Source organism: Eleutherodactylus coqui, chromosome 11 (genome assembly GCF_035609145.1).
Source record: "Eleutherodactylus coqui strain aEleCoq1 chromosome 11, aEleCoq1.hap1, whole genome shotgun sequence".
In the NCBI taxonomy this organism is placed as follows: Eukaryota; Metazoa; Chordata; class Amphibia; order Anura; family Eleutherodactylidae; genus Eleutherodactylus; species Eleutherodactylus coqui.
Window position 1 is genome coordinate 115,061,708 of NC_089847.1, and position 144,179 is coordinate 115,205,886.

General features: G+C 48.0%; 2 long non-coding RNA genes across 4 annotated transcripts; both read right to left on the minus strand.

Moving 5' to 3' along the window:
• Positions 1-27,209: 27,209 nt before the first annotated feature.
• LOC136582341 (uncharacterized) lies at positions 27,210-39,046 on the minus strand. 3 transcript variants are annotated; one of them, XR_010787173.1, is made up of 3 exons: positions 38,761-39,046; positions 29,331-29,482; positions 27,210-27,909 (listed from the first exon to the last, which is right to left on the minus strand). It is a non-coding gene; the product is annotated as an uncharacterized lncRNA (long non-coding RNA). The 3 variants fall into 3 exon arrangements; XR_010787174.1 differs by lacking the exon at positions 38,761-39,046 and adding an exon at positions 30,266-30,563; XR_010787175.1 differs by lacking the exon at positions 38,761-39,046 and adding an exon at positions 29,712-30,194.
• Positions 39,047-48,575: 9,529 nt separating this feature from the next.
• LOC136581649 (uncharacterized) lies at positions 48,576-107,631 on the minus strand. Its single transcript, XR_010787077.1, has 3 exons — positions 107,592-107,631; positions 80,992-81,116; positions 48,576-48,709 (listed from the first exon to the last, which is right to left on the minus strand). It is a non-coding gene; the product is annotated as an uncharacterized lncRNA (long non-coding RNA).
• Positions 107,632-144,179: the final 36,548 nt, after the last annotated feature.

Consider the following 144,179-nt stretch of genomic DNA (forward strand, 5'->3'; position numbering starts at 1 on the left):
TCTGCAGTAATTTTACAGAGTATAGGGGCAGTACTGGTGAGGCAGGGACAGTGGGAAAGGTGAAAGAGATATACAGGCTATATAGGCAGTGGGCTTTTTCAAACAAATTGGGGAAAAATACTATATTTGGGCTGCCTGTGACCGTCTTCAGTGTACTGCGTGTCTGCTGGGGGTAGTAGTCCTAATTAATACGCAGCTAAGTGTTACAGTAGGCTTGCGCAAAATTGTTTCCTGGCTCTGCTGTCTCCGTTACATCACCGCCGTCATCCCGCCAGAGGGAAACAGTATACATAATATACGCTGCATACAGTATTTGTCTGCTGTATCAGCTCAGCATTTAAAAAAATAGAAGCAAAATACTTAAGGCCTACTAGTGGCCTTTGGCCACTTGACTGCTTCTGCGCTGTGAATTCCACTAGCTCAGTCATACGCACCTACGTCTCACTACAGGCTTGCGCAAAATTCTTTCCTGGCTCTACTGTGCGTTCCGTAAGTGAAGTCAGCCTCCAACCACAGGCCAATAAGCGGCACATTTAATTACAGCGTTCTGTTTCTGCTCTACTCGTAATACACCATGCTGAGGGGTAGGGGTAGGCCTAGAGGACGAGGACGCGGGCGAGGACGCGGAAGTTTGATACAACATCCCAAGGGTCCCATCACGTCAGTTCCCAATATGCTTTCAGGACCTTCCAGCACAAGGAAGCGCGTGAGGCATCGTGACCCTTTAAACATTACCTCAAGCGGTTCAGTTTCTGCCAGCTAAATTGGCACTCCTGAAACCCCTTGCACCGATTACTGCTAGACTATCAGGCTGGTATTCCATTTCAAATAGATCAGAACTTTGTAAAAAAAAAAAAAAAAATTTAGAACTAGCTGACCGACAATACCTAGATCACCTATGTCTTCTCCTCCCCCCCCCCCCCCCCTTTGAACTAGGATACTTAATTGGAAGAAGAATAGCCGGGTTCAAGGTAGTAACAACAGTGAAAAGAATGACAAGAGCACATTGTAGCTGGATTTGATGGGCCAGAAATAAGTGCTTGGGTTGCACTTGTCATGGGGGGTGGGGGGTGGGGACCACTAGGGGTAGTTCAATATCAACTCCGAAGATTTGACAACCATTGCCTGTACTGCTGCCACCACACACACACATGAGGGAGCTCCTCGAGCCACTGGATCCAGCCTCATGGAGTAGTATCCAAGTGGCCGTGGTTGTCCTCCGTGCCTTTGTGTCAATACTGTCGTCATATGGCCAGAAAATTCAGTACAGAAAAGAATAAATGATAAAGTGTAAAACGGTGAGAAATGAGCTTCAGGGGTGAGAGAGAGAAAAGATTGATTGAAAGACAGTCATAGAGTAGTTGCATAAGAGAGGAAACAGAGTGGATCCATGGGCGGCAGTATGAAACAAGGCCCAAAAAGGTGCGGAGTTTGGCAGCAGGTGTAAGTACAGGTATGGCCGTTTGCGTGTTTCTCCTACAGAACATTCTCTCAAAGACAGTACAGTACTAACAGTATTTAGCAGTGATACAGACATTGAACCAATCACAGAACTGACATTTACCCAAAAAGCAAAAATATACCTTAAAATCCCTATATGTTTTCTATTTTTAAAACCGTATAATTCACGTAATTCATTACAAGTTTCTTATTTTATCAACGTCTGTCTTTCTTCTATGACCTTGAATTTTATCTCTCTATGAAACAGATTTTTGGAAAGCGGCCATAACATTCAGACTTTACACAACATTAATCATTAGTAATTATAAGAGGTATATTTCTCTGCACAGACTATCAAACACAGACGGCAGGGGAATAGTTAAACACATAGAAGAGACAACATGCTAAGCGCTTCTGACAGCGCAACATTTTTAACTCTTGTATTCTTAAAAGCCCCCACCGACGTGAGTAGGGTATAACTTTCTTACACTTTCTTGTAGAAGACTAAGACGTATAACAAAGATTAGATTACATAACATCAAGACATACAAGACAAACAATATTGGTTATTTGTCACATAATTGTCCACAGATTTTGCATGAACTTGCTTTATGTCCCAAAGGAACACAGACTATAAAGGATTCCCTTTCTCTGATAACTGCCGTATCTACACTTGCCTCAATCCATCTGTCTAACATACTTTTATCCAACCTTTGACTATCTCTGAATCTTTCCCAAACTTGTTGGTCTAAGATTCCCAAAATTCTAACCTGCTTTTCTCAACAATTCGCTACATTCTCTCCCCACAGCTAACTTGCTTTCTCCCGTACTATTGCCAGAACTCATAGTTAAAGGTTCCCGCCTTTTTAAGTCCTATCTGTTTATATATTTTATAGGCTTGCCTACAGATGTCCTTCCCTTCCCCCAATCTTATTATTTCAATGGGTGTCAGGAAAGTCTTAGACCCCATTCTAACTATGGACTTACCTCTTGATTTACCACTATTGTCCCTACTGCTGAGTCCGCAACTGGCAGGATACTTATGGACTTTTCAGTCCCTTCTGCCTACGCCCGCAACGGGCAGGATATTTGAGGGCCCTCCTGCCAAGTATTGGCAGGATATTTCTCTTCTGCGAGTCCGCAACTGGCAGAAATACTTTTGGACTTTTCAGTCCCTTCTGCCACATCCGCAACGGGCAGGATATTTATTTACTACTATACTTACGGGGATAGAGGAAGGACCATGGCTTGCCTTGCTGGGCGGCTTTTAGTAATCTTATTACAAATTACAACTAACATTATGAGTCCGGCAAAAAAAAAAACAATAATTTCTACAGCAGACAGCATGGCAATATACACACAAGGGTTCTTTCGTCTAGCACGGTTACTAAGAACACCGTAAATAACAGGCAGAAGTGTCCTATAAACATGCAGCAACTAACCTTCTGTCGACACGTGACAGAAGTCAGGGGAACCCAGAGCTGGAGTGGTAAGTCAAGGGCTTACCTTACACCAGTGTTTTGTAGATCTGGGGTCCCGTGGCCTCTGGTCCGGCTGGTCGGCAGGTAGGGTCGTCAGGTATCGGCTGCAGGTAAGGAGTTAGCTTCTGTCCCTCGTTGGAGCGCCAAGTATTGTTGGGGGTCAAAACAGACCGTTCAGCTGATGCTGTCTGCTTCCGAATTAGTCTTAGATCTGAGTACTCATTGACGACTTAGATGGGTGACCACATGGTATGCGGTTAGCCAAAGAAGAAGTAGTTTATTTGACAGAGTTTACATAACTTTATAGAAACAGAAATGTTTGCGTAAGATCTAATCACTGCGCATGTCCGAAGCTGCAGGACATCTGGAGTTTTATAATTAATAATGCTTCTTTCAAAGACATCTCCTACAAGAACAATATGTCAACACTCTGTAACAACTGTATCAAAGCAAAAATGTCCTCGGATAAGATTCTCAGAACATGTACAGAGAACAGGATGCATTGGGAAAGCACAGATAAGACAAGATTAAGGGTCATATAGTGAGAAGAAGACAGATAAAGAGTAAGTTGGAAGAGAAATTAAATGTATTTTTCTTATTTAATTTGAGACAGGGGAAAATCTAGAATTAACCCTTTACAGCAGTGTGAGCAGGCCCTGTCGTGGATGGCAGAAAGTGCATCCAGCAATCTATCGACCACCCAGACTTCTACGCCGTCCACTGCTGCAACTCTGAATCCTCTGGCTGCTGCTCCTCCTTCCTCCCAGCCTCCTCACTCCATTACAATGACACATTCTGAGGAGCAGGCAGACTCCCAGGAACTGTTCTCGGGCCCCTGCCCAGAATGGGCAGCAATAGTTCTGAATCCACTCCCACCGAAGGAGTTTGTCGTGACAGATGCCCAACCTTTGGAAAGTTCCCGGGGTCCAGGGGATGAGGCTGGGGACTTCCGGCAACTGTCTCAAGAGCTTTCAGTGGGTGAGGAGGACGATGACGATGAGACACAGTTGTCTATCACTCAGGTAGTAGTAATTTCAGTAAGTCCGAGGGAGGAGCGCACAGAGGATTCGGAGGAAGAGCAGCTGGACGATGAGGTGACTGACACCACCTGGTTTGTGAAGCCTACTGAGGACAGGTCTTCAGAGGGGGAGGCAAGGCCAGCAGCAGGATAGGTTAGAATAGGCAGTGCGGTGGCCAGGGGTAGAGGCAGGGCCAGACCGAATAATCCACCAGCTGTTTCCCAAAGCGCCCCCTCGTGCCATGCCACCCTGCAGAGGCCGAGGTGCTCAAAGGTGTGGCAGTTTTTCACTGAGAGTGCAGACGACTGACGAACTGTGGTGTGCAAGATTTGTCGCGCCAAGATTAGCCGTGGAGCCACCACCACCAGCCTCACCACCACCAGCATGCGCAGACATATGATGGCCAAGCACCCCACAAGGTGGGACAAAGGCCGTTCACCGCCTCCGGTTTGCACCACTGCCTCTCCCCCTGTGCCCCAACCTGCCACTGAGATCCAACCCCCCTCTCAGGACACAGGCACGACCGTCTCCCGGCCTGCACCCACACCCTCACCTCCGCTGTCCTCGGCCCCATCCAGCAATGTCTCTCAGCGCAGCGTCCAGGCGTCGCTAGCGCAACTGTTTGAGCGCAAGCGCAAGTACGCCGCCACGCACCCGCACGCTCAAGCGTTAAACGTGCACATTGCCAAATTGATCAGCCTGGAGATGCTGCCGTACAGGCTTGTGGAAATGGAGGCTTTCAAAAACATGATGGCGGCGGCGGCCCCGCGCTACTCGGTTCCCAGTCGCCACTACTTTTCCCGATGTGCCGTCCCAGCCCTGCACGACCACGTCTCCCGCAACATTGTACGCGCCCTCACCAACGCGGTTACTGCCAAGGTCCACTTAACAACGGACACGTGGACAAGCACAGGTGGGCAGGGCCACTATATCTCCCTGACGGCACATTGGGTGAATTTAGTGGAGGCTGGGACCGAGTCAGAGCCTGGGACTGCGCACGTCCTACCCACCCCCAGAATTGCGAGCCCCAGCTCGGTGCTGGTATCTGCGGCGGTGTATGCTTCTTCCACTAAACCACCATCCTCCTCCTCCTACGCAACCTCTGTCTCGCAATCAAGATGTTTCAGCAGCAGCACGTCGCCAGCAGTCGGTGTCGCGCGGCGTGGCAGCACAGCGGTGGGCAAGCGTCAGCAGGCCGTGCTGAAACTACTCAGCTTAGGAGAGAAGAGTCAGACGGCCCATGAACTGCTGCAGGGTCTGACAGAGCAGACCGACCGCTGGCTTGCGCCGCTGAGCCCTCAACCGGGCATGGTCGTGTGTGACAACGGCCGTAACCTGGTGGCGGCTCTGCAGCTCGGCAGCCTCACGCACGTGCCATGCCTGGCCCACATCTTTAATTTGGTGGTTCAGCGCTTTCTGAAAAGCTACCCACGCTTGTCAGACCTGCTCGGAAAGGTGCGCCGGCTCAGCGCACATTTCCGCAAGTCCAAGGCGGACGCTGCCACCCTGCGCACCCTGCAACATCGGTTTAATCTGCCAGTGCACCGACTGCTGTGTGACGTGCCCACACGGTGGAACTCTACACTCCACATGTTGGCCAGGCTCTATGAGCAGCGTAGAGCTATAGTGGAATACCAACTCCAACATGGGCGGCGTAGTGGAAGTCAGCCTCCTCATTTCTTTACAGAAGAGTGGGCCTGGTTGGCAGACATCTGCCAGGTCCTTGGAAACTTTGAGGAGTCTATCCAGATGGTGAGCGGCGATGCTGCAATCATTAGCGTCACCATTCCTCTGCTAAGCATAAAGGCAGACGCTTTGCGCTCGGAAACAGAGGCGGGGGAAGACAGTATGTCGCTGGATAGTCAGAGCACCCTCATGTCTATATCTCAGCGAGTTGAGGAGGAGGGGGAGGAGCATGAGGAGGAGGGGGAAGAGACAGCTTGGCCCACTGCTGAGGGTACCCATGCTGCTTGCTTGTCATCCTTTCAGCGTGTATGGCCTGAGGAGGAGGAGGAGGATCCTGAAAGTGATCTTCCTAGTGAGGACAGCCATGTGTTGCGTACAGGTACCCTGGCACACATGGCTGACTTCATGTCAGGATGCCTTTTTCGAGACCCTCGCGTTACACACATTCTGGCCACTACGGATTACTGGGTGTACACACTGCTCGACCCACAGTATAAGGAGCACCTTTCCACTCTCATACCCGAAGATGAAAGGGGTTCGAGAGTGATGCAATACCACAGGACCCTGGCGGACAAACTGATGGTAACATTCCCATCCGACAGCGTTAGTGGCAGAAGGCGCAGTTCCGAGGGCCAGGTAGCAGGGGAGGTGCAGAGATCAGGCAGCATGTACAGCGCAGGCAGGGGAACATTCTCCAAGGCCTTTGCCAGCTTTATGGCTCCCCAGCAAGACTGTGTCACCGCTCCCCAGTCAAGGCTGAGTTGGCGGGAGCACTGTAAAAGGATGGTGAGGGAGTACGTAGCCGATTGCACGACCGTCCTCGGTGATGCCTCTGCCCCCTACAACTACTGGGTTTCGAAGCTGGACACGTGGCCTGAACTCGCGCTGTATGCCCTGGAGGTGCTTGCTTGTCCTGCGGCTAGCGTCTTGTCAGAGAGGGTGTTTAGTGCGGCTGGGGGAATCATCACGGATAAGCGTACCCGCCTGTCAACCGACAGTGCCGACAGGCTTACACTCATCAAGATGAACAAAGCCTGGATTTCCCCAGACTTCTCTTCTCCACCAGCGGACAGCAGCGATACCTAAGCAATACGTAGGCTGCACCCGCGGATGGAAGCATCGTTCTCTATCACCATCAAAAACGGGGACCTTTTAGCTTCATCAATCTGTGTATTCTATTCATCCTCCTCCTCCTGAAACCTCACGTAATCACGCCGAACGGTCAATTTTTCTTAGGCCCACAAGGCTCAGTCATATAATTTTTGTAAACAATTTTTATACGTTTCAATGCTCATTAAAGCGTTGAAACTTGCACCTGAACCAATTTTTATTTTAACTGGGCTGCCTCCAGGCCTAGTTACCAATTAAGCCACATTAACCAAAGCGATTAATGGGTTTCACCTGCCCTCTTGGTTGGGCATGGGCAATTTTTCTGAGGTACATTAGTACTGTTGGTACACCAATTTTTTGGGGCACTTGCCTACAGTGTAATCCAATTAATTTTTTGCCCACCTGCATTAAAGCTGACGTTACATCAGCTGTGCTGGGCACTGCAATGGGATATATTTATGTACCGCCAGTGGCTTCCTGGGACCCACCCATGCTGTCGGTCCACATGGACTTCCCATTAGGGAGATGTACGTGCCTGTGTATACTTATAAAAAACTTGAGTCTGACTGGGGCATGCAGTTTGGGCTGAAGCCCACCTGCATTAAACCTGACGTTAGCTTTGCTGTACAGGGCACTGCAATGGGATATATTTATGTTCCGCCGGTGGCTTCCTGGGACCCACCCATGCTGTCGGTCCACACGAAGTTGTAACAGCATGTGTCCACTTCTAAAGAACCCCAGTCTGACTGGGGCATGCAGTGTGGGCCGAAGCCCACCTGCATTAAACATGACATTACCTCAGCTGTGCTGGGCACTGCAATGGGATATATTTATGTACCGCCGGTGGGTTCCAGGGAGCCACCCATGCTGTCGGTCCACATGGACTTCACAATAGGGAGTTGTACCTGCCTGTGTCTACTTATAAAAAACCCCAGTCTGACTGGGGCATGCAGTGTGGGCCGAAGCCCACCTGCATTTAATCTGACATTAGCTCTGCTGTCCAGGGCACTGCAATGGGATACATTTATGTACAGCGGGTGGGTTCCAGGGAGCCACCCATGCTGTGGGTGCACACGGAATTCCCATTGCGGAGTTGTACCTGCCTGTGACTATTTATAAAACACCGCAGTCTGACTGGGGCATGCAGACACCTTGACAGAATGAATAGTGTGTGGCACATAGGTGCCCCATTGCTATGCCCACGTGTGCAGCTCCTGATGGCGGTGGCACAGGATTCTATTTCTCATTGCTTCTGTACAGCATTGTGGGCTATCGCCCCACCCCTTTTAAAGAGGGTCGCTGCCTAGCTGTGCCAACCCTCTGCAGTGTGTGCCTGCGGTTCCTCCTCATGGCAGACGCACTTATAAATAGACATGAGTGTGGTGTGGCATGAGGGCAGCTGAAGGCTGCGCAGGGACAGTTTGGTGTGCGCTGTGGACACTGTGTCGTGCGGGGAGGGGGGGGGGTTGGTCAGCATGTAACCCAGGAGAAGTGGCAGCGGAGTGTCATGCAGGCAGTGATTGTGCTTTGTTGGAGGTAGTGTGGTGCTTAGCTAAGGTATGCATTGCTAATGAGGGCTTTTCAGAAGTAAAAATTGTTGGGAGGGGGGGGGCCACTCTTGCCGCTATTGTGGCCTAATAGTGGGACCTGGTAACTTGTGATGCAGCCCAACATGTAGCCCCTCGCCTGCCCGATCCGTTGCTATGTCGTTTCCATCACTTTCTTGAATTGCCCAGATTTTCACAAATGGAAACCTTAGTGAGCATCGGCGATATACAAAAATGCTCGGGTCGCCCATTGACTTCAATGGGGTTCGTTATTCGAAACAAACCCTCGAGCATCGCAAAATTTTCGTCACGAGTAACGAGCACCCGAGCATTTTGGTGCTCGCTCATCTCTAACCTGTACCCATTTTGGTAAACCTGGCTTCAGCTTACTTTTTCCTACTAACTGACGAAGGTCATTCTTGACTGTGGCATCATCTCCTCTGGTCTTGCTAGAGGGTCTCTCATAGGTTCAGAGAAGAGTTACTAGGATGTGAGCGGTCTGCAAATCATGTCCTATGAGGAATGGTTAAAGACAAAAAAGAAGGCTGAGAGGAGCCTTAATAGCTGTCTACAAATATCTGAAGGGTTTACATACTGCAGAGGGATCAGCCCTATTCTCATTTGTACAAGGAAAGACTAGAAGCAATGGGATGAAACTGAAAGGGAGGAGACACAGATTAGATATTAGATAGTGAGGGTGATCAATGAGTGGAACAGATTACAACGGGAGGTGGTGAGTTCTCCTTCAATGGAAGTCTTCAAACAAAGGCTGGACATTATATCTGTCTGTGATTAGTGAATCCTGCACTGAGCAGGGGTTTGGACCAGATGACCCTGGAGGTTCCTTCCAACTCTGCCATTCAATGATTCAGGTCGGTTCACTGCAGGTTCAGTCACAGTTGGGAAGTTCATTACTTGGAAACTGTTCAGCTGTTCTTGGGTTGGTATTTTGGCTGGTCAGTTCATTCTGTTCCGGTATCATGGGTTGGTTTATCTTGCCAACTATACCATGTAATACTGGTGCAACCCTGGCAGAGCCAAACATCAGGGCCGGATCTTTCAATAAACTGGATGGCACTTTGACTATCAGTAACCACTTGTTGGTATCTGGATGGATGCTGGAGGTAGAGGAGATGGAGATAAAGGCCCTCTGATCACAGCCACTAAGACACAGGAGGCCACTTTGTCTTCCTGTGGAATTTACAACTTTTAATATCAGTGATGTACCGGTACAGCAGCCGGTGATATCACCAGGGTAAGCGGGGTCCTGCTGGCTGACAGTCTCTGTTCAAGAAGCAATACGGACTCTGCTCTTCAGAAGGTGGTCTTTAATCACTTTTGCCTATACTTGGTGGTGCTTTGAGCCGTTGCGTAGCTCCTTCCTACATAGGTCTACTTGTCTTCACTGTGCGACCACACACTGCCACCACCAAAGAGGCAGCGCATTGTACCTCAACCTTTTTTATAGCCTGTTGCTCTTGCAAGCCCGCCAACCAGGATTTCTCCCTTTACAATAAACAACTATGTGACTCCCCTGCATGAGTTTTACTGTATTCTCTATGGTGGTCGGTCCTCACGGTTCTTACATGTACTTTCAAGCTGTTTCACCAGGACTAACCATGCATTGAAAAAAACACATTGAGTACATGTGGTTTTGAGTGCAGCCCAGTAGATAGTGTTTGGACAGCAGGGGGCAGTGTTTTCCCTGCTGCCTGCAAAGCAGTTGCACATGCGTCCATGCAGTCATGTATGTATAGATGCGCAGACACGTACAAGAGTGCTAACAGTCCAGTATACATGTTGAGGTTGCACTGTTAAGGGGCTCCAGGAGGGGCTTGTGGTTGGCACTTTTCAATAGCTGGCATTGTGGGGGCATTTAGAAGACATTGTTGTTGGGAAATGTGTGCCAGATTGTTCAGGTGGCATGTGGGCGACATTGTTATGGAGACATGTAGGCGACATTCTTATAGAGACATTGTTGTAGGGAGATGTGTGCAATATTATCGAGGGAACATGTGAGCGACATTGTTTTGGGTACATTGTTTTGGGGAGATGTGAACAACATTTTTCAGCAGGTATGTAGGCGACATTGTTGTGGGGGTATGTGAGTGACATTGTTGTGGGGGTATGTGAGTGACATTGTTGTGAGGGTATGTGTCTGACATTGTTGTAGGGGTATGTGTGCGACATTGTTGTGAGGGTATGTGAGTGACATTGTTGTGGGGGTATGTGTGCGGCATTGTTGTGAGGGTATGTGTCTGACATTGTAGTGGGGGTATGTGTGTGACATTGTTGTGGGGGTATGTGAGTGACATTGTTGTCGGGATATGTGAGTGACATTGTTGTGGGGGTATGTGAGAGACATTGTTGTGGGGGTATGTGTCTGACATTGTTGTGGGGGTATGTGTGTGACATTGTTGTGGGGGTATGTGTGTGACATTGTTGTGGGGGTATGTGTGTGACATTGTTGTGGGGGTATGTGAGTGACATTGTTGTCGGGATATGTGAGTGACATTGTTGTCGGGATATGTGAGTGACATTGTTGTGGGGGTATGTGTGTGACATTGTTGTGGGGGTATGTGAGGTCATTGTTGTGGGGGTATATGTGCGACATTGTTGTGGGGGTATGTATGTGACATTGTTGTGGGGGTATGTGTCTGACATTGTTGTGGGGGTATGTGTGCGACATTGTTGTGGGGGTATGTATGTGACATTGTTGTGGGGGTATGTGTCTGACATTGTTGTGGGGGTATTTGAGAGACATTGTTGTGGGGGTATGTGTGTGACAATGTTGTGGGGGTATGTGTGTGACATTGTTGTGGGGGAATGTGTGTGACATTGTTGTGGGGGTATGTGAGTGACATTGTTGTCGGGATATGTGAGTGACATTGTTGTGGGGGTATGTGAGAGACATTGTTGTGGGGGTATGTGTCTGACATTGTTGTGGGGGTATGTGTGTGACATTGTTGTGGGGGTATGTGTGTGACATTGTTGTGGGGGTATGTGTGTGACATTGTTGTGGGGGTATGTGAGTGACATTGTTGTCGGGATATGTGAGTGACATTGTTGTCGGGATATGTGAGTGACATTGTTGTGGGGGTATGTGTGTGACATTGTTGTGGGGGTATGTGAGGTCATTGTTGTGGGGGTATATGTGCGACATTGTTGTGGGGGTATGTATGTGACATTGTTGTGGGGGTATGTGTCTGACATTGTTGTGGGGGTATGTGTGCGACATTGTTGTGGGGGTATGTATGTGACATTGTTGTGGGGGTATGTGTCTGACATTGTTGTGGGGGTATTTGAGAGACATTGTTGTGGGGGTATGTGTGTGACAATGTTGTGGGGGTATGTGTGTGACATTGTTGTGGGGGAATGTGTGTGACATTGTTGTGGGGGTATGTGAGTGACATTGTTGTCGGGATATGTGAGTGACATTGTTGTGGGGGTATGTGAGAGACATTGTTGTGGGGGTATGTGTCTGACATTGTTGTGGGGGTATGTGTGTGACATTGTTGTGGGGGTATGTGTGTGACATTGTTGTGGGGGTATGTGTGTGACATTGTTGTGGGGGTATGTGAGTGACATTGTTGTCGGGATATGTGAGTGACATTGTTGTCGGGATATGTGAGTGACATTGTTGTGGGGGTATGTGTGTGACATTGTTGTGGGGGTATGTGAGGTCATTGTTGTGGGGGTATATGTGCGACATTGTTGTGGGGGTATGTATGTGACATTGTTGTGGGGGTATGTGTCTGACATTGTTGTGGGGGTATGTGTGCGACATTGTTGTGGGGGTATGTATGTGACATTGTTGTGGGGGTATGTGTCTGACATTGTTGTGGGGGTATTTGAGAGACATTGTTGTGGGGGTATGTGTGTGACAATGTTGTGGGGGTATGTGTGTGACATTGTTGTGGGGGAATGTGTGTGACATTGTTGTGGGGGTATGTGTCTGACATTGTTGTGGGGGTATTTGAGAGACATTGTTGTGGGGATATGTGAGTGACATTGTTGTGGGGGTATCAACCCCCCAAAAATATACTCAATACACAGATTAGAAATATATAAATAAATCTTTATTTACGAATCATATTACAATATTTCTAGTTAAATTCTATTCGTTATCTTATATGTTCCAAAATCAGAATTAATGCCAATATGGAAATGTGCACCTAAAATAGCATTAAAAATATATAAATATTTTTTTAAATGTTAAGATTACTGTGAAAATCCTTTTGTCCGACTTCCAGTTATCCAGAAAGGCTGATAAATTTTGGAAATTCAGATGTCCAACTAAAAGTACTTTTACTGTCTTCTCCGTTTGACTCCAGTTCTGGGAAGCGGTGTGTAAATTCAGTGGCATAATCCTGCCTAGATGGCTGGTCATCAGCACACAACAAACCTAATACTAAACAGACTGGTAGGGGTGAAGATGCCAACGTCTTACCTGCTGTTTATGGAGCCTGAAAGATAAACGGCAATGGAAAAGTTAGTTTTCTTACAGCAGTCTGTCCAGGAGGTGTCATCCCGCTATCCCAGATGCCTGAACCTCCGATTCACCTATGCATAATACAAGTGGTGGTGCATCATCAACCCCTCCCCTTGGCTCTTGATTGATAGCCCAGTTATATTGCTAGCAGCCAATCAAGACCAATGAGAAAGGGTTGATGATCGCGTAAAATCCAGAACCACTATATAGCAATAGATGCACAAGAAAATGGAGCAGGTCCAGCGTAGGATAAAAACTCTTTTTCTTTATTGAAAAATCCAGAGGAACAAGGACCATGTGCCGTCTTACATATTTCACGCAAGCATGTTGCCCTGATAATAGACTATGATAAAGGGCAACATGTTTGCTTGACACATGTATAATGGCACATGTTACTTGTTCTTCTATGTCTGACTGGATCAGTGTTTCCCAAACTCCAGACCTCCGGGGGTCCTAACAGGTGATGTTTTCAGGATTTCCTCAGTATTGCACAGGTGATGTAATTATTGTCGGTGCCTCAGACATTGCTACAGGGGATCTTACTATAGGATATCCTGAAAACATAACCTGTGGGGGTCCGTGAGGACTGAAGTTTGGGAAACACCGGTCTAGATTTTTCAACTATAAGAAAGAGTGCTGTGAAGGCTCCGGTTACACCTTTGGGCCTGTTTCACATGGACGGCAGGTATATCAGCGCTGCAAAATTGCAGTGATATCGCAACTGTGTTCTCGCAATTTTGTGGTTGCAGTGATGCGTTTTTCTTGCAAAAAATCGTGCAGCACTTCACTGTTGCCTATGATAAAATTGTGAGAAGGTTAAGCCCTCCACCTTAAATAAGCCCTAGCTGAATTTCCAAAAGAAAGGGGAATACTCACCAAGCATGTGCAGTCCAGGTCCTCCCGCTGCTTTCTGGAGATCCATTGGGCATTTTGCAGTCCTTGTTCGCCCACACGAGATCACTTCCTGGTTACTGGATTCAAAATTCCCACCTCCAAGAAGCGATGCCTCTGATTGGTTAATCCAGCGCTTGTCGGCCAATCAATGCAGCGCACGATGAACCAAAGTGAGGGCTGTGATTGGTTCATCCAGCTCTGCATTGATTAGCTAAGCAGAGTTTGAAGAACCAATCACATTGTGGAGGCGGGATTTAAGAATTGTCTGAGCGGCGGCATTGATTGGCTAATTCATAAACCCCGCCTCCAGTACAGTACTGTTCTTTCATAATCCTTTCTTCCTGGTGAGATTGTTCACACTGTTCATCACTTACATCCCTGAATCTTGGAAACGCTGGTCTTTCATGCGTTTCTGGATTTGTAGTCCATTGAATTTACCTGCTGTTAGCTTCTCCATGCTCATTGCAGGAAGTTTTCTACATTTGTAGCCAAAACACTTTCCATTCCTCTTCAATGTCTTTACTAGAGATGAGCGAGCACCAAAATGCTCGGGTGCTCGTTACTCGGGACGAAATTATCGTGATGCTCGAGGGTTCGTTTCGAGTACGAACCCCATTGAAGTCAATGGGCGACCGGAGCATTTTTGTATTTCGCCGATGCTCACTAAGGTTTTCATGTGTGAAAATCTGGGCAATTCAAGAAAGTGATGGGAACGACACAGCAACGGATAGGGCAGGCGAGGGGCTACATGTTGGGCTGCATCTCAAGTTCACAGGTCCCACTATTAAGCCACAATACCGGCAAGAGTGCCCCCCCCCTCCCAACAACTTTTACTTCTGAAAAGCCCTCATTAGCATGGCATACCTTAGCTAAGCACCACACTACCTCCAACAAAGCACAATCACTGCCTGCATGACACTCCGCTGCCACTTCTCCTGGGTTACATGCTGCCCAACCCCTTCCCCGCACGACACAGTGTCCACAGCACACACACCAAACTGTCCCTGCGCAGCCTTCAGCTGCGCTCATGCCACATTCATGTCTATTTATAAGTGCGTCTGCCAGAGGGACCGCAGGCACACACTGCAGAGGGTTGGCATGGCTAGGCAGCGACCCCCCCAGAAAAGGGGCGGGGCAATAGTCCACAATGCTGTACAGAAGCAATGAGAAATCCAATACTGTGCCACCTCCATCTGGAGCTGCACACGTGGGCATAGCAATGGGGAACCTATGTGCCACACACTATTCATTCTGTCAAGGTGTCTGCATGCCCCAGTCAGACCGCGGTTTTTTATAAATAGTCACAGGCAGGTACAACTCCGCAATGGATATTCCGTGTGCACCCACAGCATGGGTGGCTCCCTGGAACCCACCCACTGTACATAAATGTATCCCATTGCAGTGCCCAGCACAGCTGAGGTAATGTCAGCTTTAATGCAGGTGGGCTTCGGCCCACACTGCATGCCCCAGTCTGACTGGGGTTCTTTACAAGTGGACAGATGTAGGTTCAACCCCGTGTGGACCCACAGCATGGGTGGGTGCCAGGAAGCCACCGGCGGTACATAAAGATATCCCATTGCATTGCCCATCACAGCAGAGGTAATGTCGTGCTTAATGCAGGTGGGCTTCGGCCCACACTGCATGCCCCAGTCTGACTGGGGTTCTTTAGAAGTAGACAGATGTAGGTTCAACTCCGTGTGGACCCACAGCATGGGTGGGTGCCAGAAAGCCACCGGCGGTACATAAATATATCCCATTGCATTGCCCATCACAGCTGAGGTAATGTCGTGCTTAATGCAGGTGGGCTTCGGCCCACACTGCATGCCCCAGTCAGACTGGGGTTCTTTACAAGTGGACAGATGTAGGTTCAACTCCGTGTGCACCTACAGCATGGGTGGCTCCCTGGAACCCACCGGCGGTACATAAATAAATCCCATTGCATTGCCCAGCACGGCTGAGGTAACGTCCGATTAAACGCAGGTGGGCTTCGGCCCACACTGCATGCCCCAGTCAGACCGCAGTTTTTAATACATAGACACTGGCAGGTACAAATCCGTAAAGTGAAGTACCTGCGGACCCACAGCATGGTTGGCTCCCTGGAACCCATCGGCGGTACATAAATGTATCCCATTGCAGTGCCCTACTCAGCAGAGCTAACGTCAGATACAATACAGGTGGGCCTCGGCCCACACTGCATGCCCCAGTCAGACTGGTAATATGTACCTTAACAGTAACCTTGTTGGTGGTAATGTGGTGGTGACTGCGGACCTAGTACCGCGGTTTTATTTAGTTGGTTTTCGGAATGTGGCCAGGATTAAGTGGGCCGTGGCAGGGGGATGGTGGTGGTGTTCTCTTGTTGTGTCGTTAAAGGTGAAATTCTTGGACTGCCACCAGACGGACCAATGCAAAGGTATTTGCCAAGAATGTTTTCATTGTTGGAGGAGGAGGGGGATGTTTTGGAGGCACTATGTGTCCTCTCCACGTGTCCGTGGTTATATGCACCTTAACAGTAACCTCGTTGGTGGTAATGTGGTGGTGACTGCGGACCTAGTAGCGCGGTTTTATTTAGTTGGTTTTCGGAATGTGGCCAGGATTAAGTGGGCCGTGGCGGGGGGATGGTGGTGGTGTTCTCTTGTTGTGTCGTTAAAGGTGAAATTCTTGGACTGCCACCAGACGGACCAATGCAAAGGTATTTGCCAAGAATGTTTTCATTGTTGGAGGAGGAGGGGGATGTTTTGGAGGCACTATGTGTCCTCTCCATGTGTCCGTGGTTATATGCACCTTAACAGTAACAGCGTTGGTGGGAAATGGCCTCGCCGCCATCATGTCTTTGGGAAGCCTCTGTTTCCACACCCCAGTGACATACCAATAGCAGCGGTATAGGATGAGCCCAGAATTATTAACATTTCAGCGGTAGCATTAGGGACAGGCCCCACTAACATATCACTAGCAGCATTATAGGGGGAGCACAGTATTAGTTCCATTTCAGTAATAGTAGCACTCAAGACAGGCCCCAGTAACAATTCCGAAGCAGCAGTATAGGGGGAGCACAGTATTAGTTCCATTTCAGTAATAGTAGCACTCAAGACAGGCCCCAGTAACATTCCCATTGCAGCAGTTTAGGGAGATAACAGTCTCTTTCACATTTCAGTAGCTGCAGTATAGACAAGGCCCCAGTTACATTTATGAAGCAAAAGTGTAGGCCAACCCCACACACCTTTCTGTACCATGAGTGCAGGCGAAGAACATACAAATTACTATGATTACACTGTAGGTGAGGGCACAAAAAAATTGGTGTACCAACAGTACTAATGTACCTCTGAAAAATTGGCCATGCCCAACCAAGATGGCAGGTGAAACCCATTAATCGCTTTGGTTAATGTGGCTTAAGTGGTAACTAGGCCTGGAGGCAGCCCAGTTTAACTAAAAATTGGTTCAAGTTAAAGTTTCAACACTTTTAAGAGCATTGAAACGTATAAAAATTGTTTAGAAAAATTATATGACTGAGCCTTGTGGCCCTAAGAAAAATTGCCCGTTCGGCGTGATTAAGTGAGGTTTCAGGAGGAGGAGCAGGAGGAGGAGCAGGAATATTATACACAGTTTGATGAAGCAAAAATGTCCCCGTTTTGGATGGTGATAGAGAACGATGCTTCCATCCGCGGGTGCAGCCTACGTATTGCTTAGGTATCGCTGCTGTCCGCTGGTGGAGAAGAGAAGTCTGGGGAAATCCAGGCTTTGTTCATCTTGATGAGTGTAAGCCTGTTGGCACTGTCGGTTGACAGGCGTGTACGCTTATCTGTGATGATTCCCCCAGCCGCACTAAACACCCTCTCTGACAAGACGCTAGCCGCAGGACAAGCAAGCACCTCCAGGGCATACAGCGCGAGTTCAGGCCACGTGTCCAGCTTCGACACCCAGTAGTTGTAGGTGGCAGAGGCGTCACGGACGACGGTCGTGCGATCGGCTACGTACTCCCTCACCATCCTTTTACAGTGCTCCCGCCGACTCAGCCTTGACTGGGGAGCGCTGACACAGTCTTGGTGGGGAGCCATAAAGCTGTCCAGGGCCTTAAGGAGTGTTGCACTGCCTGTGCTGTACATGCTGCTCGATCTCCGCGCCTCCCCTGCTACCTGGCCCTCGGAACTGCGCCTTCTGCCACTAGCGCTGTCGGATGGGAATTTTACCAACAGCTTGTGGGTCAGGAGAAAGGCATCCTAACATGAAGTCAGCCATGTGTGCCAGGGTACCTGTACGCAACACATGGCTGTCTTCACTAGGAAGATCACTTTCAGGATCCTCCTCCTCCTCCTCCTCCTCCTCAGGCCATACACGCTGAAAGGATGACAGGCAAGCAGCATGTGTACCGTCAGCAGTGGGCCAAGCTGTCTCTTCCCCCTCCTCCTCATCCTCCTCATGCTCCTCCTCCTCCTCCTCAACGCGCTGAGATATAGACAGGAGGGTGCTCTGACTATCCAGCGACATACTGTCTTTCCCCGGCTCTGTTTCCGAGCGCAAAGCATCAGCCTTTATGCTTTGCAGGGAACTTCTCAAGAGGCATAGCAGAGGAATGGTGACGCTAATAATTGCAGCATCACTGCTCACCACCTGGGTAGACTCCTCAAACTTTCCAAGGACCTGGCAGATTTCTGCCAACCAGGCCCACTCTTCTGAAAAGAATTGAGGAGGCTGACTCCCACTGCGCCGCCCATGTTGGAGTTGGTATTCCACTATAGCTCTACGCTGCTCATAGAGCCTGGCCAACATGTGGAGCGTAGAGTTCCACCGTGTGGGCACGTCGCACAGCAGTCGGTGCACTGGCAGATTAAACCGGTGTTGCAGGGTGCGCAGGGTGGCAGCGTCCGTGTGGGACTTGCGGAAATGTGCGCAGAGCCGGCGCACCTTTCCGAGCAGGTCTGACAAGCGTGGGTAGCTTTTCAGAAAACGCTGAACCACCAAATTAAAGACGTGGGCCAGGCATGGCACGTGCGTGAGGCTGCCGAGCTGCAGAGCCGCCACCAGGTTACGGCCGTTGTCACACACGACCATGCCCGGTTGGAGGCTCAGCGGCGCAAGCCAGCGGTCGGTCTGCTCTGTCAGACCCCGCAGCAGTTCGTGGGCCGTGTGCCTCTTATCTCCTAAGCTGAGTAGTTTCAGCACGGCCTGCTGACGCTTGCCCACCGCTGTGCTGCCACGCCGCGCGACACCGACTGCTGGCGACATCCTGCTGCTGCTGACACATCTAGATTGTGAGACAGAGGTTGCGGAGGAGGAGGGTGCTTTAGTGGAGGAAGCATACACCGCCGAAGATACCACCACCGAGCTGGGGCCCGCAATTCTGGGGGTGGGTAGGACGTGAGCGGTCCCAGGCTCTGACTCTGTCCCAGCCTCCACTAAATTCACCCAATGTGTCGTCAGGGAGATGTAGTGGCCCTGCCCGCCTGTGCTTGTCCACGTGTCCGTTGTTAAGTGGACCTTGGCAGTAACCGCGTTGGTGAGGGCGCGTACAATGTTGCGGGAGACGTGGTCATGCAGGGCTGGGATGGCACATCGGGAAAAGTAGTGGCGACTGGGAACTGAGTAGCGCGGGGCCGCCGCCGCCATCATACTTTTGAAGGACTCTGTTTCCACAACCCTATACAGCAGCATCTCAAGGCTGATAAATTTTGCTATGTGCACGGTTAACGCTTGAGCGTGCGGGTGCGTGGCGGCGTACTTGCGCTTGCGCTCTAACACTTGCGCTTGCGCTCTAACACTTGCGCTAGCGACGGCTGGACGGTGCGGTGCGAGACATTGGTGGATGGGGCCGAGGACAGCGGAGGTGAGGGTGTGGGTGCAGGCCAGGAGACGGTAGTGCCTGTGCCCTGAGAGGGGGTTGGATCTCAGTGGTAGGTTGGGGCACAGGGGGAGAGGCAGTGGTGCAAACCGGAGGCGGTGAACGGCCTTCGTCCCACCTTGTGGGGTGCTTGGCCATCATATGTCTGCGCATGCTGGTGGTGGTGAGGCTGTTGGTGGTGGCTCCCCGGCTGATCTTGGCGCGACAAAGGTTGCACACCACTGTTCGTCGGTCGTCTGCACTCTCTGTGAAAAACTGCCAGACCTTAGAGCACCTCGGCCTCTGCAGGGTGGCATGTCGCGAGGGTGCGCTTTGGGAAACAGTTGGTGGATTATTCGGTCTGGCCCTGCCTCTACCCCTGGACACCGCACTGCCTCTTGCAACCTGCCCTGCTGCTGGCCTTGCCTCCCCCTCTGAAGACCTGTCCTGAGTAGGCGTAGCAAACCAGGTGGGGTCAGTCACCTCATCGTCCTGCTGCTCTTCCTCCGAATCCTCTGTGCGCTCCTCCCTCGGACTTACTGCCCTCACTACTACCTGACTGAAAGACAACTGTGTCTCATCGTCATCGTCCTCCTCACCCACTGAAATGTCTTGAGACAGTTGCCGGAAGTCCCCAGCCTTATCCCCCGGACCCCGTGAACTTTCCAATGGTTGGGCATCAGTCACGATAAACTCCTCTGGTGGGGGAGGGACCACTGCTGCCCAATCTGAGCAGGGGCCCGAGAACAGGTCCTGGGAGTCTGCCCGCTCCTGAGAATGTGTCATTGTAGTGGAGTGAGGAGGCTGGGAGGAAGGAGGAGCAGCAGCCAGAGGATTCGGAGTTGCAGCAGTGGACGGCGCAGAACTGTGGGTGGACGATAGCTTGCTGGAAGCACTTTCTGCCATCCACGAGAGGACCTGCTCACACTGCTCATTTTCTAATAAAGGTCTCCCGCGTGGACCCATTAATTGTGCGATGAATGTGGGGACGCCAGAAACGTGCCTCTCTCCTAATCCCGAAGAAGTCGGCTGGGATACACCTGGATCAGGTGCTCGGCCTGTGCCCACACCCTGACTTGGGCCTCCGCGTCCTCGGCCGCGTCCACGTCCTCTAGGCCTACCCCTACCCCTCAGCATGCTGTATTACCAGTAATTCAGAAACAGAACGCTGTAAGAAATAATGTGGCGCAAGCCTGCTGTTAAACGTAGCTGGCTGCGTATGTTTTTTTTTAAGTTCTCCACCCAGCACACACGTACCCAGAATGCTGAGGACTGTGAGAGGCAGGCCAAATAGAATTTTTGACCTTTTTTTTTTAAGGAAAGGCCCACTGCCTATATTCAATCAGTAATATATGTGTTGTGGCCCTGCAGTGTGTCACAGAACTGCAGTGTTGCACTGTTATTAACTGCAGCAGAGCGGTGATTTCACAGCCAGGAAATAAATTGGCGCAAGCCTGCGGTTAAACTTAGCCAGCTGCGTATGATTTTTTTTACATTGTACACCCAGCACACACGTACCCAGAAGGCTGAGGACTGTGACAGGCAGGCCAAAGAGATGTTTTGCCCTTTTTTTTTAAAGGAAAGGCCCACTGCCTATATTCAATGACTAATATACGTCTTCTGGCCCTGCCTACACAATTCTGTCCCTGGAGTATTAATGCAGGGCGCAATGCTCTGCACGGCCAATTTGGGGGGAAAAAAAGTGCAACACTGCAAAAAGCAGGCTCCACAGTACTGCACACGGTTAGATGTGGCCCTAAGAAAGACCGTTGGGGTTCTTGAAGCCTACAATCACTCCTAACACTCTCCCTGCCTATCCACCACTTCTGTCCCTGTAGTATTAATGCAGGGCGCAATGCTCTGCACGGCCGAGATACCAAAAAAAAAAAACGGGTGCAACACTGCAAAAAAGCAGCCTACACAGTACTGCACACGGTTAGATGTGGCCCTAAGAAGGACCGTTGGGGTTCTTGAAGCCTACACTAACTCCTAACACTCTCCCTATAGCAGCTCCAACACGATAGCACTTTCCTTCAGCTATGTCAGAACGCATCTGTGGCGAGCCGCGGGAGGGGCCGATTTTTATACTCGGGTGACACCTGATCTCCCCAGCCACTCACAGCAGGGACATCACAGGAGGACGTTGTAATGCCTTCCCTGTCTTTCAATTGGCCAGAAAAGCGCGCTAACGTCTCAGAGATGAAAGTGAAAGTAACCCGAACACCGCGTGGTGCTCGTTACGAGTAACGAGCATCCCGAACACCCTAATATTCGCCTGAGCATCAAGCTCGGACGAGTACGTTCGCTCATCTCTAGTCTTTACACATTGTTTCATCAACCCAAGTTTGATGTTCAGTGGTGGCAATATGTATCATATGTACTAATAGTTGGGTATTGTGCCCATGATGCACACCAGCACCAGGTGATAGCACATATATAGGTGATCACCACTTAACTTGATCAGCTGGTTTTAGGGCCCATTCAGATGGTTGTATGTGAGTTGTGCCTGAGATTCTCAGGTACGAAATGCATCAGAGAGCACAGGGACACACATCTTTGAACTGTCAGAACCCCTCGGGTAGGGGATATTGCTTGTCCAACTCTGGTCTGTGATATAGACCAAAATAGGACATATGCTTGTGAAATTATTGAATTATATTTCATGAAGTAGTGTTGTGTGCATGGCAAGATGTACTTGTGCAAAAGACATGCATTGTAGTGAAATTTTACTAACAGGGTATCATATGCTGAGCATGTAGCTTTGTCATAATTAACCTTTGTAATGTCTTACTAAGAGAGAAGTATAACACATGCTGTAGACTTTGAATTGTTAACCTTGTGGGGGTTGCCACACTATATAACCCCTCGCATTGGAGCAATGAAACAGAAGAGCTTAGAAACATCACTTAAGTATGTCTCATTGTTTTCTTCTCCAATGCATCAAATGATAATTAGGCATGCCTGATTGATAAGCCTGCAATACCCTTCTAGTATCACCTAAGTTAAGTGATTACACTAACAGACAATCAGGCCTAGTGAAAAAATGTTTGTGTTCATAGCCAAATTGGCTTTAATGGGTCTGTGTGATGCCCGTAAAATGCGTTAAGAGCAGCCAGATGGTAAATGCTCCCAAGAAGAGTGCCCATCCCCCCCCCCCTTACTTCCTTTCTTCTATTTTATTGAGGTGCGGATTCCATCAACATTAATCTCATGGTACAAATAAGCACTATAAAGAAATAATGTTAAAATACAGGACTTTGGCATAAAATATATCTTTAATTTAGGATGTTAGATTATAAATTAAAATATAATATATAAAAAAAAATAAAAACAAATCTAAAAATAAACTAAAAAAAACAACAATGTTGGTTGCTGGCACCTGTTGGTATTAGGTGTTCTTAGTAGCAGGTGTTATTATTGGCAGGTGGCAGCAGTAGGTGGTATCTATTGTTGGTTGGTGGCTGCAGCTGCTTTAGGTGCTCTTGGCAGCAGGTGGTATCTATTGTTGGTTGGTGGCACCAGGTGGTATTAGGTGTTCTTAGCAGCAGGTATTATTATTGGTAGGTGGCAGCAGCAGGTGGTATATATTGTTGGTTGGTGGTACCAGGTGGTATTAGGTGTTCTTAGCAGCAGGTGTTATTATTGGTAGGTGGCAGCAGCAGGTGGTATCTATTGTTGGTTGGTGGCACCAGGTGGTATTAGGTGTTCTTAGCAACAGGTGTTATTATTGGTAGGTGGCAGCAGCAGGTGGTATCTATTGTTGGTTGGTGGCTGCAGCAGGTGGTATCTATTGTTGGTTGGTGGTACCAGGTGGTATTAGGTGTTCTTAGCAGCAGGTGTTATTATTGGTAGGTGGCAGCAGCAGGTGGTATCTGTTGTTGGTTGGTGGCTGCAGCAGGTGGTATCTATTATTGGATGGTGGCACCAGGTGGTATTAGGTGTTCTTAGCAGCAGGTGTTATTATTGGTAGGTGGCAGCAGTAGGTGGTATCTATTGTTGGTTGGTGGCGTCAGCAGGTGGTATCTATTGTTGGTTGGGGGCACCAGGTGGTATTAGGTATTCTTAGCAGCAGGTGTTATTATTGGTAGGTGGCAGCAATAGGTGGTATCTATTGTTGGTTGGTGGCTGCAGCAAGTGGTATTCATAGCTGGTTGGTGGCTGCAGGTGGTATTAGGTATTCTTGGCAGCAGGTGGTATCTATTGTTGATTGGTGGCTGCAGGTGGTATTAGGTGTTCTTGGCAGCAGGTGGTATCTATTGTTGATTGGTGGCTGCAGGTGGTATTAGGTGTTCCTGGCAGCAGATGGTTTTTTATCTTGGCTGATGGCAACAGATGGTATTTGCTGCTGTTTGACATCTCCCCTGATGTTATGGGGAATGTCACTTCCTGCAAAAGGAAAACGTAAAGACAATCTAGTTAAACCTTCTTTTAAGCTATAGGCAGTGTGGTAGCACAGATGGCCTGCAGAGGGCAGTAAAGCAGTAATTCTGCTAGTAAATTACAGAAAACCCTTGTGTGGGTATGGCAGGGAGGATGCAGGCAAGGAAAATGCTGTACAGCCCTGCTGAGGTGATCTAGTGTGTGTTTGTTTCTACTGCAGCTAGGGCTTATTTCAGGGTTAGGGCTTATGTTTCAAGTTCCCCTGAAAATCCCATCTAATCTTATAGGCCGTGTCTATTTTACAGGACAAAATGAACGGCAGGAAAAAACATCAGACACATTCACTGTTGAGAATGAAGTCATAAGACCAGAGGAAGAGTAAGTTCTTGTAGTTTATCATAAAAGTTTTATGTTGTTTGTTATGCATTTGCATTAAACACCAATGAACTAAATAGTTAGAAATCTGACACTTAAAAACTGATCAGCTAGATCTAGACTCAGGGGCATAGCTATAGGGGATGCAGAGGTAGCAGTCACTACCGGGTCCTGAAGCTTTATAAGAAAAAATACCAACTTTATTAGCGATGCTTGTGCCGGGCACACACACTGACGTCAGTGTGCGCACCTGGGATCATACTTCCCTGACCTCTTCTCATTGTTTCCTTAGGAGGAGTGGAGAAGAAAAGAAGCTCCATCAGCTCGAGCGTCCCGCAGCAGCGCTGAGAAGGGTAAGGGTGTCGATAAGACTGCAAAGAGGAGGTAAGTATATGGGTCTCAGGGGGAAAGGGCTACTACTACTGGGGCTACTGTGGGGTTAATATTACTACTGGGGCCAATATAGGGGACACTATTAGTAATAGTTTGGCCCCAGTAACATTTACTGTTGAGGATGAAAGACCTGAGGAAGAGGAAGTTCTTGTAGTTTTTTATATGAGTTTTATGCTGTTCATTATGCGTTTGCATGAACAAGCAGTGAGCTAAATAGGTAGAAATTCGACACTTAAAAACAATGCGCCAAAGCTAGGACATGGTGAGCCGTGACAAGCCATCACTTAACCCTCCCACCTCTCCATGTATTTCAGGTGTCCGAGTCTTCATTTGGGACGCTGCAAGGTCACTATGGTCTTTGGTTCCAATCTGTGATGTCACAGACACTGCAGGTATATAAAGTGATATTACAGTGAGATGAGCTCATTCTGTATAGAAAGTGAGAAAGAGAAGAGAAAATGTTCGTGAAAATGATATTAATGACTCTGCTGCTATTACCATCAGTGCATGTAGGTCCAATCTTCAGCAAAAAATATGAAGGTAACTACATTTGTAGCCGCCCGTCCTTACATCCCAAATAACAACTCATTTAGGAATCCGCAGTTGTAATACTAACGACCTAATGAATAAAAGGCAGATTATGAATAACTTCTATTGTTTCTTCTTTTCTAGATGTACCAAGAAAGAAAATAGAAGAGACGCCCACCATTATAGATCGAATAGAGGATAACATCAGATTTATTTTACCCGCTGTTGCCCCCTACTTCTTGGTACTCGTATATGCGGTGGGCGAGTGTCTTTATGAGAGGTATAAGTAAGTATTGCAAACCGTAGACACAAGACCCCCCAAATATGGCCGAATTGCATTTTCTTTTCTATTTCACTCCAGTTTTTTAGAGTGGAGCGAACAATCTGAAAATGCAAAAAAAGCTCCATGTCCTTAAGGGGTTAAAGGGTATATTTTAGTGTACTGTACACTTCTTGTGGCTTGTTTTACTGCACGGACTCACAAAGTGACTTCTAATTTTCCAACTTTACAGGAAAAAGAAGATGGATGACATCTCAACAGATGACATCGAGAGTGGAAGATCATCCAAACCCACAGAAATCAGCAGCGAATCCAACGGTAAATGCTGCAGTGGAGTCAAATCAATGTGCATTATATGAACATCTAATCTTATAGGCCGTGTCTATTCTACAGGACAAAATAGACAAGAAGAAAAACTTCCCGACACATACACTGTTAAGGATGAAGTCAAAAGACCAAAGGAAGCGGAAGTTCTTGTAGTTTTTTATATGCGTTTTAAGTTGTTCGTTATGGAGGACTGTAGAAGGACTTGCGCAGACACGACAAGAAGTTTTTTTCTTACTGCAGGTTGACCATTGCAAACTTTGACAAGTTGCTGGAGATTCTGTGACCCCATCTGACGTACCGGGATCATTGCACAAATTATTTTTTTAGCTAGTGTTTTTGGCTTTTTTGATAGTTAGGGACTCGCAAGAAAATGAGGACCCTTGACGTGGGCTTGCGAGCTTACATAATATGGTGAATTTAGCAAAATCACTCCTGAAAAAGAAGTGATGTATATTTGCTACATTTGCCCGTATTATAAACTAATACCTCATTTGGTTTATCTTAGGGATAACATAGGGAGAAGATCGCAATCCTCTGCCACTGCTGTGACAGGGGATTATTTCATCCTTGCAGGGAATCCCCTCATCACTGAATACTGTGACAGCACTGTCACAGTGTTGAGTGATGAGGGAAATCCCCGTAGAGATAAAGAAATCCCCTGCCACAGCAGTGGCAGAGGATCGCGATGCTATCCCATTGCTTTCAATGGGGTTGGCACTGCTGCTGCTCCATTGGAAGCAATTGGATAAAGGCATCCTCTGTGTTGATGATTTTTGGTGGGGGTGGGGGCTAGAAATACAAGCCCTACTCCGAAAACAATTCATAGCTGCAGAAAAAAAAACTAAACACCACTTTAGATGCACCAATCAGAGGCAGTGCTTTCAGGAGGTGCGATTTTTCAATCCACGACCAGAAGAGATGCTGAAGAAGAGGACCTGGGAGAAGTTCTGCTAGAGATGACCGCACTTCTAAGGTGATGTATTTCTTTATTTTTTGGTCTGCAGCTAGGGATTATTTTTGGGATAGGGCTTATATTTCAAGCCCCTCCCCCTCCACACACACACACACACACACACACCAGAAAATTATCGCTGCGGGGAGTCCCCTCATCAATGAACACTGTACTAGTGCTGTCACAGTGTTCAGTGATGAGGGGATGCCCCGTGGAGATGAAGCAATGCCCTGCTATGGCAGCTGTGGCAGGGGATTCCATCAGTGTGATGCGGCGCTCTGATTTTTGCACAATGTCCTATCTTTTACAGGTGCATTTTCTTTTGCGCTTGTAGTAAATGGACATCGGTTGTAATAGAGCCATTTTTTTGCATATCTACTTATGTGCGCAAAAAAATTGCTTGTTTCACTGCGGCGTCAAAAATGAAACAAAAACACAATATTTTTATTAAAAAAAGTTTTATTATTTTCTGTTTTTAAAAATACACAACAAAGACTTAACTTCAATTTTTTTTAAACAAAGATGCCTCTAGACTTTGGTCCTGGGGATCTGTGTCACTGCCAGAAGCTGTGGATCGCATAGAGGGTGCAGCTGACTGTTGTGGAGTTTGCTCCAGTGATGAGGGGATCCCCTGGTAGAAGACAGATGCCGTACGGCTGGCGGGTGTGCATATTGCCATGAGGATGACGGGGTTGGTATGCACCATATTCATGGCTATGGTACTGCTGAGGTGGGGGTGTTGCTGGTGGAGGGGTGGGGGGAGGTGGAAGTGGAGGCTGCATATTGGCATGCACACATTGTTGATGGTGCAGCCTGAACTGCTTGATATTATAGTGCAGCTCATAGGGTACCTTTGGGGGGCGAGACATTTCTAAAAGGTGAAAGACTTCTCCTTGATTCGTTAGCCGCCAGTGTTCGGGCATGGTTCTTAGAATTAAGGCCACTAAATAATTGGGCCGCATCATTCAGAGGCCTTTGGTGCTCAAGAAGTGCCATGACCTGTTTTTGCATCTCTTCCTGCCTCTGTACTGATGCTACAACTGGGGCATTTACTGGCATCGCAGCTGGGGGTCTTCCCACTCTCCTTGGAAGCAGTTGGCTGCTGACGGATGGCACACTGTCGTGCTCCTCTACTGTAGGCTGTTGAGGCAGCACCTGCTTCTTGCTGCGGGCTCGGCAAATTATCACTAGATCTGTGAAGAGAAAGCACTTTTTAGTAAACGCGTCTGGACCGTAATGCATGAAAAACAGCTCAACTGCAAACCGGCACGTCACCAGGCATTTGTGCTTTTTCTATTTCCCATTTTTTCCTTCCCCCTTTTTAAAAATTGAAACTCATCTATTAATTGGCAGCTGAGTGAGGACTCGCTTCTGCGGGACGAGTTGTATGTTCAAATGTTTGTATGTTCAAATGCTACAATGTAACGTCCCTCAAAACTTTTGAAAACTTTCTGGAGAGAATTAGACAGAAGAAGAAACTTCTCCATCTCTCGGTGCGTCTTGTTTTGATGGCATTTCTATTGTTCTTGTTCCTCTTTGTTTCTAGCCATGAGCCGTAAATACTGTTTATTTTATGTATCGGACTGTTAGAATGTAAATTTGTTAAAATGCAATAAAAAGTAATGATAGAGTAGTAAATATTCTAAAACGGTCCCGCTGGAAACTACGGGGCCCTCAGACAACCATGCTGACAGTAAAATGAAGAAGCTATTGCGCTCTGAAGATGGCGGCAGGCATTAATTAAAGGAAATAAATAGCTTTGAAAAAAATTTGTTTCGTTGTACCGACCCATAACAGAAGTTTTCATGTCATTTTTGTTGCAGTTTGTGCGCTGCAGGCACAAGACGCACTGAAAGAGGGCGGAATATCTTTTTTTGCCCCATTTCTCTCCTGTAGAATTTTTCCTAATGTTTCAGTGCATTAGTAGCATTAAAAAATACACCGCGTCCCACAAAAAACAAACCCTCCTACAGCGACGCGATGGATGAATAAAACAGGATTTTTTAAAAAGGGGGCAGGAAAAAGCTAAAATGGAAAAAACCTTGGACACTAAGGGGTTAAAGGGTTAACAGCTCCGAAGAGCCACACAGCTTATCGGAGTTGTTGCTGCTGGGTGTTGGCTGTAAGATACAGCTGGTGCCCGCGTGTTATGGAGGGAGATCACGGTGCGGTCTCTCTTAAAAAATTGTTCCGGCGATACAGGATTTAAAAACACAGCAGGCTTACATGTCAGCAAGTCCCAACTATTACCGCCTTTCCCTGAAGGCATGCCCTAGCTATGCTACAAAACAAGACTTTACCTAGCAGGGGCGGTCCAGGTCCCTCCCGCTACATTGAATAGCTGCGCCACGATGCTCGAGAACCAATCCGAGCCATCGCTTCCTGGAGACGGAGTTTACAAACACTGTTACCAGGAAGCAATCTCTAGTCGGCCACCGAGGACTGATGGGATTGCGTCGTAGACCAGTGGGACGGACCCGGACCATGCCTGCTAGGAAAACATGATAAGACATTCCCAAAAAATAAGACGCAGTTCCACTTTTGGGCTAAACATGGGGGTCTTATTTTGGGTAAATACGGCATTCGTACATTTCTTCAGCTGCTGTGTACTTACTCTCTCATGCCCATGCTTGGTGCCGGGTACATTCATTGCTGCAGGTAGATATATGGTCGTTTTGTTCTTCCTACAGCTCTGCTCCTCGGGACCGCTGTGTATTCTTCTCGGAATTGATCCTGCGCTCCTCCACTTTCCCTTTAATTCTTCCACTGCAATAGATCAAAGAAGCAAACATAAGCATTCTGTGTGCATGTGTCTGCATGTCAGCTTGTGTGCAAGTGTCTGCTTGCATGTATGTCTGTATGTCAAATACGCATGCATGGATCTCTTTGCATGTCAGTTTGCATGCATGTGTACATATGTTCATGTGTCTGCATCATTTGTGTAGGTGTTTGCATGTATGCAAGTGATGGCTGATAAGTAGCAGTCAGTACTTACGCAATTCTTTTTCTCGCTCGTGTCATTGGGGTACACAGCAAAGACCGTGGGATATAGCTTCTGCCACTAGGAGGCGACACTAAGCACAAAAAGTTAGCCCCGCCCTCTGGCTATATCCCTCCTGCCGACAGCAGGCTAATTAGTTTTTAGCTTAGTGTCTCGTAGGAGGACGGTTGTGCCCGTTAGGGCTGCTTTAAGGGCCAGGGTTAGACGGAGAGGCAGGACGCTCCCCATCAAACCCGAACGGAGAGGAGGGCGAACAACCTCGGGTTTGTCCAGGTTGCTTCTTGCCCGGCCCGCCTCAGAAGGAAAGGTGGCACATCCGGGTCGTATATATCCGCATGTGGCCCGCCAGCGTGAGCCCCCCTATGTTTGGTGCAGAGGTCTGCATCCCCTTCCCATGGGCAGGCGATGTTACAGGGGTAGGCTGCTGGAACTGGGGAGCCGCCTTATCTTCCAGCAAGAACGCAGGAGGTAAGTATGTGCTGGCGACCCCCCCTCCCCTCCCCTCTCCCTTCCCTGGCTCTCCCAGTATGTCGCTTTTGCATGCGTACCTTGTGGGCTGCAGCGAGGCGCAGGCATAGGCGTAGGCGGACAGGCTCCTTTTCGCGGGGGTTGTATCCGCTATGTATGGCTGCGGATATTCAGGGCACTGGTTTCAGGCACAAGCCGGCGGGGGGGCGTGGCCTCGTAGGCATGGCACCTCAGGCGGCGGCAGCAACAACTTCAGGATGCCCTGGTCTTCCGGCTCCCTGCATGGGCTCCCGGCAGGAGTTCCTGCGATGTAGGGGCTCAGTGGAGGGGCTGCAGTGCAGCCCCGGGCGAGGCAATGCCGGGAGCGGAGGGGGCGTGGCCACGCCCACATGACGTGTGGGGGCGTGGCTTCACGGTGATCCCTCCGTGGGGGCGTGGCCACGCCCGTGTCACGCTGGGGGCGTGGCCTCGTGGCGTGGGTGCGGCAGAATGCTGCCTTCATTGACTCCATGTAGGGGGCGTGGCCTTATCGGCAATGCACGCCGCCCTGCCCCTCCCCATTCCTCCCTTAGCACAGGTGAAGGGGGATGACATCAGAGAAGCAGCCTATTGGGGACAGCGCGCCAGGACTTAAAAACCTCCCTGCTGCTCCACTCCTTGCTGCCTTTTCTGCTCAGCTTATACGCTGCACAGCTCAAGCTTCAGGAAAAGAAAGCCCTTCAGCACCTGCAGTCTCCCAACCCAGCGGCTCCCCGGACCTCTTCGGACCTCGGCAAGGACCTGGGTAAGCTCTGCCTGGCGGCTAGCTCCCCTCTTTCACTGCGTATCCCTCCTGCCGGCGGTTGGCATAGCAGAGGATAGCTCGCAGTTTTCTTTGCACGGTGAAACCCCAGCACCATGTCTGACCCCAGAGGCCTGGAAGCTGGACCAGGGACAGCAAGAGTAACGCACTTTGCTTGCTCACGCTGTAACCTAAAGTTCGCATGCGGACAGGCTGAGCCCTTTTGTAGAGATTGTTCCCCTGCGAAACAGGCGGCTGGGCAGGGCATCCCCCCCGCAGTTCAGCCCCCAGCTGTGGCCGAGCCGGAATGGGCCCGCTCCTTGTCAATGGCGGTGTCTGACCTCACTCGGGCATCTGGCGCAATTTTGGAAAGGTTAGCGCAGGACGCCACCGGTTCACATGAGGAGGGTGGCCGTAGACGTAAACGGGTCAGGCCTTCGGACTCACGGCGGCCCTCCCGATCACCATCCTCCTCGTCGCTTTTGCGCTCTTCTGGCACTAGGTCACGGCGCTCGTCGGCAGAAGAGGATGTTTCGGACGAGGAATGGTCTGAATCTTCCTCAGACTCTGTTGTGGAGGAGGATCAGGTCCCAAAATTTTCTGCGATGGTGGAGAGCTTAGTGGTTGCAGTGCGTGACACTTTTCAGCTCACTGAACAGGAACCACAGGCATCTGGAATATCGTTTTCTTTCAGGCAGCCTAGACGCTCTCCAAAAACCTTTCCTCCTCATGAGGACTTTGACAAGGTCCTATCTAAGGAGTGGAAGGCACCGAATAAGCGTTTTTCCAAGATAGGTTACTTGGACGGGAAATACCCCTTCCCGCAGGATTTAGTGGAGAAGTGGTCGGTCCCACCACTAGTGGATCCACCCATTTCGCGCCTGGCTAAGCACACGGTGCTACCCACGGCACAGTCCTCCTCCCTCAGGGATCCCAAGGATCGAGGAGTCGAGGCCTTAGCAAAGACCGTTTTTGAGGCGGCAGGGTCAGCTCTTAGGCCTGTGTTTGCCTCGTCCTGGGTCAGTAAGGCTGTTACTGACTGGGCAAAGCGGTTACGAGAAGGAATCCTCGAAGGGGCAGCGTCCGAGGATCTGGTGGGCATTACACACCAGATTGAACAAGCAGGCATGTTTCTCTGTGAGGCCTCTATGGATACAGCCAGGCTGGCGGCCCGAGCCTCCGCGGCATCGGTGGCGACTCGCCGGACCCTATGGTTAAAATCGTGGGATGCGGACGCTTCCTCCAAGGGGTCGTTGATCAGTATGCCCTTTGTAGGATCTCGTCTGTTCGGCGCCAAGCTAGACGAGCTAATCTCAGAGGCTACGGGGGGAAAGAGCTCGCTTTTGCCGCAGAACCGTCCAAAGCGGTCATCTCCGCAGCACAGACGTTTTCGTTCCTATCGCCGGACGAGTCCTCGTAGGGTGGAGAGGATGGGTCCACAGGAGCGGGAACAAAGGAAGGTTCCTTCCTTTAAACCAAAGTCCTCTTGGCGGGGGCCCCAGCCCGCAAAGGGTACCAAAAGCAAGCCCTCCGCATGAGGGACTGCCCCCACCTGTTTCGGACAAGGTGGGGGGACGGCTTCTCCAATTCAGCCAGGTCTGGTCATCTCAGATCTCAGACACTTGGGTACAGGAGGTCGTGTCCAAGGGCTATGCGATAGAGTTCCTTTCACAACCGCACGATCGCTTCTTTCGGTCCAGAACCCCGGGGGACCCAGGGAAGGCAGCAGCTTTTCTCGGAGCGGTCCGCTCTCTTTATTTACAGGGGGTGGTGGTGCGAGTGCCCCCCAAACAATACTTCACGGGGTTCTACTCAAATCTTTTTGTGGTCCCCAAAAAGGACGGCTCCGTCCGTCCGGTTCTGGACCTAAAGAAGCTGAACAGGTTCGTAGCGGTCCGTCATTTCCGCATGGAGTCGGTACGAGCGGTCATCGCATCCTTGGAGGCAGGGGAATTCCTGTCTTCGATAGACATCCAGGATGCATATTTACATATCCCCATTTGTCAGGCGCACCAGCGCTTCCTCCGGTTCGCAGTACAGGAAGAGCACTTCCAATTTGCGGCATTGCCATTCGGGCTGGCGACAGCTCCCAGGGTGTTTACAAGAGTCTTAGCGGCAGTGATGGCAATCTTGCATTCCAGGGGGGTTGTTGCCATGCCGTATCTAGACGACATTCTGGTGAAAGCCCCGACCCAGCGGGACAACCTGGAGAGCCTGCAGATTGCCCTGGACACGCTTACCAGGTTCGGTTGGCTGATCAATTTCAAGAAATCGTCTCTTGTGCCAGCTCAACGCATGCAGTACCTGGGGATGTGCTTCGACACGGCACGAGGTCGAGTGATTCTCCCGGAAGCAAAATGTCAGCTGCTTCAGAGGCAGGTGCGGTCCCTTCTATCGCAGCGACCGGTGGCGATCCGCCATGCGATGAGGGTTTTGGGACTGATGGTATCGTCTTTCGAGGCGATTCCATTTTCCCAGTTCCACTCCCGCCCCCTGCAGTGGGCGATACTGTCAAGGTGGGACAGGTTAGCACGATCCCTCGAGCGGAAGATAAGGATTCCGCCAGGTGTTCAGCAGTCGCTCCAGTGGTGGTTGGACTCGCCACGTATCCAGCAGGGCAGGTCGTTCCTGCCCCTGCAGTGGCAGGTGCTGGCTACAGATGCCAGCATGACAGGCTGGGGGTGCACGCTGGGGGATCTGGTAGCACAGGGAACCTGGTCCACGCAGGAGTCCTGTCTCCAGATAAACGTCCTGGAGCTGCGAGCAATACTCCGGGCCTTGCAGCATTTCGTGCACCGGCTGGAGGGAACTCCAGTGCGAATCCAGTCAGACAATGCGACCGCGGTGGCTTACATAAACCATCAAGGCGGGACCCGCAGCAGGGGAGCCATGAAGGAAGTAGAGGGAATTCTGTCATGGGCCGAGAAACATCTTCCAGCGATATCGGCAGTCTTCATTCCCGGGGTCGAAAATTGGGCGGCCGACTTCCTCAGCAGGAAGGAGGTCGACCCAGGAGAATGGGGGCTACATCCCGAGGTATTTCAGGAAGTATGCCTAAGATGGGGTCAGCCAGACGTGGACCTGATGGCGTCTCGCTTCAATCAGAAGCTTCCAGCCTATCTGGCCAGGTCAAGGGACCCCAGAGCTCTAGCAGCAGATGCGCTAACGGCTCCATGGACGGGGTTTCATTACCCCTATGTCTTCCCACCAATTCCTCTCATTCCACGGTTGCTCAGGAGAATCAGGAAGGAAGGGCTACCTGTGATTCTCATAGCCACAGATTGGCCGCGAAGAACGTGGTACGCGGAGCTCATGGACATGGTAGCAGACGCGCCCTGGCGATTACCCCTGCGAAAGGATCTTCTCTCTCAGGGTCGCCTCTACCACCAGAATTTAGCTACACTGCGTTTGACGGCGTGGCAGTTGAGACCGCGGTACTGAGAGCAAGGGGCTTCTCAGACCCAGTTATCCAGACTATGATTAGGGCTAGGAAGCCGTCGTCATTGAAGGTATATCACCGGGTGTGGAGAACATTCTTTCGCTGGTGCGAGCAGAAAGGGGCGCACCCGATGCATTTTTCGTTGGCCCGTCTCCTGTCGTTTCTCCAAGACGGGTTGGGCTTGGGCCTGAGCCTCAGCTCCCTTAAGGGACAGGTTTCGGCTTTGTCAGTTTTGTTTCAGCGACCTTTGGCTTCAAGGTCGGCAGTGCGCACCTTTTTTCAGGGAGTTGCTCATACGGCACCCCCTTTCCGGTCTCCGGTGCCACCTTGGGACCTTAACCTGGTTCTGGATGCCTTGCAGGCCCATCCGTTTGAACCATTAGCGGAGGTACCGTGGCGCTTGCTATCTTGGAAGGTCGCTTTCCTTGTGGCAGTTACCTCCCTTCGTAGGGTTTCGGAGATTGCGGCACTATCGGCAAAACCACCCTTTACGGTTTTTCACCAGGATAAGGTGGTGTTGCGACCGGTGCAATCTTTTCTCCCAAAGGTGGTGTCTACCTTTCACATTAATGAGGACATTGTACTGCCATCATTTTGTCCAAAGGCGGTTCACCCTAGGGAACGGGCTCTGCACACCTTAGACCTAGTCCGCGCTCTAAGGACATATTTGGACCAGACAGCGTCCAAAGGCGCTCAGATTCCCTGTTCGTGATACCGGATGGTCCGAGACGGGGCCTCGCGGCATCAAAGGTGACTATTGCTCGCTGGATCCGTTCAGCAGTGGTGGAAGCCTACCGGGCCAAGGGTGAGGCACCGCCATTCCAGGTGACGGCACATTCCGCCAGAGCAGTGGGGGCGTCATGGGCGGTAAGTCACGGTGCCTCAGTATCACAGGTGTGTAAGGCAGCTACCTGGGCATCCCTGCACACCTTTTCTAAGTTTTATCAGTTACATACGTTTGCGTCAGCCGACGCTTCGCTGGGTCGAAAGGTTTTACAGACGGCTGTAAACTGACCGCATGCGGTTATGATTTATTTGTACCCACCCTTGGGGACGGCTGTGGGACGTCCCACGGTCTTTGCTGTGTACCCCAATGACACGAGCGAGAAAAGAGGATTTTTTACTCACCGTAAAATCTCTTTCTCGTCTCGTCATTGGGGGACACAGCACCCACCCCTCTTTCTTTATATGACACAGTGGTGGTCCTGGTCGGACTCCGGATTCTGTAAGTCGCACATGGTGCTGCGTGGTTTTCATTACAGTTAAATTTTTTGTTGATGTGTCATATGACTAACTATTGTTGTCTCTCTGTTCCTGCATGGCTATTCCAACTGCTGGCATGACAAACTAATTAGCCTGCTGTCGGCAGGAGGGATATAGCCAGAGGGCGGGGCTAACTTTTTGTGCTTAGTGTCGCCTCCTAGTGGCAGAAGCTATATCCCACGGTCTTTGCTGTGTCCCCCAATGACGAGACGAGAAAGAGATTTTACGGTGAGTAAAAAATCCTCTTTTTGTGAGTTACCACGGCTGTAGTCCATTCCTCGTAAATCTTTTTAGCCAGTTCCTCCCACGACCTTTCTTTCCTATCCTTATTTTGATGCATCAGGACAACCAATTTCCCCGTGTCAAATTGTCATCTTGAGAAAATGGCAACCACAGGTCTTTACTTTCTGAAAACCAGCCTTTTCTCTACCCCCCTGGATAATCTCTGCCTTCAAATCCACAGTTCATGCGCAATTGAATTGCAATTGCACTGCGGATCATCCACACCCATTGACTTCTATTGAGCCCACTCGCACAGGATCCGGACTGTAATGGAGAAAAATTGCTTGCCGCTGCGGGAGATTTACATATCAAATCTGCAAGCTTAAATTAGGTTGCGGATGCCAATGCTTGCCTATGGGAACTTTGACTTGCGGATCTCCTGCGCTGGTGACCAGTGCGGATTCCGAATACAAATCCGCCCATGGACATGAGCCTTAATACTCCCTGCAGCCACCAACCAATAAAGGATACCACCTGCTGCCAAGAACACCTAATACCATCTGCTGCCACCATCCAACAATGAATACCACCTGCAGCCAAGAACACCTAATACCATCTGCTGCGACCAACCAACAATAGATACCACCTGCTGCCAGGAACACATAATAGAAGCTGCAGCCACCAACCAACAATAGATACCACCTGCTGCCAGGAACACATAATAGAAGCTGCAGCCACCAACCAACAATGAATACCACCTGCTGCCAAAAACACCTAATACCATCTGCTGCAACCAACCAACAATGTATACCACCTGCTGCCCAAAAAACCCAAATACCATCTGCTGCAACCAACCAACAATAGATACCACCTGCTGCCCAAAACACCTAATACCATCTGCTGTCACCAACCAACAATAGATACCACCTGCTGCCAAGAACACCTAATAGCACCTGCACTCACCAACCAACAATAGATACCATCTGCTGCCAGGAACACCAAATACCAGCTGCAGCCACCAACCAACAATAGATACCATCTGCTGCCAAGAACACCTAATACCACCTGCAGCCACCAACCAACAATAAATACCATCTGCTGCCAAGAACACCTAATACCAGCTGCAGCCACCAACCAACAATAGATACCATCTGCTGCCAAGAACACCTAATACCACCTGCAGCCACCAACCAACAATAAATACCATCTGCTGCCAAGAACACCTAATACCAGCTGCAGCCACCAACCAACAATAGATACCATCTGCTGCCAAGAACACCTAATACCACCTGCAGCCACCAACCAACAATACCATCTGCTGCCAAGAACACCTAATACCAGCTGCAGCCACCAACCAACAATAGATACCACCTGCTGCCAAGAACACCTAATACCAGCTGCAGCGACCAACCAACAATAGATACTATCTGCTGCCATGAACACCTAATACCACCTGCAGCCACCAACCAACAATAGATACCACCTGCTGCCAAGAACACCTAATACCATCTGCTGCCACCAACCAACAATACCATCTGCTGCCAAGAACACTTAATACCACCTGCAGCCACCAACCAACAATAGATACCACCTTATTGCTTCCAGGTTTGACCAACTATACCAGTGATGGGGAACCTTTTAGAGACCGAGTGCCCAAACTGCAACCCAAAACCCACTTTTTTTTATCACAAAGTGCCAACATGTCAGGGGTGGGGCTTATCACCATGTATGATTTTACCCCCATCATTCTAAAAAGGACAGGGCCGCTTCAAAATAGACAGGGTGCAGACTTTGACTGCTTTTTGGATGCGGAAATACTGCAGAATGTCCTCAGCGGGAATTTCTGTGGAAAATTCGGCAGCATTTCCGCATCCAAAAAGCAGTCAAAATCTGCATCGTATTTTGAAGTGGCCCTGTCCTTTTCCACCACATGTAAACATACCCGAGCGATAATAGTGACCCCCCCCCCAGCGGCCCCAGTGGTAATAGTGACTCCCACCCCACAACAATAATAGTGACCCCCACAGCGGCCCCAGCGGTAATAGTGACTCCCCTAGCGATAAAAGTGACCCCACCAGCGGCCCTAGGGATAATAGTGACACCCCCTCAGTATAATAGTGATGCCCCCAGTATAACAGTGACACACACAGCGGCCCCCAGTGCAATAGTGACACCCCACAGCGGCCTCCAGTCTAGTAGTGACACCCCACAGCGCCCCTCCCAAGACCCACATACTTACCCCTTCCTCCTCCTCCTGGAAGCTCAGCTTCTCTTCTGGTTGGCGATGGTCCCGACACGCATATTAACTTTTTCTTCCCCACTTCTGCCACAATAGGCAATTCCCAGCAACCTGATTGGCTGTTTGGTGTATCAGCCAAGACAAACAACCAATCAGGTTGCTGGGAATTGCTGATTGGGGCAAAAGTGGGGAAGAAAAAGTTAATATGCTCCCGGCACACACTGCGAGGTCAGTGGGTTGCCGGACGCCTCCTCCCCCTGCTCTCGCGGAACCAAGTAGTAGGGGACGTCGGGGGAGGGCGGAGGAGGATCCTGGCTGCACATTGAAGTCACAGTGACGGGATCAGCGCGGCTAGCAGCGCTGTGAGTGAATGCCAGCAGGGGAGCCACGGCCCCTGCTGGTATTCACAAGTGGTGAGCGGCCGATGGCGGCGTGTGCCAGTAGGGAGGGCTCTGCGTGCCGCCTCTGGCACGTGTGCCATAGGTTCGCCACCACTGAACTAGAGGCATTCCTATGTATGATAAGACATTCCCCAAAAAATAGGACCCAGTTCCACTTTTGGGCTAAACATGAGGGTGTTATTTGGGGTAAGTACGGCATTCGTACATTTCTTCAGCTGCTGTGTACTTACTCTCTCATGCCCATGCTTGGTGCCGGGTACATTCATTGCTGCAGGTAGATATATGGTCGTTTTGTTCTTCCTCCAGCTCTGCTCCTCGGGACCGCTGTGTATTCTTCTCGGAATTGATCCTGCGCTCCTCCACTTTACCTTTAATTCTTCCACTGCAATAGATCAAAGAAGCAAACATAAGCATTCTGTGTGCATGTGTCTGCATGTCAGCTTGTGTGCAAGTGTCTGCTTGCATGTATGTCTGCATGTGCATGCATGTCTGCCTGCAGATATGCATGCATGGATCTCTTTGCATGTAAGTTTGCGTGTAATTATCTGCATGCATGTGTGCATATGTGCATGTGTCTGCATCATTTCTGTAGGTGTTGGCGGGTATGCAAGTGATGGCTGCTAAGTAGAAGTCAGTACTTGTGCAATTCTTTTTGCGAGTTACCACGGCTGTAGTCCACTGCTCGTAAATCTTTTCAGCCACTTCCTCCCACGACCTTTCTTTCTTATCCTTATTTTGATACACTTCACTATTGGTGTCCCAAATAGCAGGATAAGGGGGACTACCCACTGCAATTTTTTTTTCTACTGCGAAATTCACAGCGTTTTTTTTTTCTTCTAATGTTAAAATCGCGGTCGCGAAAAATCACGATTTAGCAGTAAATTGCGATTTTGCGCGATCGCGAATTTAACATTACAAGTCCCATAGACCCCTGTAGAAAAAAAACGCGGGCAGTCACCCTTATCCTGCATCAGGACAACCAATTTCCCCACGTCAAATTGTCTGCTCATCTTGAGAAAATGGCTGCCACAGCTCTTTACTTCCTGAAACCCAGCCATTTCCCCACCCCCGGCTAATCTCCAACTTCAAATCCGTAGTGTCTTATCACCGAAAGGACCACAAATCATAAAACTTAACTTTTATTAATTATAAACCATAAGAAGACGTACTTTTATTTTCCCATATGTGTCAGAGGACACACAACAATTAAAATCAACCAAGCTCAAATCGGTGGATGTTGCTCAATCGCAGTAAACAATATAGTCAGACTTTTATTCTATACTGTTAGGATTCTTATCCATCCATCATTTTTATATTTTCCAATATTTTTCAATCCGGGATGACTAAATATCTATTGTCAGTGACTGACACCACCAGTATTTATCCAAGAGTGGTAGAATATTTATTGTCAGTGACTTAAGATTATTATTGATGGTTCTATATCCAATGTTACTCATCAGTATCACTATCCATTTCAACACCTCTAATTCTTTATCACAAGATGGATCTAGCATCTGCAGTTGTTCCTGTTCTTATATTGGTCACGGTACAATGATGTTTATTATTTTGGATCAATAGTCCATTGTCTTTATTATTGTATCTGACAAATGCATTTATTTCTATTGTCACCTTATTTGGAACAATTGTTCATCAAAGATTGCTCAGGTAGTATGAGTTCCTACTAGAACAGTGTTTGGGTGACTAATTTTTAGCAGATGTCACCTCAATAAATCGCCATTGGGTGCTATGTCTGAAGTGTATTTCCAGAAACCTTGATATATCAAGCTTATTTATGCTTGTTATTCTGTGGCACTTCCTTATTATTGTATGACCCGTTCCCTGAGCTATTCATTTCCCGTGATTTATATGATTATATACAGGAAATGAATACAGCCACATGCAACCGTTATTGGTTATCAAAGACCATGATGGATTGTTCCAAATGGTAATGTCTTTTACAAAATTCAATCTCTCTTAGGCCGCCTGCAGACGAGCGGGTCGGATCCGGCAGCGAGAAATCTCGCCGCGTGATCCGACCCCAGAGCCTGCAGGGACGAGCGCGTACTTACCCGCGCGTGGCGGCCCCGGCTCTTTGATGTGCCGGCTGCCGCGCAGCCGGCGCATGCGCAGACCGGAGCCGGCGGTCGGTGAGTGCGTGCCCCGCAGAAAATTAGAACATGCTGCGGTTTGTTTGCCGTGCGAGATTTCGCGCGGCCAAACCGCGGCCGTCTGCATAGGAGTGCGTATTGTAATGCACTCCTATGCAGACTTTCAGCGGCGGAAATCCCGCGGCGGGATTTCCGCTCGTGTGCAGGCGGCCTTACTTATAAGTAGGCAATTCAAAGGAATTGTCGCTCCCACTTATATAATAATTCGTGTAGAGAGAAGATATGTGAGGTGAAGAAAGATAGTGGCTGCATTTAATGAAGCAGCGTACCCTTCCTTTATAAGCTGCTCATCCCTTAGGATTTAATGAGCTAGTATTTAGTATACATAGATGGCTTGGTGGTAGCCTAGAATATATTGTAGGCTATCACCTCCATCAATACCCCTTAGGGTGATAGTCTCTGTTTCTATAAGTGCAGTCTGTTATGATAAACTAACAGCTGCCAGCTAGGATAATGATGATGACCCTGTTTTCAGTTTATAAATATGTAGATGGGTTGCGTTATGATGAACACACAACCACTCTATAGATTAGTTTTTCAAGGAGGGAATCGGCCCATGGAACCTATCCCCCCATCCCCATCAACGCGTTTCCACATCCTTGGAGACGGTTGTTTCCTCAGGATGGAGCTAACCTAGCATGACCAGCCGCTCTGGCTGTCAGAGTGTAAAATGAACAGAGATTCCGTAGTCAAATCCGTAGTGCATCCGCAAATTGAATTGCGGGTGCAATGTGAAGCACCCGCACCCATTGACTTCTACTGAGCCCACCTGCACGGGATCCAGACTGAGATGGAGAATGCTGCGATTTGTTTCCCGCAGCAGGAGATGCGCAAATCAAATCTGCAAGCTTAAATTAGATTGCGGATGCCAATGCTTCCCTATGGGAACTTTGACTTGCGGATCTCCCACGCGGTTGACCAGTGCGGATTCCAAAATACAAATGTGCCTATGAACATGAGCCCTAATGCCACCAACCAACAATGGATACCACCTGCTGCCAAGAACACTTAATACCACCTGCTGCCACCAACCAACAGTAGATACCACCTGCTGCCAAGAACACTTAATACCACCTGCTGCCACCAACCAACAATAGATACCACCTGCTGCCAAGAACACCTAATACCAGCTGCTGTCACCAACCAACAATAGATACCACCTGCTGCCAAGAACACCTAATACCAGCTGCAGCCACCAATCAACAATAGATACCACCTGCTGCCAAGAACACCTAATACCACCTGTTGCGACCAAACAGCAATAAATACCGCCTGCTGCTAAGAACACCTAATACCACCTGCAGCCACTAACCAACAATAGATACCACCTGCTGCCAAGAACACCTAATACCATCTGCTGCCACTAACCAACAATAGATACCACCTGCTGCCAAGAACACCTAATACCGCCTGCAGCCACTAACCAACAATAGATACCACCTGCTGCCAAGAACACCTAATACCGCCTGCTGCCACCAACCTACAATAGATACCACCTGCTGCCAAGAACACCTAATACCATCTGCAGCCACCAACAAACAATAGATACCACCTGCTGCCAAGAACACCTAATACCAGCTGCAGCCACCAACCAACAATAGATACCACCTGCTGCCAAGAACACCTAATACCAGCTGCAGCCACCAACTAACAATAGATACCACCTGCTGCCAAGAACACCTAATACCAGCTGCAGCCACCAACCAACAATAGATACCACCTGCTGCCAAGAACACCTAATACCAGCTGCAGCCACCAACCAACAATAGATACCACCTGCTGCCAAGAACACCTAATACCAGCTGCAGCCACCAACCAACAAAAGATACCACCTGCTGCCAAGAACACCTAATACCATCTGTTGCCACCAACCAACAATGCCATCTGCTGCCAAGAACACCTAATACCATCTGCTGCAACCAACCAGCAATAGATACCACCTGCTGCCAAGAACACCTAATACCACCTGCTGCCACCAACGAACAATAGATACCCCATGCTGCCAAGAACACCTAATACCATCTGCTGCCACCAACCAACAATGCCATCTGCTGCCGAGAACACCTAATACCACCTGCTGCCACCAACCAACAATAGATACCACCTGCTGCCAAGAACACCTAATACCATCTGCTGCCAAGAACACCTAATACCAGCTGCAGCCACCAACCAACAATAGATACCACCTGCTGCCAAGAACACCTAATACCATCTGCAGCCACAAATCAACAATAGATACCCCCTGCTGCCAAGAACATCTTATACCAACTGCTGCCACCAACCAACAATACCATCTGCTGCCAAGAACACCTAATACCACCTGTAGCCAGCAACCAACAATGGATACCACCTACTGCCAAGAACACCTAATACCACCTGCAGGTACCAACCAACAATAGATACCACCTGCTGCCAAGAACACCTAATACCACCTGCAGCCAACCAAGAATAGATACCACCTGCTGCCAAAAACAACTGTTACTACCTGCTGCCTGCCACCAACCAACAATGGATACCACCTGCTGCCAAGAACACCTATAGAACACCTTTCACGGCCGGCCGATATACGCCATCACCTGGGGCATAGAAGCTCGTGAACGGGCGCATAAATCTAACGTTTGTGCGCCCATTCACACGGCATGGGCCCCCGGCGTAAATGCGCCAAGGTCACGATGCCGTCGCCCCTTTCCCCTCCCTATTGCAGGCTCACCTCTGCTTTCCTCCTCGTTCTTTGCAATGGGAGGGGCGGGGTGGGGCGCAGCTAAGCGCCATCCCATCTCTTCCCACTGATGGCTATAGACAGGGGGCGGCAGCTTAGCTGCCAAACTCCCTCCCAACTACAGCCGCTGCCATAGACTCCCATAGGAGCCATGCAGCGGCCAACATATTCTGGCCCAAAAGATAGTTCCAGGACTATCTTTTGGGCCCGACATAAAAACGTCTGGCGCTATATTGGTTGGCCGGGCGCTTTTACGTCTCAGGAATATGGCCATGTAATCTGATGCATTAGAATCCAATGCATCAGAACACAGCGTGTATCAGCCGGCCGTGAAAGCGGCTGGCTGATATACGCTCATGGGAAACAGCCCTAACACATTTGTGTGGCTATAAGACGCACCAAGATTCAGACAACAGAAAGTAAGAACGTATTTAATCACAAGCATAACAACGGTAAATAGGGAACAAGTTACAAGGAAAGCCGATCCATACGTAAAAGTAGCGCACAGCCAGATAACATGAAAAGCAATGAGTTTATTACAATATTCCGAAGGCACAAAAACACAAAACATGTACAATAAAACCATTTAAAAACACTAAAACTACCCAGCGGGAATAGGCATGCAGCAGCATCTAAAGGATAAAGCAAACAGTGATACTCAGATTACACTAACTAATCAAAAGGTCCAATCTCCTAGAATAAACCCAACATCACAACCACTATTGGGGCAGTAATGTGACATCCGAACAGGATATGAGAAGAGACGGACTAATAGATCTGGGGGAAAATATTTTAAGTCCCATAAACTCATTTTAGGGTATTTAACGAGATATCCCACGCAGGTGGAGTCCCATATGAAATGTTGAAAGCCCTTATTATTACCCTACCCGACCCTGGTAAGTCCCCAGATCAACCGTCACTCTGCTGTCCTACCTCCTTATTACATGCAGATATAAAGCTATATGATTAATCGCATCCGCTGCTGAAATCTGCATGAAAAATCTGCGCATGCCGGGGACATGAGGCCAAAGTCTTAGCTGCCCGACTATCAGAGGTTCTTCCGAATTTAATTGATAGAGATTAGAGATGAGCGAACGTACTCGGATAGGCACTACTCGTCCGAGTAATGTGCCTTATCCGAGTACCGCTGTACTCGTGCTCAAAGATTCGGGGCGCTCCGCTGCTGACAGGTGAGTCGGAGCGGGGAGCGGGGCAGAGCGGCCGGGAGAGAAAGATCTCCCCTCCGTTCCTCCCCGCTCTCCCCTGCAGCTCCCCGCTCCGCAGCGCGTCCCGAATCTTTGAGCACGAGCAGAGAGGTACTCGGATAAGGCACATTACACGGACGAGTAGTGCCTATCCGAGTACGTTCGCTCATCTCTAATAGAGATCAAGTTTAGACCTGCCGATTTCTCGCTTGAACGAGCGAACAATTCATCATTGTCTCATACAAACAAGAATTCGTTCAGTCGGTCACAATCGCTGTATAAGTGCAGTTAAGGGTGCGTTCACAAGAGCGTATATCGGCTCGGTTTTCACGCCGAGCCGATATACATTGTGCTCACGTGCAGGGGGGGAGGCTGGAAGAGCCCTGGAGCAGGAACTGAGCTCCCGCCCCCTCTCTGCCTCCTCTCCACCCCTCTGCACTATTTGCAATGAAGAGAGGTGGGGCAGGGGCGGGGCTAATTCACGGACCTTAGCCCCGCCCCCGTCCCACCTCCTCTCATTGAAAATAGTGCAGAGGGGCGGAGAGGAGGCAGAGAGGGGGCGGGAGCCTCAGTTCCTGCTTCTGGCTCTTCCAGGCTCCCCCCCTGCAGATGAGGAGGACGTATATCGGCTCGACGTGAAAACCGAGCCGATATACGCTCTTGTGAACGCACCCTAAATCGAATGACTAGTGAACGCGCCAGCGATGATTCTTATGCCTGCAGGAAATGAGTGATGAGCGAATAGCGGATGATTTCTCGTTCATCGTTCCATCGTCGGCTGAGTTATACTGAACGATTAGCATTCATTTTCACTCGTTTGAATGATTTGTTTGAACAATAATCGTTCCGTAGAGAAGGGCCTTTAGGTTTATTGAAGGTTGAGAAACAGTTGATGGCACTCGACGGTTTTTTAGCAATATTTGAGGTCATGGCCCGAGAAACGCCTTCAGTGCTCCTCACTCTGGATACGAGGAGCCGTTTGACCGCCGGAGCTGTCTTAGAGAGGTGCTCTTAATTTGTCTTGAATGCTTTTTTACCCTCTTCCATCATGGTCCTCTCTTCTTCACCATCAGCTCACATATATACATCGGGCTGTATTTCAACTCCTTTTAACATCACTAATGGTACCAGGCGGGGATGCCCACTGTCACCAATGATTTTTGCTTTAGTGATGGAGCCATTTGTCTGATTGATTCGCTTGTCCCCAGATATTTCTGGTATCACTATTACCAGAACCGACCACCGTATTGGCCTCTTTGTAGACAACATAATTTTGAGCATAACCTCACCAGAAACATCTCTCTAAGCTGTTTTGTGGACTATTGAGGAATTCAGCCACTAAGTCATTGATTCTTGGTGTGGGCATACCTCGACCACTTCAATTAAAATTAGAGGCCAAACGTGAAATTTCTTATTTAGATATTCTTCCTACCTTCCCGATTAGCCAATTAGGAACCATTAATTGTAATGTTCTATTATCTACCCTACAAAAAGATATTAAAAACTACACTAAACTATCGATCTCCTTGGTGAGTAGTAAATTGCTTACGAAAGATGTTGATATTACCCACAATACCCTACTCCTCCGTACCTTCCCATCCTTATTTCCAACGCTGTATTGATACGGATTCAAAAATTACTTCCAAAATGTATTTAGAAAAACCAAAGAGCAAGGGTCTCACCTAATATACGCCTCTAATATGCCTCTCAAGGAGGATTAGCTTGCCCACATGTGAAGAATTATTATTTGGCCTCACTACTAGACCAATTGAGGAGCTGGTGGTTGGACGACTCGCACTGCGATGATATAGAAGCTACCATTACTGGATTTTTCAAACTGCATCCATTAACATATGTAAAGGAATATCTTCCTCTTTTGATGGTTTCCCACTCCGACCTGTAAATACCCTCTTGGAGATCATCCTGTGAGTTATCCCTGACATTAGGCTTAGAAGTTGGTATCTCAACAGTTGGTATATCAACAGTGATGGGACCTGATGGAAGGCTCATGGATGCTTCTCTCCGAAGATTCTATAAGTACCTCCAATTGTGACATTTTATCTTGTTGTTAAACCTTTCAGGATGCCCTCCTAGAACTTTATATGAATCCTTTTTTTCTAATTCACACTAAAGGTATAACTGGAACCTACACCGCACTTTCCCTTAATTGTAATTCCCGTTTTCAGAAAGAACTGAGAAAGGGAATTTCAGGAGACCTTTAATGAGGACCAATCAGTTAAGTGCTAAGACCTCTTGTTGTGCTAATCATTAAGAAGACGTTTATATAGGTGGCATCTACCGCTTGTCTGAAATGCTTCCTGGTACTTCTGGTTTGTGTTGGAGATGTTATGGACAAGTTGGATCTCTGTTACATATCTGGTGGTCATGTGAAATCCTTAAACCTCTATGGGATCAGATTTACTTCCCACTGCATTCAATTTTGACTTTCGATGGGGCCCTAATGTGGCCCTATTATCATTAGCTGTAGAGGATATTATTTTTGCTGGCCTTACTATATTGTCTCATCTCCTAATAGTAACTAGGGCTTCTATTGCTATGAAATGGAAAACTACGGCTAGATCGACTTTTTGCTGTTATTCAAAATAACTGCTTAATGGAAAACTTATTGCTTCCAGATTAGACCAACTAGAGGCATACAAATGTAATAGGGTAAATGGGACAATGGAACAATACCTCTACAGCACCACCTATTGGAAGGCAGCATTTCTGCAAGCCAATGTCAGACTTTTTAGCAAGCCTTGTAACAATGACTGGGAATTATAAGCCAAAGCCACAATCTTCTCCAGAAGGAAAAGCTAACCGTGCACAGACAGACAGAAATGCTGCCTTCCAATAGGTGGCGCTACAGAGGTATTGTTCCATTTTGCATTTGCATATTTCCCCCAGGAGCATGGATGGCCTTATAAGTCTCCTCACACCTTCTAAGTGCTCTCCTTAAGGAGTAACGGTACCCTTCCTGACCCAATGTAAATGGGTGAAATGGCTTCAATTCTCTGGTTAAGATATTGCAGTGCTTAAATACAAATTAGAGGACAATGTGTATAAATATATTAGGGGACAATACAAGGATCTCTCCGATGATCTGTTTATACCCAGGACTGTGACGGTAACAAGAGGGCATCCTCTACAGTTAGAGGAAAAAAGGTTTCATTACCAACATAGAAGGGGGTTCTTTACTGTAAGAGCAGTGAGACTGTGGAACTCTCTGCCTGAGGACGTGGGGATGGCAAAATCCATAGAGGAGTTTAAGAGGGGAGTAGATGTCTTTCTAGAGCGCTATGTTATTACAGGATATAGACATTAAATAACCATCTGGATCTTGGAGTCATGTAGAAACTATAAAAAAATTGATCCAGGGAGTATTCTAACTGCCATTATAAAGTCTGGAAATAATCCCCCCCCCCCCCCCCCCCAATAGCCTTTTTTTTTTAACTTCCTCTGGATCAACAAGGGAGGGGGGGTGGAAGCAGGCTGAACTGGATGGACATTGTCTCCCTTCAGCCTAACATACTATATTACTATGTATATTTGAGCAGTCAATCAAGAGCCAAGGGGAGGGGTCGATGATGCACCCCCACCTGTATTATACATAGGTGAATCGGGGGTTCAGGCATCTGGGATAGCGGGATGACACCTCCTGGACAGACTGCTGTAAGAAAACTAACTTTTCCATTGCCGTTTATCTTTCAGGCTCCATACACAGCAGGTAAATCGTTGGCATCTTCACCCCTACCAGTCTGTTTAGTATTAGGTTTGTTGAGTGCTGATGACCAGCCATCTAGGCAGGATTATGCCACTGAATTTACACACCGCTTCCCAGAACTGGAGTCAAACGGAGAAGACAGTAAAAGTACTTTAGGTTGGACATCTGAACTTTTTTGAAAAAAACACATTTATTTATTTTTTAATGCTATTTTATTTCCACTCTGGCATTAATTTTGACTTTGGAACATATAAGATAAGGACAGATGCATCTCAGTAGCCCGGGCCGTGCTGGTAACTTCTATGGTGACAGATGAACCTGTAGACTTCATGATCAGCGGGATCTTTTCCTCCGTCAGTTGAGCTGTAAAGAAACATTCTGACATGTGAACAGTGTAGAGTAGAACAAAGGTGAGCACTAATCTACAGGGCAGAGTCCGGGGCAATGACTTTACCAACTGCAGGACTCACATCTATGCACTTTTGCAAGAGAGAAGGCGGGACAGGGACGGAGCTAAGTTCCAGGAATTAGCCCCGCCCCTGTCCCACTTTCCCTCATTGCAAATAGTGCAGAGGGGCAGAGAGGTAGTGGAGAGGAGGCGGAGAGGGGCGGGAGCTCAGTGCACTGCTTCGGGCTCTTCTAGCCTCCTCCCCCTGCAGAGAGGGACGCCGTATATTGGCCGGAGTGAATACACGGCCGATATAAAGTCATCTGAATAAGCCCTCAGACTCCCTTGCACTCCCCTTATAAACACCCGTATGAAGCATGGTCACATGACTTCCAAACTCCCAACACAAAAGGATACATTTTGACACCAGACGGCTCCTTTGCAGACATTAACCCTTTCATTCCTACAAGCATCAATACAAATTTTGCTGATTCCTTCCACATTGAAGCCACTGACAATACATAGGCATAAGACAACTGCATGCATACATTATGGAGGCGCCCCGGTAACTCCGCCCACTACGACAGCATGCATACATTATGGAGGAGCCCCGGTAACTCCGGCCACTACAACTGCAGGCATACATTATGGAGGAGCCCCGGTAACTCCGGCCACTACAACTGCAGGCATACATTATGGAGGCGCCCCGGTAACTCCGCCCACTACAACAGCATGCATACATTATGGAGGCGCCCCGGTAACTCTGCCCACTACAACTGCATGCATACATTAAGGAGGCCCCAGTAACTCCACCCACTACAACAGCATGCATTCATTATGGAGGTGCCCCGGTAACTCCGCCCACTACAACAGCATGCATACATTATGGAGGCACCCCGGTAACTCCGCCCACTACAACAGCATGCATACATTATGGAGGCGCCCCGGTAACTCCGCCCACTACAACAGCATGCATATATTATAGAGGAGCCCCAGTAACTCTGGCCACTACAACTACATGCATACATTATGGAGAAGCCCCGGTAACTCCGGCCACTACAACTGCATGCATACATTATGGAGACGTCCCGGTAACTTCGGCCACTACATCAGCATACATACATTATGGAAGGGCCCCGGTAACTCCGCCCACTACAACTGCATGCATACATTATGGAGGCCCCAGTAACTCCGCCCACTACAACTACATGCATACATTATGGAGACTTCGGTAACTCCGCCCACTACAACAGCATGCATACATTATGGAGGCCCCGGTAACTCCGCCCACTATAACAGCATGCATACATTATAGAGACCCCGGTAACTCCGCCCACTGCAACAGCATGCATACATTATGGAGGTCCCGGTAACTCCGCCCACCACAACAGCAGGCATACATTATGGACGCGCGCGGTAACTCCGTCCACTACAACTGCATGCATACATTAAGGAGGCCCCAGTAACTCCGCCCACTACAACTGCAGGCATACATTATGGAGGAGCCCCGTTAACTCCGGCCACTACAACTGCATACATACATTATGGAAGGGCCCCGGTAACTCTGCGCACTACAACTGCATACATAGATTATGGAGGCCCCAGTAACTCCGCCCACTACAACAGCATGCATACATTATGGAGACCCCGGTAACTCCGCCCGCTACAACAGCATGCATACATTATGGAGGTCCCAGTAACTCCGCCCACTACAACTGCACGCATACATTATGGAGGCGCCCCGGTAACTCCGCCCACTACAACTGCATGCATTCATTAAGGAGGCCCCAGTAACTCCGGCCACTACAACAGCATGCATACATTATGGAGGAGCCCCGGTAATTCCGGCCACTACAACTGCATGCATACATTATGGAGGAGCCCCGGTAACTCCGCCCACTACAACTGCATGCATACATTATGGAGGCCCCGGTAACTCCGCCCACTACAACTGCATGCATACATTATGGAGGGGCCCTGGTAACTCCGGCCACTACAACTGCATGCATACATTATGGAGGCTCCAGTAACTCCGCCCACTACAACAGCATGCATACATTATGGAGGCCCCGGTAACTCCGGCCACTACAACTGCATGCATACATTATGGAGGTGACCCGGTAACTCCGGCCGCTACATCAGCATGCATACATTATGGAAGGGCCCCGTTAACTCCGCCCACTACAACTGCATGCATACATTATGGAGGGGCCCTGGTAACTCCGCCCATTACAACTGCATGCATACATTATGGAGGCCCCAATAACTCCGCCCACTACAACAGCATGCATACATTATGGAGGGCCCGGTAACTTCGCCCACTACAACTGCATGCATACATTATGGAGGCCCCGGTAACTCCGCCCGCTACAACTGCATGCATACATTATGGAGGCCCCAGTAACTCCGCCCACTACAACAGCATGCATACATTATGGAGGCCCCAGTAACTCCGCCCACTACAACAGCATGCATACATTATGGAGACCCCGGTAACTCCGCCCGCTACAACAGCATGCATACATTATGGAGGTCCCAGTAACTCCGCCCACTACAACTGCACGCATACATTATGGAGGCGCCCCGGTAACTCCGCCCACTACAACTGCATGCATTCATTAAGGAGGCCCCAGTAACTCCGGCCACTACAACAGCATGCATACATTATGGAGGAGCCCCGGTAATTCCGGCCACTACAACTGCATGCATACATTATGGAGGAGCCCCGGTAACTCCGCCCACTACAACTGCATGCATACATTATGGAGGCCCCGGTAACTCCGCCCACTACAACTGCATGCATACATTATGGAGGGGCCCTGGTAACTCCGGCCACTACAACTGCATGCATACATTATGGAGGCTCCAGTAACTCCGCCCACTACAACAGCATGCATACATTATGGAGGCCCCGGTAACTCCGGCCACTACAACTGCATGCATACATTATGGAGGTGACCCGGTAACTCCGGCCGCTACATCAGCATGCATACATTATGGAAGGGCCCCGTTAACTCCGCCCACTACAACTGCATGCATACATTATGGAGGGGCCCTGGTAACTCCGCCCATTACAACTGCATGCATACATTATGGAGGCCCCAATAACTCCGCCCACTACAACAGCATGCATACATTATGGAGGGCCCGGTAACTTCGCCCACTACAACTGCATGCATACATTATGGAGGCCCCGGTAACTCCGCCCGCTACAACTGCATGCATACATTATGGAGGCCCCAGTAACTCCGCCCACTACAACAGCATGCATACATTATGGAGGCCCCAGTAACTCCGCCCACTACAACAGCATGCATACATTAAGGAGGCCCCGGTAACTTGGCCCACTACAACTGCATGCATACATTATGGAGGCGCTGCGGTAACTCCGGCCACGACAGCTGCATGCATACATTATGGAGGCGCTCCGGTAACTCCGCCCACTATAACAGCATGCATACATTATGGAGGCCCCGGTAACTCCGCCCACTACAACAGCATGCATACATTATGAAGGCCCCGGTAACTCCGCCCACTACAACAGCATACATACATTATGGAGGCCCCAGTAACTCCGCCCACTAAACTGCAAGCATACATTATGGAGGTCCCAGAAACTCCGCCCACTACAACTGCATGCATACATTATGGAGGCGCCCCGGTAACTCCGCCCACTACAACTGCATGCATTCATTAAGGAGGCCCCAGTAACTCCGGCCACTACAACAGCATGCATACATTATGGAGGAGCCCCGGTAATTCCGGCCACTACAACTGCATGCATACATTATGGAGGAGCCCCGGTAACTCGGCCCACTACAACTGCATGCATACATTATGGAGGCCCCGGTAACTCCGCCCACTACAACTGCATGCACACATTATGGAGGGGCCCTGGTAACTCCGGCCACTACAACTGCATGCATACATTATGGAGGCTCCAGTAACTCCGCCCACTACAACAGCATGCATACATTATGGAGGCCCCGGTAACTCCGGCCACTACAACTGCATGCATACATTATGGAGGTGACCCGGTAACTCCGGCCGCTACATCAGCATGCATACATTATGGAAGGGCCCCGTTAACTCCGCCCACTACAACTGCATGCATACATTATGGAGGGGCCCTGGTAACTCCACCCATTACAACTGCATGCATACATTATGGAGGCCCCAGTAACTCCGCCCACTACAACAGCATGCATACATTATGGAGGGCCCGGTAACTTCGCCCACTACAACTGCATGCATACATTATGGAGGCCCCGGTAACTCCGCCCACTACAACTGCATGCATACATTATGGAGGCCCCAGTAACTCCGCCCACTACAACAGCACGCATACATTATGGAGGCCCCGGTAACTTCGCCCACTACAACAGCATGCATACATTAAGGAGGCCCCGGTAACTTCGCCCACTACAACTGCATGCATACATTATGGAGGCGCTGCGGTAACTCCGGCCACTACAACTGCATGCATACATTATGGAGGTGCCCCGGTAACTCCGCCCACTATAACAGCATGCATACATTATGGAGGCCCCGGTAACTCCGCCCACTACAACAGCATGCATACATTATGGAGGCCCCAGTAACTCCGCCCACTAAACTGCATGCATACATTATGAAGGCCCCGGTAACTCCGCCCACTACAACAGCATACATACATTATGGAGGCCCCAGTAACTCCGCCCACTAAACTGCATGCATACATTATGGAGGCCCCGGTAACTCCGCCCACTACAACAGCATGCATACATTATGGAGGCGCCCTGGTAACTCCGCCAACTACAAGAGCATGCATACATTATGGAGGCCCCAGTAACACCGCCCACTACAACAGCATGCATACATTATGGAGGCCCCGGTAACTCCGCCCACTACAACTGCATGCATACATTATGGAGGCCCCGGTAACTCCGCCCGCTACAACAGCATGCATACATTAAGGAGGCTCCGGTAACTTCGCCCACTACAACTGCATGCATACATTATGGAGGCGCTGCGGTAACTCCGGCCACTACAACTGCATGCATACATTATGGAGGCGCCCCGGTAACTCCGCCCACTATAACAGCATGCATACATTATGGAGGCCCTGGTAACTCCGCCCACTACAACAGCATGCATACATTATGGAGGCCTCGGTAACTCCGCCCACTACAACAGCATACATACATTATGGAGGCCCCAGTAACTCCGCCCACTACAACTGCATGCATACATTATGGAGGCCCCGGTAACTCCGCCCACTACAACAGCATGCATACATTATGGAGGCCCTGGTAACTTCGCCAACTACAACAGCATGTATACATTATGGAGGCCCCCGGTAACTCTGCCCACTACAACAGCATGCATACATTATGGAGGCCCCGGTAACTCCGCCCACTACAACAGCATGCATACATTATGGAGGCCCTGGTAACTCCGGCCACTACAACAGCATGCATACATTATGGAGGTGCCCCAGTAACTCCGCCCACTACAACAGCATGCATACATTATGGAAGCCCTGGTAACTCCGCCCACTACAACAGCATGCATACATTATGGAGGCCCTGGTAACTCCGCCCACTACAACAACATGCATACATTATGGGGCCCCGGTAACTCCGCCCACTACATCAGCATGCATACATTATGGAGGCGCCCCGGTAACTCCGCCCACTACAACAGCATGCATACATTATGGAGGTGCCCCAGTAACTCCGCCCACTACAACAGCATGCATACATTATGGAGGCCCTGGTAACTCCGCCCACTACAACAGCATGCATACATTATGGAGGCCTTGGTAACTCCGCCCACTACAACAGCATGCATACATTATGGGGCCCGGTAACTCCGCCCACTACATCAGCATGCATAGATTATGGAGGCGCCCCGGTAACTCCGCCCACTACAACAGCATGCATACATTATGGAGGCCCCGGTAACTCCGCCCACTACAACTGCATGCATACATTATGGAGGCCTCGGTAACTCCGCCCACTACATCAGCATGCATACATTATGGAGGCCCTGGTAACTTCGCCAACTACAACAGCATGTATACATTATGGAGGCCCCGGTAACTCTGCCCACTACAACAGCATGCATACATTATGGAGGCCCCGGTAACTCTGCCCACTACAACAGCATGCATACATTATGGAGGCCCTGGTAACTCCGCCCACTACAACAGCATGCATACATTATGGAGGTGCCCCAGTAACTCCGCCCACTACAACAGCATGCATACATTATGGAGGCCCTGGTAACTCCGCCCACTACAACAGCATGCATACATTATGGAGGCCCTGGTAACTCCGCCCACTACAACAACATGCATACATTATGGGGCCCCGGTAACTCCGCCCACTACATCAGCATGCATACATTATGGAGGCGCCCCGGTAACTCCGCCCACTACAACAGCATGCATACATTATGGAGGTGCCCCAGTAACTCCGCCCACTACAACTACATGCATACATTATGGAGAAGCCCCGGTAACTCCGCCCACTACAACAGCACATTCTGCTGCATTACTTTTCACTTCTGTTCTGTTTTATTTCAGTTTCTCTCCAAAAATGCAGCAAAGAAATAGAAACCCTGAAGTGACCCAAACGCAGGTGGGAGGCAGCCTCGGTTTACCAGCAGCCGCATGTAAACCCCCCGATATTACATACTCTGTACTGAGCTACATGACGACCTCGGCTCTGCTACATCATCCTGGGGATATATGTCAAGCATTGTGAATTGCTCCTACCTTTAAGGCCCAATGTCCACAGGCCAAATAGAATTACGAAATCCGCGCGGGTCTCCAGCAAACATGATCCGCGCCAATAGGGAATCACTGGGCACCCGCAGGTCGTTAAATACCTACGGATGTCATTTTTTCCTGGAGCGCGGATCGCACGTGCAGAAAAGCACCAGCAACATGCTCCATTTTGTGTGGCGTTCCTGCACGGACGGCTCTCGTGGTTTCAATTGAAGCTTATGGAAGCCGTCCAGATCTGCGGCACACCCGCAGCTCTATTTGTTTTGTGCCAGGGGAACGCGGGAGAGCAGGAGTTAAAGAAAGAAATTTGTGCGGCACGCTACCAGCATGCCGAACACATCCGCTGAGCCAAGGAGAGGAGATCCGGCCGCAAGGGAGGTGAGACCCGCAGCGTCCGGACAGGTAAGTATGTCGCATTTTCTTGGCCTCATGTCTGCGGGGCAGAAGGGACCTGCTGCGGGCTTCTGCACGGGGAATCCATGCGGCCTGAATTTCCCCGTGGACATGAGGCCTAAAGCTCTTGTTCACCCCCTCATAGATGAACCGGGAGAAGTGCCGGCCGGACAGACTCAGCTGGTTAACATGGAGCAAAATAAAATGGTCTTTTGGCGCCGGAATATCAGCCGGCATCTGAAATAACAGGACAGTCATAAAGCACTTCTAGCATACGGTCCTGTCAGGAAGGACTGTGTACAGCTCTCAGAGGAGAATCTATAGAACATCTGATCATCTACACGGGCCCCATACTGGTGACATATGCCACTCACATACCCACTACAGCAATCTCACTCACATACCCCCACAACAATGTCACACACATACCCCCACAACAATGTCACACACATACCCCCACAACAATGTCATACACATACCCCTACAACAATGTCACAGACATACCCCCACAACAATGTCATACACATACCCCTACAACAATTTCACACACATAACCCTCATAACAATGTCACTCATATACCCTTATAACAATATCACTCACATACCCACTACAGCAATGTCACTCACATACCCCCTACAGCAATGTCGCTCACATACCCCCACAACAATGTCACACACATAACCCCACAACAATGTCACACACATACCCCTACAGCGTCATTCATATATCCCCACAACAATGTCACACACATAACCCTCATAACAATGTCACTCACATACCCACTACAGCAATGTCACTCACATACCCACTAGAGCAATGTCACTCACATACCCCCTACAGCAATGTCACTCATATACCCTCATAACAATGTCACTCATATACCCCCAGAACAATGTCACACACATAAGCCCATAACTATGTAATTAACATACCCATAGAACAATGTTGCTCACATACCTCCAACACAAAGCTGCTCACGTACCCCTCACAACAATGTCAAACACATGCCCTTAATACAATGCCACACACATAGCCCCACAACAATGTAGCTCATATACCCCCACACAATGTTGCACACATGCCCCCACAACAATGTCTCACACAAACGACCACAACAATGCTGGTCATATACCCCCTCACAACTGTGTAACACACATGCCCCCACAGCAATGTCGCACACATACCCCCTCAACAATTTTGCACAGATACCTCCACAGCAATGTCGCACACATACCCTCACAACAATGCCACACACATACCCTCACAACAATGTTACAAGCATACTCCCACAACAAAGCTGCTTAAACACCCCTCAAAACAATGTCATTAACATATCCCCCAGAACAATGTCACACACATATGTCCACAACAATGTCACTCACATACCCTCACGACAATGCATCTTATATACCACCTCAACAATGTAACACACATAGCCCCCCAGCAATGACGCACACATACCCCACAGCAATATCACACACATAACCCCACAACAATGCCCCACACTTTCCCCCACAACAATGCCGCACTCATACCCCCCAAAACAATGTCACACACAAAAACCCACAAGAATGCTGCTCACATACCCACATAGCAATGTCACACACATATCCCCACAGCAATGTTGCTCACATACGCCCACAACAATGCGGCTCATATACCACTCACAACAATGTAGCTCATATACACCCACAGCAATGCGGCTCATATACCACTCACAACAATGTAGCTCATATACACCCACAGCAATGTTGCACTCGTAACCCCACCGCAATGTTGCATACATACCCCAGAGAAATGTCGCACACATACCCCCAAAACAATATAATACACATACCCACACAACAATGCTGCACACATACCCCCACTACAATGTCACACACATACATCCACAACAATGCTGCACACATACCCCCACAACAATGCCACTTATATACCCGCACAACAATTTTAGACACATAGCCCCACAACAATGCTGCTCACACGTCTCCAAATTAATGCAGCGAACAAACCCCCACAACAATGTCACACACGTACCCCTACAACAATGCCGAGTAAATACTGCCACAACTATGCCACACACGTACCCAAACAACAATGCCACTCATATACCCCCACAAAAATATCACTCATATACCCCCACAACAATTTTACACACATAACCCCACAACAATGCAGCTCACATACGCCCACAACAATGTCACTTGCATAACCCTCACAATAATGTCACACACATACCCCCACAACAATATCATTCACATACCCCAACAATAATGTCGCTCACATACCCCTCAAAACAATGTTACACACATACCCTAGCAACAATGTCACACACATACCCCCCACAACAATGTCACACGTACCCACCACAACAATGTCACACACATGCCCCCCACAACAGTGTTACTCACATACCCCCACAACAATGTTACACACATGACCCCACAAGAATGCTGCTCCCATAACCCTCATAACAATGTCACACACAAATCCCCACAACAATGCATCTCACATACGCCCACAACATTGTCACTTGCATACCCCTCACAATAATGTCACACACACACCCACAAAAATGTCGCTCACATACCCCTCAGAACAATGTCACACATATACCCTCACAACAATGTCACACACATACCCCCACAAGAATGCTGCTCACATACCCCTCACAACAATGTTACACAGATGACCCCACAAGAATGCTGCTCACATACCCCTCAAAACAATGTCACACATATACCCTCACAACAATGTCACACACATACCCCCACAAGAATGCTGCTCACATACCCCTCAAAACAAAGTCACACACATACCCCTACAACAATGTCACTCACATACCCCCACAGCAATGTCACACACATAAACCCCCCACAACAATGTCACACACATACCCCCACAACAATGCCGTTCACATACAACCACGGTCATATACCCCCACAACAATGTTGCTCAAATACCAAAGCTACAAAGTCGCTCACATACTACCTCAACAATCTCACACACATACCCCTACAACAATATTACACACATACTCCCACGGCAATGTTACACACACATAACCCCCACGACAATGTCACTCACATATCCCCACAACAATACCGCACACATACCCTGTACAACAATACCGCACACATACCCTGTACAACAATGCCGCACACATACCCCCACAACAATACGGCACACATACCCCCACAACAATGCCGCACACATACCCCCACAACAATGCCGCACACATACCCCCACAACAATGTCGCACACTTACCCCCATAGCAATATTGTATACATACCCCCAGAGTAATATCACACACATAGCCCCACAACAATGCTGCTCACACATCTTCAAAACAATGTCACTCCCATACCCTAAGAACAGTATCACTGATATACACCCACAACAATGTAACACCTATACCCCCACAATACTATCGCTCACATACCCTCACAATAATGTCACACAAATACCCCCACAATGCTGTTGCTCACATACCCTCACAATAATGTCACAGCCATACCTCCAACACAAAGACACTCACATGCCCCCACAACAAGGCAGCTCACATACCCCCACAACAATGTCATACACATACCCCCACAACAAGCTCACTCATATACCCCCACAACAATGTCGCTCACATACCCCTCACAACAATGTCACACATACCCCAACAACAATGTCACACACATACCCACCAAAACAATGTCACACACATACCCCCCACAACAATGTCAGACACTCAGACACATGACCCCACAAGAATGCTGCTCACAAGCCCCTCATAAAAATGTCACACACATACCCCCACAACACTGCCGTTCACATACAACCACGGCAATGTCAGTCATAAACCTCAAGAACAATATTACTTACGAACCCCAGAACAATCATATACCCCCACAACAATGTCGCTCAAATACCAAAACTACAAAGTCGCACACATACCCCCACGGTAATGTTACAAACACATACCCCCACAACAATTTCACATACATACTCCCCACAACAATGTCACTCACATACCCCCACAAGAATGTTACACACACATATCCCTACAACAATGTCACTTACATACACCCACAACAATGTTACACAAACATACCACTACAACTATGTCCAACGCATACACCCTAATAAAATGTCACACACATACCCCCACAACAATGTCACTCACATACCCCCACAACAATGTTACACAAACATACCACTACAACTATGTCCCACACATACCCCCTACTACAATGTCACACACATATCCCTACAATAATGTCACTCACATACCCCCACAACAATACTGCACACATACCCTGTATAACAATGCCGCACACATACCCCCACAACAATGCCGCACACATACCCCCACAACAATGCCGCACACATAGCCCCACAACAATGCCGCACACATACCCCCACAACAATGCCGCACACATGCCCCCACAATGCCGCACACATACCCCCACAACATTGTTGCATACATTCCCACACAACAATGCTGCACACATACACCCACAGCAATGTCGCACACACACACTCCCACAACAATATCACTGACATACCCCCGCAAAGTCACACAGAAACCCCAAGAACATTGTCGCCTACATACCTCCAACACAAAGCTGCTCACATACCCCCACAACAATGCCCCTCACAAGAATGTCGCACACATGGCCTCAATACAATGCCACTCACATAACCCCACTACAATGCAGCTCACATACCTGCAAAACAATGTCGCTCAAATACCCCCACAAACAAAGTAAATAAACATACCCCGCAACAATGCTGCTAATATACGCCCCCAAAACAATGCTGCACACATACTACCACAACAATGCCACGAAAATACCCCCACAACAATGTCACACACATACCTGCACAATTATATCTTTCACATACCCTCACAACAATGCAGCTCATACACCCCCACGACAATGTCCACACATAACCCCACAGCAATGTCTTACAGAAAACCCCACAGCAATGTCGTACACATACTCCATACACCCACGACAATGTCATTCACATACCCCCCTCAAAAACAATATTACTCACACACACAAGAACGTCCATATACCCCCCAACAATGTCGTTCAAATACCAACACTAAAAAGTCATTCACATACCCCCTCAACAATGTCACTTACATACCCCCACAACAATGTCGCTTACATACCCCCACAACAATGCATCTCATATACCACCACAATAAGGTCGCAGACATACTCCAACAGCAACGTCGCACACATACCCTCTCAGCAATGTCACACACATACCCCCCACAACAATGTCAATCACATACTTCAAAAACAATATTACTCACACACCACAAGAACAATGTCACTCAAACACCCCTACAACAATGTTGCTCAAATACCAACACTACAAAGTCACTCACACACCGACACCACAATGTTACACACATATACCCCCACAATAATGTCACACATATACCCTCACAACAATGTCACACATATACCCTCACAACAATGTCACACACATACTCCCAGAACAATGCTGCTCACACATCTCGACAATAATGCCGAAAACAAACCCCTACAACAATGTCGCATACATACCCCCACAAAAATGCCAAGTAAATACCCCCACAACAATGTTGCTCAACTACCTCCCCCAAAAAAACAATGTCAGACACATAACCCCACAACAATGCTGCTCACATACCTTTTATAACAATGTCACTCGCATACCCCCACAGCAATGTCACACACATACCCCTACAACAATTCCGCTCGCATACCCCCACAGCAATGTCACACACATACCCCCACAAAAATGCCTCTCATATGCCCCCAAAACAATGTCACACACATACCCCCACAAAAATGCCTCTCATATGCCCCCAAAACAATGTCACACACATACCCCCACAACAATGTCACTCATATACCACCACAACAATGTTGCTCGAATAACAACTATATAAAGTCGCTCTCATACCCCCACAACAATGTCACACACATACCCCCACAACAATGTCACACACATAGCCCCACAACAATGTTGCACACATAAACTACCAGCAATGTTTCACACATTCCTCCACAGCAATGTTGCACACATGCCCCCACAACAATGCTGCACACATACCCCCACAACAATGTCGCACACATACCCCCATAGCAATGTTGTATACATACCCCCAGAGTAATATCACACACAATGTTGCTCAACTACCCCCCCAAAAAACAATGTCAGACACATAACCCCACAACAATGCTGCTCACATACCTTTTATAACAATGTCGCTCACATACCCCCACAACAAAGTCACACACATACCCCCACAACAATGTTACACACATAGACCTCCTGCAATAAGTTACTCCCATACCCCCTCAACTATGTCGCTCACATAGCTCCAACACAATGCCGCTCACATACCCCCACAACCGTACCCCTCACAACAATGTCACTCGCATACCCCTACAACAATTCCGCTCGCATACCCCCACAGCAAAGTCACACACATACCCCCACAACAATGCCGCTCACATACCCCCAAAACAATGTCACACACATACCCCCACAACAATGTCACTCATATACCGCCAAAACAATGTTGCTCGAATAACAACACTATAAAGTCGCTCTCATACCCCCACAACAATGTTGCACACATAAACTACCAGCAATGTTGCACACATACCTCCACAGCAATGTTGCACACATACCCCCACAATAATGTCGCACACATACCTCCACAGCAATGTTGCACACATACCCCCACAACAATGTCGCACACATACCCCCATAGCAATGCTGTATACATACCCCCCAGAGTAATATCACACACATAGCCTCACAACAATGCTGCTCACACATCTTCAAAAGAATGTCACTCCCTTACCCTAAGAACAATATCACTGAATACCCCCACAACAATATAACACCTATACCCCCACAATACTGTCGCTCACATACCCTCACAACAATGTCACACAAATACCGCAAACACAAAGCCACTCACAGGCCCCCACAACAATGCCGCTCACATACCCCCACAACCATGTCACACTCATACCTCCAACACAAAGACACTCACATGCCCCCACAAGAATGTCACTTGCATACCCCTCACAACAATGTCACATACATAACCCCACAGCAATGCTGCTCACATACCCCCCACAACAGTGTCACACACATATATCCCCCACAACAGTGTCACACACATATATCCCCCACAACAATGTCACACACATATACCCCCCACAACAATGCCGCTCATATACCACGACGATACCACAATGGCAGAGTCAGTCATAAACCTCTTAGAACAATATTACTCACACACCCCAAGAACAATGTGAGTCATATGCCCCCACAACAATGTCGCTCAAATACCTCCAACACAAAGCCACTCACATGCTCCCACAACAATGCCGCTCACATACCCCCCACAACAATGTCACACACATATACCCCCACAACAATGTCACACACATACCCCCACAACAATGTCACACACGGCAATGTCACTCATATACTTCAAAAACAATATTACTCACACACCACAAGAACAATGTTGCTCAAATACCAACACTACAAAGTCACTCACACACCAACACAACAATGTTACACACTTATACCAGCACAATAATGTCACACATATATCCCCTCAACAATGTCATACATATACCCCTATAACAATGTCACACACATACCCTCACAACAATGTCACACACATACTCCCACAACAATGCTGCTCACACATCTTCACAACAATGTTGCAAATAAATCCCCACAACAGTGCCGCACACATATCCCCACAAAAATGCCAAGTAAATACCCCCACAATAATGACTCTCACATACCCCCACAACAATATAACACACATATCCCCACAACAATGTTACACACATATACCCCCCACAATAATGTCCCACATATATACTCACAACAATGTCACACACATACCCCCACAACAATGTCACTCACATACCCCCACAACAATGTTACACAAACATACCACTACAACTATGTCCCACACATACCCCCTACTACAATGTCACACACATATCCCTACAATAATGTCACTCACATACCCCCACAACAATACTGCACACATACCCTGTATAACAATGCCGCACACATACCCCCACAACAATGCCGCACACATACCCCCACAACAATGCCGCACACATAGCCCCACAACAATGCCGCACACATACCCCCACAACAATGCCGCACACATGCCCCCACAATGCCGCACACATACCCCCACAACATTGTTGCATACATTCCCACACAACAATGCTGCACACATACACCCACAGCAATGTCGCACACACACACTCCCACAACAATATCACTGACATACCCCCGCAAAGTCACACAGAAACCCCAAGAACATTGTCGCCTACATACCTCCAACACAAAGCTGCTCACATACCCCCACAACAATGCCCCTCACAAGAATGTCGCACACATGGCCTCAATACAATGCCACTCACATAACCCCACTACAATGCAGCTCACATACCTGCAAAACAATGTCGCTCAAATACCCCCACAAACAAAGTAAATAAACATACCCCGCAACAATGCTGCTAATATACGCCCCCAAAACAATGCTGCACACATACTACCACAACAATGCCACGAAAATACCCCCACAACAATGTCACACACATACCTGCACAATTATATCTTTCACATACCCTCACAACAATGCAGCTCATACACCCCCACGACAATGTCCACACATAACCCCACAGCAATGTCTTACAGAAAACCCCACAGCAATGTCGTACACATACTCCATACACCCACGACAATGTCATTCACATACCCCCCTCAAAAACAATATTACTCACACACACCAAGAACGTTCATATACCCCCCAACAATGTCGTTCAAATACCAACACTAAAAAGTCATTCACATACCCCCTCAACAATGTCACTTACATACCCCCACAACAATGTCGCTTACATACCCCCACAACAATGCATCTCATATACCACCACAATAAGGTCGCAGACATACTCCAACAGCAACGTCGCACACATACCCTCTCAGCAATGTCACACACATACCCCCCACAACAATGTCAATCACATACTTCAAAAACAATATTACTCACACACCACAAGAACAATGTCACTCAAACACCCCTACAACAATGTTGCTCAAATACCAACACTACAAAGTCACTCACACACCGACACCACAATGTTACACACATATACCCCCACAATAATGTCACACATATACCCTCACAACAATGTCACACATATACCCTCACAACAATGTCACACACATACTCCCAGAACAATGCTGCTCACACATCTCGACAATAATGCCGAAAACAAACCCCTACAACAATGTCGCATACATACCCCCACAAAAATGCCAAGTAAATACCCCCACAACAATGTTGCTCAACTACCTCCCCCAAAAAAACAATGTCAGACACATAACCCCACAACAATGCTGCTCACATACCTTTTATAACAATGTCACTCGCATACCCCCACAGCAATGTCACACACATACCCCTACAACAATTCCGCTCGCATACCCCCACAGCAATGTCACACACATACCCCCACAAAAATGCCTCTCATATGCCCCCAAAACAATGTCACACACATACCCCCACAAAAATGCCTCTCATATGCCCCCAAAACAATGTCACACACATACCCCCACAACAATGTCACTCATATACCGCCACAACAATGTTGCTCGAATAACAACTATATAAAGTCGCTCTCATACCCCCACAACAATGTCACACACATACCCCCACAACAATGTCACACACATAGCCCCACAACAATGTTGCACACATAAACTACCAGCAATGTTTCACACATTCCTCCACAGCAATGTTGCACACATGCCCCCACAACAATGCTGCACACATACCCCCACAACAATGTCGCACACATACCCCCATAGCAATGTTGTATACATACCCCCAGAGTAATATCACACACAATGTTGCTCAACTACCCCCCCAAAAAACAATGTCAGACACATAACCCCACAACAATGCTGCTCACATACCTTTTATAACAATGTCGCTCACATACCCCCACAACAAAGTCACACACATACCCCCACAACAATGTTACACACATAGACCTCCTGCAATAAGTTACTCCCATACCCCCTCAACTATGTCGCTCACATAGCTCCAACACAATGCCGCTCACATACCCCCACAACCGTACCCCTCACAACAATGTCACTCGCATACCCCTACAACAATTCTGCTCGCATACCCCCACAGCAAAGTCACACACATACCCCCACAACAATGCCGCTCACATACCCCCAAAACAATGTCACACACATACCCCCACAACAATGTCACTCATATACCGCCAAAACAATGTTGCTCGAATAACAACACTATAAAGTCGCTCTCATACCCCCACAACAATGTTGCACACATAAACTACCAGCAATGTTGCACACATACCTCCACAGCAATGTTGCACACATACCCCCACAATAATGTCGCACACATACCTCCACAGCAATGTTGCACACATACCCCCACAACAATGTCGCACACATACCCCCATAGCAATGCTGTATACATACCCCCCAGAGTAATATCACACACATAGCCTCACAACAATGCTGCTCACACATCTTCAAAAGAATGTCACTCCCTTACCCTAAGAACAATATCACTGAATACCCCCACAACAATATAACACCTATACCCCCACAATACTGTCGCTCACATACCCTCACAACAATGTCACACAAATACCGCAAACACAAAGCCACTCACAGGCCCCCACAACAATGCCGCTCACATACCCCCACAACCATGTCACACTCATACCTCCAACACAAAGACACTCACATGCCCCCACAAGAATGTCACTTGCATACCCCTCACAACAATGTCACATACATAACCCCACAGCAATGCTGCTCACATACCCCCCACAACAGTGTCACACACATATATCCCCCACAACAGTGTCACACACATATATCCCCCACAACAATGTCACACACATATACCCCCCACAACAATGCCGCTCATATACCACGACGATACCACAATGGCAGAGTCAGTCATAAACCTCTTAGAACAATATTACTCACACACCCCAAGAACAATGTGAGTCATATGCCCCCACAACAATGTCGCTCAAATACCTCCAACACAAAGCCACTCACATGCTCCCACAACAATGCCGCTCACATACCCCCCACAACAATGTCACACACATATACCCCCACAACAATGTCACACACATACCCCCACAACAATGTCACACACGGCAATGTCACTCATATACTTCAAAAACAATATTACTCACACACCACAAGAACAATGTTGCTCAAATACCAACACTACAAAGTCACTCACACACCAACACAACAATGTTACACACTTATACCAGCACAATAATGTCACACATATATCCCCTCAACAATGTCATACATATACCCCTATAACAATGTCACACACATACCCTCACAACAATGTCACACACATACTCCCACAACAATGCTGCTCACACATCTTCACAACAATGTTGCAAATAAATCCCCACAACAGTGCCGCACACATATCCCCACAAAAATGCCAAGTAAATACCCCCACAATAATGACTCTCACATACCCCCACAACAATATAACACACATATCCCCACAACAATGTTACACACATATACCCCCCACAATAATGTCCCACATATATACTCACAACAATGTCACACACATACTCCCACAACAATGCTGCTCACACATCTCCACAACAATGCCGAAAACAAACACCCACAACAATGTCGCAAACATAGCCCCACAACAATGTTGGTTACCCCCCAAAACAATGCCGCACACATACCCCCACAAAAATGCCAAGTAAATATCCCCACAACAATGTTGCTCAACTAACCCCCCCCAAAACAATGTCAGACACATAACCCCACAACAATGCTGTTCACATACCCCCACAACAAAGTCACACACATACCCCGACAACAATGTTACACACATACACCTCCTGCAACAATGTTACTCCCATACCCCCTCAACTGTCGCTCACATACCTCCAACACAAAGCCGCTCACATACCCCAAAAACAGTACCCCTCACAACAATGCCACTCACATACCCCCATAGCAATGTTACACACATACCCCTACAGCAATGCCACTCACATACCCCCAAAACAATGTCACATACATACCCCCACAACAATGCTGCTCACATATGCCCACAACAATGTCACACACATACCCCCACAACAATGTCGCTCGAATAACAACACTATAAAGTCGCTCACATACCCACACACCAATGTCACACACATAAACTACCAGCAATGTTGCACACATGCCCCCACAGTAATGTTGCACACATACCCCCACAACAATGTCGCACACATACCCCCATAGCAATGTTGTATACATACCCGCAGAGTAATATCACACACATAGCCCTCCCAATGTCACTCCCATACTCTAAGAACAATATCACTGATATACCCCCACAACAATGTAACACCTATACCCCCACAATACTTTTGCTCACATACCCTCACAACAATGTCACACAATTACTTCCAACACAAAGCCACTCACATGCCCCCACAACAATGCCGCTCACATACCCCCACAACAATGTCACACTCATACCTCCAACACAAAGACACTCACATGCCCCCTCAACAATGCAGCTCACATACACCCACAACAATGTCAATTGCATACCCCTCACAACAATACTGCTCACATACCCCCCACAACAATGTCACACACATACCCCCACAACAATGCCGCTCATATACCACGACTGTAGAGTCAGTCATAAACCTCAAGAACAATATTACTCACACACCCCAAGAACAATGTCAGTCATTTACCCCCACAACAATGTCGCTCAAATACCAAAACTACAAAGTTGCTCACATACCACCTCAACAATGTCGCACACATACTCCCACAGCATTGTTACAAACACATACCCCTACAACAATGTCACATACATACCCCACACAACATCACTCACATACCCCCACAACCATGTTACACAAACAAACCCCTACAACTATGTCGCACACATACACCCACAGCAATGTCCACAAATAACCCCACAGCAATGTCGTACACATACTCCATACCCCCACAACAATATTGTTCACATACCACCACGGCAATGTCAGTCATAAACCTCAAGAACAATATTACTGACATATTACGCAGCACACATACCCCCCACAGTAATGCTGCGAAAAAAAACACAAAACAATGTTGCACACTTTACCCCCAACAATGTCGCACACACTCCCACAACAATGTCGCTCACATATCCACACAATGTCACTCACATAACCCCACAACAATGTAACACACATGCCCTCAACACAATGCCGCACACATACCCACCCAATATTATTCACATATTCCCATAACAATATTGCTAACATGCCTCAACAACAATGACGCTTACATATTCCCCAAAAACACCCCTCACAACAATGTCACACACATAACCACACAACAATACTGCAAACAAACCCCCACAACAATGTCGCTCTTATATCTTAACAACAATGCCACTCACATACCCGCAAATAATTTCGCCCGCACACTCTCACAACAATGTCACACACATACCTCACAACAGTGTCGCTCACATACCCCACAACAATTGCACACACATACCCCCACAACTATGTCACTCACATACCCTCACAACAATGTTTCACACATACACCCATACCAATTCCGCACACATACCCTCACAACAATGTTTCACACATACACCCATACCAATTCCGCTCACATACCCCCACAACGTTTCACACATACACCCATACCAATTCCGCACGCATACTCCCACAACAATGCCACACACATACCGCCACAGCAATGCTGCAAACCCCATCCCTACATAAACGTCGCTCACCTACTCCCCCAACAATATCACTCACATACCCCCACAACAATGTTGCATACATACCCCACAGCAATGTCACACACATACCCCCACAGCAGAGTTGCACACATACTATCAAAACAATATCACATACATACATCCACAAGAATGCCGCACACATTCCCCCACAACAATGACACTGACATGCACCACAACAATGTCAAACACATAGCCCCACAACAATGCCGCACACATACTCCCACGGCAAAGTTGCACACACACTCTCCCACAACAATGTTGTGCACATACCCCCATAATAATGTCACTCACATATCCACACAATGTTGCGCACATACCCCCACAACAATTTCGCTCACATACTCCCACAAGAATGTCGCTCACATAACCCCACAACAATGTCGCTCACATGTCCACACAGCAATGTCTCACACATACCCCCACAACAATGTCGCACACATACCCCCACAACAATGCTGCACACATACGCCCACAACAATGTCGCAAACATACCCCAACAACAATGTCGCACACATACCCCTATGACAATGCTACACACATGCCCTTAACACAATGCCGCTAACATACCCCCACAATATCTTTCACATACCCCCGGAACAATATTTCTCCGATACCTCAACAACAATGCCGCTTACATACTTTCACAACAATGTCACACACATAACCACACAACAATACCGCACACAAACCCCCACAACAATGCCGCACACATCCTCACACAACAATGCCGCTCACATAACCCCACAACAATGCCACACACAGACCCCCACAACAATGCCGCACACAGACTCCCACAACAATGCCGCTCACATAACCACACAACAATGCCACACACAGACCTACACAACAAGCAGGTGCGGGGGCAGCGGCAGCCGAAGCAGGCGCGGGGGCAGCGGCAGCCGAAGCAGGTGCGGGGGCAGGAGTGACCAGTGTGACCGGAGCGCAGCAGCCGGCGCCAAGAGGCCACCAGGAGTTCAGCGGAGCAGCTGAGACAGGAGGGCAGAGTGAGCGGCCGCCGGGACAGCGGGTGACGTCACCAGGAGGAACGGAGGAGCTGAGTATCAACCTCTGTGTGTGTTTGTGAGCTGTGTGTCTTCTGTGTATCTGGTTAGTCGTGTCTTCTGTGTGTGTGTGTGTGTCTGGGGGTCTAAGTGTTTGTGAGGGGGGGGGGGGAAATTTGACTGTTTGCGCATAAGTGTCAGCGGGTAAGAGGTTGCGCGAGAGAGGCAGCGGGTGAGGGATTGCGGCAGCGGGTGAGGGGTTGCGGCAGCGGGTGAGGGGTTGCGACAGCGGGTCAGCGGTTGTGGCAGCGGGCCAGCGGTTGCGGCAGCGGGACAGCGGTTGCGGCAGCGGGACAGCGGTTGCGGTAGCGGGACAGCGGTTGCGGCAGCGGGACAGCGGTTGCGGCAGCGGGACAGCGGTTGCGGCAGCGGGACAGCGGTTGCGGCAGCGTGTGAGCGGAGTGTGAGCAAGTCTATCTTCACTACTTCCACAAGTAAATTGTAGATCCCCATTAGGATGAGCTCCATGCCTGGCAATGTCATCCAGTGTGCTACTTGTGCAATGTATGCGGTCCTTCATCAGCCGATCGAGGGTGCATACTGTTGCGCAAGATGCGTGCACGTTGCAAATTTAGAAGCCCAAATTCTGGATCTAAATGGGCAACTGGCAACACTGAGAGCCATTGACATCATGGAAAGGAGTTTGGTGCTCACTGAGCAGGCACTCGCTGGGGTAGAGGCGGGGGCGGATGGTAGTACGGAAGTGCAGGGGGAGCAGGCAGTCAGCTGGGTGACAGAAAGAAGGAGGGATAGAGGGAAGAGAACCAGGGAGGCTAGTCCTGAACTGGCACAACCCAACAAGTTTGCACGATTGGCAGATGAGGGGAATGCCATTACAGAGCCAGCACCGCTGCAGCACGACACGCCCTCTGAACGCCAGGGGGATGACTGCTCCAGTGAGACGGGGACGGGGAGCGCAGGGCAGGCTAGACAGGTTCTAGTGGTGGGGGACTCAATTATTAGGGGGACAGAGAGGGCAATCTGCCATAAAGACCGGGATCGTCGAACGGTGTGTTGTCTTCCTGGCGCTCGAGTTCGACACATCGCGGATCGGATTGACAGGTTACTGGGAGGGGCTGGTGAGGATCCAGCAGTCATGGTGCACGTTGGCACCAATGAACAAGTTAGAGGTCAATGGAGGGCCCTCAAAAATGATTTCAGGGACTTAGGGTCCAAGCTCAGGGCGCGGACCTCCAGGGTAGTTTTCTCGGAAATACTACCTGTACCTAAAGCCACACTAGAAAGGCAGCAGGACCTTAGGGAGGTAAACAAGTGGCTCCGGAGTTGGTGCAAGAAGGAGGGATTTGGGTTCCTGGAGAACTGGGCTGACTTTGCGGTCGGCTACAGGCTCTACCGTAGGGACGGGCTGCATCTAAATGGGGAGGGTGCAGCTGTGCTGGGGGAAAAGATGGCTAGAAGGCTGGAGGAGTGTTTAAACTAGGGACTGGGGGGGAGGGTAAAATGAGAAATAGTGGGGTAGCCAGTGTAATTAGTGATCTGGGTCCAAGCAAAGGGAATGGGGGACGAGCAGGGGGTGGGGTTAGTACAGTTAGAACTGACAGATCAGCCATAAGTATGAATAGCAACAAAACAAATTTAAAAAACAAAAAAAATGAAATAAATTGTATGATCACGAATGCACGAAGTCTGATTGGTAAAGTGGGCGAGCTTGAAGCGAGAATGACTGATGAAAACTATGATATGGTCGGAATTACTGAAACATGGCTTGATGATAAGTGCGATTGGGCGGTGAATTTGCAGGGGTACAATCTCTTCAGAAGAGACCGAAGGAACCAGAAAGGGGGAGGGGTATGTCTGTACGTCAAATCGAACTTGAAGCCGAGGCTACGGGAGGATATAGGGGTAGGAGACGAACAGGTGGAATCTCTGTGGGTAGAAATACAGGGAGGAAAAAATAACAAAATCCTGATAGGGGTCTTCTATCGACCACCAAAAGCAACAGAAGAAACTGAAGACTTACTACTAAGGCAGATAGAGGAGGTGTCAAAACGAAACAAAGTAATTATCATGGGGGACTTTAATTACCCAGATATAACATGGGAGAACGAAACCTGCAAATCTCACAGGGGTGATAAGTTCTTGAGAGTAATTAAAGACAATTACCTGAACCAACTTGTGCAGGAACCAACAAGAGGGAGGGCCATTCTGGACCTAGTGCTAACTAACAAACCGGTACGTATAAAGGGGGTACAGGTTGAGGGGCACTTGGGGAACAGCGACCACAATATAATCAACTTCCAGCTGTCAATCAATAGGATGCCTTATCAAGGAGTGACAAAGAAACTAAACTTTAGTAAAGCAAAATTTGATGAGCTTAGAACTACTATCGGTAACATTAATTGGGACAACATCCTCAAAAATATCAGTACGGAGGAAAAATGGGAAAAGTTCAAAAGGATCCTAATCGCCTCATGTGAGCAGTTCATTCCCTTTAAAAATAAAAGTAACTCAGCTAAAAGGAAACCAATGTGGCTCGACAAGACGGTACGAGGGGCAATAAACGAAAAGAAGAAAGCGTTCAAACTACTAAAGCAACAAGGCAGCGAAGAAGCGCTAAAATCATACAGGGAAAAAAACAAAATATGCAAAGATACGATTAAAACTGCCAAGGAGGAAGCGGAAAGACGGATCGCAAAAGAGAGCAGAAACAACCCGAAGCTATTTTTCAACTACATAAACAGCAAAAGGATTTGCAGGGAGAGCGCTGGCCCTTTAAAAAACAATGCAGGAGAAATCATTGATGATGACGAAGGGAAAGCAAATCTAATAAACAGTTTCTTCTCAAGTGTGTTCACCAAAGAAAAGGAAATGCCACACGAGGTGCAGGGGAATAAAACGAACCCCTCACAAAATATCTCATACCTAACGCAGGAGGAGGTGCGGAAGCGTCTAAAGAAAACTAAAATTGATAAATCACCGGGCCCTGATGGATTACACCCAAGGATACTAAAGGAACTAAGTGACGAGATAGCTAGGCCGCTATACCTTATATTTCTAGACACTATCAAGACCGGAGTAGTACCATTGGACTGGCGCATTGCCAACGTGGTTCCAATTTACAAAAAAGGGAGCAAAAGTGAGCCTGGTAACTACAGGCCAGTAAGTCTCACTTCAGTAACGGGAAAATTTTTCGAGGGGATTCTGAGGGACGCCATCAATGAGTACCTCAAGGAGATTAAGGGAATAACTCCTCACCAGCATGGATTCATGAAGGGTCGCTCATGTCAGACAAATCTGATCAGTTTCTACGATGAAGTAAGCTCTAAGCTGGACCAGGGAGAATCTATTGATCTTGTATATCTGGACTTCTCTAAAGCCTTTGACACCGTGCCACATAATAGGCTAATATACAAAATGAGGCAGCTCGGACTGGGCGAAAACGTGTGTAAGTGGGTAAAAAATTGGCTCAACGATAGAAAGCAGAGGGTGGTAATAAATGGTTCGTACTCTGATTGGACCACAGTCGCTAGCGGGGTGCCACAGGGTTCAGTATTAGGCCCCACTCTGTTCAACATATTTATTAATGACCTGATAGAGGGGCTGCACAGCAAAATATCAATATTTGCAGATGACACAAAATTATACAATGTAATTAATGCAACGGAGGACAATGTGCGGCTACAAACGGACCTGGATAAGCTGGGGGCTTGGGCAGAAAAATGGCAAATGAAGTTCAATGTTGAAAAATGTAAGACTATGCACATGGGCAAGAGGAACGGATGTCACAAATATTCACTTAATGGGGTACCACTAGGGAAAAGTGATATGGAAAAGGATCTGGGGGTATTAGTGGATAATAGACTAAACTGGAGTAACCAATGCCAGTCAGCCGCTGCAAAGGCAAATAAAGTCTTGGGGTGCATCAAAAGAGGTATAGGGGCGAAGGACGAGAACATTATCCTCCCACTATATAAGGCACTTGTCAGACCTCACATGGAATACTGCGTACAATTCTGGACACCGGTGCTCAGGAAAGATGTCACAGTGCTTGAGGGGGTTCAAAGAAGAGCGACTAAACTAATACATGGAATGACGGGACTGGAATACCCAGAGAGGCTGTCCAAATTGGGATTATTTACTCTAGAAAAAAAAAAGAAGGTTAAGAGGCGACCAAATAACCATGTATAAGTACATGAGGGGACAACACATGGATCTCTCCCGCGATCTGTTTACACCCAGGACCACGACGGTAACAAGAGGACATCCGCTACGATTAGAGGAAAGTAGGTTTCATCACCAACACAGAAAGGGGTTCTTTACTGTAAGAGCAGTTAGACTGTGGAACTCTCTACCGGAGGAAGTGGTGATGGCAAAATCCATAGAGGAGTTTAAAAGGGGACTTGATGTCTTTCTGGAGAAGAAGGATATTACAGGATATAAATATTAGGTTAAGTGTCAATCCTGGTATACAGGCAGGTAGGAACTATTAGGGGTTGATCCAGGGAACAGTCTGATTGCCATTAGGGAGTCGGGAAGGAATTTTTTCCCCAAAAGGGCTAATTGACTTCTGGCCTTGGGGTTTTTTGCCTTCCTCTGGATCAACACAGTAGGATAGACAGGCTGGACTAGATGGACAATGTCTTCATTCGGCCTTACATACTATGTTACTATATGTTACAATGCCGCACACAGACCCCCACAACAATGCCGCCCACGTACCCCAACAACAATACCATGAGCTAACCCCCACAACTATGCCACATACATACCCCAAAATCAATGTCGCACACATTAACCCACAATTATGTCACACACTTACCCCATCAACAATGACGCTGACAAAGCCCCACAACAATGCCGCTCACATACGCCAACAACAATGTCATATACATAACTCCACAACATTGTCGCACACACATATTCCCACAACAATGTCGCACACATACTCCCACAACAATGTCACACACATACCCCCACAACAATGCCGCTCAGATATCCACACAACGTCGCTAACATATCCCCAGAACAATGTCGCTCACACAGCCTCACAACAATGTCGCTCACATACCCTCAAAGCAAAGTCGCACACATACCCCAACCTCAATGTCACACACATAACCCCACAGAAATGCCGCACTCATACCCCGACAACAAAGTCGCTCACATACCCCCAGAACAATGTTACACACATATCCCCAACTCAAAGCCGCTCACATGCCCTCACAACAATGACACACACATGCCCTCAATAAAATGCCGCTCACATACTCCCACAACAAAACTGCTCACATACACCACAACAATGTCGCTCACATATCCTAACAACGACTCCTGCATACCCCCACAACAATGACGCTTACATAACCCCCCAAAAAAAAATTTTGCTCACATACTCTCACAACAATGTCACACACCTTACCCCACAGCAATGTTACACCTCTACCCCCACAACAATGTCGCTCACATACTCCAACAACAATGCGGCTCACATACTCCACAACAATGTCACTCACATACCCACACAACAATGTCGCTCACAAACCTCCACAACAATGTCATATGCATACTCCACAACAAAGTCGATCATAAACCCCCACAACAATGCCGCTCACATACCCCCACAACAATATCGATTACATACCCGACAACAATGTTACTCACATACCCACACAACAATGTCGCTCACATACCACCACAACAATGATGCTTACATCCCCCCACAAGAATGTTGCTCACATACCCCCATAACAATGTCACTCACATACCTGCACAACAATGCCACTTTCACACCCCCACAACAATGTCACACACATCCCCCCACAACAGTGTTACTAACATATATTTACAACAGTGTTGCTCACATACCCCCACAAAAGTGTCTTAGTGACTGTGATCAGAGGACCTTTGTCTCCAGTGTGTCTACCTCGAGCATCCATCCAGATACCTACAGGTGGTTACTGATAGCCAAGGTGCCGTCCAGTTTATTGAAAGATCCTGCCCCGGTATTTGGCTCTGCCTGGCTTGCACCAGTGTTACATGGCATGGTCGGCAGGATAAACCAACCCATAATACCAGAACAGTATGAAGTGACCAGCCAAAATACCGACCCAAAAACAGCTGAACAGTTTCCAAGTGATGAACTTCCCAGCTGTGACTGAACCTGCTGTGAGCCGAACAAAGAGAGTCCTGAAGTCTATGAGAGACCCTCCAGCAAGAGCACAGGAGAAGGTGCCACAGTCAAGAATAACCTCACCAGGAGTGGTGTAGTGGCCCAGAGTTAATAGGGCCTCTCTATATTGTTCTATGCTTATCTCATGTCAATGTCTTGCTTGTGGAATGCATTTGATTTATGTGTATTGGATGGCTGCAGGACTGAGAGGGTTAATGTCTGGTATGTTCTGTCCTGTCTGAGAAATGTAACGTTTTGTGTGTGTCACGTGGTGTTGGTTTATATATGTGTTGGTAAGGAGACAAGGAGAGTGCCAGTAAAAGTGAGAAGAATGAGGTCCGACCGTGAGTGAGCAACACAGACATCAGACATCGGGCTGAGTGTGCAGAGAATGGAGGAAGTCGAGTGATGGCCTGATGCTCAGCCTGGGCTTCTCCTAGCCAGGAATCCTTGGCGTTTCTGATGAGCGCTGCAAGTGAAACCAACCGCTCCTTAGAGAGAAGATGAAGATACAGCAGAGTGAGTGTTGACAGGTTGAGAGAGAGAGAGAGAGAGAGTTTGCCGGGAGTGGGAATCACACAGATAAATTGGACTGTGGATTGTCCGAATGCCCTGAGAATTCTCCCTGCTTCACCACTTTGGCTTGTTGTATCTGTACCAGGACTGTTTGTTGAAATTTAAGTTTGAGAGTTTGCAGTAAACGGATGGAGCCGACCGTTCCCGCTCAGAAAATTACCCTGTGTGTGGACTATTTTATTACATCTGGAAGATCCACTGCAGATGACGGAACGATGACATCACTAGTGACAATTGGACTTGGTTACTTTTCACTTGATCGCCCCAAGCAGCACTTTGGTTGGGTCCCGAGCTACCCCCAGGGGAAGAGATGGTAGAGCCCCGTGACAAGGACTTTCTCTACCCCCCTGTCTCCTTGGCTATGTGCCCGCTCCTCGGACACTGCAGGGCAGAGCTTTAGCGTTATGAACAGGATGATTCCTCTGCGCCTTTGCAGTGGCAAAAACTGAAATGAGGCCGGGGTTGCCAAAATTGGTACAGGTACATGTCCAATGCTAAGTTGCAGTGACATGTGGTACAGGAGGCTAAAGGACAGTAACCCAGATAGAAAAGACCAGAAATGCCCCACTGAAAGAGGTCCATGATCTGAGTGATGGAGTTTCTGAAAAGTGGGGACTGCCTTATAGTTGGAACCCATGAAAGTATTCGGGTTCATGAGGGATCACGAGCTGGGCAATGATTTCTTTGCCCACTGGTTATCAGTCATGCTGGAGGACCTAAGTTTTGAAAATCACAATCTGGCTAAGCCCTGGCAGGTGAGTATTTTTTTGTTTGTTTTTTACCCTATTTTAACAGGCTTTTCTTATGAAGCCCTTCCCTGAAAAGCCATTGACAGCTGCCGTGGCTCAGCGGCAACTTTTGCCGCTGTTCCCGGCTTTGTAGCGCTGCTGAGCTATCAGCAGCCGGGAATTTAAAATCCCCGCCTGCTGGTAGCTCTGATTGTGATTGGCTGAAGCGCTCAGCCAATCCCTATTAGACCTACCAGCAGGCGGGGATTTTAAATCCCGGCTGCTGATAGTTCAGAACTACAGAGCCGGGGACAGCTGCAAAAGGCGTGGCTGAGCCACAGCAGGTGAGTATAGAATTTTTTCACCATTTTTTAAAAAGGCTTTTCAGGGAAGGGCTTGTAAAATTTCCCTGAAAAGCCATTGACAGCTCAGTGGCGACTTCTACCACTTTCCCCGGCTCTATAGTTCTCAGCTAGCAGCATGCGGGAATTAGAAATCCCTGCCTACTGGTAGCTCTGATTGTGATTGGCTGCAGCACTTCAGCCAATCACAATCAGAGCTACCAACAGGCTGGGATTTCAAATCCTCGGCTGCTGGTAGCTTAGTACTACAGAGTTGGGGACAGTGGTAGAAGGCACCGCTGAGCCCCAGCAAGTGAGTATTTTTTTTTTTTTAACCACTATTTTAAAAGGCTTTTCAGGGAAGAGCTTATGAAACCCTTCCCTGAAAAGTCATTGACGGCTGCCGGGGCTCAGCGGCGACTTCTGCCGCTGTCTCCGGCTCTGTAGTACTGAGCTATCAGCAGCAGGGGATTTAAAATTCCCGCCTGCTGGTAGCTCTGATTATGATTGGCTGAAGCACTTCAGCCAATCACAATCAGAGCTACCAGCAGGTGGGGATTTCAAATCTTCAAATCCCTGGCTGCTGATAGCTCAGTACTACAGAGCCGGGGACAGCAGCAGAAGGCGCAGCTGAGCCCCAGCAGCTGAAGGGAGGTGAGTATTTTTTTTACACTACTTAAATAACTTTTCAGGGAAGGGCTTATGTAGCCCTTCCCTGAAAAGCCACTGCAGCTGCCGGGGCTCAGCGGCAACTTCTGCCGCTGTCCTGGCTCTATAGTTCTCAGCTATCAGCAGCCGGGGATTTAAAATCCTCACCTGCTGGTAGCTCTGATTGTGATTTGCTGAAGCGCTTCAGCCAATCACAATCAGAGCTACCAGCAGGTGGGGATTTTAAATCCTCGGCTGCTAATAGCTGAGATCTACACAGCCGGGGACAGCCAGGAGAAAACGCGGCTGAGCGCGGCAGCCGAACGGAGGTGAGTATGTATTTTTTTTGGTTTTTTTTTAACACTTTTCTTTGATTTTCAGGGAAGGGCTTATATTTAAAGCCCTCTCCTGAAAAACATTTCAGGGGTGTCAGCAGCAGGATCCTCCACTGCAGCTGTCATGTGTGACAGCTGCGATAGGGAATCCTTTATTCCCCGCACGGATTTAGAAGTCCTCTGCTGCATCTGTCACAGATGTGACAGGTGCAGCAGGGAATTCTTTTTCCTTGCGGGGAAGCAGGAAACATGTGCCACACGCGGTAGATGTGTTCTGCATCCCTGTGGGACATGACAGCGTTGGGGAGGTACACTTTTTTTGCCTTTTTTTTTATACTAAAATGTTTATTTTTCACGGAAGGGCTTATATGTAAAGCTCTTCCCTGAAAAGGAATGCAGGGGTGCCAGCAGAGTATTATTTTTAATGGAGCCGCCGGCAGCAGCCGCGGCCCCATTGACAACAAGCACGCAGCTGTGTTCACGCGTGTTTTTCCTCGTACCTAGGTGCGCACGTATGTACGCACCTAAGTACGCACAAAAACACGCTCGTGTGAACCCACCCTAAGGGGCTATTTACACAGCTATAGGCGTTTTATGTGCACCCACTGGCGCCGTAAAGACGCCTGCACGGCAAACGGGACGGCGCATATACACTGAGGCTGCAATGCCATGGGGCCTGGGAAGACAGTCCCCCTTCCCTTGTCCTCACCAGCTCACCTCCTCTCTCCTCCCTTCCGGCCATTTGCAATAAGAGGGGGGCAGGGCGGGGCAGAGCTTAGCTCCTGCCCCTCCCCACCCCTTGTCCATAGCCAGCAATGGGAGTGGGTGGGGCAGGCAGAGCTTAGCTCCACCCCTCTCATTGCAAACATCAGAAAGCCGAGCATGAAAACCCGTCCGATATACGCCCGTGTAAATAAGCCCTAAATTTGGTTTGTTCTCATCTAATTAAAGGTGACATGTTTGGTAGGGACATATACCCGGGGCGTTAACATACGGTAATCATAGAGTCATTACATACTAAGCCAATCATGAGCTGTACCGTTATGATGTGAATAAAGCAGAAGTGTACTGGAGAATGACCAACATGGAGTCAGACTCAGATACATTTGCATGCATGCAACTTCTCATTATAACCAATTTGGAGCAGGCAGTGAAGTACATGGAATATGATATTTATTCCTACAACATACTGGAACCAAAGACCGAGGCCTGGTAACATGAAGATGGGGACAATCAAAAGTGAATTTCATATACTGAATAGTGATTAATGGATTAATTGAAGCAATGGAAGGTATTTATCATCTCATTATAGTAAACTCATTGATTTATCTTTGATTCCTCTAGTCTCACCTGAGTTCTTTAGGTCTGTCTTTACCGCTGACGACCAATCTAATGTCTCACGGTGATTGTAGCGGCACCTTCACAAGGCACATACATGTTGTGTGAAGAGCTGGAAGCATTGGATGACCAACTGTCTGTAAATAGAGACTTGAACAGTTTATAAGCAAGTGAATAAAGGTGATTTTCATCCTGTGCATTGAATGGTTTGCAGTGTAATTTACACTTATTTCACCTATTCTTCTGTGAATATCACTGATGGATATGAAGATCTTCAGTTAAAACAGAACACAACCCTCAACCCTTCCCGCTGCAGACCCTTTTTTCTACTTTTTTAAATTTTCATTTTTCTTCCCCACTTTAAAAAAAAATCATAACTTTTCCATATTCTGGAGTAGAGAGAGAAAGCATAGGGGCACATGGGGGCACCTTCAGCCCTCATGTGTTGAAGATGGAAGAGGGGGAGAGGTTTCCCGAGTGCAAGAGTCCACATAAATTGTAAGTGAGCCCCCAAGAGAGAGAGTGAGCAACCAGTGAGTAAGACTTTCTCAAGGCCCAGTGCAGAGGTACTCCTTCTTCTTCTTCTTCTTCTTCTTCTTCAACTGTTCACACGCAAGCGTCTGAAGTCTGCAAGCAAATTAACTGTTGACTCACCTTAGAATCGAGGTTACAATACCTTCAGGTGACAAGTGGACAACCTGTAGCACATCTGCAGAGCTGCTGACTAGGAACTGCATCAGAATCTTATGCATGAAGGAGACTGGGGGCATCAACCTGACTGACGCTCCCTTAACTAATAACAAAAACTTACCCGGAGACTTCTTGTGTGTAAATGTGGGGTAGGCCACAGCTTTTATTAAATATTTAACCTCTACTATTTTAATTTAACTATTTTAACTCCATAAACCCTTCCCATGCTACAACCCGCTTAATTTAAACTGATTTTAGCTTTAACTATTCCACAGGACGTTTGTAAGCCCGCTTTCCTTGGGCTTGTAAACCCTCCTCTTCTCCAGCATGGAAAGTTCAAGGCCAACCACAGCTGTGACAACTTCCGAACGTATAAAAGTCCCATAAAGTCTTTCCTCACCCATCTCACGGGCGGGTGGGTGGGCGTCTTCCTCGGCTTCGTCCTCTTTCCTCCACGCTTCTTCTCTCTTGGTCTTCTTCCTGTCTTCTCCTTCTTCTTCCGTACCTAGCTCCTCCCCCCCATCTAGCTCGCTATTCCCTTTAAGCTCCGCCCCCAGTCCCATGCAGCCTCGTTATTCACTGTGCTGCATAAGAGACAATTCTGCACCTGTAGCATGAACATTTTTTTCTAAATCCCCTGCTAGTTTCGGTATATAATCGTATCTTGACGCCACTGTAAGCTAGGGGTTTGACATGGCTCCCATGGAGGAATGCCCCTGTCACACCCCTAGCTCCAGATTGGCTGAATAGCTGCAGGTCCTGGAAGGTGCTTGGTAGGATGTGATTTCCAATCCTGGCTTGTTTCACTGAGCCCTTTCTGGGACGCTTGCCTTGGCCTTGGTCCCCTGGCTGCTGTCCTGCTGTGAGTAGTGTGCTACTACTTCCACACCCCACCTGCCTGTGCTCACCTACAGCCCAGCGGCTGTTCTCCCTTTTGCCCCGCTCCGTCACTCATGGGATCCACTGCCCTCGCCTGATCCGCCGCCTCTGCTGGCGGTGCCATTTCCGCTGGTTGCCAGCGCCTCTGCTGCTGGTGCCGCTCCTGCTGTTTGCCCATGCCTCTACTGGCGATGCGGCTCCCACTGGTTGCCGGCGCCTCTGTCGGCGGTGCTACTCCTGCTGCTTGTCGGCACCCCAGGTGGCGGTGCTGCTCCTGCTCTTTGGTCGGTCCTGCTGCCATTTCCTAAAAGCACTTGGGGGATTGTAGAGGGCAGCACTGTAAGGCTCGCCACTGTCCTTCGGCACCTGTGCTTCTGGCGCTGCCGCTCCCGCGGTGTGGCTGCCTAGCTGCCGACCACACTCTGTGCTTTAGCACAGAGTGGGGTGCCACCTTCTGGGGCGCCGGCAGGGGAAGCCCCTTGCACCTGTGGCTGCAGCGGGGGGCCGCTGTCTGCTATTAAAATCTATTGAGCTGGAGGCTAACCTTACTGGGCTGCCAGGACCTACAGCCCAGCCTGCTCTCCAGCCAATCACATACAGTTGGCGTCACCCCCTTGTCAGTTTTGACTCCACCAGTACTTCCCGGTGGTGTCAAGATACAATAATACCGCTAGTTTCACTGTCTGTTATTATAATTGCTTCTCAAATTTGTTGTCTGAACATGCTTTTACTCTGCAGGTACGTTACCATTACAAATACCATACTTTTTTTCACTTCTACTACAACCGCACTTGCCCGCAGCCAGCAATGGGAGGGGGCAGAGCGGGGTGAAATTAGCTCTGTCCTGCCCCCTCCCATTGCAAACAGCCAAAGGGGAGGAGAGAGGAAGAGAGAAGGGGAAGGGAGTTTAGGAATCACGCTGCTAAACTCCCTCCTACCTCCCTTCTCCGGCCACTGTCATTGGCTCCTGTAGGAGCTCATGCAGCGGCCAACCTATTCCAAGCACAAAGATAGTTCCAGGCGCTATTATGGCCGGCTGGGCGCTTTTACACCATGGGAATATGCCTGTGTGATTTGATGCACTGGAATTCAATGCATCAGATAAAAGCGTATATCGGCTGGCTGTGAAAACGGTGGCTGATATACGCTCTTGTGAATAAGCTCTTACACTGAAGGGTGGTCGTTTAAAAATTAGCGGCCAACCTATTCCGAGCACAAAGCTATTTCAGCACTGCTACATACTTCAGATATTGGCAAGATATTAGAGAGCAGACAGAATCTGCTGTATACGGTCCGCTGCACTTTTCACCTGAGAATCTCAGGCACGGCTCACCTACAACCATCTGAATGGGCCCTAAAACCAGCTGATGGAGTCCAGTGGTGAACACCTATATATGTGCCATCACCGGCTGCTGGTGGGCATGATGGGCACAACCCCATGTGAGGCAGAAGATAAATGTGATGCCACTAAACTGAAGCCGATCAGCTGCCAGCTAAATGGTCGACACAACAACCCTCTACAAGGTTCATCAATTAGCTGAGGCTGTCAAGGAACAGAAAAAGGCCACCTGAATAAACGCAGGTCTGCGAGCAACATTAATAAAAGCAAATAAAAAAGGCCGCATGTGAGCCTAGAACCGGATCAAGTAACAATATATAGTACTGTACACTGGCGTACGGTGAGGGGAAGGAGAGAGACGGGAGGCAGCGCCGCAGGTCAGCAAGAGCACAGGGGAGTACTGTTATACGTGGAGTCGGCAGCCAATTACAGGCTGCAGACTCCCACGGCGCGCGGCCCTCCCACTGATAGGCTGCAGCTGTGAGTGGTCACAGCTGCAGTCTATCAGTCTCTGCCGGCCAGCGATTACCGGGGGAGGGGCTAGTGCGGCTCTACTCACCTCCGGAGCGATCCATGCAGAGGCGGTACAAGAGAGTGCAGGAGGACCTGTGGCTGCAGATCACATGACTAGGCTAATTATATATGTACAGCTGGTATAACCTGGGTATATACTGTATATAATTATATATGTACAGCTGGTATAGCTTGGGTATATACTGTATATAATTATATATGTACAGTTGGTATGATCTGTGTATATACTGTATATAATTATATATGTACAGCTGGTGTAACATGGGTATATACTGTATATAATTATATATGTACAACTGGTATAGCCTGGGTAATACTGTATATAATTATATATGTACAGCTGGTATAGGTTATACCTCTCCTGTATATAATTATATATGTACAGCTGGTATAACCTGGGTATATACTGTATATAATTATATGTACAGCTGGTGTAACCTGGGTATATACTGTATATTTGAACACTTTACACACAACTGAAAATCACATCAGAAACCTGCATGCAGTTTAAAACCCGCCTGTACTGGTTGAATCCCCGTGCGGTTTATAATTGTGCATGCGGTTTCTGGATGTGATTTTAATTGTGGTTCAAAAATGCAACAAAATCCATGCACAGTGTAAGGCCGGCTGCACACAACTGGGTCGGATTCTGCATGCGTGAGCCCGCAGCGGAATCCCACCCTGTGCCCCGCTGGCATCCGTGCGTACCTGTAATTTCTTTCTTTTTCCTGTACTGCGGATGGTCTACATGGCGAGCCGTCGGACCCGCGCAGTACTGTTTTTTTCTTTTAATCACTGACTTTCCAGCGCCGTTGCTAGTTGATGACACGGCTGCCCGCGACTTTTCCGCAATGTCAGGACGGTGGGTCGCACGGCTTGCATTGAGTTCAATGGAGGCCGTCCGTGCAGAATCTGCACTAGAATACAGCATGCCGTGATTTTTCCTCCGTGAGCGGAAAACCACAATTGATTTCCGCTCGTGTAAAGGGAAAAACGCTTTTCCATAGCATGCTGCGGGCGGTACATGCTGCGGAATCTGTAGGCGGATGCCAGCGCCATATTCCGCTATGCAAATCCAGCCGTGTGCAGCCGGCCTTAGGCTAATTTCACACGAGTGATTCTGAAACTATGCCCCCTATCACACTCGCCAACGTGTGCTGTGCCCACGGATGTGAGGGGTTGTTGTGTTATATCCAGCTCCCATCACATCATCATATTCTCGTGTGATGCACAGGAAAAAAAACATCGCTCCCGTGTATGATCGCATGCAAAACAATGGGGTCATATTCATGTGCGTCTTGCAACGCACAAATCTCGCACAATTTTGAAAGCGGCCTAAGACATTACCAACAGGTCTGTATGTAGTCAAGGAAAGGAGTCCTGATGAGAAGGCTTACGCCAAGGGGCTGCATCATGTTTGTAAATTAGCACAGTTTAGGTATAGATATGGGTACAGATGGAGGGGGGCCCAGCTGGGCTTTTGCACCCGGGCCCCTTAGCCTTTAGGTACGCCCCTGGAACTGTACACAAGTTCTAGGGACACTTGCACACAGTTTTTGAAGGAACTCAGCAGGGGGGTTGTTTCAAACACCTTGGAGAACTAAGCCCAGATCTCTTGTGGATGAAGGTTTGCGCAAATCCTTCTGTGTCTGGATGTTTGGGGTCATTGTCCTGCAGACACCTGGAGTTTAAAAAAAAAATTCTTGCTTTGCAGCATTTTTCCCACGTCTGCCTAAATCCTCTACAGTTCTGTATAAATCCACATTAACACATTTTTGTGGCTATTTGGTCACTTTCACAGGGCAACAAAATTGCGCGATTTTCTTGTGATGCGACAGCGCTACAAACCGCATGTATGTGAAGCCCATGCCTTCCAATGGGTTCCTTCACATTAGTGATGTTTTGTAGGCGGCTACATTGCTGAATATTGCCCTGATTTGCGATGTTTTGTGGCCCATGTTTCCCGGAGGAGCCTTCCTTTCTGTCGCTTCGCATCGCACAAAAACGCGGATCACATCGGAGGATCATTTGTAATAACCCTAAATGTTTGTGACATTGTTAGCAAGATATGGATTCCGGCAGCAGTAGACTTATTCATGGTGGCAGAGGAGCCTTCATCTCCAACAGATATCTATGAGGGCCGCCTCACATGTATCATCAGGGTCCATCAGAAGGTCCTCTGATCCGTCAGCACTCCAGTAACGGTAACTACCGGCCCCCATGATGGCCATGTTCTAGCAGGAATCCTCTGACACAAGACTGGTCATAGTAGGAAGATACAGAGATGGATGCTTCATGTTTACTGCTTGTTGTGACATCACACATACGTGTACACGGCTGCATGTGAGGCTTCTATGAGGTCACTATGGTCTTTGGTTCCAATCTGTGATGTCACAGACGCTGCAGGTATATAAAGTGATGTTACAGTGAGATGAGCTCATTCTGTATAGAAAGTGAGAGAGAGAAGAGAAAATGTTTGTGAAAATGATATTAGTGACCCTGCTGCTATTACCATCAGTGCATGCAGTTCGAATCTTCAACGCAAAATATGAAGGTAAGTACATTACTGCACAAGGAGTTAATCCTAGCATGGGCAGGTGATATGGGCGGAGGGATCTAAGAGTTCAGCCTAATAACATATAGATTAGCTATATATACCCTGTTTCCCAAAAAATAAGACAGGGTCTTATATTAATATTTGCTCCAAAATATTTTTCTTTTTTACATGTATGGCTGCCGGGACACTGTTTACATTGACTTTTGTTTTTTAATTAACTGTTTTTAAGGCTAATTTTTGGAGTAGGGCTTATATTTACAGCATCCTCACAAATCCTGAAAAATTATGCTAGGGCTTATTTTCTGGGAAACAGGGTAGTTAATAGCATTCTCTCCGTGCTGCAGACACTCACTACTAGATGTAGAAGAAGGGGGTTCACTAGAGATAGAGGGGTTACCGGCTGCTTCGCATTTTGTCAGTAGAGTTGTTCCTTATTGGATGTGTGTGCGTCGCTTATTATGGGAAGAGATGGCATTGGGAAGTCTATGGGACTCTGGGTGATGTTCTGCTGGGGAGCCTTGGGTTCTGGCATTCAGGCTAATGTTACTTTAAGGGCTTATTCACACGGCCAAGAATCTTGCAGGAGTTTTGTACAATGCAAGACACGCAAATCCCACACAAATGTGAAATCCATTCTTTTGAACGGTCTATTCACATGAGAGATTTTTCACTCACAGCGATACTGAGGGGAACTAAGATCGCAGCATGTCCTATTATTGGATGTTCCCGCAGAAGGAATCCCCCATTGTTTCCTATGGAAGCACAAAAAAAAATCGTATGCAATTAATTTCCATTGCAGCCCATGGGAAGCTCTCGGGATCTTTTCTCAGATGTGAAAATCGCAATCTCACAGAAGTGATGGAATCTTTAAGCAAAAACTCATCGGCTCGTCGTGAAAGTGGCAAGTTGCCAAGTTTGATATTAGGCGGAGTCTCTTGGCCTGATATGGGGCACCCGTGTGAATGTAGCCTCACACATACCGCTGTTTGTGCGCCTACACATTGTCTGCATACATTGCAGGTGGGAACTATTCTCCATATCCCCAATGTATCAGCCGAACACATTGTAAATATTCCCTTGTACTGAATAGCTTTCACTACGACTGGCCTAGATGGTCGCTGGCAATGTGTAAGAGGCTGGCATGGCACCTGTATAAGTTAGTGCCCCCTATGAGCCCCTGGACTGTGGCAGGGCAAGATGTGGTGCCCAACGGGGGGCCGCAGGCGGCTGAGGAGAGCGTCAATAATGTGCTGAATAAACTGCTCATTGGGGGTGGGGGTTATAGGAATTCCTGGTGCCTTATTGTACATGCTGGGGAACAAGGATCGGTAGGAGCCGCCCATCCTTACATCCCAAATAACAACTCATTTTGGAATCCGCAGTTGTAATACTAACGACCTAATGAATAAAAGGCAGATTATTAATAACTTCTATTGTTTCTTCTTTTCTAGATGTACCAAGAAAGAAGATAGAAGAGAAGCCCACCATTATAGATCGAATAGAATATAACATCAGGTTCATTCTACCAGCTCTGGCCCCCTACATCTTGGTACTCGTATATGGGGTGGGCAAGTGTCTCTACGAAAGACACAAGTAAGTATTGTAAATAATACTTTTATCAGCTACACTGCGGTCTACATAGGAAATAGCGCATCCTCACATTATCACATGACATATTAACCCCTTAGCGCTCCAGTATGTACTGTTATGTCACGGAAGTTCAGGGATTGTATGGAAAGGGGTCCGGGGAAGAAACAGACGGCACCCGTCCACAACAGCTCCAATGAGCAACGCCGCTGAACAGAGCTGTTAATACTTTAATTGCCACGGTTTATGTTTAGGAGTCCCGAATAGTTCCCTGTGATGAGATATGAGAGTGCCGTGTATTTGCCATGGCAGCCGGGAGCCTGTGGTGTGGCTTGATAGATTTCCTGTCAGATTGCAATATAATGTAATACTATGGTATTACATCATACTGCAGGAGCGATCAAACCATCGCAAGTTCTTGTTCCCCATGGGGAGGAAAAAAATGTAAAAATCAGTTTTGAAAAAGTTGTATTATTTTAATAAAAAAATAAAACGTAATAAAAGTAAAAATAAAACATTTTCCCATATTTAGAATAAAAGAATCTAAATTGAAAAAAAAAAAATTTCGCTGTAGATTATAAACTGTAGACACAAAACCCCCAAATATGGCAGAATTTCTTTTTTTTTTTCATGGCACTCCATTTTTTTAAAGTGGAGAAAAAATTCTAAAAATACAAAAAAAAACAGAGCACGTCAAGAAGGGGTTAACGGGTATATTTTATTGTGCTGTACATTTCTTGTGGCTTGTTTTACTGCTCGGACTCACAAGGTGACTTCTAATTTTACTACTTTAAAGGAAAAAGAGGACGGATGAAGCCCCAGATGACATCGAGAGTGGAGGATCATCCAATTCCACAGAGAATAGCGACGAATCCGATGGTAAATGCAACATAAATAATCTAATCTATCTATCTATCTATCTATCCATCCATCCATCCATCCATCCATCCATCCATCCATCTATCTATCTATCTATCTATCTATCTATCTATCTATCTATCTATCTATCCTAATGGATAGAAAATCATGGCATAACCGCAGGATAAATGTCTGATAGATGTGATTCTCACCTCGGGGACCCACATGGATTTCTAAACTTCAGGGTAATACAGCTGATGGCTGATGCATCCAGGCAGAGAATGAATGGAGAGAAGACCACCCATGAGCAAGAGTCTGTCCATTCACTTCTATGGGAGTCACAGAGCTAAAAACAGTCAGTCCCATAGAGGTGAATGGAGAGCGCCGCGCACATCCATGACCTCTCTTCTATTCCCTTTCTGCATGTATACGGTAGTCATCAATTACTTTACCGGGTGCGAGACCCCAATCTGGAGATAGGCGAGAGTCCCGGAGTTAGGACGCACATCTCTCAGACATGGTAAAAAGTTTGCTTATAGCTTGATGAAAAGATTGATCCCCACCGTGAGATTTTAACGGTACCAAACTTTCTCATTTTCCCCAATATACATTGTTGGGATAAAATGAGCAGCTGCCGTTTTACTAATATATTAGGGAATTGTGCTTTATGTCATTATCTAGTATTTTATGGGGTCTCCAACTCCAGGCCGGCAGCGGAGGGGATCAATGTGCATTATATGAACATCTAATCTTATAGGCCGTGTCTATTTTACAGGACAAAATGGACAACAGGAGAAAACATCCGATACATTTACTGTTGAGAATGAAGTCATAAGACCAGAGGAAGAGTAAGTTCTTGTAGTTCTTGTTGAGGTAGCAGTCACTACCGGGCCCTGAAGTCTAATAAAAAAAATACCAATTTTATTAGCGCCGCTTGTGCCGGTCACACACACTGATGTCAGTGTGCGCACCTGGGATCATACTTCCCTGACCTCTTCTCATTGTTTCCTTAGGAGAAGGGGAGAAGAAAAGAACCTCCATCAGCTCGAGCGACCTGCAGCAGCGCCGAGAAGACTAAGGGTGTTCATAAGACTACAAAGAGGAGGTAAGTATATGGGTCTCAGGGGGGGAAGGGCTACTACTACTGGGGCTATTGTGGGGTTAATATTATTACTGGGGCCAATATAGTGGACACTATTAGTAATATATTGGACCCAGTAATAATAGTAGTACTACCGAGGCCACTGTGGGGGTCACTATTACTACTGGGACAACTGTAGGGGTCACTGTTACTACCTGGGCCAATAAAGGGGACATTATTACTACTGAGGCCACTGTGAGGGACAATTTTACTACTAAGGCCACTGGGGGGGTCACATATACTATCGGGGCTACTCTGCACATGGCAGAATACCTAAAGCTGACTTAGGGTATGTTTACACTTGGTAGAAATGCTGTGGAATGTCCGTTGCTAAAATTTACGTGGCATATCCACAGCTGATTTCATAGTATGCGGTGTGTCCCCGCATGCCAAGGCTTCCCACTGTCAGCACTTCCTGGCTTTCTGTTCCCAGCGGCCTGTTCAGATGTGGTTCACTGTTCAGGTGGGAAAGCCTACAAAGGAGGTGAGGGGGAGCGCCGCAAAGTATGAAATCAGCTGCAGATATGCGGCCCTGTCCTTTTTATAATGACGGAGGTAAAATCATACGTGGTGATAAGCCGCGCCCCCTGGTGTGTTGGCACTTTGTGATAAATAAGTGGGTTTTGGGTTGCACTTTGGGCACTCGGTCTCTAAAAGGTTCGCCATCACTAGTATCGACTGATCTGGAGTCTACAATGGGCGTTTATACTAGTGGTGTAATATTATCTAGAGCCCCCAAATGGATGCATGAACTTCCCCGACTGTCCTGCTCGGTATAATCTGTCTCCATGTACATATACGAGTTCTCCTCCCTGATGGCACCAACTTCACACGATAACAAGATCTTTGGGAATTATTCTTACACTGGATTTTGTAATTTTTCAGGTCTGAAAACCAACAGGACAAGAAGGAAGAGGAGACGGAGATAGTCTCAGGGACCGGCAATAATACCGCAATAAGACCGCGACGAGGTAACATATAGCGCTAATGATATGTCTTACAGCAGCTACACTACTCCAGTCTATGAAAAGCCTTATGTGTATATATTTGTAAAGTTCTCCTAGTATTCAGGTCCTTCCATATCATTCCTCTTCACTTCTGGGAAAAGTTGTTTTAACCCCTCAAGGACCAGGATGTTTTGTCCCTAAAGGACCAGACATTTTGGGGGGGATTTTGCCCATGTGGTGGTTTTACTGCCCTATTTGTTTTTTTCCATCAGCTGTCAAAATTAATTTTGCTGCATTTTTTTTCTGTGACATATAGGTCAGTTTTTAAAATATCCATCACTGATTTTTTTTGCTGTTTTTGAATTTTGTTAGGGGTAAAAAAAAAACAAAAGAAACCCAATTTTTGTAAAATATATAGTTTATTTTTGAGCCCTTTGTAGCCTGTACAAAGGAGAATGTAGAAAATCACAGCGATATAATAGTTGTGTTCCCGCGATATTGCTGCGTTTTCTTGCGGCAATATCACCATTTTGTCGTGCTACAAAGTCGCACAACTTTGTATCGCTCTTTTGCCGGCATTTTCGGGGCAGCTTGAAACAAAAGTTCTACTCCTAAAATAGGCCCTAGCTGCATTTAAAAACAAACAATACATTACCTAACAGGCGCTCTCCTCCCCATACTCCAGCATACTTGTTTGCAGTCTTCAGGGGGGTCATAAATCCCACCTACAGGAAGCGCTCGCTCTGATTGGTTCTTAAAAGCCACAGCTCAGCCAATCAATGCAGAGCTCGATGAACCAATTACAGCCATTGGTTTACATCCTTTATAGTAGTATCTCCACCCTTTCCTTCTTTTGGATTTTATAATAGGTGGCACTGCCAAAGTATTGTAACATCTCCCGTTTGTATATTGAGGTATATAGTCACATTACAAACAGAAACCTCTCCCAGTGTGAACATCCACATGAGCTGACCGGCTTTCTAATAACAGGCGATGTCTGATTTGAAACACATGAGATCATGGCATCTAATGCTAGACAGTATAACAATGGGCGACCCATCACAGTGATTATATATAGTGGCATCTTGGGGTTATTGAGTTTGGGGGTTGTCGCACTTCAGTAGCCCATGTCCGGCCAATTCTGGCCTTACTGGTCCTTTAAATCTCTGCAACTCCATCAGCAGACTTTATCACATATAGCATTCCATCTTCAGCCATACTGGCTCTATACTGCTATATATCATGTGCATCAGTGGAAATCAACACTTGTCCACTCATCACTGGACTTCCAGACGCTCAGGACACCTCAGCAGGGCTGTACAGCATTTTCCTTATCCGCATCCTCCCTGTCATACCCACACAAGGGTTTTCTGTAATTTACTAGCAGAATGACTGCTCTACTGCCCTCTGCAGGCCATCTGTGCTACCACACTGCCTATTCCTTAAAAGAAGGTTTAACTAAATTGTCTTTATGTTTTCTTTCTGCAGGAAGTGACATTCCCCATAACATCAGGGGAGATGTCAAACAGCAGCAAATACCATCTGTTGCCATCAGCCAAGATCAAAAACCACCTGCTGCCAAGAACAGCTAATACCACCTGCAGCCACCAACCAACAACAGATAACACCTGCTGCCAAAAACTCCTAATACCAGCTGCAGCCACCAACCAACAATAGATACCATCTGCTGCCAAGAACACCTAATACCACCTGCAGCCACCAACCAACAATAAATATCATCTGCTGCCAAGAACACCCAATACCAGCTGCAGCCACCAATCAACAATAGATACCACCTGCTGCCAAGAACACCTAATACCATCTGCAGCCACCTACCAATAATACCACCTGCTGCCAAGAACACCTAATACCATCTGCAGCCACCAATCAACAATAGATACCACCTGCTGTCATAAACACCTAATACCACCTGCAGCCACCAACCAAAAATAGATACCACCTGCTGCCAAGAATACCTAATACCACCTGCAGCCACCAACCAACAATAGATACTACCTGCTGCTAAGAACACCTAATACCAGCTGCGGCCACAAACCAACAATAGATACTACCTGCTGCTAAGAGCACCTAATACCAGCTGCAGCCACCAACCAACAATAGATACCACCTGCTGCCAAGAACACCCAATACCAGCTGCAGCCACCAACCAACAATAGATACCACCTGCTGCCAAGAACACCTAATACCATCTGCAGCCACCAACCAACAATAGATACCACCTGCTGCCAAGAACACCTAATACCAGCTGCGGCCACAAACCAACAATAGATACCACCTGCTGCCAGGAACACCTAATACATTCTGCAGCCACCAACCAACAATAGATACCACCTGCTGCAAAGATTACCTAATACCATCTGGTGCCAGCAAACAACATTGTTGGTTTTTAAGATTTATTTTTAGATTTGTAATTATATTTTATATTTATAATCCAACATCCTAAATTAAAGATATATTCTTTAAGTCCTGGAGCGGCTTCATTTTAATATTATTCCTTTATAGTGCTTATTTGTAGCAAGAGATTAATGTGGATGGACCCCGCACCTCAATAAAATGAAAGAAAAGAAGTAAGGGGGAGGAAGAAGGGCACTCTTCTTGGTTTAGCATTATAAGGGCCCATTCACACGGGAGCATTTACCATCTGGCTGCTCTTCGTGCATTTTACGGGCATCACACAGACCCATTATAGCCAATTTGGCTATAAACATAAACATTTTTTCACAAGGACTGATTTTCTTTTAGTGTAATCACTTAACTTAGCTGATACTAGAAAGGTATTGCAGGCTTATCAATCAGGTATGCCTAATTATCATTTGATGCATTGGAGAAGAAAACAATGAGACATACTTAAGTGATGTTTCTAAGCTCTTCTGTGTTTATTGTTCCAATGTGAGAGGTTATATAGTGTGGCAACCCCCACAAGGTTAACAAGTCTACAGCATGTGTTATACTTCTCTCTTAGTAAAACATTACAAAGGTTAATTATGACAAAGCTGCATACTCAGTATATGATACCCTGTTAGTAAAATTTCTCTACAATGTGTGTCTTTTGCACTTGTACATCTTGCCATACACACAGCACAAATATTATGCACACAACACTACTGCATGAAATATAATTCAATAATTTCACAAGCACATGTGAAAACATTGCAGCATGTTCTATTTTGGTCTATATCACAGGCCAGAGTTGGACATGCAATATCCTCTACCTGTGGGACTCTGACAGTTCACAGATGTGTGTCTGTGTGCTCTCTGGTGCATTTTGTACCAGAGAATCTCAGGCACAGTTCACATACAACCATCTGATTGGGCCCTAAAACCAATGTGCGATCACCTGGTACTTTTGTACATGATGGGCACAACTCCCACCTATTAGTACATATGATACATATTGCCACTACTAAACATCAAACTTGGGTTGATGAAGCAATGTGTAAAGACATTGAAGAGGAATGGAAAGCATTTTGGCTACAAATGTAGAAAACTTCCTGTGATGAGCATGGAGAAGCTGAAAGCAGGTAAATTCGATGGACTACAAATCCAGAAACTCATGAAAGACCAGCGATTCCAAGATTCAGGGATGTAAGTGATGAACAGTGTGAACGATCTCACCAGGAAAAAAAGATTATTAAAGAGCAGTACTTTAATAGAGGCGGGATTTATGAATTGGCCAATCATGGCTCAGCCAATTTATGAATCCGACTTCCACAACGTGATTGGTTCTTCAAACTCTTCTCAACTAATCAATGCAGAGCTGGATGAACCATATTGGTTGATCGAGCGTGGCATTGATTGGTCGAGTCGAGCTGGAGGAACCAAACAGAGACATCGCTTCCTGGAGGTGTGATTTTTGAATCCCGCAACCAGGAAGTGATCTTCTGTGGGTGAACGAGGACTGCAGAATGGCCAACAGAGCTCAAGGGAACAGCGGGAGGACCTGGACCATACCTGCTAGGTAAGTATTCTCCTTTTTTGGGGGGAAATTCAGCTAGGGCTTATTTTAGGGGAGGGTTTAACCTGTTTTTTAACCAATTTTATCACAGACAACAGCAAAGCATCACTGACGCTACAAAATTGCATGAACACAGTTGTGATATCATTGCGATTTTGTAGCACCGATATGCCTGTATAACCGGAGCCTACACAGCACTGTCCTTTAATTCCAACTCCCCTTCCCTCTTTTCAGAAAAAAACTGGGAAACAGAACTTCAGGAGACCTTTATTGAGGACCAATGGCTTCTGTATGTCAGTTGGGTACTAAGACCTCTTGTTGTGCCAATCATTAAGAAGACGTTTATATAGGTGGCATCTACCGCTTGTCTCAAATGTTTCCTGGTACTTCTGGTTTGTGTTGGAGATGTTATGGACAGGTTGGATCTCTGCTACATATCTGGTGGTCATGTGAAATCCTTAAACCTCTATGGGATCAGATTTACTTCCCACTACATTCAATTTTGAATTGTGACTTCCGATGGGGCCCTAATGTGGCCCTATTATCAATGTTTTAGTGTCCAATCAAAATGTAGAATTGTACGACTTTTGGTTTCCCTGTAAGATCCGCACAACCCCCTAGTGAAAAATGTTGGAGACCAAATCCTGGGCATGAAAGATAGAAACCAGTCAAAGAAAATCCTGCATAAATAACGACACGTGGCGATTACATGTAATGATATAAGACGGTAAATAATATTCCACACTCATGATTGGTCCGGAGAACCACAACAACACTCAGCCTACAGTTGTCAAAAATGCTGGACTTTTCCTTACAAATGTCATCGAGCTGATGAGATATAAACAGATAGAAATCTTAAACCCGTACTAACATCCAATAAATGTGACATTGCTCCATACATCGGCCAAGGAATATCTCCTATATTCATCTGCACAGAATTTCACCTTAGGCCTCCTTCCCACGAGCGTGACGGGCTCCGCCGCGTAATATTACGCAGTGAAGCCCGTCACGGCGCCCCCCAGAGCCCCTATACTTACCTGCGGGAGATAGCGCGAAAACGCTTCCCCGCCCACCGCCGCCGCGTCGTGTGACACGCCCACCGCGTCACGTGACGCGGCCGGCAGTGTCACGTGACGCGCCGGCCGCGTCAAATGACGCTGCGGCGGTAGGTGGGGAAGCGTTTTTTCATGCTATCTCCCGCTGGTTACAGCGGGAGATAGCGTGAACAGACGGCTTCCATTGACTGCAATGGAAGCCGTCAGCGCGTACAGCCCGTCCTCACCCGCAGCAAATAGAGCATGCTGCGGGTGAGGACGGGAGAAATCACGGTGCGTAATTCCGCGGTGGAATTACGCATCGTGAGCATTGTGCTATTAGGTTCAATAGAACCTAACAGCAGGGGGCCACGCAGCGGATTTTTGCCGCGAATTTACGCGGCGTAAATCCGTTCGTGGGAAGCAGGCCTTAAGGGCTCAGTCAGACGGGCGTTTATTACATGCCTTTATTCACGCATGAAAAAAATCACATGACCGCGTTCATTGACACCCATACGTTCTATCTGTTGTAGGTGGGAATTTTATGCACATGTAAAAATCAGATGTGACCGCTCCTATTGAAAAGCATTGGTTCTATATAGATGGGAATCACAAAAAACATGCACAGCAAAAAACGCCCGTCTGACTGAGCCGTAAAGCAGCAGTTTGTGCTCCAGAGCTGCTCTTTCCATAACAGAAAATGCCTTCTGGGCCAACTAGTGTAGGTCAGCAGGGATCTGCCAACGAAGACGCTGCATTAGCACTCTTCTTCTTGAATGTGTGTGCGCATCTATACATACATGTCTGCATGGACGCATGTGCAACTTCTTTGTATGCAGCAAGGAAAACACTGCCACCTGCTGTCCTTACACTACGCTACTGGGCTGCACTCAAAACCACAAGTGCTCAATGCGTTTATTCAATGCCGTACCTGTCAAACAGCTTGAAAATACATGTAAGAACCATGAGGACCGCCCACCATATAGAATACAGTAAAACTCATGCAGGGGAGTCACATAGTTGACACATTAGGATGTAGAAAACTGTTATTGATGTGTTACTATGAAAAAAAAATGGTACCGTGTTAGCCAGTAGAGACATAAGCCTGAGGAAGAACCCTGAGTAGGTTTGAAAGCTTGCTATATCATCATTTATTTTTGTGAGCCATTAAAAGGTATCATATAGAGATGAGCGAACGTGTCCGTTACGGACACATCCGCACCCGGACACCGGCTTTAGCGAACACTGCAGTGTTCGCGCGTAAGTGTCCGGGTGCCGCCGGGGGGCGGGGAGATGCGCGGCGGCGCGGGCGGCAGTAGCGGGGAACAGGGGGGAGCCCTCTCTCTCTCCCTCTCCCCCCCACTCCCCGCCGCACCCCCCCGCGCTGCCACGGCGGCCCCCGAACTTTTTCGCCCGAACACCGAGGTGTTCGCAAAGTTCGGTGTTCGGGCGAAAAAGGGGCGGGGCCGAACGTGTTCGCTCATCTCTAGTATCATATCTATAAGATTACTTGGTTTCTCTTACTGAAAACAATCACATAATGTGTTACTAGAGATGAGTGAACGTACTCGTCCGAGCTTGATGCTCGGGCGAATATTAGGGTGTTCGGGATGCTCGTTACTCGTAACGAGTACCACGCGATGTTCCGGTTACTTTCAGTTTCCTCTCTGAGACGTTAGCGCGCTTTTCTGGCCAATTGAAAGACAGGGAAGGCATGACAACTTCCCCCTGTGACGTTCCAGCCCTATACCACCCCCCTGCTGTGAGTGGCTGGGGCGATCAGATGTCACCCGAGTATAAAAGTCGGCCCCTCCCGCGGCTCGCCTCAGATGCGTTGTGAGTTAGCTGAGGGAAAGTGCTGTTGTGTTGGAGCTGCTGTAGGGAGAGTGTTAGGAGTGAGTGTAGGCTTCAAGAAACCCAACGGTCCTTTTCAGGGCCACATCTATCCATGTGCAGTACTGTGGAGGGTGCTGTTAGCAGTGTTGCCCTTTTTTTTTTTTCCAAAATCGGCTGTCTGCAGAGCATTGCGCCCTGCATTAATAGTCCAGGGACAGAAGTGGTGGTTAGGCAGGGAGAGTGTTAGGAGTGAGTGTAGGCTTCAAGAACCCCAACGGTCCTTCTTAGGGCCACATTTACCCGTGTGCAGTACTGTGCAGGCTGCTGTTAGCAGTGTTGCATTTTTTTTTTTTTTTTCAAAATCGGCTGTGCAGAGCATTGCGCCTGGCAGTAATACTACAGGGAGAGAATTGTGTAGGCAGGGCCAGAAGACATATATTATTGATTGAATATAGTCAGTGGGCCTTTTCTTTACCAACAAAAGGGAAAAATTCTATGTGCCCTGCCTCTGTCAGTCCTCAGCGTTCTGTGTACGTGTGTGGTGGGTGGACATAGTAAAAAATTCATACGCAGCCAGCTACGTTTAACAGCAGGCTTGCGCCAATTTATTTCCTGCCTGTGAAATTCCTTGCTCAGCTGTAGTTAATAACTCTGCAACACTAAAGTTCTGTGACACATTTGCAGGGGCACAACACAGTTATTAAACTTATTATTCATTGAATAGACGCAGTGGGCCTATCCTTTTAAAAAAAAGGGAAAAAAGTATATTTGGCCTGCAGGCTTGCGCCAATTTATTTCCTGCCTGGGAAATCAAATCACTGGTAATACAGCATGCTGAGGGGTAGGGGTAGGCCTAGAGGACGTGGACGCGGCCGAGGACGCGGAGGGCCAAGTGAGGGTGTGGGCATAGGCCGAACTCCTGATCCAGGTGTATCGCAGCCAACTGCTGCGCGATTAGGAGAGAGGCACGTTTCTGGCGTCCCCACATTCATCGCCCAATTAATGGGTCCACGCAGGAGACCGTTATTAGAAAATGAGCAGTGTGAGCAGGTCCTGTCGTGGATGGCAGAAAGTGCTTCGAGCAACCTATCGTCCACCCACAGTTCTGCGCCGTCCACTGCTGCAAATCCGAATCCTCTGTCTGCTGCTCCTCCCTCCTCCCAGCCTCCTCACTCCACTACCATGACACATGCTCAGGAGCGGGAACACTCCCAGGAACTGTTCTCGGGCCCCTGCTCAGATTGGGCAGCAGTGGTTCCTCTCCCACCAGAGGAGTTTATCGTCACTGATGCCCAACCATTGGAAAGTTCCCGGGGTCCGGGGGATGAGGCTGGGGACTTCCGGCAACTGTCTCAAGACCTTTCAGTGGGTGAGGAGGACGATGACGATGAGACACAGTTGTCTATCGGTGAGGTAGTAGTAAGGGCAGTAAGTCCGAGGGAGGAGCGCACAGAGGATTCGGAGGAAGAGCAGCAGGACGATGAGGTGACTGACCCCACCTGGTGTGCAACGCCTACTCAGGACAGGTCTTCAAAGGGGGAGGCAAGGGCAGCAGCAGGGCAGGTTGCAAGAGACAGTGCGGTGGCCAGGGGTAGAGGCAGGGCCAGACCGAATAATCCACCAACTGTTTCCCAAAGCGCACCCTCGCGCCATGCCACCCTGCAGAGGCCGAGCTGCTCTAAGGTCTGGCAGTTTTTCACAGAGACGCCTGACGACCGACGAACAGTGGTGTGCAACCTTTGTCGCGCCAAGATCAGCCGGGGAGCCACCACCAACAGCCTCACCACCACCAGCATGCGCAGACATATGATGGCCAAGCACCCCACAAGGTGGGACGAAGGCCGTTCACCGCCTGCGGTTTGCACCGCTGCCTCTCCCCCTGTGCCCCAACCTGCCACTGAGATCCAACCCCCCTCTGAGGACACAGGCACTACCGTGTCCTGGCCTGCACCCACACCCTCACCTCCGCTGTCCTCGGCCCAATCCAGCAACCGTCCAGCCGTCGCTAGCGCAAGTGTTAGAGCGCAAGCGCAAGTACGCCGCCACGCACCCGCATGCTCAAGCGTTAACTGTCCAGATAGGCAAATTTATCAGCCTTGAGACGCTGCCGTATAGGGTTGTGGAAACGGAGTCCTTCAAAAGTATGATGGCGGCGGCGGCCCCGCGCTACTCAGTTCCCAGTCGCCACTACTTTTCCCGATCTGCCGTCCCAGCCCTGCACGACCACGTCTCCTGCAACATTGTACGCGCCCTCACCAACGCGGTTACTGCCAAGGTCCATTTAACAACGGACACGTGGACAAGCACAGGCGGGCAGGGCCACTACATCTCCCTGACGGCACATTGGGTGAATTTAGTGGAGGCTGGGACAGAGTCAGAGCCTGGGACCGCTCACGTCCTACCCACCCCCAGAATTGCGGGCCCCAGCTCGGTGGTGGTATCTGCGGCGGTGTATGGTTCCTCCACTAAACCACCCTCCTCCTCCTCCTCCTCCAACGCAACCTCTGTCTCGCAATCAAGATGTGTCAGCAGCAGCGCGTCGCCAGCAGTCGGTGTCACGCGTCGTGGCAGCACAGCGGTGGGCAAGCGTCAGCAGGCTGTGCTGAAACTACTCAGCTTAGGAGATAAGAGGCACACGGCCCACGAACTGCTGCAGGGTCTGACAGAGCAGACGGACCGTTGGCTTGCGCCGCTGAGCCTCCAACCGGGCATGGTCGTGTGTGACAATGGCCGTAACCTGGTGGCGGCTCTGCAGCTCGGCAGCCTCACGCACGTGCCATGCCTGGCCCACGTCTTTAATTTGGTGGTTCAGCGCTTTCTGAAAAGCTACCCACGCTTGTCAGACCTGCTCGTAAAGGTGCGCCGGCTCTGCGCACATTTCCGCAAGTCCCACACGGACGCTGCCACCCTGCGGACACTGCAACATCGGTTTAATCTGCCAGTGCACCGACTGCTGTGCGACGTGCCCACACGGTGAAACTCTACGCTCCACATGTTGGCCAGGCTCTATGAGCAGCGTAGAGCTATAGTGGAATACCAACTCCAACATGGGCGGCGCAGTGGGAGTCAGCCTCCTCAATTATTTTCAGAAGAGTGGGCCTGGTTGGCAGACATCTGCCAGGTCCTTCGAAACTTTGAGCAGTCTACCCAGGTGGTGAGCGGCGATGCTGCAATCATTAGCGTCACCATTCCTCTGCTATGCATCTTGAGAAGTTCCCTGCAAACCATAAAGGCAGCCGCTTTGCGCTCGGAAACAGAGCCGGGGGAAGACAGTATGTCGCTGGATAGTCAGAGCACCCTCCTGTCTATATCTCAGCGCGTTGAGGAGGAGGAGGAGGAGCATGAGGAGGATGAGGAGGAGGGGGAAGAGACAGCTTGGCCCACTGCTGACGGTACCCATGCTGCTTGCCTGTCATCATTTCAGCGTGTATGGCCTGAGGAGCAGGAGGAGGAGGAGGAGGAGGAGGATCCTGAAAGTGATCTTCCTAGTGCGGACAGCCATGTGTTGCGTACAGGTACCCTGGCACACATGGCTGACTTCATGTTAGGATGCCTTTCTCGTGACCCTCGCGTTGCACGCATTCTGGCCACTACGGATTACTGGGTGTACACACTGCTCGACCCACGGTATAAGGAGAACCTTTCCACTCTCATTCCCGAAGAGGAAAGGGGTTCGAGAGTGTTGCTATACCACAGGACCCTGGTGGACAAACTGATGGTAAAATTCCCATCCGACAGCGCTAGTGGCAGAAGGCGCACTTCCGAGGGCCAGGTAGCAGGGGAGGTGCGGAGATCGAGCAGCATGTACAGCACAAGCAATACAACAGTCTTTAAGGCCCTGGACAGCTTTATGGCTCCCCAGCAAGACTGTGTCACCGCTCCCCAGTCAAGGCTGAGTCGGCGGGAGCACTGTAAAAGGATGGTGAGGGAGTACGTAGCCGATCGCACGACCGTCCTCCCTGACGCCTCTGCCCCCTACAACTACTGGGTGTCGAAGCTGGACACGTGGCCTGAACTAGCGCTGTATGCCCTGGAGGTGCTTGCTTGTCCTGCGGCTAGCGTCTTGTCAGAGAGGGTGTTTAGTGCGGCTGGGGGAATCATCACAGATAAGCGTACCCGCCTGTCAACCGACAGTGCCGACAGGCTTACACTCATCAAGATGAACAAAGCCTGGATTTCCCCAGACTTCTGTTCTCCACCAGTGGACAGCAGCGATACCTAAGCAATACATAGGCTGCACCCGCGGATGGAAGCATCGTTCTCTCTCATCATCCAAAACGGGGACATTTCTGCTTCATCAATCTGTGTATAATATTCCTCCTCCTCCTCCTGCTCCTCCTCCTGAAACCTCACATAATGACGCCGAACGGGCAATTTTTCTTAGGGCCACAAGGCTCAGTCATATAATTTTTCTTAAAATTTTTTATACGTTTCAATGCTCTTAAAAGCGTTGAAACTTTAACTTGAATCAATTTTTCGTTACACTGGGCTGCCTCCAGGCCTAGTTACCACTTCAGCCACATTAACCAAAGCGATTAATGGATTTCACCTGCCCTCTTGGTTGGCCAGGGCCAATTTTTCTGATGTACATTAGTACTGTTGATACAGCAATTTTTGTGGGCCCTCGCCTACAGTGTAATCAAATTAATTTTTAGCCCACCTGCATTACAGCTGACGTTACATCCGCTGTGTTGGGCAATGCAATGGGATATATTTATGTACCGCCGGTGGCTTCCTGGCACCCACCCATGCTGTGGGTCCACAGGGAATTATAAATGCATCTGTTTCCACTTCTAAAGAACCCCAGTCAGACTGGGGCATGCAGTGTGGGCCGAAGCCCACCTGCATTAAGCACAACATTACTACCTCAGCTGTGTTGGGCAATGCAATGGGATATTTTTATGTACCGCCGTTGGGTTCCAGGGAGCCACCCATGCTGTCGGTCCACAGGGACTTCACAATAGGGAGTTGTACCTGCCTGTGTCTATGAATTAAAAACCGCGGTCTGACTGGGGCATGCAGACACCTTGACAGAATGAATAGTGCCTGATGGTGGTGGCACAGGATTATATTTCTCATTGCTTCTGTACAGCATTGTGGGCTATCGCCCCGCCCCTTTTAAAGAGGGTCGCTGCCTAGCCATGCCAACCCTCTGCAGTGTGTGCCTGCGGTTCCTCGTCATGGCAGACGCACTTATAAATAGACATGAGGGTGGTGTGGCATGAGGGCAGCTGTAACCCAGGAGAAGTGGCAGTGGAGTGTCATGCAGGCAGTGATTGTGCTTTGTTGGAGGTAGTGTGGTGCTTAGCTAAGGTATGCATTGCTAATGAGGGCTTTTCAGAAGTAAAAATTGTTGGGAGGGGGGGGGCACTCTTGCCGCTATTGTGGCTTAATAGTGGGACCTGGTAACTTGTGATGCAGCCCAACATGTAGCCCCTCGCCTGCCCCATCCGTTGCTATGTCGTTTCCATCACTTTCTTGAATTGCCCAGATTTTCACAAATGGAAACCTTAGTGAGCATCGGCGATATACAAAAATGCTCGGGTCGCCCATTGACTTCAATGGGGTTCGTTATTCGAAACGAACCCTCGAGCATCGCGATAATTTCGTCCCGAGTAACGAGCACCCGAGCATTTTGGTGCTCGCTCATCTCTAATAGAAACCAGTCAAACAAAATCCTGCATAAATAACGACACGTGGCGATTACATGTAATGATATAAGACGGTAAATAATATTCCACACTCATGATTGGTCCGTAGAACCACAACAACACTCAGCCTACAGTTGTCAAAAATGCTGGACTTTTCCTTACAAATGTCATCGAGCTGATGAGATATAAACAGATAGAAATCATAAACCCATACTAACATCCAATAAATGTGACATTGCTCCATACATCGGCCAAGGAATATCTCCTATTTTCATCTGCACAGAATTTCACCTTAAGGGCTCAGTCAGACGGGCGTTTATTACATGCCTTTATTCACGCATGAAAAAAATCACATGACCGCGTTCATTGACACCCATACGTTCTATCTGTTGTAGGTGGGAATTTTATGCACATGTAAAAATCAGACGTGACCGCTCCTATTGAAAAGCATTGGTTCTATATAGATGGGAATCACAAAAAACATGCACAGCAAAAAACGCCCGTCTGACTGAGCCGTAAAGCAGCAGTTTGTGCTCCAGAGCTGCTCTTTCCATAACAGAAAATGCCTTCTGGGCCAACTATTGTAGGTCAGCAGGGATCTGCCAACGAAGACGCTGCATTAGCACTCTTCTTCTTGAATGTGTGCGCGCATCTATACATACATGTCTGCATGTACACATGTGCAACTTCTTTGTATGCAGCAAGGAAAACACTGCCACCTGCTGTCCTTACACTACGCTACTGGGCTGCACTCAAAACCACAAGTGCTCAATGCGTTTTTCAATGCCGTACCTGTCAAACAGCTTGAAAATACATGTAAGAACCATGAGGACCGCCCACCATATAGAATACAGTAAAACTCATGCAGGGGAGTCACATAGTTGACACATTAGGATGTAGAAAACTGTTATTGATGTGTTACTATGAAAAAAAAATGGTACCGTGTTAGCCAGTAGAGACATAAGCCTGAGGAAGAACCCTGAGTAGGTTTGAAAGCTTGCTATATCATCATTTATTTTTGTGAGCCATTAAAAGGTATCATATCTACAAGATTACTTGGTTTCTCTTACTGAAAACAATCACATGATGTGTTACGCAATGACTCAGAGCACCGCCAAGCATTGGCAAAAGTGAATAAAGACTGCCTTCTGAGCAGTAGAGTCCGTTACGTTTTACCAACAAGTGGTTACTGATAGCCAAGGTGCCATCCAGTTTATTGAAAAGATCCTGACCTGGTGTTTGGCTCTGCCTGGCTTGCACCAGTGTTATATGGTATAGATGGCAGAATAAACCAACCCATGATACCGGAGGTACTGGTGCATTATGTCTCCACCAGCAGAATGGGTGGAAACCTGGATTGTGCGGCCTTAGTTAAAATGCACACCCACAGCTTGTGATTGGCTGGGCGAGACTTTCAGGACTAGGTGTATGGAAGCAGCAGGCCGTCGCCCCCGGGTTACTCGCTGGCCGGCTACTGCTGCTTGACCGTGCCAACGCCACCAAGACCGAGAAACTCCTGAAATCGGATCTCTCTACCAGTGTTGGTATTTGTAGGCCGAAAGCTCCTAGAAGCGCCTCCGCCACTCGCCCTGCGCCCGCTTGTGATCGTTGGCCTCAACATTGTTAACGGCGCTCCTGCCAAACAGCAGCTGTCAGTCCTCCCCAGAACCAGCCACCACAGCGCAGGAAGGGGTGCTCATCACATGTAAGGTGCTACGGGGGCGTTACGTGGGTGCTCCCTGTCACTTTGGCTGTCCAACCTATGTCTCCAGCCCTTGTTCCGATGGAGACATAATGCACCAGTATCGATACTGGAACAGTATGAACTGACCAGCAAAAATACCAACTCTAGAACATCTGAACCGTTTAAAAGTAATGAACTTACCAACTGTGACTGAACCTGCAGTGAGCCGAACCGAGAGAGTCCTGAGGCCTATATGAGACGCTCCAGCGAGAGAACAGGAGATGTTGCTACAGTCAAGAATGACCTTCGTCAGTGAGTGGCAAAAAATGAGCTGAGGCCCAAGGTTGCCAACACGGGTACAGGTAGATGCCCAGGGCTGGGTTGCAGTGGCAGGTGGTACAGGAGGCTAATGGACAATGAACCTAGGTAGGAAACACCAGAAGTGCCCAACTGAAAGAGGTCCATAATCTGAGCGAATGATGGAATTTCTGAAAAGTGTGGACTGCCATGTAGTTCGAGCCCATAGAAGTTTTGGGGTTCATGAGGGAGCAGAGCTGGACAATAACTTCTTTGCCCATTGGTTATCAGTCATGCTGGAGAACTTAACTTTCAGGAACCATGATCTAGTTGAGAGTGAGGTGGTGTGCTACAGCCAAATGCAGAGCCTACGAAGCTACTGGGCCACAGCAATATACCAGTATGATAAAATTTAAATTTTATTCAGTTGTTTACAGTAAAGGGGGCATTGCTGGAGTATTGGGCTATAAAAACAGTTGAGGTTAGCATGCAAGGCCACTTTGGTAGCAGCGTGTATTCATCTGGTGATGACAACAAGAAAGAGGAAGAATTTTTTTTCACCCTACCCCCTTCCTAGCATAAAGAAAAAAAGATATGTATCAGAACCAAGCTTATAACAAATACAGCCTAGAACCAAGGCCAGTGCATGAATACAGCACCTGAACCAAGCTCTTAACATAAATATAATAGAAAACCTAATTGATTGTGTTGTGGGAGCGCCTGTGGGCTGACAGTGGTGCCCCAGAACATTAGAGGGGTGGAGACAGAGCCATGAGGAGGATGATTCATGTAACTCCACAAGACATTGTCACATGGAAGTAAAACATGAACTGGCCAGGCAGTCCTAAGGGGGGAGATTACCTACAGCCATCTGTTTTCGCCCTCACAAGCTGGTGTCTGTTACCCTGTGCGACTGCCTGGGTCACATGTAGCTAAGGTCGGCCATTGTCGCATATTTAAATGTCAACAATTTTGTAGCTCCTTATGGCTCCAGCACACGGGCAGATTTGACTTGCAGAATTCGGGGCCGGCGGCTGTCCCCAGATTCCACAGCAAACAATGCCCATTGCCTCTTATAGAGAACCGCTGCTTCCTGCACACGAACGTAAATTTCCGCTTGTGGCAGGAAAATCGCAGCAAGTTCTATTCTGTGCGGATTTCCACATGGAAGGCTTCCTTTGAAGTCAATGGAAGCTGTAAATCCTGCAGCTCTTCCGCAGTAAGCACTACAGAAGGGTCGTGGGATCCGCGTCATCGCCTAGTGATGGCGTGGCATAATCAGTACTGTGTATGTGCGCCAGTGAGATGGCCAGCACTCCTGCAGTACAGATAAAGAAGAATCCGGACAGGTAAGCGGGATTACCCACTGGGTACAGGGTCAGATCCTGCTGCGCAATCCCAAATGTCAGATTCAAATCTGTCGTGTGCAGGAGGTCCTATACTGGAACCAAAGACGAAGGCCTGATAACATGAAGATGGGGACAATCAAAAGTGAATTTCATATACTGTATGAAGATGAATGGATTAATTGAAGCAATGGAAGGTATTTATCATCTCATTATAGTAAACTCATTGATTTATCTTTGATTCCTCTAGTCTCACCTGAGCCCTTCAGGTCTGTCTTTACCGCTGACGACCAATCTAATGTCTCACGGTGATTGTAGCGGCACCTTCACAAGGCACATACATGTTGTGTGAAGAGCTGGAAGCATTGGATGACCGACTGTCTGTAAATAGAGACTTGTACCGTTTATAAGCAAGTGAATAAAGGTGATTTTCATCCTGTGCATTGAATGGTTTGCAGTGTAATTTACACTTATTCTTCTGTGAATATCACTGATGGATATGAAGATCGTAAAAACAGAACACAACCCTCAACCCTTCCCGCTGCAGCCCTTTTTTTCTACTTTTTTAAAATTTCATTTTTCTTCCCCACTTTCAAAAAAATCATAACTTTTCCATATTCTGGAGTAGAGAGAGAAAGCATAGGGGCACATGGGGGCACCTTCAGCCCTCATGTGTTGAAGATGGAAGAGGGGGAGAGCTTTCCCGAGCGCAAGAGTGCACATAAATTGTAAGTGAGCCCTCAAGAGAAAGAGTGAGCAACCAGTGAGTAAGATTTTCTCAAGGCCCAGTGCAGAGGTACTCCTTCTTCTTCTTCTTCTTCCGGTGATTGTAGTGGCATGACACCTTCACAAGGCACATACATGTTGTGTGAAGAGCTGGAAGCATTGGATGACCGACTGTCTGTAAATAGAGTCTTGTACCGTTTATAAGCAAGTGAATAAGGGCGCCCACCCACTGGCGTTTGCGATTTTCGTGCGTGAAAAACGCAGCGTTTTCGGCGCGTTTTTCGCGGCTTTTTCGCGCCTTTTCCATTAATTTCCATTGACATTCATGGGTGCATTAGGAGAAAAATAAGGACACATATGCAACTGACAGTTCCTATGTTAAAAATCGCAACGCACCGCAAAAAAAAACGCCAGTGGACAGGAGTACATTCAATTCTAATTGCTCTTGAGAAAAAACGCAAAACGCAAAGAAAAAAAAATCGCCAGTGGGTGGGCGCCCTAAAGGTGATTTTCATCCTGTGCATTGAATGGTTTGCGGTGCTATTTACACTTATTTTGTAGTGGCCTAGTACATCCTCTCCTGGCCCCTCCATAAGTGTCATATATGTTATGTCTTGTGTAGGTTCGCTGTGCAAAGTGTCTCGTCTTTGTTATATGGATTGCACAGCTACAGCAAATGGTGAGTGAAAAGTTTGCAAGAGACTGGTATTTGCCTGCAATGTATCCATTTATGTCCTGTCATGTGGTACAAGTCAGGTTATAGAAGTGCGTGTGAGAGCAGCAAAAGGGACTTCCATTCCTGCTGGTTGTTGTGGAGAGAGAGTGCTAGCCACATGGGGGTACCTTTGACCCTCATGTGGTGCAGAGAATGGAAGACAGAATTCCTGATGACCCCTGTTCCAGGAATCGTGGAGGAGAGCAGCGACCCTACCCCTATCCTCCTCTAGAGAGTTCCCCTTTCAGGAGCGAATCCTGTCAGATAACTTGACCTGCAGGACCGGTTTCATCCTGTGTTTCCTCCCTGACCTCCAATCTACTGTTTATTGCCTGCTCGTCCGTCTCCTGTATTTTTGCTTTATACCGAGTATATTATCAAGTAAAGTTTTGCCCGGCCCTGACCGTTCCCAGGGTCTGAGGTGCTAAAAGTTACACAGTTTTGTGGACTCTTTCTTTCTCCAATACCGTTGGGAAGGGAATGGTGGCGTCACCCGTGACAAATCTACATTCCTGTTGCATGTTTATTGGCCATCCCTGTTCCCCGGGTGTCTGGAAGAGGCCCTGCGGTGCTCAGGCTGAAATCGCATACAGCCCTCTGGGAAGGAGTCTGGTAAGAGCCATCATGATGTGTGACCCCTCTGCCCTCCCAGCTCCTCGGTGTGACCCTCCTGCTCCTGTGCGGACCCCCCGGATCGCCGTAATTTCAACTATTCTTGTGTGAATATCACTGATGGCTATGAAAATCTACAGTAAGAGAAGAACAGAACAGAGTATTTTTTTATTTTAACATTGCTGCAGCTGTGGGGTCTTATTTTTTTGTGGAATAACCTGTAATTTTTTTGTCCTATTTTGGGATACATCAATAACTTTTTGATTTTTATTCAATTCAATTTATTTGCTTTTTATTCAAATTTTTTCTTGGAGACTCGTTGACCACAGAAGTGTAATTCTGGCATTGTGCTTTTTTTTCACCCTGCAGGATTGATAATGTGATATTTTAATAAATTGCACAAAGTAATACCAAGTTTTACATTTTAAGTATTTTTTGATGAGATTGGGAAAATAGGTTTCTTTAAAAACTTTAATATTTTTATTGTTGCAATAATTAAAAATTCTTTAATTTATCTCTACTTTATTTAGTCCCCAGAGGGACAAAGAACTGCAAAGGTTTTAGAAAATGCTGCAGTCAGAGTGCCTTCAAAACAGCATCAATTCTTCTAGGTACACTTGTACACAGTTTTTGAAAGAACTCGGTGGGTTGTTCCAATCATCTTGGAGAACTAAGCAGAGATCTTCTGTGGATGAAGGCTTGTGAAAATCCTTCTGTCTCTGGATGTTTGGGTCATTGTCCTGCAGACACCTGGAGTTTTATAAAACATTCTTTTTCCCACTTCTGCCTGAAACCTTTACAGTTCTGTATAAATCCACATTAACACATTTTTGTGGCTATTAGGCCGCTTTCACAGGGCGACAAAATCATGTGATCTTCTTGTCATGTGACAGCGCTACAAACTGCATGTATGTGAAGCCCATGCTATCCAATTGTTCCTTCACATTTGCGATGTTTTGTAGCCCATGTTTCCCGGAGGAGCCTTCCTTTTTGTCACTTCGCATCGCACGAAAATGCGGATCACATCGGAGGATCATTGGTAAAAACCCTAAATGTTTTTGACATTGTTAGTAAGATATGGATTCCGGCAGTAGTGGGCTTATTCATGGTGGCAGAGGAGCCTTCATCTCCAACAGATATCTATGAGGGCCGCCTCACATGTATCATCAGGGTCCATCAGAAGGTCCTCTGATCCGTCAGCACTCCAGTAACGGTAACTACCGGCCCCCATGATGGCCATGTTCTAGCAGGAATCCTCTGACACAAGACTGGTCGTAGTAGGAAGATACAGAGATGGATGCTTCATGTTTACTGCTTGTTGTGACATCACACATACGTGTACACGGCTGCATGTAAGGCTTCTATGAGGTCACTATGGTCTTTGGTTCCAATCTGTGATGTCACAGACGCTGCAGGTATATGTAGTGGAAACCCAATATATCTATATTCCGGACTGTGGACCTTTGGTAGTGGACAGTGAACCTGTATTTGTACGTTTAACATTCTGTATAACAGATGACATGTTGCCTCCTGTTCTGATACAAATATAGATATATGTTCTTACATTTATGCAATATCTCTACTTCCTTTGATGAAACATCTTTTTCCTAAACTCTGCTGACAAAGATGAAATTTAATATAAACACGCTATATTTTTCCATCTGTTTTATAACTTTAGAAGAAGTAAAGATCAGACAGATAACCGCAGGTTAAGCAAGTACCGCTTATAGAATACCGCAATAATAACCCAAGCAGTTTTACTGGAAACTTATGCAAATAACACGGGGGGTTTGTGCAATTAATAGTTCAAGCTGTAATATCCAATCATATCGAAGGAACCACACGTGGGTCCAAGACAACCCACTCATCTCGTTCACCACCTGATGGCCAATCACAGATGACCGGAGGATGGAAGAATTGCAAGATGCTTATCCAATAATTAAACAATACGTTGTATCTATGTAATCTTTGACCTGCCCAGATGGGCAGATATGTTAAACTCTTTTAAAAGAGACTGCGCGCCCAACATTAAAGCAGAATTGAGGAAGTTTATGCATGCTGAACCTGTGTCAGTGTGAAACCTTCTTATGCGCATAATCAATTCAGAATTAATCTGGAAGGGTGTAAACATTCCTAATTGATCAAGTCGGTGGACACAAAAGGAAATCCATGACATATATAAAGTGATGTTACAGTGAGATGAGCTCATTCTGTACAGAAAGTGAGAAAGAGAAGAGAAAATGTTCATGAAATTGATATTAGTGACTTTGCTGCTATTACCATCAGTGCATGCAGGTCCAATCTTCAGCACAAAATATAAAGGTAAGTACATTACTGCACAAGGGGTTAATCCTAGCATGGGCAGGTGATATGAGCGGAGAGATCTAAGAGTACAGCTTAATAACATATAGATTAGCTGTATATACCCCGTTTCCCCCGCAAATAAGACAGGGTCTTATATTAATATTTGCTCCAAAATATTTTTCTTTTTTACATGTATGGCTGCTGGGACACTGTTTACATTGACTTTTGTTTTTTTAATTAACTGTTATTAGGGCTAATTTTTGGAGTAGGGCTTATATTTACAGCATCCTCAAAAATCCTGAAAAATTATGGTAGGGCTTATTTTCTGGGAAACAGGGTAGTTAATAGTATTCTCTCCGTGCTGCAGACACTCACTACTAGATGTAGAAGAAGGGGGTTCACTAGAGATAGAGGGGCTACCGGCTGCTTCTCATTTTGTCAGTAGAGTTGTTCCTTATTAGATGTGGGTGCGTCGCTTATTATGGGAAGAGATGGCATTGGGAAGTCTATGGGACTCTGGGTGATGTTCTGCTGGGGAGCCTTGGGTCCTGGCATTCAGGCTAATGTTACTTTAAGGGCTTATTCACACGACCAAGAATCTTGCAGGAGTTTTGTACAATGCAAGATGCGCAAAACTCGCACTAATATGAAATCCATTCTTTTGAACGGTCTATTCACATGAGAGATTTTCCACTCATAGTAATGCTGAGAGGAAATAAGATCGCAGCATGTCCTATTATTGGATGTTCCCGCAGGAGGAATCGCCCATTGTTTCCTATGGGAGCTCGAAAAAATTCACATGCACTTTATTTCCATTGCAGCCCATGGGAAGCTCTTGGGATCTTTTCTCACATGTGAAAATCACAATCTCACAGAAGTGATGGAATCTTTAAGCAAAAACTCATCGGCTCGTAGTGAAAATCGCAAGTTGCCAAGTTTGATATTGGGCGGAGTCTCTTGTCCTGATATGGGGCACCCGTGTAAATGTAGCCTCACACATACCGCTGTTGGTGCGCCTACACATTGTCTGCATACATTGCAGGTGGGAACTATTCTCCATATCCCCAATGTATCAGCCCAACACATTGTAAATATTTCCTTGTAGTGAATAGCTTTCACTAAAACTGGCCTAGATGGTCGCTGACAATGTGTAAGAGGCTGGCATGGCACCTGTATAAGTTAGTGCCCCCTGTGAGCCCCTGGACTGTGGCAGGGCAAGATGTGGTGCCCAATGGGGGGACGCAGGCGGCTGAGGAGAGCGTCAATAATGTGCTGAATAAACTGCTCATTGGGGGCGGGGGTGTACAGGAATGCCTGGTGCCTTATTGTACATGCTGGGGTACAAGGATCGGTAGGAGCCGCCCATCCTTACACCCCAAATAACAACTCATTTTGGAATTAGCAGTTGTAATACTAACGACCTAATGAATAAAAGGCAGATTATTAATAACTTCTATTGTTTCTTCTTTTCTAGATGTACCAAGAAAGAACATAGAAGAGACGCCGACCATTATAGACCACATAGAGTATAACATCAGGCTCATATTACCAGCTCTGGCCCCCTACTTCTTGGTACTCGTATATGGGGTGGGCAAGTGTCTCTACGAAAGACACAAGTAAGTACTGTGAATAATACTTTTATCAGCTACACTGCAGTCTACATAGGAAATAGCGCATCCTCACATTATCACATTATCACTACTAACGACCTCATAAATAAAAGGCAGATTATTGATCATTTATATTGTTTCTTCTTTTCTAGATGAACCAAGTTAGAACATAGAAGTAACAACTAGCGCAATAGACTGGATAGAGGATAAAATAATCTTTATTCTACCGGCTGCTGCCCCCTACCTCTCGGCAATTGTATACTCATTGGACAAATGCCTCTATTTGCTGCAGAGTGTAAACCATAAAAACAAGACCTCCGAAAAGTGACGGAATTTCTTTTTTGCACCCATTTCACTCCATCTTTTTAAAATGGAGAGAAAAATTTGAAAATGCAAAAAAGGGTCCACGTCCTTAAGGGGTTAACGGGTATATATTAGTGTACTGTACACTTCTTGGGGCTTGTTTTACTGCACGGACTCACAAGGTGACTTCTAATTTTACTACTTTAAAGAAAAAAGACTGATGAATCCCCAACAGATGACATCGAGAGCGGAGGATCATCCAAATCCACAGAGAGTAGCAGCGAATCCAACGGAAAATGCAGCATAAATAATCTAATCCATCCATCATCCATCCATCATTCATCCATCATCCATAGTTGTAATACTAACGACCTAATGAATAAAGGCAGATTATTAATAACTTCTCTTGTTTCTTCTTTTCTAGATGTACCAAGAAAGAACATAGAAGAGACGCCGACCATTATAGACCACATTGAGTATAACATCAGGCTCATATTACCAGCTCTGGCCCCCTACTTCTTGGTACTCGTATATGGGGTGGGCAAGTGTCTCTACGAAAGACGCAAGTAAGTATTGTAAATAATACTTTTATCAGCTATTCTGCATTATCCGGACGATTTCTTGTGTGTTAAGACTTTCCTGGAGGAATGGAGGGGAAAACAGAGATTGGCTGAGAGAGTAGGAGGCGGGGGATATCAAAAGGAGGGGAGGAGAATGAGGGCCATCTTTGAGGAGAGGAGCAACAGAGAAAGTCCATCTCTCCCTCCTGATATATTTGTAGGTGGGTGTGAGCACTTATTGTCATCGCAGTGTTGACAAGTGGGGGGTCCTTGGAGTCGGTGGAAATTGGTTTGGGAGGAGTTGGCTGGACACAGTCTCACCTGGTAAGACTCCCTCCTTGTGTAATTTGCTGGTGCGGTGTGACTTGGCTAGTGGCAGGGAGCAGTAACCCCCTCCAGCCGTAAGTCATAGTAGTAGTAGCCACCCAAGGGCGGCTTGTGGTGCTCCTCAGCCTGTCGGTACGGTGGGGGCAATATTCCCGGTTGGCAGATTTGTAGTACCAGATTTTTGTGGCTCCGAGGACTCCCCCTCTTATGTGATATAAAATATGTGGTGTTTTTAGTATGTTAATAAATTGGCTGCTGTTGTTTGTCGTTATTTGGGGAGGTGTCATGGCAGCACCAGAGGGGTACTCTGGCCTCCCCGGGTCATGTCACAGACGCTGCAAGTATATAAAGTGATGTTACAGTGACATTAACTTATTCTGGAGAGGCTCACTGTCTATACAGCAAGCAAGAATACCCCAGGGGAGAATGATACTCAAAATGTTACTAATGGCTGTGCTGATATCAGCATCAGTGCATGGAGGTCCTATCATTGGCCAAAAATATGAAGGTAAGTGCATTACAGGTATCTACTGCACAAGGGGTTAATGCTAGCATGGGCAGATAATCTGAGAAGTCCAAGAGTTCAGCCTAGTAACATGTAGATTAGCTATAGATAGTTAATAGTATTCTCTCTGTGCTGCAGACACTCACTACTAGATGTAGAAGAAGGGGGTTCACATAAGCGATTTTTCGCACACAGCGATACTGAGGGGAAATGAAATCACAAGATGTTTTATTTTTGGGTGCTCCTTCAGAGGCAATCACCCATTGTTTCCTATGGGATCTTGAAAAAAAAATCACATCCATGCAATGTGCATGCGAGTGATTTTTTTTCATTGAATTCTATGGGAAGCTCTTGTGCTCTGTTCAATGTAAAAATCACAACTTCACAGAAGCGATGCAATTTTCATTGTGAGACGATGCATTTTTGTTTAAAAATTGCATGTTGCCAAGTGTGATATTGGTCCGAGTCTCTTGTCCTGATATGGGGCACCCGTGTGAATGTAGCCTCACACATACCGCTGTTGGTGCGCCTACACATTGTCTGCATACATTGCAGGTGGGAACTATTCTCCATATCCCCAATGTATCAGCCGAACACATTGTAAATATTCCCTTGTACTGAATAGCTTTTACTAAAACTGGCCTAGACGGTCGCTGGCAATGTGTAAGAGGCTGGCATGGCAACTGTATAAGTTAGTGCCCCCTGTGAGCCCCTGGACTGTGGCAGGGCAAGATGTGTTGCCCAATGAGGCGCCGCAGGCGGCTGAGGAGAGCGTCAATAATGTGCTGAATAAACTGCTCATGGGGGGGGGGGTTACAGGAATGCCTGGTGCCTTATTGTACATGCCGGGGTGCAAGGATCGGTAGGAGCCGCCCATCCTTACACCCCAAATAACAACTCATTTTGGAATTAGCAGTTGTAATACTAACGACCTAATGAATAAAAGGCAGATTATTAATAACTTCTATTGTTTCTTCTTTTCTAGATGTACCAAGAAAGAACATAGAAGAGACGCCCACCATTATAGATCGAATAGAATATAACATCAGGTTCATTCTACCAGCTCTGGCCCCCTACATCTTGGTACTCGTATATGGGGTGGGCGAGTGTCTCTACAAAAGACTCAAGTAAGTACTGTAAATAATAATGTTATCAGCTACGCTGCAGTCTACATAGGAAATAGCGCATCCTCATATTATCACATTATCACTACTAACAACCTCATAAATAAAAGGCAGATTATTGATCATTTATATTGTTTCTTCTTTTCTAGATGAACCAAGTTAGAACATAGAAGTAACAACTAGCGCAATAGACTGGATAGAGGATATAATAATCTTTATTCTACCGGCTGCTGCCCCCTACCTCTCGGCAATTGTATACTCATTGGACAAATGCCTCCATTTGCTGCAGAGTGTAAACAGGAAAAACAAGACCTCCGAAAAGTGACGGAATTTCTTTTCTTCCCCATTTTATTCTATCATTTTAAAGTGGAGTTAAAAATTTGAAAATGCAAAAAAAGGGTCCATGTCCTTAAGGGGTTAACGGGTATATATTAGTGTACTGTACACTTCTTGGGGCTTGTTTTACTGCACGGACTCACAAGGTGACTTCTAATTATAGAACCTTAAAGGAAAAAGACGGATAAAGCCCCAAATGACATCGAGAGCGGAGGATCATCCAAATCCACAGAGAGCAGCAGCGAATCCAACGAAAAATGCAGCATAAATAATCTAATCTATCCATCATCCATCCATCATTCATACATTATCCATAGTTGTAATACTAACGACCTAATGAATAAAAGGCAGATTATTAATAACTTCTATTGTTTCTTCTTTTCTAGATGTACCAAGAAAGAACATAGAAGAGACGCCGACCATTATAGACCACATAGAGTATAACATCAGACTCATATTACCAGCTCTGGCCCCCTACTTCTTGGTACTCGTATATGGGGTGGGCAAGTGTCTCTACGAAAGACACAAGTAAGTACTGTAAATAATACTTTTATCAGCTACACTGCAGTCTGCATAGGAAATAGCGCATCCTCATATTATCACATTATCACTACTAACGACCTCATAAATAAAAGGCAGATTATTGATCATTTATATTGTTTCTTCTTTTCTAGATGAACCGAGTTAGAACATAGAAGTAACAACTAGCGCAATAGACTGGATAGAGGATATAATAATCTTTATTCTACCGGCTGCTGCCCCCTACCTCTCGGCAATCGTATACTCATTGGACAAATGCCTCTATTACAAACATAAGGAAGCATTGTAAATAATAGTTTTATCAGCTATTCTGCATTATCCGGACTATTTCTTGTGTGTTAAGACTTTCCTGGAAGAATGGAGGGGAAAACAGAGGTTGGCTGGGAATTGTTTTACTGCACGGACTCACAAGGTGACTTCTAGTTTTACAACTTTAAAGAAAAAAGAGGACGGATGAATCCCCCACAGATGACATCGAGAGCGGAGGATCATCGAAATCCACAGAAAGCAGCAGCGAATCCAATGGAAAATGCAGCATAAATAATCTAATCTATCCATCATCCATACATCCATCCATCATCCATAGTTGTAATACTAACGACCTAATGAATAAAAGGCAGATTATTAATAACTTCTATTGTTTCTTCTTTTCTAGATGTACCAAGTAAGAACATAGAAGAGACGCCGACCATTATAGACCACATAGAGTATAACATCAGACTCATATTACCAGCTCTGGCCCCCTACTTCTTGGTACTCGTATATGGGGTGGGCAAGTGGAGAGAAAAATTTGAAAATGCAAAAAAAGGTCCATGCCCATAAGGGGTTAACGGGTATATTTTAGTGCACTGTACACTTCTTGGGGCTTGTTTTACTGCACGGGCTCACAAGGTGACTTCTAATTTTACTACTTTAAAGAAAAAAGACGGATGAATCCCCAACAGATGACATCGAGAGCGGAGGATCATCCGAATCCACAGAGAGTAGCAGCGAATCCAACGAAAAATGCAGCATAAATAATCTAATCCATCCATCATCCATCCATCATTCATACATTATCCATAGTTGTAATACTAACGACCTAATGAATAAAAGGCAGATTATTAATAACTTCTATTGTTTCTTCTTTTCTAGATGTACCACGAAAGAACATAGAAGAGACGCCCACCATTATAGACCACATAGAGTATAACATCAGGTTCATATTACCAGCTCTGGCCCCCTACTTCTTGGTACTCGTATATGGGGTGGGCAAGTGTCTCTACGAAAGACACAAGTAAGTACTGTAAATAATACTTTTATCAGCTACACTGCAGTCTACATAGGAAACAGCGCATCCTCACATTATCACATGACATATTAACCCCTTAGTGCTCTAGGATATACAGTTATGTCTCGGACGTTCAGGGATTGCATGAATGGCAATCAGGGGAAGAAAAAGCTGGACACCCCCCTTCCTTCCGCACCGCTTCCTCCACTGTTTGGAGCTGTTAACCCTTTAATTGCCATGATCGGTGTTCAGTGGGCCTCTGCGATGAGATATCAGAGTGCCGTGTTGTTGCCATGGCAGCCGGGAGCCTTCTGAAAGCCCCCAGTGCTGCTTTTGCAGATTGCCTATAAACCTGAGCCTGTGGTGTAGCTTGATAGATTACAGATAATGTAATACTATGTTATTATATTATACTGCAGGTGCGGTCAAACCATCGCAAGTTCCTGTCCCTTATGGAGACAAAAAAAAAATGAAAAAATCAGTTTGAAAAAATGTTTTATTAATTATTTAAAAAAACAAAAGGTAAAAAATTTTTTTTTTACATTTTAAGTTTAAAAAGAAAAAACCTTTACTCATATTTATAATAAAAGAATCTAAATTAAAAACCCCCAAAACACATTCGGTATCGCTGCATCCATAAAGGTTCGAACTATAAGAGTAACATATGATTTACCCCACATGGTGAACATCGTCAGATAAAAACAAAATAACGCCAGAACTGCACTTTTTTTGGTCATCAGGTCTCCAAGAAAAAATGTAATAAGTAGAGATGAGCGAACCTACTTGTTTCGAGTAATTACTCGATCGAGCACCGCGATTTTCGAGTACTTCAGTACTCGGGTGAAAAGATTCGGGGGGCGCCGGGGGGCGGGGGGAGGCATGGTGGTGCGGGGGGTAGCAGTGAGGAACAGGGGGGAGCCCTCTCTCACTCCCTCTCCCCCCCACTCCCCGCTGCAACCCCCCACTCACCCACGGCGCCCCCCGAATCTTTTCGCCCAAGTACGGAAGTACTCTAAAATCGCGGTGCTCGGGCGAAAAAGGGGCGTGGCCGAGTAGGTTCGCTGATCTCTAGTAATAAGTGATCAAAAAGTGGTATATGCTCCAAAATGGTACCAATAGAAACTACATGACGCTCTGCAGAACACAGGCCGTCACCCAACTATAACAAGTTATGGCGACCGGAAGATAATCGGATCTATTAACAAAGATATTTTATTTTTACAAGCAGTACAGCAAGAAAAATATATAGATTTGGTATCGGAGTAATCGTACCGACCCGCAGGATACAGTTATCAGGTCATATGTGCTGCAGAGTGTAAACAGGAAAAACAAGACCTCCGAAAAGTGACGGAATTTATTTATTTTCCCCTATTTTACTTCTTTTTTTTAAAGTGGAGAGAAAAATTTGAAGATGCAAAAAAAATGCAAAATAAATGTCCATGTCCTTAAGATGTATCAAGAAAGAACATAGAAGAGACGCCGACCATTATAGACCACATAGAGTATAACATCAGGCTCACATTACCAGCTCTGGCCCCCTACTTCTTGGTACTCGTATATGGGGTGGGCAAGTGTCTCTACGAAAGACACAAGTAAGTATTGTAAATAATACTTTTATCAGCTACACTGCGGTCTACATAGGAAATAGCGCATCCTCACATCATCACATGACATATTAACCCCTTAACCAGCATGTTCAGTTATGTCACTGAAGCCTTCTAAAAGCCCCCTTTGCAGATTGCCTGTCAACCTATGCCAGTGGTGTGCCTTTATAGATCAAAATCGCAGTATTTAGTAATGCTGTGGTATTATATCATACTGCAAAAGCGATCAAACCATCCCACTATGGGGATAAAAAAATGTGAAATCAGTTTTTAAAAAGTTCTATTAATTATTTTAAAAATAAAAGCTAATAAGTTTAAAAAAAAGGTTTGAAATGTAAAAACAACCTTTATCCACATTTATAATAAAAGTATCTCAATTAAAACCCCCCAAAACATAATCGATAACGCTGTGTCCATAAATGTTCAAACTATAAGAGTAACACATGGTTTACCCCATGATTTGGTATCAGAGTAATCGCACCGCCCCACAGAATAAAGTTCATTTACTCTGAGGGTCGGGTCATAAACCAGAAAAGCAAGACCTCCCAAATATGGCAGAATTTCTTTTTTTCCCCATTTCACTCCATTTTTTTAAAGTGGAGAGAAAAATTTGAAAATTCAAAAAAAAAAAGGGGCCATGTCCTTAAGGGGTTAACGGGTATATTTTAGTGTACTGTACATTTCTTGGGGCTTGTTTTACTGCACGGACTCACAAGGTGACTTCTAATTTTACTACTTTAAAGGAAAAAGAGGACGGATGATACCCCAACAGATGACATCGAGAGCGGAGGATCATCCAAATCCACAGAGAGTAGTAGCAACTAATCAAATGGTAAATGCTGCAGAAATGATCTAATTCATCCATCCATCATCCATCCATCATCCATCCATCCATCATCCATCCATCCAGGGATGCCGTCTGCATTGTGAAGTCTATTCATTTCACTACAGACATTCTGATTTCTCTCTTTAAATATAGGAAATTATGGCATAACAGCAGGATAAATGTCTGATAGATGTCTAAGCCTCGGTATATACCTGTGGTGGTGAACCTATGGCACGCAGAGCCCTCTCTGTCGGCACGCGCGCTGATGGCTGCTCACCGCAATAGTGATTACCAACTGGGGTGCCGCAGTGTCCTGACCAGTAATCACTTAGCAGCAACATTGGCACCGCTGGTCCCAGGTGCACACTCTGATGTCAGTGTGTGTACCCTGTATCATCCTCCCCTGACCTCTTCTCATTGGTTCTTTAGGAGGAGTGGAGAAGGGAAGAAGCGTTCCATGCGCAATTACTGTTGTTAGTGTGTAGAGGAGGAGCGGTGCTTAGACTACAAGGAGGAGGTAAGTATATGGGTCTCCATCAAGGCGCTAGTACTACTCGGGCTACTGCAGGGATAATATTATTACTGGTTCAAATAATAGTGTCCCCTATTCGGCCCCAGTAATAATAGTATTACTACAGAGGCCACTGTGGGGGTCCGCTGTTAGGGCCCCCTCACACAACTGCTTTCTCAATCCCTGGCCAGAAGAAAATGAAGCAGAACAGTGCCACGGACCCGGGGAGAGGATGCACCAGAGCCAAGAACACCCAATTGTGCCTGCTGCCACCAACAAATAATAAATACCACCTGCTGCCACCTACCAGTACCAAGAATCACTGGCTGGCAAAAACCTGATACCACTTGCTGCCAATTATTATTATTTTTTATTAATTTGTTATGCTTTTTGGATGATATTTTAATTTATTTTCAGATTTGCATATAGTTTTAGATTTATTGTATTTATATAAATATTGTAATTTTATGTGTATTTTTATATAGATTTTTGCATATTTTTTAAAAAGTATTTTTAGATTTTTTTTATAGTTTAAAATTTTTATACATATTTATATATTTTTTTGTATCTATCTTCATATATTTTTTTAGATGTATTTTAGTATAAATATATATTTTTGTATATAATCTAAAATCCTAAATTGAAGATATATTTTTACACCAAAGTCCTGGAGCGGCTGTTTTAATATTATTTCTTCTTAGTGTTTATTTGTACTAAGAGATTAATGTCGATGGACCCCGCAATAAAAAAAAAACAGAAGAAAGGGAGTGAGGGGGAGGAAGAAGGGCACTCCTCTTGGTTTAGCATTATAGGGGCCCATTCACACGGGAGTGTTTACCATCTGGCTGCTCTTCATGCTTTTAACGGACATCACACAGACCCATTTTAAATGCAGACATTTTTCACAAGGACCGATGGGCTGCTGGAGCAATCACTTCTGTCAGGTGATACTAGAAGCATATGGCAGGTATGCCTAATTACACAGGTCTGCGATGAAAAAATTGTAGCATATTTAATTAGTGGGTTTAACAGTATTTTTTGTGCTGATTACGGTAAAAATAGTGAAAAAATTCCATCACCCCTAGATAAGTCACAAAGTTCACCTGAAATTTTCTTATTTTCAGGGTTTTTCAGGTTCGGTACGCGTACGACAACGAATCTAAACTGTCTGCTAGGCGTGACCTTGACTGCAGTCAGTGACTCAGTGTGGAGCCAGCCACTGTGGTGGACGCATCAAACAGTTTTGTGATACAGTATTTAGAAGAAATGGCTACTAGAAGATGTGTCAACTCTCCTAACTGTTTCTGTTATATTTGTGGGTTGGAGAGAGCCTAAAAATCACAGTGATGACTGTTATTTGTGTTCTTGTTCAGTGCAAGGTTTCAATTTAAAAAACAGGAAGGACATTTCATACCCAACCAACATATGTTCGGCTATTCGCCCCGTTCCTCATGGACCTGACTTGCCTATTCCTTCACTTTCGGATACCCTGGACAATATTTTAGACGATTTAGACCAAATGTCACATAGTAGCAGCGATAATGATGACAGCTATGATCCAGGTACCAATGACCCTGAACTTTACTCTCAATCAGACTTGAACGATTTAGTACGAGATCTGGGCCTACCAAAGGATTCAGCGGAAGTGTTAGGGTCTAGACTTAAAGAAAGACATATGTTAGCCTCCGGTGTTTCATTTTCATGGTACCGACTTAGAGAAAAGGAATTTGTCCCTTTTTTTACACAAGAGGGTGAACTAGTTTTCTGCAACAATGTACCTGGAATCATGGAAATGTTCAACATAACGTATGACCCAGAGGAATGGAGACTTCTCATAGATTCATCAAAAAGGAGTTTGAAAGCCGTACTTCTTCACAATGGTAACCAATATGCTTCTGTGCCTGTTGGACACTCAGTCCATTTGAAAGAATGCTACGAAAATCTTGGGTTTGTTCTTAATAAGCTTAGCTACTCTGACCATAAATGGACCATTTGTGGGGATTTGAAAGTTATTTCCATGTTACTAGGTCAACAAAGTGGTTACACAAAGTTTCTATGTTTCCTCTGTGAATGGAATAGCCGTGACAGGAAACAACACTATGTCAAGCAGACCTGGCCAATCAGAAAGGCTCTTAGGGCTCATGTCCACGGGGAAAATAGGATTTAGGATCCGCAGCGGATCTCCCGCGCGCGGATCCGCACCCCATAGGGATGCATTGACCACCCGCGGGTACATAAATACCCGCGGATCGTCAATAAAAGTGATTTAAAAAAAAATGGAGCATGAAAAAATCTGGACCATGCTCCATTTTCATGCGGGTCTCTTGCGGGGACGGCTCCCGCAGGCTTCTATTGAAGCCTATGGAAGCCGTCCGGATCCGCGGGAGACCTAAAATAGGAATTTAAAGCATTTACTCAACCGCAGCGGACCGCGAAGCTCTTCTCTTCCTCACCGCCGCATCTCCCTTGCTTCGGCTCGGCGGATGTGCCCGGCGCATGCGCGCGGCACGTCGACGACGTGCCGGCGACGTGCCGCCGGCGTCAGGAATTCATCCGCCGGCCGAAAATGAAGATCCGGCCGTGAGGAACAGCTGACCTTCGTCGCCCGCGCCGGAAAGGTAAATGCTTTAAATTGCTATTTTCGGCGCTCATGTCCGCGGGGCAGGAGGGACCCGCTGCAGATTCTCCATGGAGAATCTGCAGCGGATCTGATTTTCCCCGTGGACATGAGGCCTTATTCCTGGAGTTAAAAATGTTGAAACACAAAGTTTAGTGGATCCTAAAAAGATCTTAATTCCACCACTTCATATCAAATTTGGACTAATGAAACAGTTTGTGAAAGCATTACACAAGAAGGAGAGTGTTTCAAGTATCTTTGTGAACAGTTTCCTGGTCTATAAGATGCTAAGCTGAAAGAGGGAGTCTTTGTTGGGCCTGGCATAAGAAAACTTTTAAAAGATGAAATCTTTGTCACTAAAATGGAAATGGAAGAAAAAAATGCCTGGAATTCATTTAAACTTGTTGTAACAGGCTTTCTTGGAAATAAAAAAGACCCAAACTACAAAACTTTGGTTGCTGAATTGTTACAAAACTACAAAATCTTGGGCTGCAACATGAGTGTCAAAGTCCATTTCCTTCACTCACATCTGGACTACTTTCCAGAAAATCTTGGGGCTGTAAGTGAGAAACAAGGAGAACGTTTCCATCAAGATCTAAGAAAAATGGAGCGCAGATACCAAGGTCGATGGAATGTCACCATGATGGCAGACTACTGTTGGATGTTGATGTTAAAAGGGAAAATTCACAAGAACACAGCCGAAAAAGTACCAAAAGAAGCTTTGATGGAAAAAGAAAACGTTTTTACAAAGACTTATAATAACTTTGCAGCACATGTGTATCACTATCACGCTTATTTTAGCTAGGTATTGTTGGGGTTTTTTTGCTTTTACTTCATGTTAAAATAATAAAAACAAATAAAAAAATTTCAGTGTTTTGTATTTTTTCCAAATACTTCAACTTTATTTTGTAGACAAGCCTTACGTGATAGAAAAAACAAACCCATGCCATTTTTTAAATCCGTGCAAAAAACTACATAAAGATGATTTAACAAAATCAAAACAATTTTTAAAAAAAGTTTGTTTTGCAGACCTGTGTTATCTTCCGACGCACTGGAGAAGAAAACAATGAGAAACACTGAAGTGATGTTTCCAAGCTCTTCTGTTTATTGTTCCAATGCCAGAGGTTATATAGATGTCATATCCCATAAAGTAAGCGATCCAAACACAGAACACAAAAAGGAAATGGTTCAGCGCCCCCCTCAGGTTGGTGTTTGAAAGATGGACAGGCGAATTTCCACAGGATGCACAGAGAAACCTGAAGCCTGGACTCCACATGCTGCAGTGAAAAAATTTTGTATCAGAACTGTAGTTACATCATGCCGGATACTCCAGTCACTATCAAAGCTGCAGTTGTATCATGTCTGAGGCTCTGATCGCTTACAGAGCTGCAGCCACACTATGTCTGGTACTGCACTTTCAGAGCTATAGTTGCATTATGTCTGGTGCTCTGATTATATCAAGAGCTGTAGTTGCATCATGCCGAATACCTCAGTCACTGCTAAAGCTGCAATAACGTCGTGCCATATGCTCTAGTCACTTTTGTGTTTGATGCTCCAGTCACCTCCGGAGCAGCAGACGCTTTGTGTCTGATACTCCAGTCACTTTTTAGAGCTGTAGCCTCATCATGTCTGATGCTCCAGTTACCTCCGGAGCTGCAGTCGCTTTGTGTCTGAAGCTCTAGTCACCTTTAAAGCTGGAGGCTCATCATGTCTGATGCTCTGGTCACTTCCAGAGCGGTAGTCACATCATGTCTGACACTCTAGTGACATCTAGAGCTACGGTCACATTATGTCGGATGCTTCAGTCACATCCAGAGCTGTAGTCACATCATGTCTGATTCTCCAGTCACTTCTGTTGCTGCAGTTGCTTCGGGTCTGATGCTCGTTACTTCCACAGCTTCAGCCACATCATGGCTGATATTCCTCTGGAGCCGCCATCACATCTGCACCGGGTACCACCTGACCTTGCTACGCCACTGTTCCTGGGTCAACAACCAGGGGCACTCAAAATGTGCCTCTACCAGTGCCCACTCATTGGGGGAACCAATAATGAGTACATAAAGTCCGGCTACAGGAGTCTCCCAGTAGGATGACGCCCCAGGGGGTAGAGTTATACCCCTATCGAGAGCCCCCAATATAGATAGCACCCAATATAGATAGTGCCCAATATAGATAGCGCCCAATATAGATAGTGCCCAATATAGATAGCGCCCAATATAGATAGCGCCCGCTATAGATAGCGCCTGATATAGAGAGCACCGGATATAGAGAGCGCCCGATATAGATAGTGCCCAACATAGATAGCGCCCAGTATAGATAATGCCAAACATAGATAATGCCAAATATATATAGTGCCCAATATAGATAGCACCCAATATAGATAGTGCCCAATATAGAGAGCACCCAATATAGATAGTGCCCAATATAGAGAGCGCCCAATATAGATAGTGCACAATATATCTCCAGGCACTAGAAGCGAATAGATGGGTGCAGCAATTAGATGGCATCAGTTTCCATGCATCCAGCATGGTAGATGGAAGGGATCTCCATAACCCACATTCTTCCGTCCTCTTCCTGCCTATCAGCCCAGGGCCTAGTTGAGCCACTAAAAGAAGAGCCGCCCTATGGGGCAATAAACTGGTACTGCCAGCCTTGGAGGAAGCTGGAAGCGCCAGATCTTTATCTAGGATCTTTCTAACATGATTCTTAGCTGAATCTGATGAGCAACGGAAATGGTTCCACGCGTGTCAGTCAGATATCAGACCTCATCAGGGACCTTATAGATCTTGTCACTGTGACACACAAATTTCCCAAATTTTCTATTATCAAACTGAATCACCGCAGGGAACCACTGGTCATTAAAATATAACTTTTATTCAACTTATTTAATAAAAAAATGTGAGATCAAACTATTAAATGGTGAGCCTCTCATTTCTTAGAATAGCCCTGATATATTGTTCATGCCTTAGGCTCTTAATATTCTGTCCTCATATCATTGCTGACACTGGGTTGATCTAGAGATCCTAAATCCCACACAGGGTACATCATGTATAAAGTAGGAATCTGGACCGGCAATCCTGTGACCGTTGCCGTAGTTATATATATTCTCAACGTCACTTATTTGATCAGTAGTCGGGGGCTGTGAGGCTATATTACCCGGTCACACTGAGGTCAAAAGGAATTTTTCTTCCCAGGTCAAGTGTATAAATTAGTGGGACACTTCAATCAAGACCATATATATCCTTGTGCAGCGCTTATAGTTGCAATTAATGGCGCTATGTTTGGCACCTCGATATATATGTCCTACATTCATTCATTAGCCCTTCACCTTCCTTGAAGGCAGCTAATATGAGGCTGGGGAAAATCCACATGCAATTTGCTATGTGGAAAATGTCAGCCCCTTTTGGTGTATATTCGTGTTCAACATCTCCTGATTAGGGGACTGATGGTGGGCAGCCTGTCAGTGGCAGGGAGGACAGCACTTATGGTGGGCAGCCTGTCAGTGGCAGCGAGGACAGCCCTTATGGTGGGCAGCCTGTCAGTGGCAGCGAGGACAGCCCTTATGGTGGGCAGCCTGTCAGTGGCAGCGAGGACAGCCCTTATGGTGGGCAGCCTGTCAGTGGCAGCGAGGACAGCCCTTATGGTGGGCACCTGTCAGTGGCAGCGAGGACAGCCCTTATGGTGGGCAGCCTGTCAGAGGCAGCGAGGACAGCCCTGATGGTGGGCAGCCTGTCAGTGGCAGGGAGGACAGCCCTTATGGTGGGCAGCCTGTCAGTGGCAGGGAGGACAGCCCTTATGGTGGGCAGCCTGTCAGTGGCAGCGAGGACAGCTCTGACGGTGGGCAGCCTGTCAGTGGCAGCGAGGACAGCTCTGATGGTGGGCAGCCTGTCAGTGGCAGCGAGGACAGCCCTGGGGGTGGACAGCCTGTCAGTGGCAGGGAGGACAGCCCTTATGATGGGCAGCTAGTCAGTGGCAGCGAGGACAGCCCTGATGGTGGGCAGCCTGTCAGTGGCAGGGAGGACAGCCCTTATGGTGGGCAGCCTGTCAGTGGCAGGGAGGACAGCCCCGGGGAGTGGGCAGCTTGTCAGTGGCAGCTCTGACGGTGGGCAGCCTGTCAGTGGCAGCGAGGACAGCTCTGACAGTGGGCAGCCTGTCAGTGGCAGCGAGGACAGCCCTGATGGTGGGCAGCCTGTCAGTGGCAGCGAGGACAGCTCTGACAGTGGGCAGCCTGTCAGTGGCAGCGAGGACAGCCCTGATGGTGGGCACCCTGCTGTATGATATAACTGAGGAGAGCTCAGTCTTATATAGCCCGGCTCCACCAAACTGCCTCCCCTCAGGCCCTGTATGACGTGCGCCACATAAGATGGAGGTTGTCATGGATACGGCTGTGTAACTGCACAGGGCCTACACACAGCATCTATTGGTTAACCCCAAGCAGGGGGCGTGTCCTCATACTAGAGCATAGGGGAGCTGCATCAGTCATTGTAATGTGTGACCGAAGCATCAGACACGATGCGACTGCAGCTCCGGTAGTGACCGGAGTATTAAACATGACACAACCGCAGCCCAGAACGTGACCAAAGCGTCAGACACGATGCGACTGCAGCTCCGGTAGTGACCGGAGTATTAAACATGACACAACCGCAGCCCAGAATGTGACCGATGCATCAGACACGATGCGACTGCAGCTCTGGTAGCGACCGAAGTATTAAACATGACACAACCGCAGCCCAGAACGTGACCAAAGCATCAGACACGATGCGACTGCAGCTCTGGTAGTGACCGGAGTATTAAACATGACACAACCGCAGCCCAGAACATGACCGATGCATCAGACACGATGCGACTGCAGCTCCGGTAGTGACCGGAGTCTTAAACATGACACGACTGCAGCTTTGGATGCAACCTAAGCATCAGAAGCGATGTGGCTACATTCCTGGTAGCTACCAAAGCATCAGACACGATACGAGTTGCAGTTCCGGTAGCGAACGGAGCTGCAGTCCCGTCATGTCTGATGCTTCAGTCACATTCTGGGCTGCGGTTGTGTCATGTTTAATACTCTGGTCGCTCTCAAAGCTGCAGTCGCATCGTGTCTGACGCTGTGATCACGTTCTGGGCTGCGGTTGTGTCATGTTTAATACTCCAGTCACTACCAGAGCCGCTGTCGCATCGTGTCTGATGCATCGGTCATGTTCTGGGCTGCGGTTGTGTCATGTTTAATACTCCGGTCACTACCGAAACTGCAGTCGCTTCGTGTCTGATGCTTCGGTCACGTTTTGTGTGGCGGTCGTGTTATGTTTAATACTCCGGTCACTACCAGAGCTGCAGTCCCATCGTGTCTGATGCTTCGGTCACGTTCTGGGCGGCGGTTTTGTCATGTTTAATACTCCGGTCGCTACCGGAGCCGCAGACGCATCGTGTCTGATGCTTGGGTCACATTCTGGGCTGCAGTCATATAATGTTTAATACTCCAGTCACTTCTGAAGCTGCAGTTGCATCGTATCTGATGCTTCGGTCACGTTCTGGGTGGTGGTTGGTGGAAGCATCAGAAACTATGCAACTGCAGCTACGGTAGCGACCGGAGTATTTAACATGCGCAGCCCAGAACATGACCGAAGTATCAGACACGATGCGACAGCGGCTCCGGTAGTGACTGGAGTATTAAAGATAACACACCTGTCGCCCAGAAAGTGACCGAAGCATCAGAAGCGATGTAACTGCAGCTACGGTAGCGACCGGAGTATTAAACATCATATGACTGTAGCCCAGAATGTGACCGAAGCATCAGACACAATGCGACAGCGGCTCCGGTAGCGACTGGAGTATTAAAGATGGCATACATGTCGCCCAGAACGTGACCGAAGGTTCAGAAACGATACGACTGCAGCTACGGTAGCGACCGGAGTATTAAACATCATATGACTGCAGCCCAGAATGTGACCGAAGCATCAGAAACGATACGACTGCAGCTCCGGTAGTGACTGGAGTATTAAACATCATATGACTGTAGCCCAGAATGTGACCGAAGCATCAGATACGATGTGACTGCAGCTCCGGTAGTGACTGGAGTATTACACATGACACAACTGCAGCCCAGAACGTGACCGAAGCATCAGACACGGTGCGACTGCAGCTCCGTTAGAGACCAGAGTATTAAACATGACACAACCGCAGCCCAGAACGTGACCGAAGCATCAGACACGATGCGACTGCAGCTCCGGTAGTGACTGGAGTATTAAAGATGACCCAATCGTCGCCCAGAACGTGACGGAAGCATCAGACACGATGCGACTGCAGCTCCTGTAGTGACCAGAGTATTAAACATGAGACTACCGCAACCCAGTACGTGACCGAAGCATCAGACACGATGTAACTGCAGCTCCGGTAGCTACCGGAGTATTAAACATAACACGACCGCAGCCCAGAATGTGACCAAAGCATCAGAAACGATGCAACTCCAGCTACAGTAGCGACCGGAGTATTAAACATGCGCAGCCTAGAACATGACCGAAGCATCAGACACGATGCGACAGCGGCTCCGGTAGCGACTGTAGTATTAAAGATGACACACCTGTCGCCCAGAACGTGACCGAAGCATCAGACACGATGCGACTGCAGCTACGGTAGTGACTGGAGTATTAAACATGCGCAGCCCAGAACGTGACCGAAGCATCAGACACGGTGCGACAACGGCTCCGGTAGCGAGCAGAGTATTAAACATGCGCAGCCCAGAACATGACCGAAGCATCAGACACGATGCGACTGCAGCTACGATAGCGACCGGAGTATTAAACATCATATGACTGCAGCCCAGAACGTGACCGAAGCATCAGACACGATGAGACTGCAGCTCTGGTAGTGACCGGAGTATTAAACATAACACAACCGCCACTAAAAACGTGACTGAAGCATCAGACACGATGCGACTGCAGCTTCGGTAGCTACCGGAGTATTAAGCATGACAGGACCGCAGCCCAGAACGTGACGAACCATCAGACACGAAGAGACTGCGGCTCCGGTAGTGACCGGAGTATTAGACATGACAGAACCACTGCCCAGAATGTGACGAAAGCATTAGACACAATGCGACTGCAGCTCTGGTAGCAAGGACACCTCTGATGGTGTGCAGCCTGTCAGAGGCAGGGAGGACAGCCCTTATGGTGGGCAGCCTGTCAGTGGCAGGGAGGACAGCCCTTATGGTGTGCAGCCTGTCAGTGACAGCGAGGACAGCTCTGATGGTGTGCAGCCTGTCAGTGACAGCGAGGACAGCTCTGATGGTGTGCAGCCTGTCAGTGGCAGCGAGGATAGGCCTTAAGGTGGGCAGCCTGTATGTGGCAGCGAGGACAGCCCTTATGGTGGGCAGCCTGTCAGTGGCAGTGAGGACAGCTCTGACAGTGGGCAGCCTGTCAGTGGCAGCGAGGACAGCTCTGACAGTGGGCAGCCTGTCAGTGGCAGCGAGGACAGCTCTGATGGTGGGCAGCCTGTCAGTGGCAGCGAGGACAGCCCTGAGGGTGGGCAGCCTGTCAGTGGCAGCGAGGACAGCCCTGGGGGTGGACAGCCTGTCAGTGGCAGCGAGGACAGCTCTGATAGTGGGCAGCCTGTCAGTGGCAGCGAGGACAGCTCTGATGGTGAGCAGCCTGCTGTATGATATAACTGAGGAGAGCTCAGTCTTATATAGCCCGGCTCCACCAAACTGCCTCCCCTCAGGCCCTGTATGACATGCACCACATAAGATGGAGGTTGTCATGGATACGGCTGTGTGCACTGCACAGGGCCTACACACAGCATCTATTGGTTAACCCCAAGCAGGGGGCGTGTCCTCATACTAGAGAATAGGGGAACTGCATCAGTCATTGTAATGTGTGACCAAAGCATCAGACACGATGCGACTGCAGCTCCGGTAGTGACCGGAGTCTTAAACATGACACAACCGCAGCTTTGGATGCGACCTAAGCATCAGAAACGATGTGGCTACATTCCTGGTAGCTACCAAAGCATCAGACACGATACGAGTTGTAGTTCCGGTAGCGAACGGAGCTGCAGTCCCGTCATGTCTGATGCTTCAGTCACATTCTTGGTGGCGGTTGTGTCATGTTTAATACTCTGGTCGCTCTCAAAGCTGCAGTCGCATCGTGTCTGACGCTGTGATCACGTTCTGGGCTGCGGTTGTGTCATGTTTAATACTCCAGTCCCTACCAGAGCCGCTGTCGCATCGTTTCTGATGCATCGGTCATGTTCTGGGCTGCGGTTGTGTCATGTTTAATACTCCGGTCATTATCGGACCTGCAGTTGCATCGTGTCTTACACTTCAGTCACGTTTTGTGCGGCGGTCGTGTTATGTTTAATACTCCGGTCGCTACCGGAGCCGCAGTCGCATCCTGTCTGATGCTTGGGTCACATTCTGGGCTGCAGTCATATAATGTTTAATACTCCAGTCACTTCTGAAGCTGCAGTTGCATCGTATCTGATGCTTCGGTCACGTTCTGGGTGGTGGTTGGTGGAAGCATCAGAAACTATGCAACTGCAGCTACGGTAGCGACCGGAGTATTAAACATGACACAACCGCAGCCCTGAACATGACCGAAGCATCAGACACGATGTGACTGCAGCTTCGGTAGCTACCGGAGTATTAAGCATGACGGGACCGCAGCCCAGAACGTGACGAACCATCAGACACGAAGAGACTGCGGCTCCGGTAGTGACCGGAGTATTAGACATGACAGAACCACTGCCCAGAATGTGACCAAAGCATTAGACACGATGCGACTGCAGCTCTGGTAGCGAGGACACCTCTGATGGTGTGCAGCCTGTCAGTGGCAGGGAGGACAGCCCTTACAGTGGGCAGCCTGTCAGTGGCAGAGAGGACAGCCCTGATGGTGGGCAGCCTGTCAGTGGCAGCGAGGATAGGCTTTATTGTGGGCAGCCTGTGAGTGGCAGGGAGGACAGCCCTTATGGTGGGCAGTCTGTCAGTGGCAGTGAGGACAGCCCTGAAGGTGGGCAGCCTGTCAGTGGCAGCGAGGATAGGCTTTATTGTGGGCAGCCTGTGAGTGGCAGGGAGGACAGCCCTTATGGTGGGCAGCCTGTCAGGTGCAGCGAGGACAGCCCTGAAGGTGGGCAGCCTGTCAGTGACAGCGAGGACAGCTCTGATGGTGGGCAGCCTGTCAGTGGCAGCGAGGATAGGCCTTAAGGTGGGCAGCCTGTGTGTGGCAGCGAGGACAGCCCTTATGGTGGGCAGCCTGTCAGTGGCAGTGAGGACAGCCCTGGGGGTGGGCAGCCTGTCAGTGGCAGCGAGGACAGCCCTGATGGTGGGCAGCCTGTCAGTGGCAGCGAGGACAGCTCTGACGGTGGGCAGCCTGTGAGTGGCAGCGAGGACAGCCCTGGGGGTGGAAAGCCTGTCAGTGGCAGCGAGGACAGCTCTGATAGTGGGCAGCCTGTCAGTGGCAGCGAGGACAGCCCTGATGGTGGGCAGCCTGCTGTATGATATAACTGAGGAGAGCTCAGTCTTATATAGCCCGGCTCCACCAAACTGCCTCCCCTCAGGCCCTGTATGACGTGCACCACATAAGATGGAGGTTGTCATGGATACGGCTGTGTAACTGCACAGGGCCTACACACAGCATCTATTGGTTAACCCCAAGCAGGGGGCGTGTCCTCATACTAGAGCATAGGGGAGCTGCATCAGTCATTGTAATGTGTGACCAAAGCATCAGACACGATGCGACTGCAGCTCCGGTAGTGACCGGAGTCTTAAACATGACACGACTGCAGCTTTGGATGCAACCTAAGCATCAGAAGCGATGTGGCTACATTCCTGGTAGCTACCAAAGCATCAGACACGATACGAGTTGCAGTTCCGGTAGCGAACGGAGCTGCAGTCCCGTCATGTCTGATGCTTCAGTCACATTCTTGGTGGCGGTTGTGTTATGTTTAATACTCTGGTCGCTCTCAAAGCTGCAGTCGCATCGTGTCTGACGCTGTGATCACGTGTTGGGCTGCGGTTGTGTCATGTTTAATACTCTGGTCACTACCGGAGCCGCTGTCGCATCGTGTCTGATGCTTCGGTCACATTCTGGGCTGCAGTCATATAATGTTTAATACTCCAGTCACTTCTGAAGCTGCAGTTGCATCGTATCTGATGCTTCGGTCAAGTTCTGGGTGGTGGTTGGTGGAAGCATCAGAAACTATGCAACTGCAGCTACGGTAGCGACCGGAGTATAAAACATGACACAACCGCAGCCCAGAACATAACCGAAGCATCAGACACGATGTGACTGCAGCTACGGTAGCGACCGGAGTATTAAACATGCGCAGCCCAGAACATGACCGAAGTATCAGACACGATGCGACAGCGGCTCCGGTAGTGACTGGAGTATTAACGATAACACACCTGTCGCACAGAAAGTGACCGAAGCATCAGACACGATGCGACTGCAGCTACGGTAGTGATTGGAGTATTACACATGACACAACCGCAGCCCAGAACGTGACCGAAGCATCAGACACAATGCGAGTGCGGTTCTGGTAGCGACTGGAGTATTACACATGACACAACCGCAGCCAAGAACATGACCGATGCATCAGACACGATGCGACTGCAGCTCCGGTAGTGACCGGACTCTTAAACTTGACACGACTCCAGCTTTGGATGCGACCTAAGCATCAGACACGATGTGGCTACATTTCTGGTAGCTACCAAAGCATCAGACACGATATGAGTTGCAGTTCCGGTAGCGAATGGAGCTGCAGTCCCATCATGTCTGATGCTTCAGTCACATTCTGGGCTGCGGTTGTGTCATGTTTAATACTCTAGTCGCTCTCAAAGCTGCAGTCGCATCGTGTCTGACGCTGTGATCACGTTCTGGGCTGCGGTTGTGTCATGTTTAATACTCCTTTCATTATCGGAGCTGCAGTCGCATCGTGTCTGATGCTTCAGTCACATTCTGGGCTGCAGTCATATAATGTTTAATACTCCAGTCACTTCTGAAGCTGCAGTTGCATCGTTTCTGATGCTTCGGTCACGTTCTGGGTGGGGGTTGTGTCATGTTTAATACTTTGGTCGCTACTGGAGCCGCAGTCGCATTGTGTCTGATGTTTCAGTCACATTCTGGGCTGCAGTCATATGATGTTTAATACTCCAGTCACTGCCAAAGCTGCAGTCGCATCGTGTCTGATGCTTCGGTAACATTTTGGGCGTTGTGTGATGTTTAATACTCTAGTTACTACCAGAGCTGCAGCCCCTTCGTGTCTGATGCTACAGTCATGTTCTGGGGTGTGGTTGTGTCATGTGTAATACTCTGGTCACTACCGGAGCCGCAGTTGCATTGTTCGATGTTACGGTCACGGTCTGGATGGCGGTTGTGTGATATTTAATACTCTGGTCACTACCAAAGCCACATCATGTCTGAAGCTCCTGTGACGTTTTGGGCTGCGGTTGTGTCATGTTTAATACTCCAGTAGCTACCGGAGCTGCAGTCGCATCGTGTCTGATGCTTCGTAAGTACATTCTGGGTGGCGGTTGTGTCATGTTTAATACTCCTGTCACTACCGGAGCTGCAGTCGCATCGTGTCTTATGCTTCAGTCACGTTTTGTGTGGCGGTTGTGTCATGTTTAGTACTCCGGTCGCTACCGGAGCCGCAGTCGCATCGTGTATGATACTTCAGTCACATTCTGGGTGTTGTGTGATGTTTAATACTCCGGTCACTACCAGAGCTGCAGTCCCATTGTGTCTGATATTTTGGTCATGTTCTGGGTTGCGGTTGTGTCATGTTTAACACTCTGGTCACTACCGGAGCTGCAGTCGCATCGTGTCTGATGCTTCAGTCACTGTCTAGGCGGCGGTTATGTGATGTTTAATACTGCAATCACTAACGAAACTGCAGTCGCATCGTGTCTGATGCTTTGGTCACGTTCTGGGCAGTGGTTCTGTCATGTCTAATACTCCGGTCACAACCGGAGCCGCAGTCGCATTGTGTCTGATGCTTCGGTCACGTTCTGGGCTGCGGTCCTGTCATGCTTAATACTCCGGTAGCTACCGAAGCTGCAGTCGCATCGTGTCTGATGTTTCAGTCACGTTTCGTGTGGCGGTTGTGTCATGTTTAATACTCCGGTCACTACCAGAGCTGCAGTCCCATCGTATGTGATGCTTCGGTCACGTTTTGGGCAGCGGTTTTGTCATGTTTAATACTCCAGTCGCTACCAGAGCCGCACTCGCATTGTGTCTGATGCTTCAGTCACGTTCTGGGCTGCGGTTGTGTCATGTGTAATACTCCAGTCACTACCGGAGCTGCAGTCGCATCGTATCTGATGCTTCGGTCACATTCTGGGTTGCAGTCATATGATGTTTAATACTCCAGTCACTACCAGAGCCGCTGTCGCATCGTGTCTGATTCTTTGGTCACGTTCTGGGCTGCGCTTGTGTCATGTTTAATACTCTGGTCGCTTACGGAGCTGCAGTCGCATCGTGTCTGATGCATCGGTCATGTTCTGGGCTGCGGTTGTGTCATGTTTAATACTCTGGTCGCTAACGGAGCTGCAATCGCATCGTGTCTGATGCATCGGTCATGTTCTGGGCTGCGGTTGTGTCATGTTTAATACTCCGGTCACTACCGGAGCTGCAGTCGCATCGTGTCTGATGCTTTGGTGACACATTACAATGGCTCATACAGCTCCCCTATGCTCTAGTATGAGGACACGCCCCCTGCTTGGGGTTAACCAATAGATGCTGTGTGTAGGCCCTGTGCAGTTACACAGTCGTATCCATGACAACCTCCATCTTATGTGGTGCACGTCATACAGGGCCTGAGGGGAGGCAGTTTGGTGGAGCCGGGGTATATAAGACTGAGCTCTCCTCAGTTATATCATACAGCAGGCTGCCCACCATCAGGGCTGTCCTCGCTGCCACTGACAGGCTGCCCACTGTCAGAGCTGTCCTCGCTGCCACTGACAGGCTGCCCACCCCCAGGGCTGTCCTCCCTGCCACTGACAGGCTGCCCACCATCAGGGCTGTCCTCGCTGCCACTGACAGGCTGCCCACTGTAAGGGCTGTCCTCGCTGCCACTGACAGGCTGCCCACCATAAGGGCTGTCCTCCCTGCCACTGACAGGCTGCCCACCATAAGGGCTGTCCTCCCTGCCACTGACAGGCTGCACACCATCAGAGGTGTCCTCGCTACCAGAGCTGCAGTCGCATCGTGTCTAATGCTTTGGTCGCATTCTAGGCAGTGGTTCTGTCATGTCTAATACTCCGGTCACTACCGGAGCCGCAGTCGCATCGTGTCTGATGGTTCGTCACGTTCTGGGCTGCGGTCCTGTCATGCTTAATACTTCGGTAGCTACCGAAGCTGCAGTCGCATCGTGTCTGATGCTTCAATCACGTTTTGTGTGGCGGTTGTGTCATGTTTAATACTCCGATCACTACCAGAGCTGCAGTCCCATTGTGTCTGATGCTTCGGTGACGTTCTGGGCGGCGGTTTTGTCATGTTTAATACTAAAGTCACTACCAGAGCCGCTGTCGCATCGTGTCTGATGCTTCGGTCACATTCTGGGCTGCAGTCATATGATGTTTAATACTCCGGTCGCTACCGGAGCTGCAGTCGCATCGTGTCTGATGCTTCGGTCACGTTCTGGTCGACAATGCTGTCATCTTTAATACTCCAGTCACTACCAGAGCCGCTGTCGTATTGTTTCTGATGCTTCGGTCACGTTCTGGGCTACAGGTGTGTCATCTTTAATACTCCAGTCACTACCGGACCCGCTGTCGCATCGTGTCTGATGCTTTGGTCACGTTCTGGGCTGCGGTCGTGTTATGTTTAATACTCCAGTTGCTACCGGAGTTGCAGTCGCATCGTGTCTGATGCTTCGGTCATGTTCTAGGCTGCGGTAGTCTCATGTTTAATACTCTGGTCACTACAGGAGCTGCAGTCGCATCGTGTCTGATGCTTCGGTCACGTTCTGTGCTGCGGTTGTGTCATGTTTAATACTCTGGTCGCTACCAAAGCTGCAGTCGCATCGTGTCTGATTCTTTGGTCACGTTCTGGGCTGCGGTTGTGTTATGTTTAATACTCTGGTCGCTAACGGAGCTGCAGTCGCATTGTATCTGATGCTTTGGTCACGTTCTGGGCTGCGGTTGTGTCATATTTAATACTCCGGTCGCTAACGGAGCTGCAGTCGCATCGTGTCTTATGCTTCAGTCACGTTTTGTGTGGCGGTTATGTCATGTTTAATACTCTGGTCGCTAACGGAGCTGCAGTCGCATCGTGTCTGATGCATCGGTCATGTTCTGGGCTGCGGTTGTGTCATGTTTAATACTCTGGTCGCTAATGGAGCTGCAGTCGCATCGTGTCTAATGGTTCGTCACGTTGTGGGCTGCGGTTGTGTCATGTATAATACTCCGGTCACTACCGGAGCCGCTGTCGCATCGTGTCTGATGGTTCGGTCACGTTCTGGGCTGCGGTCCTGTCATGTTTAATACTCCGGTAGCTACCGAAGCTGCAGTCGCATCGTGTCTGACGCTTCAGTCACGTTTCGTGTGGCGGTTGTGTCATGTTTAATACTCCGATCACTACCAGAGCTGCAGTCCCATTGTGTCTGATGCTTCGGTGACGTTCTGGGCTGCGGTTGTGTCATGTGTAAAACTCCAGTCACTACCGGAGCTGCAGTCGCATCGTGTCTGATGCTTCGGTCACGTTCTGGGCGACAATGCTGTCATCTTTAATACTCCAGTCACTACCAGAGCCACTGTCGTATCGTTTCTGATGCTTCGGTCATGTTCTGGGCGACAGGTGTGTCATCTTTAATACTCCAGTCACTACCGGAGCCGCTGTCGCATCGTGTCTGATCCTTTGGTCACGTTCTGGGCTGCGGTCGTTTTATGTTTAATACTCCAGTTGCTACCGGAGCTGCAGTTACATTGTGTCTGATGCTTCGGTCACGTACTGGGCTGCGGTAGTCTCATGTTTAATACTCTGGCCACTACAGGAGCTGCAGTCGCATCGTGTCTGATGCTTCCGTCACGTTCTGGGCGGCGGTTTTGTCATGTTTAATACTCCAGTCACTACTAGAGCCGCTGTCGCATCGTGTCTGATGCTTCGGTCACATTCTGGGCTGCAGTCATATGATGTTTAATACTCCGGTCGCTACCGGAGCTGCAGTCGCATCGTGTCTGATGCTTCGGTCACGTTCTGGTCGACAATGCTGTCATCTTTAATACTCCAGTCACTACCAGAGCCGCTGTCGTATCGTTTCTGATGCTTCGGTCACGTTCTGGGCGACAGGTGTGTCATCTTTAATACTCCAGTCACTACCGGAGCCGCTGTCGCATCGTGTCTGATGCTTTGGTCACGTTCTGGGCTGCGGTCGTGTTATGTTTAATACTCCAGTTGCTACCGGAGTTGCAGTCGCATTGTGTCTGATGCTTCGGTCACGTTCTGGTCGACAATGCTGTCATCTTTAATACTCCAGTCACTACCAGAGCCGCTGTCGCATCGTGTCTGATGCTTTGGTCACGTTCTGGGCTGCGGTCGTGTTATGTTTAATACTCCAGTCACTACCGGAGCCGCTGTCGCATCGTGTCTGATGCTTCGGTCACGTTCTGTGCTGCTGTTGTGTCATGTTTAATACTCTGGTCGCTACCAAAGCTGCAGTCGCATCGCGTCTGATTCTTTGGTCACGTTCTGGGCTGCGGTTGTGTCATGTTTAATACTCTGGCCGCTAACGGAGCTGCAGTCGCATTGTATCTGATGCTTTGGTTACGTTCTGGGCTGCGGTTGTGTCATATTTAATACTCCGGTCGCTAACGGAGCTGCAATCGCATCGTGTCTAATGGTTCGTCACGTTGTGGGCTGCGGTTGTGTCATGTCTAATACTCCGGTCACTACCGGAGCCGCAGTCGCATCGTGTCTGATGGTTCGGTCACGTTCTGGGCTGCGGTCCTGTCATGCTTAATACTCCGGTAGCTACCGAAGCTGCAGTCGCATCGTGTCTGACGCTTCAGTCACGTTTCGTGTGGCCGTTGTGTCATGTTTAATACGCCGATCACTACCAGAGCTGCAGTCCCATCGTGTGTGATGCTTCGGTCGCGTTTTGGGCGGCGGTTTTGTCATGTTTAATACTCCAGTCGCTACCAGAGCCGCACTCGCATTGTGTCTGATGCTTCGGTGACGTTCTGGGCTGCTGTTGTGTCATGTGTAAAACTCCAGTCACTACCGGAGCTGCAGTCGCATCGTGTCTGATGCTTCGGTCACGTTCTGGGCGACAAAGCTGTCATCTTTAATACTCCAGTCACTACCAGAGCCCCTGTCGCATCGTGTCTGATGCTTCGGTCACATTCTGGGCTGCAGTCATATGATGTTTAATACTCCGGTTGCTACTGTAGCTGCAGTCGCATCGTGTCTGATGCTTCGGTCACGTTCTGGGCGACAATGCTGTCATCTTTAATACTCCAGTCACTACCAGAGCCGCTGTCGCATCATGTCTGATGCTTCGGTCATGTTCTGGGCTGCGCATGTTTAATACTCCAGTCACTACCAGAGCTGCTGTCGTATCGTTTCTGATGCTTCGGTCATGTTCTGGGCGACAGGTGTGTCATCTTTAATACTCCAGTCACTACCGGAGCCGCTGTCGCATCGTGTCTGATGCTTCGGTCACGTTCTGGGCGACGGTTGGGTCATCTTTAATTCTCCAGTCACTACCGGAGCTGCAGTCGCATCGTGTCTGATGCTTCGGTCACGTTCTGTGCTGCGGTTGTGTCATGTTTAATACTCTGGTCGCTACCAAAGCTGCAGTCGCATCGTGTCTGATGCTTTGGTCACGTTCTGGGCTGCGGTTGTGTCATATTTAATACTCCGGTCGCTAACGGAGCTGCAGTCGCATCATGTCTTATGCTTCAGTCACGTTTTGTGTGGCGGTTATGTCATGTTTTATACTCCGGTCACTACCGGAGCTGCAGTTGCATCGTGTCTTATGCTTCAGTCACGTTTTGTGTGGCGGTTGTGTCATGTTTAATACTCTGTTCGCTAACGGAGCTGCAGTCGCATCGTGTCTGATGCATCGGTCATGTTCTGGGCTGCGGTTGTGTCATGTTTAATACTCCGGTCACTAACGGAGCTGCAGTCGCATCGTGTCTGATCCTTAGGTCACACATTACAATGACTGATGCAGCTCCCCTATGCTCTAGTATGAGGACACGCCCCCTGCTTGGGGTTAACCAATAGATGCTGTGTGTAGGCCCTGTGCAGTTACACAGCCGTATCCATGACAACCTCCATCTTGTGGCGCATGTCATACAGGGCCTGAGGGGAGGCAGTTTGGTGGAGCCGGGCTATATAAGACTGAGCTCTGGTCAGTTATATCATACAGCAGGCTGCCCATCATCAGGGCTGTCCTCGCTGCCACTGACAGGCTGCCCACGATCAGGGCTGTCCTCGCTGCCACTGATAGGCTGCCCACTGTCAGAGCTGTCTTCGCTGCCACTGACAGGCTGCCCACCCCCAGGGCTGTCCTCCCTGCCACTGACAGGCTGCCCACCTTAAGGCCTATCCTCGCTGCCACTGACAGGCTGCCCACCATCAGGGCTGTCCTCACTGTCACTTACAGGCTGCCCACCATCAGGGCTGTCCTCCCTGCCACTGACAGGCTGCCCACCATAAGGGCTGTCCTCCCTGCCACTGACAGGCTGCCCACCATCAGAGCTGTCCTCGCTGCCACTGACAGGCTGCACACCATCAGAGGTGTCCTTGCTACCAGAGCTGCAGTCGCATCGTGTCTAATGCTTTGGTCACATTCTGGGCAGTGGTTCTGTCATGTCTAATACTCCGGTCACTACCGGAGCCGCAGTCTCTTCGTGTCTGCTGGTTCGTCACGTTCTGGGCTGCGGTCCCGTCATGCTTAATACTCCGGTAGCTACCGAAGCTGCAGTCGCATCGTGTCTGATGCTTCAGTCACGTTTTCAGTGGCGGTTGTGTCATGTTTAATACTAAGGTCACTACCAGAGCTGCAGTCCCATCGTGTCTGATGCTTCGGTCACATTCTGGGCTGCAGTCATATGATGTTTAATACTCCGGTCGCTACCGTAGCTGCAGTCGCATCGTGTCTGATGCTTCAGTCACGTTCTGGGCTGCGGTTGTGTCATCTTTAATACTCCAGTCACTACCAGAGCCGCTGTCGCATCGTGTCTGATGCTTCGGTCACGTTCTGGGCTGCGCATGTTTAATACTCCGGTCGCTACCGTAGCTGCAGTTGCATCGTTTCTGATGCTTCGGTCACGTTCTGGGCTGCGGTCCCGTCATGCTTAATACTCCGGTAGCTACCGAAGCTGCAGTCGCATCGTGTCTGATGCTTCAGTCACGTTTTCAGTGGCGGTTGTGTCATGTTTAATACTAAGGTCACTATCAGAGCTGCAGTCCCATCGTGTCTGATGCTTCGGTCACATTCTGGGCTGCAGTCATATGATGTTTAATACTCCGGTCGCTACCGTAGCTGCAGTCGCATCGTGTCTGATGCTTCGGTCATGTTCTGGGCTGCGGTTGTGTCATCTTTAATACTCCAGTCACTACCAGAGCTGCTGTCGCATCGTGTCTGATGCTTCGGTCATGTTTTGGGCTGCATATGTTTACTACTCCGGTCGCTACTGTAGCTGGAGTTGCATCGTTTCTGATGCTTTGGTCACGTTCTGGGCTGCGGTCGTGTTATGTTTAATACTCCAGTTGCTACCGGAGCTGCAGTTACATCGTGTCTGATGCTTCGGTCACGTACTGGGCTGCGGTAGTCTCATGTTTAATACTCTGGTCACTACAGGAGCTGCAGTCGCATCGTGTCTGATGCATCGGTCATGTTCTGGGCTGCGGTAGTCTCATGTTTAATACTCTGGTCACTACAGGAGCTGCAGTCGCATCGTGTCTGATGCTTCCGTCACGTTCTGGGCGACGGTTGGGTCATCTTTAATACTCCAGTCACTAGCGAAGCAGCAGTCACATCGTATCTGATGCTTCGGTCACATTCTGGGCTGCAGTCGTATGATGTTTAATACTCCAGTCACTACCAGAGCCGCTGTCACATCGTTTCTGATGCTTTGGTCACGTTCTGGGCTGCGGTCGTGTTATGTTTAATACTCCAGTTGCTACCGGAGCTGCAGTTACATCGTGTCTGATGCTTCGGTCACGTACTGGGCTGCGGTAGTCTCATGTTTAATACTCTGGTCACTACAGGAGCTGCAGTCGCATCGTGTCTGATGCATCGGTCATGTTCTGGGCTGCGGTAGTCTCATGTTTAATACTCTGGTCACTACAGGAGCTGCAGTCGCATCGTGTCTGATGCTTCCGTCACGTTCTGGGCGACGGTTGGGTCATCTTTAATACTCCAGTCACTAGCGAAGCAGCAGTCACATCGTATCTGATGCTTCGGTCACATTCTGGGCTGCAGTCGTATGATGTTTAATACTCCAGTCACTACCAGAGCCGCTGTCACATCGTTTCTGATGCTTCGGTCACGTTCTGGGCTGCGGTTGTGTTATGTTTAATACTCCAGTTGCTACCGGAGCTGCAGTTACATCGTGTCTGATGCTTCGGTCACGTACTGGGCTGCGGTAGTCTCATGTTTAATACTCTGGTCACTACAGGAGCTGGAGTCGCATCGTGTCTAATGCTTCGGTTACGTTCTGGGCTGCGGTTGTGTCATGTTTAATACTTCGGTCGCTACCAGAGCTGCAGTCGCATCGTGTCTGATGCTTCGGTCAAGTTCTGGGCTGCGGTTGTGTCATGTTTAATACTCCGGTCACTACCGGAGCTGCAGTCGCATCGTGTCTGATGCTTTGGTCACACATTACAATGACTGATGCAGCTCCCCTATGCTCTAGTATGAGGACACGCCCCCTGCTGGGCGTTAACCAATAGATGCTGTGTGTAGGCCCTGTGCAGTGCACACAGCCCTATCCATGACAACCTCCATCTTGTGCCGCACGTCATACAGGGCCTGAGTCGAGGCAGTTGGTGGAGCCGGGCTATATAAGACTGAGCTCTCCTCAGTTATATCATACAGCAGGCTGCCCACCATCAGGGCTGTCCTCGCTGCCACTGACAGGCTGCCCACTGTCAGAGCTGTCCTCGCTGTCACTGACAGGCTGCCCACCCCCAGGGCTGTCCTCACTGCCACTGACAGGCTGCCCACCCCCAGGGCTGTCCTCACAGCCACTGACAGGCTGCCCACCATAAGGCCTATCCTCACAGCCACTGACAGGCTGCCCACCATCAGGGCTGTCCTCACTGTCACTTACAGGCTGCCCACCATCAGGGCTGTCCTCGCTGCCACTGACAGGCTGCCCACCATCAGAGCTGTCCTCGCTGCCACTGACAGGCTGCCCA